Source organism: Equus quagga, chromosome 6 (assembly GCF_021613505.1).
Source record: "Equus quagga isolate Etosha38 chromosome 6, UCLA_HA_Equagga_1.0, whole genome shotgun sequence".
In the NCBI taxonomy this organism is placed as follows: domain Eukaryota; kingdom Metazoa; phylum Chordata; class Mammalia; order Perissodactyla; family Equidae; genus Equus; species Equus quagga.
Genome location: NC_060272.1, coordinates 72039056 through 72183234, shown reverse-complemented (window position 1 = coordinate 72183234; position 144179 = coordinate 72039056). Strand labels below are relative to the sequence as shown.

Sequence of the window (144179 nt, the reverse complement as noted above, 5' to 3'; positions counted from 1 at the left end):
AACTTTAGCAGGCTTCAGGAACTACTGGAAGGCTTGGTAAAGCACACATTGCTGGGCCCCATCCCCAGAGTCTCTGATCCAGAGGTCTAGGGTGGGGCCCAAGAGTGTGCTTTTCTACCAGGCTCCCAGGTGATGCTGATGCCGCTGGTCCAGCGAGCCCATTTTGAGAAGCACTGAGAATCCAGGTCTACCAACTCCCTTGAGATTCTCACTCAACAGGTCTGGGAAAAGCTTCATAGGTGGTTTCAATGCACACCAATCTCTGAGATCCTTTTTAGCTCTAAAGTTCCGTGTCTTAGGATTTTGTTATAGGATAGCCTTGTTCTGGCTCTGCATCTCAAATCCTTTGTAGTTCTCTCCATGGGTATTTCAGCACACAAAAGCAAAACCACAATGCTTGGAGAAGAACAGTGGAAGACAGAACCTTAATTAGTTTTACAGCTGATGAGCAGAATTTACAGAAGGGGAAAGCAGGACCACGTAACTACAGATTCTCACTCATCTTTGCTCCGACCTCCTTCTAGTAATCTGGAAAATGCAGAGTTGACCAAGTTGACCATTAGTGTAATTACAGAATGCCAGAAGTCTGCAACTACCATAGAACTTCTACATCCATCTTCCTTTTCCTACTTCCCTTTGCATTTGTTTAATTGTCTGTGATTTTAAGACTCAATTTAGGATCAGCCATAAAGGTGTTCTGGCAGAGCATCAAGGGCATAATCTTTTGGAGTCAAAGGGATTCAAGTCATAGCTATGTCATTTAGTTGCTGAAGGACTCTGGAAGAGTTATTTAATATTTCTTAACTTCAGTTGCCTTTTCTACAAAATAGGAAATAGTACCTTCCACGTACCATGTTGTTAGGTGCCAATGAGAAAATGCACGAAAAGCACTTAGCACAGCCTGGAACAGAGTAAGGGGTAAACAAATAGCACACAACTGTTACCAACAACAAAAATTCTATGGAAGTCCTGGAACAAGTGTCAATTAATTTCAATGCTGGAGAGGCAGAAATTATACCATAATACTTTTCAGTGAAACAGCTAGAGATGTCACATTAAACTTAGAAAACAGTTCCTGCTACCCTCATGAACTACCTTTAATAAGTACCAAATATTATCAAATATAAGACCTCCGATTCTAAGGTTATGTGGCACTTAGAAAAAAATGCTGTCAATTAAACTATGAGATGATGCTTTCTCATCACTTAAAATTTTTATTTTATACTTTTTGAAGGTACTCTTTTAGACAGATTTTTAAAACATTTATTACTCTTTTGCATACATAAAAAGGAAAATAGAGGCAAAATAAATTGATTTACAATATTTCCAAGTTGTGTTCACAGAGTCCCAGCCTTCTGAATCACTTGTTTGACTCAGAGTCCGTGTCACTGCTTATTCACTCAATGTCATCCTTTGTACCGTCAAGGGCATTGGCGATGCGGCATTTCTTAAGAGAATCCAAAAGCACAAAAAGCTCTTGGGGCTGGGCTCTTTGCTTGCCTATTTTTGATTCTTGCTTCAAGAATATTGCCAAGCACATGATGATTTATCATTTCCCCCACTCCCTTTCCCATAAATGTTTGGTTCCTAGGGATTTAAAGAGTGCTCCACTCTTCCTCCGGGGGTTTCATGGCAAGCAACTGACACCCATTTTCCAAGTTTGGACACTGGTGCTTTTGATGTTCATCGATGTGTAGGCAATGTTGACAGTGGCCTGGCCAACAGATTGTGAGACATCTTCAATTATAAGATGCATCTTGATTTCACAGATATTGCTAATAAGTTCATCAAGCCCTGAATTGATCCTTGCTAGAGTTCAGCTCTGTTAGGTCATTTGCAGAAAATACAGTTTTATTATTAGTGGCCTTTGCATTGCACCTATTTTTTTTTCCATAACAGCTTGATTAAGATAAAATTCACATACCATACAATATACTCATGTAAAGTTCAAAATTCTATGGCTTTTAATTTATTCCCAGAGTATAACCAATAAATCAATTTTAGAACAACTTCATCACCCCCCAAAAAAATCCCAGACCCATTAGCGGTCAGTCCCCATTACTCCTTCCACCTCCTAACCCTCCCAACAACTAATTTACTTTTCATCTCTACAGTTTTGCCTATTCTGGATATTTTATATAAGTGGAATCACAATATGTGGCCTTTTGTGTCTGGCTTCTTTCACTTAGCATAATGTTTCCAAGGTTTATCCACGTTGTAGTGTGTATCAGTTCTTCATACCCTTTTATTGTTGAATGATATTCAACTGTATGATATACTATGTTTTATTCATCTGCTCATGAGTTGATAAACACTTGGGTTGTTTCCATTTTTCGGCTATTATGAATAATGCTGCTCTGAACATTAATGTACAAGTTTTCGTGCAGATGTGTATTTCATTTCTCTTGGGCGCATACCTAGGAGTGGAAATGCTGGGTCTTAGGGTAACTCTATGTTTAACCGTTTGAGGAACTGCCAGACTGTTTTCCAAAGCAGCTGCCCCATTTTACAATCCTACCAGCAATATATGAGGGTTCTAATTTCTCCACATCCTCGTCAACATTCGTTCTTATCTGTCTTTTTTATTATAGCCATCCTATTGGATGTGAATTGATATCTCATTGTGGCCATTGCATTTATTTTTAAAGCACTTTTGCTTGCATTTTCTCATTGGATCCTCACAATATCTGTCAACGTTCGCTGTCCACAGTCAAGGAAGCAAACACAGGCTGATTCACTGACTTGCTCAAGATGGCTCAGTAAGGAATAGCGTGTGAACTAACATGCTTCTAGAATCTGAGACCACACCACACCAGGCTATTCTAACCCTAGGATAGCTACCTGCTACAGAGTAAGGGCCAGAGTGATGGCGGATTATGGGTAAGCTGGGGAGGCTGAGGGGCTGGTGCAGGACATAGTGCTGCAACACCACTTTAGATGATGTGATGTTGCTGCTGGCTTTCACAAGACACACTGGCCTGCAACAGCTCAGTAAGATGAGTCTGATTTAGGGAAAACACCCGCTTATAGCTTGGGAGGTATAGAAGCAGAAGAGTCTACTCTCGTAACAAAGTCTATGGCGTTGCCTTCCCAGCCTACAGGAAAAGGCTACACAATCCAGGTTGGTCTCTTTTTGGCACATCTGTTCTTGGAATTATAACACCGAGGAAGAATAATATTCCAGCTCTGCCCACCTCCCAGCAGGTATAGTAGACGTCAGCCTTGGTTGCCAAGCTGGATTCATTACTTTTTTGTGCTCATGAACTGAGAATGAAAGAATTTTTGCTTATGCTTACATTTTCTATTCATGAACTATCTCCTTTATGTGCAAAAAAAAAAATCAATATTTTATGAAATAATCTCCTTGGAGGTTAAGCGCTACAGCACCACTCTTTTTCTAGTCAAAGAAAATCTGCATGTCACTAAACCCCAGCTGAGCAAGGGAAGAGGGCTTTAAAGAAAGCTTTCTTACTCTCTAGTAAAGTCGACTTCTAATCATCGGACCATGAAACTTTATTGGGTTTACAGAGTGCAGTATGTTAACTATCATGTGGTATATGTACTGAAGCCAAAATTTTTTTTTGGGATTTGTTCCAAAGATACGTTGCATTCTTAGTATAGCAACAACAAAACTATGTTATTGGTTGGGCCCACTCTCTGCATATGCTGGTGTGGTCAAAAGGACTGGTATCGTTTTCACATCTGAGACATGCTAACGTTATCCTGAGCATGCTGACAGCAGCTGCTACTTGAAGCACCTGGCACTGCTTTGGTTTTCGCTGGGCCTTTTCTTTTTTTTTAAATTGGAAGGCAGTATATAACAACATTAAATCACCTATATCTAACAACTTTTAATTATCATATTTTGCTTCCAAACCCTTGTCTACACTTCATATAGTTGTAATCAGTGTGCATATACAATTTTGTATTTTGCTTTATTAATCCAACATAATATTATAAACACTTTCCACTTTATATTGTTTTCATAAATATTTTAGTGGCTGTATAATATTATAATATTCTGTCATAATCTGCTAAGTCGTTTCCTATTTTGGACACAGGGTGGCTTTGACAAGACCCATTTATATGCTGCCTACGAAAGACTGACTTCAGATGTAAGGACACACAGAGACTGAAAGTGAAGGGATGGAAAAAGGTATTCCATGCAAATGGAAACGAAAGGAAAGCTGAGGTAGCTATACTCAGATCAGACAAAACAGACTTTAAGACAAAGACTATGAGACCAAGAAGATCATTACGTAATGACAAAGGGGTCAATCCATCAAGAGGATATAGCATTTGTAATGTTTATGCACCCAAGACAAAGAGCAACTAAATATACGAAAGCAAATATTAACAGACCTAAAGGGAGAAGGTGGCTTCCAGGTTACATCCTCCTACACAAGGAAGGCCTTTTGCTCCTTTTTATTATTTGGTTAGGACTCATCCTAAAAGACAACTTACCTTTACTCAACACCTATGGTATGCCACCGACTTGATGTGAATTATTCATTATTTCTCCAACTCTACGAGATAGTATTTTTTTTTTATTCCCATTTTGCAGATAAGAAATGAAGGCTGGGAGAGGTTAGACCAAAAACAGTGATACTGGCTCCACTTGTGCGCACACCATTTAACTTATGTGCTCAGATTCCTCATCTATAAAACATGAATAATAACAGCAACCGCTTCATAGGTCTGTTGGGAGTTAACAGCTGTAGAGTACCTAACAGTGCTTGGGACATGGAAGACCTCAATAACTGTGCAGAGCAAGAGCTGCCATCAGTCTTACCTCCACTATCACTACGAAGTCACTTGTCCCCAGACAGTGACCAGAAAGGGGCCCGGCCTATCTGATGCCAAAGCTCAGGCTACACCACTGTCTTCCTGCAAGAGGGCTAGGTCAAAGAGATTGAGCATTTTTATTCTCTTGCTATTTTCCACAACTGTTGTAATGATTTAGAAGCACCTGGCACTGTTTTGTCTCAGCTCCTCAGATCACAATCAGCCTGAAGTCTTTGCTCCTGAGCCACTTATTTCTTCTTTCAGTGTTTTCAACACACCTGCTGCTGCTGGTCTTTTTTTTGCATCTCACTGCCATGCAGGCCTCTTGGCCAGGTCGATCACAAAAGGAGCCGAGGGCTTGCATTTCCAAGGAGGAGCCTGGGTAGTTAGATGTTGGGATCTCAAGAATCCCCACCAGAGCAGGGTCTACAGCTGCTTGGATTATGTGCCGAGTCCCTCGCTCTTTCTCCAGGGAGGTAGCAGAGAAAGCTGGGAAGGAGGATTTATCTCAGAAAGGGAACAGGCCCTGACTGGGGAGGCAGTTGCTGGCACCTACGACTTAGGTCTGTTGGCTCCTGTTTGCCAGACCTGAAGCTTTAGTTCTGAGAGAAACGTCAGGGAGAAGCAGCGCTGGCCAGAGCAGGAGGACGGACAAAGCCCTCAACCTACTCTCCTCTTGCCCTTCAGCTAATCCAGGAAGGAACTGCTTCCCCTCCCTCCAGGGGATGCCAGGGCCTCCCTGAGAGGGCAGTGTACCCGGCTGAGTAAAGCCTGAAGACTGGGTGAGAACTCCCACCGCTGGGACTCTTCCTACTTTCCCCAGAGGTCCGCTAGTCTGCAATGCCAGGGCCTTGCTTCTAAGGGTAAAATCCGATTGCCTGTCTTCTACCTCCCCTTGCCCTCCCTACATGGACTGTCACTTCCTCCGGGTCAGCATCACACGTAGCAGCCAGAGCTCCCTTGAACACAGATGGAATAGAAGGCTCCGATTCAATGTGGCATAAAGAGATGGAAAAGGAGAAAGGCAAGCTCTCCTTACTGAGCCTGGACCCTGTGCCAGGCACTGTGCTGAGCCTTTTCACACTCGTTAATGGTCACGACAAGACTGCAGAGTGGTAGTACACCCACTCACAGAGAAGCAAACCAAGGCTTCAGTGGAACGGTCCCGAGGTCACATAGCAAATATTCGGTGAAGCCAGGGTTCAAAATGAAATATGCCTAATTATGAAAAACTTGTGTTCTTTCTCTTTATATTAGAACGACTTCCACAGCCCCCAAATCTACACCCTTCCCCTGCCCTACCTTACACATCAAAGTTTTAACAAAGCAAACCAGGTGTTAATTATTTTCAAATTTTATTTAAAGTTGAGAACGACTGTTTAAAGAAAACTGTCAGTGGATTTATGAACTCTGGTAAAACTAAACTGGAAAAGGCAGACACTTTTACAGCATCTCACCCTCTTGTGGTCTTAACAACCCGATCCCAAACAGGGAACTCGGTGTGCTGCAGCGCCTGTGACCAGGCAACTCGTTTCCTAGGCTGTTTTCTGCACAAAACTTTTGACTTGGGGCTCCCGCCACCAGTAAAATGTGAAGGTGAAATGTCTTTTTTCAGGTGGAGGGGGGGAAGTGGGTGTTCTTGAACCATTTACCCTTGTTCATGGCCAACCACAAACTAATTGGGAAAGTCAAAAAGATGGGAAAAAGGAAATTCACACCATTTAGAAGGTATAACTTAAGAGGTTCCCAGTCCAGAGTCCTTCCCTTTTTAGGAATATAAAGAAGATAACTATGTGGTGGGGGGAGGGTAAGATCATGTTTACCCACAAAAGTACTAACATATTACATTCGCTTGCTTCTGACTGAATTTACATAAACTTGTGCGGTAACACTGGTTGCTGCAGGTTGACCAGAAGTCTTATGTGCAGTTATATACATATTTGCTTGGTTAAAAAAAAGAGAGAAAAAATGAGCTAGTTGTGAATTCAGTGTGTTTGGAAAACATGAAATCTCAAGATATGAAGTCCATGGGGAAAAAGCTGATAGGTACAAAGAAAGATGAGAACCACTGGGCCTACCTAGGAAGCTGCAAATGAACCAGGGCAAACTTCCTCAACTGAAATTTATGTGAGATTGAATGGTTTTTGGAGGCCTTGATTAGTCAGAAAGAATCACGTTCTTTTACAATTAGGTGTCTCTGGATCGTGAGATAAGGAAACCAGTAAAGACGTCCTAAATGATGAACAAGACACTGGTGCCTGTGAGTTCCTCATCCGGGTCCCAGTCATGATGTGTCCTGGAGGCCAGTCTCTCTATCTGCTGCCCTGAGTGACAGTCCCTGCTCAGGAAGCTTTCACCTCTACTGAGGCTGCTCGTTCTGAAAGGTGGAAATATGTATACTGGAACAACCTTTATAGTTCACATACGCTGGTCTATAGATGCACTGTTTACCAATGACAGCTACGGAGGTAAGACGTGACTGAGCTGTCACCAAAAAACTGGGTTGCAAAGCTATCTGAACACTCTTTCTGCATGAAAGGCTCTGCCTACATTTTGCCACATTTATAAAAGTTTCTTCACGGAGGTTTGAAACATGACCATTTTAAGCAGTGATTCTGGGACGAAGTTTCATGAAATCCCTTAGGCATATGAGGTATGCTAGGTGATGGATGCAGACTTGATAAACTAGCCTTGGTTCCTCCAGGTGCTGAATCAATATCATGCCAGATTTCTGTGGGGAAAAGTAAATAGAGAATAATGGACAACATTGCCATAGTTTCAAAAAAAGTTGCACTGGAATAGATGACGCATTTTGGCCAGGTGACGTTCTCAGGAATGCTGAATCAGAAGCCCTACAGTTATTGATTTCTGTTCATGGAGATATGCCACTATCCAACCTGTTCCTCATCCCCGCCATAAATATCCAGAAATGAAACCCTAAACATACTAAGTTGCATCATCTTCTCTGTCTATTCTTCCTCAATGCTCTATCCTGGACATTTCTAAGTATATTAATATATCCCTACCACCATTTAACCAAGACTACAAACTCTAGGCCAGCCTTCCTGTTGTTGGAGCTGCAGAACATGCATAACATTTCCAAATAAGTGGTGGCAACGAGGAGATGTTCATCTTCACTCAATGAAAGAAATTCAAATTAAACAATTAGATCCATTTTTCACATATCAGACTGACAAAGGTTTCAAAATAATAATAATAATTACAATATAGGTGAAGGTGTGTGTGGGGGGGAAGGGACTTCATATACTCATTGCTAGCAGAAGTATAAATTAGTGCAACATAATTATTATTCATGTCGATATCTTTTGCCCAACACTAATTCCACAAGTGGGAATTTATCCTACAGATCTGCTCACTGAAGTGGGCAAAGATATATGTAAAAATATTTTTGCAGCACTGCCAGCAACAGCAAAAATTATATGAATAGGGGAATGGGGAGATAAATTATGATACACCCACAAAGTAGAATATTATATGGTTCTTAACAAGAATGTACTATATCTAAATCAATGATATGGAAAGATATTTACTGGTATACTTGATACAATCATATTTGTGTAATAAAAACACACACATCTGCATATGCACAGAAGTTTTGAAGACTGAACCATTTCCATCTTTGGGTAGTGGGACTGAAGGGCAGCTGTGAGAATGGGGACTTCAAGTTTTTACTTTATAAACTTCAGTATTGTTTGAATATTTAAGATGAACTGAAATTGCTATTATAATTTTAAAACTTACAACAAATGATGGCATATCGTGTGAGGAGTGCCCTGAGCCCACTGATAAAAGCTGAAAATAAAGAGGAAAGGAGAACAGGCTGCAACTATAATGAGTCTATCAGGAAAGAAAAAGAGGGTGTATTTTCACACGGAAACCCTAGGGACAACAGTTGTTCCACTGCTACAGGAATATTCGATTTGAAGATGCAGAACACCCATGCTGAAAGCGAATTCTCATAACAACCACTAGCTATCAAGAAGGCCCAGAATTACTATGCTGGGTAATGCACAAATGTGCGTATATATATATATTTAGCTAAATTTTTTTCTGAATATAAAATTCACACATGTCCATTGTAAAAATAGAAAAATTTACAAAACAGAAATTTAAAGTCCCTCATAATTCTGACTTCCAGAGATAACTACTATAGCCATCTTTACGCTACTATAGCATTTCCTTACGCATGTCCAAAAATCTATATATTTTAAAAAATGGGATCATGGTTTTACAACTGGTTTTTTTTCTACTTAACAGTGCTGCAAATTGCTTCCCATATCAGTAGATCTAGGCCTACCTCATTCTTTTTAATAGCTGCATAGTATTCCATTCTGTTGATATATCATAATTAAAAAAAAAACCCATTAGATATTTGAGTGTTTCTAAATTTTTGGTTCTATAAGATTGCAACGAACCATCATGTATTTGAATCTTTGCACATGAGTACTTACGTAGATATACTCCTAGAAGTAGAATATAGCTTGATTGAAGGGGACATTAAATCTTCACTACAACCCTATCAGATAGATATTATTTCCCCCCATTTTCACAGAAGAGGCAACTGAGGCTCGCGGCTTAATAACTTTGTTAGTAAGTGGTTGAAACAGCTTCAGCCCAGGTCCAGCTAAGTCTAAAACATGTACTTTTCCCAGTACACTACATGGATTCATATTCAGGAGAGTGGACTGAAGGATTCAATAGAAGTAGGGAGTAGGGCCGAGCAAAACATCCTCAAGCTGGTACACTTTGCAATGTTCCATGCCAGGAGGAGCTGGGATTGGAGCACAGGGGGACATTTGTTTTACCACAGCCCGGAGACTTCACCGTACTGTGACGTGTCCTGATGTGGCTCAACGTAGGGCTTCTCAGGATTTAAAATCTGTAACAACCCACAGAGTTTCTTCCACAGTGGTGTCTTCAAGCTTTCTGGTTACATTTCACCTGGGGACCCAGCATACATACACACATATGCAACTGAGACAGAAGTGCCATGAAATACTACTTATATCTGTGACATGAAAAGCATTGTGAAATTTTCTCTTTCATAAAAAATAATTCTGGTCAAAACCCCCAGTTTGAAAAATCTGCACTATATCCTGGAAGAGACTGTCTTTATTTCCTCAGGTGAGTGGGCTTGTAAAGAAGATTAAGGTCCATCCAAATTCTTCATTCTGGTACTCAAGTTCCTTCCTGAGCTGGTCCCTTTTTACCTACTCAATATCAGCCATCACAAGTCCTCAGTCAAATCAGCCTAGCCAGGCTCAGTCCTGCCTCTCATTATAGTCTTACAAGGCTCTCCTCTTTGAGGGAAAGCTGTTCTTTCAACCACTATGGCTATCAATCCAAATAGTAACATTCTTTAGAAGTTCAGCCAAAGGACAACCTGCCCTGGACAATCTGCCCCACGTTGTTTTCATTTCCATCTCCTAGGGCTCAATACTTGACCCTATATGTTGTGACACAGATTCTCTCTTGTATGGTTCAAAGTGTGAGGCCGCACCTCTTCAGTGAGATCGTGATCATTCTAGTGGTGGTGTCTGACGGACTGATTGATTATGTGATTCATGTGTGCCTCATTCTGTCTACAAAGGATATGGGGTACTTCACGATAAGAACATATGCCACAGCATAATAATCAAACAGAAGTATGAATTAAGAATCTGGGCCAGGAAAAACTTAAATAACAGAAAAAGTTCAAGGCCAAGGCAAGAAAAATCATGAAGGTCCAGATCAATGTTATAGCTGAGCCCAGAATTTATCTGGAAAGCTTCCTGACCATCAAAGGTAAAAAGGGATTAAAGACAGACACACAGACCAACAGAATACAATAGAGAGCTCAGAAACAAACCGTCGTATATGTGGCCAAACGATTTTCAACAAGGGAGCGAAGACCATTCAATGGGAAAAGGACAGTCTCTTCAAAAAGGGTGTTGGGAAAACTGGATATCTACAAACAAAAGAATGAAGTTGGATCCTTACCTTTACCATACATGAAAATTAACTCAAAGTGGATTAAAGACCTAAAACTATAAAACTCCTAGGAGAAAAGCTGCATGACACTGGATTTGGCAATTATTTCTTGCATATGCCAAAAAACCCACAGGCAACAAAAGCAAAAATAGACAAATGGGACTACATCAAACTTATAAACTTCCGTGCATCACAGAACACAATCAAAAGAGGGAGAAGGCAATCCTCAGAATGGGAGAAAATATTTGCAAATCATACATCTGATAAAGAGTTAATATCCAGAATATATAAAGAACTCTGACAAATCAACAACAGAAAAATCAAATAACCTGATCCAAAAAATGGGTAAAAAAACATAGACACTTCTCCAAAGAGGATATACAAATGGCCAACAAGCATGTGAAAAGATCCTCAACACCACTAACCATCAGAGAAATGCAAATCAAAACCACAATGAGATATCACCTCACTCCTATTAGGATGGCTACTATCAAAAAAAGAGAGATCAACAAGTGCTGGTAAGAATGTGGAGAAATTGGAACCCTTGTTGGTGGGAACATAATATGGTGCAGCCATCATGGAAAACAGAATAGTGGTTCCTCAAAAAGTTAAAAATAGTATTAGCAAATGACCCAGCAATCTCACTTCTGGGTATATATACCCAGAAGAATCAAAGGCAGTATCTCAAAGAGATATTTTTACACCCATGTTCATAACAAAATTATTCACAGTGGCCAAAAGATGAAAGCAACCTAAATGTCCATAAACAAAATGTGGTATACACAAATGATGGGATGTTATTCAGCCTTAAAAAGGAAAGAAATTTTGACACACGCTAGAACATGGATGAACCTTGAGGACATTACGCTGAGTGAGATAAGCCAGGCACAAAAAAGATGAATACTGTATGATTTCACCTATATGAGGTATCTAAAGTAGTCAAAAATCATAGAAACTGAAAGCAGAGAGATGGTTGCAAGGCCAGGGGGCAGGGGGAAATGGGCAGTTGTTGTTTGCACAGAATTTACAGTCTCAGATTTGCAAGATGAAAAAATTCTGGCGGTCTATTGCAGAGCAACGTGAATATACTTAACACTGCTGAACTGGACGCTTAAAAATGGCTAAGACGATACATTTTATGTTACGTGTATTTTACCACAATTTAAAAAAAAGGTAAAAGGGAAAAGACAGCCACATAATTTTATCAGAAAAGAATCATACACTTCCTCAGGGATATAAGGTTTTTCCTAATACTACATTCTAAAAGAATCATAAGCAATGAACTATTATTGCCTTCCCATCTGGTCCACAGCCACAATCACCCATAATAAAAACAGCCGCAGTTACCTTCCTTGGCTAAAGAAATTGCTCTAGTTTCTGCCTTCAACTGCTTGTGAAACCTCTTTACTCTTCTTTGGGCTTCCTCATCTGTCCTCTTGGCTTTAAGGGGTATTCACCCTTTTCTCGGCCCTAGGACCAGTGACCTTTACCTCTGCATTCAACCGAGGCTTCCCAGTTAGTCTACTTTAGGGCAAGATGCCCATGTTTGGGGCCCTACTTGAATGGGGGGAATGTGTGTGTGCTGGGGGTGGGGAGTAGACGTCACAAAAATGATGGAGAAAGCAATGCTCTAAACCACTTTCCTACAGCAAATGCAGTTTGAATTTCACTACATATATCTATATATCTATATATATATAGTTTATTTCTCATAATGCCCTTTAATAAAAGCCAAGACAGAACACCAAAATGCAAATCAGTGAAGACAATTCTTTAGTGGGCCAAAAGAACATTCAAAGATTTGTATGTGAAGTCCCTCTTCTCGAAAGGAAACACTGCCTGTATGCCCTCAGATCATCTCTTTTTCTGTGCCATCTCCGTACATTTTACAAGTTCTTGCATCATAGTTTCTTGTCTGTATCACTTTGTTTTCCCTGTTAGACTTTGAGCTCCATGAAGGCTGGAAATATCTCTTATTCATCTCTGTATCTCTAATATTAAGTGAATAAAAGGGTACGCAGAGCGTTGGATGTACTTTTACATACAAAAAGGTGTTAAATCTTATTACAGGCTGCCCTACCGAGTCGTGCTGCATGTTCATCAAGCAGACACATTAATCAATGTGAAAAGTAACCAAAACACCCATAAAATAACACATTGAAAAAAGTGCTACAGCAGATATTTATATCCAAAAAAACTGACAACAGAAAAGGCCACTTAAAATGAATTCACTTAAATCAGGGCTAAATTTCGTAATAAGGAATCTTTTGGGGAAAAAAGGTTTAATTGATGACACTTAAAATTATGAAAATGGGGGCCGGCCCTGTGGCCAAATGGTTAAGTCCGCGTGCTCTGCTTTGGTGGCTGAGGGCTTCACCGGTTCAGATCCTGGGCACGGACCCAGTACCACCTGTCAGGCCACGCTGAGGCGGCATCCCACATAGCATAATCAGAAGCATCTACAACTAGAATATACAATTATGTACTGGGGGGCTTCAGGGAGAAGAAGAAGGAAAAAGAAAAAGATTGGCAACAAATGTTGGCTCAGGTGCCAACCTTTAAAAAAAATATGAAAATGTTTACTTCATTTTTGCAACAACACACCAGTTCTTAGAATGAACAAAGTGAATAAATTACTGACTTTTGGGGGTGTGTTTTCTCCAACAAAAATGTATGCTAGCACAACACATTTCTCTTCATGTTTTTATTGTATAGCTTGATCATTAAAATGGTCATTTTTTCACAAATATTCAAGGAGGGGCTCATCAATTTTCCAAGGGCCTCCTTCAAATTTTTTAATAATTGTGTCATTCTTTTTTGAAGCCTCTATCGTGTTACCATCCTTACCAATTATTTTCTATTATAACCGTTAATTAGGCTAACTCTTGCCTATGATTCAAGCTGTTTTCTAACATCGCTTTCACAGACCTCAAGAATTCTTCCATCTTTTTGAAGGCTTGCATTTTTCACTCTGCTATCAATTTGATTTGCATTGTTTCATGTTTACAGCCCTAGAGAGACTGTTAATGGCTTACATATGTTAAGAGGAGACGGATGTTTGAGTGAGGACTGATTTCACAAGTCAGTATTACACAACTTGTCAATATTTTCTGTGGGGACCCTGATAACGACAACTTGGATAAGGACGTTCCTCTGCACAACATTCCCCACTGGGGCTTTCTCTTTCTGGCTTTCTCTTTCTATCTTCTCACAGAATCATTACAAACTTTACACCCTCTGCCTTGACAAGCCTCCAACAGAATTTGATGGAGTGCATCTGAAGTTGTGCTTTGTCAGCACTCAGAGACGATAAGGGCGAATCTCCATGTTTGCTCAGTTCATTCTGAAGTTTCATAATTGTCAAGATTTAGAAAAAATAAAGTGCATATCATGATAGCGCCAGAGAACTTCTATTTTAAACTTCAATACTCTGGGGAATCAAAAACTTTATTAAAAGGTGAGTGTGTGTGTGTGTTTTGCTACTTTCTCTAAGCCAGAAGGATGAGTAATGCTGGTAACAAAGAGGAAGATGAAGATCTTTTCCCTCCATGCTCATTTTAACCATTTGGGACCTTGGAAAAAAGTTTCCAGGACTAATTGCCTCAGCAGAAACACTGCAAAGATGTTCTTATCTAAGTACCATACTTACTATATCTTATCATCCCACTTATTTGAATTAATACACACTTTTTTCCTTTTTTCCCCACACGACTGGGACAGGAATATACTGGAGGCAAAAGCCAAGCAACACACATGAAGTAATCTAAGTCTACTTTTCTAATTATTACAAATAACACAATTCAGAAAACAGAAGCATGTTTTGAATTTGATTTTCTAACACCGTGTTCTGCAGAACTGGACAAAAAATTTAAAGTGCACTTAAAGGTTTCCTTTCAGAAGGAATGAAAAACTTTATTTTCTCCAATTAAATAGAAGTTACCGCAGTAAACAATTCTCATTGTGTCGCAGATGGACCAATTATTTTTCTTCTGATAATAAGTGTTTTAAAAACTAATTATCAAAGTAATATGTATGTGCAGAATACATAGTACTGATTCCTATAACAGGCTATTAGACTCAAACTTTTTTCCCGACTTCTGCCTCACAACACAATGCACTTTTCTTCTCCTCCTAACTTCCTAATATGAAGACTTTAAAAAATTAAGTCAATATTCAGTACTTGTATTATTAAGTGACTATATAAACACTGTTCCTTACAGGGTACCATCAGGACATCTTCTTTCTTGCATATCTTTACTCTTGTGGTCTAGTGGATAAGATCCCATGCTCTTACCACCGCTGCCCAGGTTCGTTTCCTGGTGAGGGAGCCACACCACCCATCTGTTGGTTGTCATACCTTGACGGGTGCATGTTGCTTTGATGCTGACAGCTATGCCCCCGGTATTTCAAATACCAGCAGGGTCACCCATGGTGGACAGGTTTTAGCTTTCAGACCAAGACAGACTAGGAAGAAGGACCTGGTCATTCAGTTCCAAACAAATTGGCCATGAAAGCCCTGTGAACAGCAGGGGAGCACTGTCTGATGTAGCGCCAGAAGGTGAGAGGATGGTGCAAAAAGACCAGGCAGGGTTTGGCTCTGCTGTAGAACACAGGGTCGATAGGAGTCAGAATCGACTCCACAGCACTAACAATGACGTCATCTTTGTTTTCCTATGAGTAGTAATTATCTTTTTTGTTTTCACTTGCTTAGATTTCTATATACCCATCTCCATTTATCAGCCTACTCTCGTACAGAACTGTAACCTCCTCGCACACCTCAGGCTACTTCTCGGCAGTATTCCTTCTGGATCCCTTGTCCTCCTGCACCAAGGTTCACTGCCAGCCTGTGGTATGGTGGCAGTTTGGGCGCTTCTTTTTACCATCAATTTGGAGATTCTCTTTCCCTGTTTCCTGCTTCTTGGATTCTCTGTCTTCCTTGTTCTCTTATTTTGTTAAGTACATCTTCCAGAAACGTCCTATGAAAGGGTGCATTTATATAATGTCTTTATTTTACCTCCTCACTTGACTGATAAGTTGAAAATAATTTTCCCTCAGAATGTTATAGGCATTTCTCTGTTTTGTAGTTTCCAACATTACTTTTAAGAAGTCTTAAGTCATCTTCTGTCTTGATCCTTTTATCTCTCCACCCCCACTCAGCCACACTCTAAGCTTTTAGGATGTCCTCTTTATCTCTAGTTCTAATTTCATATGAGTTCTAAACTCACTACGAGTGTGTTTGGGTATGGAACTCTTAGAGATGTATGCTTTTTATTGAAGAAAATACACACTTACAGAAGAAAGCACAAAGCACAAACATCAACTGGATGAGTTTTTACAAAATGAACACACTGTGTAAGTAGGAACTAGATTAAGAAACAAAGCACTATCAAGAGCCTGCTTCCAGCCACTACCTGCCCGTAGAGGTAACCACGATCGTAATTTCTAACACCACAGAACAGCTGGCCTGTTTTAAAATTTTTAAAGAAACGAAATCAAACAATAGGTACTCTTTTGCTACTGTTCTCTTTCACTCACCATTAAGTTTGTGAGATTCATCCGTGTCAGTTCCGTGTAGCGCTAATTCATTCATTCTTGTTCCATTATATGAACATACTACAATTAATTCATTCAACTTTAATACTGATGGACTTTTGGTTGTTTTCAGTTTTTGGCTATCGCTGGTTGTGTTGTCATGACCATTTCTGTACATTGCCTCTACTGAACAGATATATGCATCTCTGTTGGCTGGCGTGAGACTCTTTTTCCCTTTTTGCCTGGGAACTCAGTGAACCTTTTCGATCTGAACACTTTTTTCAGTTTAGAGAAATTTTCTGGAATTACTTCTTTGAAAAATTCTTCCTCTTTTTTCCCCCCTATTTATTCTTTCTTTCTGGAATGCTATGAAGCTCCTGCATTGATCTTCTAATGCTCCTAACATTTCTCTCATATTTTCTTTTTGGTCTATTTTCTGGGAGAACATCTCAACTTTATCTTCTAATACTTCTATGGTTTTTTTATCTTATATTTTTAATCTCTAAGAGATTAAAATTTCCCCCCCGATTTTTAAAATAGCATCCTGATCTTGTTTCATTGTTGCAATATCTTCTTAAAAAAAGTAAAAATATTTTTTTTCTTATGCTCTCTGTAGTATCTTGGTTTCAGTTCTTTATGTTTGTATTCATTTCCTTTAAGTGTGTGGTGATCCTTAGCTGCCTAGTCATATTTAAGACTGAGGTGTTTAAAAAACTGACTCAGAGCTCCGACTGTGAGGGAGTGCGGGTTGTAGGGTGATGAGGCAGAGTGCCAGACACAGCGCTGCGGGACAACTAAATGTCTGAATTTATAGCTCTTTCGTCTCCAGCAGGTCAGTTTCCTCAGAAAAGAATCCTCCAATCTCGGCCCCAAGCAGTAGACAGAGTTGAGAGATCTCACCCTTCAGGGTGAAGAATTTTACTTAATTTCCCTGTTCTTCAGTAAGGTAATCCATGCCTGTTCTCAGCACTACCTGCCATCTCTGAGTTTACATCTGCCCTGTACAATGTGGTAGCCACTAGCCACATGTGGTGATTTGAATTTAAATTAATTAAAATTAAATTAAAAATTTAGTTCCTGGGTCACACTGGCCACACTGACCGCTGAGCCACTTGATGGACAATGCTGATATAAAACATTTCCATCATCACATGAAGTTCTATTAGATAGTGATGGAGTAAAACTCATGTTTTATGCTTGTGGAGAAGTAGTTTCCTAAGTATACTGTTGGATAAGGAGATCGGAAAGTTTGATTACTTTTATATAACCTCTTAATTCTTTAATTTCCAACCTTGCCCCAACCCTACTTCAGAGGTACTCAAAGGCCTCCATTTCTTGAAATCTGACTTAATCACTCCCAACTCCAACAAAAACACTTGTAGCCAGTAGGTCTCAGCTTTCTGCTGTTAATCACCACTTGGCCAACTGTCTTCCACCCTCCCAAATATATTTATATCTATTCTACTCCTTTACTACCATTTTAATGGATCTTAGGCAGGGAGTGGAGATAAACATGTTCAGTCTCCCATGTTAAACCTGAAGTCTTCCTGAGAATGTTCTTAACATAACTAACAACAAAGTGAATGGGTGAAAAAGCAGTCTGTTGCTTAGCTTCGACATTCAAATTCAAATTCAAGTAGAATTTCCCCAAGGTTTGCTCCTAAAGGTTATAGTTTTCAGAAAATTTTATCATCTCTGATTTCTTTAATATTCCACTGCTTTATTCTTTTTACAAATATTATTTGAGAACTTACTGCAGGTAAGGTACTGGTCTAGTTATAAGTTTTCTTACTTTATCCTTTCATTTCATGAAAAATACTGTTGCTAAACATTTTTAGTGAAAGTTTAATAATTATGTATGGTGGCAAAACCTCACGAACCTAATATGGGGGAAGGTTATTTTTATTTGACTAAAGATAGTGTCCTTTACCCATAGCCTGAAGCAGAGCAACCCACCTGAGCCCATCCTATATATGCTAAACTTGGTCAACATCAGGACCTGTGCATGAGAATAAACACATGTTGATGTAAACCACAGCATTTCAGGTGATTTGTTACACAGCACTATTGTTACAATAGCTGTCCAATACAATGCGATACGGGTCTTTACAAATAGGACTCTAACATTAAAAAAAAAGTTAGACACCTATGTTTAGGAGAAAATAAAAAATTCTTATTCTACAATGGAAAGCCCTTTCTCATCATTTGTTGCATTTTATCTAACAGTGTTTTCCTAAGACAGCTTGCAATAGGAACACTACTATGTTTCAGGGTTTTTTTCCCTCCTGCTTTTTTTTCCCCCAAATCCCCCCAGTACATAGTTGCATAATTTAGTTGTGCGTCCTTCTAGTTGTGGCATGTGGGACGCCGCCTCCATGGCCTGACGAGTGGTGCCATGTCCGCGCCCAGGATCCGAACCAGTGAAACTCTGGGCTGCCAAAGCGGAGTGTGCAAACTTAACCACTCAGCCACAGGGCCGGCCCTGTGTTTCAGGTTTTTAAATGGTGGCATAAGCATCTGTTATGGGAAACTCTGACATCACTAATATTTTCTTCTTCCACTAAGAAGGATATTTCATTAAAAAGCAGTGATTAGTATGCAGATTACATCAAGATCTGTTTGCCTCTTTCCCAAAAGATAAATTACACGCATTGTAACAAAATTAGAGAATATGTATTGTTTGCAAAATTCTTATGAGAGCAGTCCTTCTTTGCTCAGAATTATGCTTCCTTGCTTCTCAGTGTTTCCAATGAATTATGATAACTGTCAGTCTGGACCTACAGTTGTTGCCCCAGGGGACGACGTATGAGAGTCAGAACATCTCTCCCACGGAAGCAGTCGCCCACAGAGCCGTGCTGTGGATGGTGGACTAACCCCTCAGGGTCTGTCCCTAAGACCAAATGAACCAGATGTTCTGGAAGTGCTAGCCTTGGACAGCAAAGGCCATCGTGCAGAGCGCTGGAAGCGGTCACCATTAACAGTGTCCCTGATAGTAAACAAAGGTACAGTGTCAGCTCCTTTTGGCTGCTTTCTCTCTTGGTGTCTCGAAATTTTAGTTTTATCTGAATCAAGAGTCAGAGAAAGGTCTGGCCAGATTGGGGCAGCATCCCTGTATTTGGCAGATCCTAAAACAATACTTTAGTAATAAATACTTTTTTTTTTTTTTGAGGAAGATTAGCCCTAAGCTAACATCCGCTACCAACCCTCCTCTTTTTGCTGAGGAAGGCTGGCCCTGAGCTAACATCCATGCCCATCTTCCTCTACTTTATATGTGGGATGCCTACCACAGCATGGCTTGCCAGGTGGTGCTATGTCCGAACCCAGGATCTGAACTGGCGAACCCCGGGCTGCCGAAGTGGAACGTGCAAACTTAACCACTGCGCCACTGGGCCGGCCCCAATAAATACTAATTTTTAAAGCACATGAGTTTAGATATCTTTTACAAGTTAATATTCATATTTACTAGAAAGATTCTAAATGGAATATGTGTGTGCATGTACTATTAAAAAAATCTTATGTTTTCTTTTTGCTGGGAAAGATTCACCCTGAGCTAACATCTGTTGTCAATCTTCCTCTTTCTTTTTTCTTCCTCCCCAAAGCCCCAGTACATAGCTGTATATTCTAGTTGTAAGTCCTTCTAGTTCTTCTATGTGAGCCCCTGCCACATGGCAGCTGACATGACCAGTGGCATAGTTCCACAACCAGGAACTGAACCCAGGCCTCCAAAGCAGTGAGAGCACCGAACTTTAACCACTAGGCCATCAGGCCTGGCTCTGATATTTTCTCTAAAATACTAAATTGACTCATTATGAAGAAAAGTTAATACTAGTTTTGTTATGACTATTGGGAGCCAGGATCCTTTTAGGAAGTCATGTATGTTCATTTGCCCATATGTTCATTCATATATGTAAAAACCATGGAGCACTGACCTTGTGCTAGGCACCATGCTAAATGCTGGGGAACACAACAGTGGGTGGCTTTCATAGGGCTTATGTAAAGTGAAAGGAGGACAGTAAATAGTTATAAGTTACTATAATGTGTGATAAGCCTGTGGCTGAACAGGATGAGAGCACATGGTCTCCCTGATACGGTGGGGGAGGGATGTCAAGGACAGAAAATCTAAACTGAGTCCTGACGTCTTTCATGTTTCCTTGACTTAGGGAATCTCTCTGTGTAACTACCTAACATTTACTTTCCTTCTTTGTTCAGCTCACCACCCACCAAAGGAACTGCTCCCATCCTAGGGATCTTCGGATGACACACGCAGGCCACCTCTTCTTTTGTCAGAGTATTTGCAATGTCTAGGTGAGCTTGGCTTCAGTACCACAATCATTCTGTCACTGCTACTCAAGCATAGGAATCATTCCCAAGAGGATATTTTTACATTTGAAAATTCATGTTATAGGAAATGTAAATGTTTTCTACTTTGCATGTATTAAGTTCACTAAGAAGCTGAAATACTTATACTTTCTAAACTGAGACAATAAACTACCTGGTTTAGAAGACAAAACTAATTCTAGACACATCCAATAGATTTTAAAAGGTGCAGGTACTCTAAGTGGCACTACCCTGGCATGTGTTCATTTTAGATTGCATGTAAACCAGTCCAACCAGGTGTTTAAGACAGATGTTCACCAAATGCTTAGACCTCAGGGAAAAACATTAACAAAATATAGAGCATATTTCCCCTGAGTACTAGCAACTGAAGAAAGCATTTTATTATCCACTATCATGATTTCTAAAAACAATTTAAAAAAACTTACTGAATACCTACTATATGCCAAGTAGTACTAAATATGGAGGTAAAAGATAAACCCTTGACGTATAAACCAATCCCCTTAATTTATCAGTTATGGCTAAAGAAGTTCTATAACTAATGTTATCCCTCCACAGACTTCCTTTTTCTTTGGGTTTAAAAGATTCATTGAACCAAACTGAACCAAGTCAGCCTTCTTACAGACTTACTGAGTGAAACTGATTGCCAAGTCCTGTTGATTGTTCTGCCTTGTAGTTTCAGTTATCTTCTCCACTTTATCTTCGGCACCATTTTCCTTTAGACCTACAGAATTTGTCATCTGAACGACTGTAATATCATATGAACTAATCTTTCTGCCATAATTTTGCCCCTTTCTAGTTAAACTGCTGCTAATGTGATCACCTAAAACACAAAAGATGCGTGCAATCCTTAAATGTCACCCTGATGCCTTCAGGATACAGCCCAAATACTCCAGCACAGCTCCCTGCCTTCTCTTGCCTCACTTTTCTGAGTGTGTGTGTGTGTGTGAGGAAGACTGGCCCTGAGCTAACATCTGTGCCAATCTTCCTCTATTTTATGTAGGATGCCACCAGAGCGTGGCCTGATGAGCCGTGCTAGGTCTGCACCCAGGATCTAAACCTGTGAACCCAGGCCGCTGAAGCAGAGCGTGCAAACAACCGCTGTGCCACTGGGCCAGCCCCTTCTCTCACGTCAGTTTTGTCATTCACGTACCATAAGCACTCTATGTTCCAGTCATAAATTTTGAAAAGCCCCAAGCTTCCTGATACCTTGGGGGTCTCTGTCACAATCTCATCCTAGATTGCTCCTCCTCACCTTCTCCCAACCCTTGCCCATGGCTCCCAATTAATTAACTTTTCCCTCCAATGTTTTTATTTTGGAAAATTTAAAAAAGTTGTAAGATCAGTACAATAAATACCCATATACCCTTCACCTACATTCATCAGTTGTTAACATTTTGCCACATTTTTGTGTTCATTTGTTCTCTCACCAACAACACATATTCACTTTTGCTGAATCATTTGTGAGTTGCAGACACACTTTACTCCTAAATTCTTCAGCGTGCATCTCCTAAAAGTAGGACATTTGCTTGCATAACCACAGTACAATGATCACACTCAGGAAATTTAATATTAAAATCTTAAAATTTAATAGGAATATACAGTCAATATTCAAATTTCTCCCCAATTTCCCAACTATTACTATTTTTTATTGGGGCCACATTGGTTCATAACATTATGTAAGTTTCAGGTGTACATCATTATATTCTGACTTCTGTATAGACTGCATCGTGGTCACCACCAAAAGTCTAGTTGCCATCTGTCACCATATACATGTGCCCCTTCACCCCTTTCATCTTTCTCCCATCTCCTCCCCCCAACTATTATTAATCTTTCAAGACTAAGCTCTTGGATTCAAATCCACGTCTGTCGAACTCCTAAGCCCGTATTCTTTTCACTTTACCACACTGTTAGTCTGGGCTCTCCTGAGACTGTGTCAAAGACTTGGGTGCAGGTAGCTCATTTGAGAATGTGACCCCAGGGAACAGTCTATGACAAACAGGGGAATGGCCTCAGGAAGGAGGGAAAGCCAACCCAAGGATCCTTTTCAAATTGGCAACCATTGTGAATATTTGCTGCTTGATCCTGTGGGAACTTCTGAGGAACCTTCAGCATGACCTTCTAACACACACACTCTCACAGATATGAGTTAGGTGTCTCTCCTCTACAGTTTTACTACTTTTTGCATACTTCTATTGAAGCACTTACCACATTCTATCATATTGTCTATTTCCTTTTTCTGTAGTATCTAAAATTCAATTAGACTCATTTCAATTTCTCTTGCATTTCATATTCTATGTCATGAGTTGTTGACTGAATGGATGAGTGAATGAATGGTGACATTCAGGATGCTCATTCCACACTTGTGTTATAACCGGTCAACGTGTCTCAGAGCCTTCTGGGCACCATTCATGTCTTCTCAATTTCAACTCTTATTTCGAGAGCTGCCACTGGAGCCCATTCCTGCATAGGCTTCCACCAGTCTTGTGGAGATGCAATCTGACAGCATCTGGCTCTGAACCTGTGCTGTGAACTCTCGTTTCTGGCCCGAGGGCTACACTGGTGCGGTGGCAGAGGATTCCCTTGGCTCTCAGGCATGCACAATCTGGAAATCAGACAGTTAAGGTCTATAGGGCCATCCTTGATCACTGAAGGACAGGATCTCATGGAAAAGTGCTTCCCCTGCTTTAGATCCCAGGGTGGCCAATCCTGAGATGTATTTTGTCAGGTTCCTCAGAAGTTCCCACAGGATCAAGCAGCAAATATTCACAATGGTTGCCAATTTGAAAAGGATCCTTGGGTTGGCTTTCCCTCCTTCCTGAGGCCATTCCCCTGTTTGTCATAGACTGTTCCCTGGGGTCACATTCTCAAATGAGCTACCTGCACCCAAGTCTTTGACACAGTCTCAGGAGAGCCCAGACTAACAGTGTGGTAAAGTGAAAAGAATACGGGCTTAGGAGTTCGACAGACGTGGATTTGAATCCAAGTTTAGTCATTCGCTAGCTCTGATCTTGGGCTGGTAATTTAACTTCTCTCAACCACACTTTCCTCAGTTTATAATGAAGACAATAATATTTTGCAGGATTGTGATGGAAATTCCCTCCATATACATACACATATAAAATACATAAATTCTTTGAGTAATATTTGACTATAATAAACCATGTTGGATGTCTTTCCATCTTCCCTCTTCCCATTTCTCTTAAAACTTACTATCCCTACCCTGAGTTCCTTGGTGGTGGGATCATATGCTCACACTTTTACTAGGAGACTTGGTAATCCTCCCACTCTAGCTGTGGCCAACTGGACTATGAGTAGATTCTTTATCTTGGGAAACTGAACTTAAGATCAAGAAATAGGCAGTTAACCTCTCATATGGCTTTAGCTACAAAAGGTGAATGCAGGATCTGTGGAGGGGCCATACTTTGCCATGTAGATGAAGCAGCACAGGTGTACAGAAAGAAGTAAATACGAAGCACAGTACTCCATTACGGCACCTCACGAAGAAGCAGAGTCAAGAGACAGAGAGGGCATGAGAAAGAACTTCCTGGAGTCTTGATGGCTTCTAGTTCCATGGTCTATTCCCTTCTGGAGGCCCAGCTGCATTTTTCTACCTACATCCCTCTTTTCCTTTGGCTAATTTTTATTAGTTGTTTTTATTAGCAATCAAAGTTCTAACTAATGTACTGAATACACTAATACACTGAATAAACAATGCCTAGAGTTATTTTTAAAAATAATCATCCTAAATTTAGAAAAGATAAGCCACATTCACAATATAACGTAACATAGCAAATCTAAATTTCAGGAAGAAATTCTCAATGTGTAGATGAGAAACTTAAGAAAATTAGTATGACATTGATATCTCATAGGAATATGCTACCTTATTTCTACCTAAGATTTTTGAAGCTTTGGGACCTAACAGTAGTCTTAATTCAAAACCTCCTATTCATTTACCATAATCTCCATAGTCACAGCAAAATGTATAAGGATTATTATGCTTGAAATATTAACCTGTATGGATCTCAGAAAATACTCCAGGTTGCTTATACACTTAGTGGGAAATGTGAATTATTCAAAAGAAAGATTCTAATTTCTCAATGGGAGAAGTGTCAGAAAGTCGCAAAGACCTCAGAAAAAACTTTTGGAAACTGCTGTCATAGTTGTCAACAAGCAGGAGATACCAGAAAGTCTTCAAAGAGAGAATTCATTAAAACAATTTATCGAATCTTTACAACATTGAAATTAATTTACTTACACAACAAATTTAAAACAAATTATTTCTTATGCTAATGTTTTTTAACATCATAGCTTTTTATGATTTTATGTAAATATTTTAAATGTGTATAGTGGGGAAGAGTAAGAATCATATAATGTGTTTTTGTAGGCTAATAAAACTTGTACTGAATCCACATTTTTTTAGGGTTACCTTTTTCCATGTTTTCATCTTTATTGTTATACAAGCAGTGTTCTAGGAAAAAGAAGGTCCCCAATTCTAGTAAAACAAATTCCTTGTTCACTGCACATCCGTCTAAATATATGTAACCTCTAAGAATTTAATTCTAAATGTAGTCATAGTCATCCTCACCAGTTCCAGGGCTAAAATAATAATGCCTAGTCTATATTATTTTGTATTGTTATTTACTTATTTTTTTAATGTGTGTGTGACTCTTGAAATCATGCTTTATATGTCTTGTCTACGATGCTCTGTCCATAGCTGTGCTCCAATAAACGTTGATCAAAGAATCCTGGATGTATAGATTGACCTTGGAGTTAAAAGGGCTTTGGAGGTCATCTAACCCAATTCTCTAACTACTGTTCCACTACACAAACAGCCAGCCTTTGCAAAAACACTTCCAGGGAAAAGAGTGCCTCTACGTCTAGAAAAACAATCTCATTAACCATGACAAAGCTATTGTTATATAATTCTTTCTTTCTTTTTGCTGAGGAAGATTCAGCCTGAGCTAACATCCGTGCCAATCTTCTATTTTTTAGTATGTGGACAGCCACTAACAGAGCAGTGCAGGCCTGCGCCCCGGGAACCGAACCTGGGCCGCCGAAGTGGAGCGCGCTGAACTTAACCACTAGGCCACTGGAACTCCTCCCATAATTATTTCTTAAACTGAGTCAAACTGCCTCTTTTCAGCCTCTCACCCACTGGCTCTAGTTCTAACTCAGGGAATTACATAGAATATAGTTATGGAAAGAACAGGGGATGTTGAGAGGAGAGAGAGACAGAAAAAAAGTTATTCCTTTGTACTCAGGTCTATCAACTTGGTACATGCTGAAGTGGTTTCTGAGTCTGGAATATTGTTACACCAGTGCCCCAGAGGTTCCCGTGCTTGGCTACCCCCTCTTTTCACACATCTGGCACATCTCGTGTATGCCTGAGAAGGATCCACGTTAAAACTGTAGTGACATATATACCTAAATTAGTGTCATACAACTTTAAAAAATCGAGCCAATGCAAAACCTATTAAAAAAAGGATAATGGAGGGGACAAAGATTTGAGTTGCTGCTTCTCGCCTTTCCCTTGGAGCCTTCCCAGGCAAATACAGAACAGAAAGCTTTTCTTGTCAATTCTGACTGTGGCAATCTGGAATCTTGCTACCTCGAGACTTGCTACCTTGATTGCTTGACTACATTTTTTAATGGAAAGGTAAAAATGATAAAATAAAATATTCTAGATACTCTGTTCTCTATAATTTGATGCAATTCAGTTTATGCTCACTTGGCAAAAGTGAACAGTACTCAATTTTAAGAACTAGTGTCTATAGCTTATATCTCGCTGTTAGCCAAAATTGTGGAGTTTAAAACTGTTTGTTCACCAAGACCTCAGGAGGAAAATACAAAATAGATAATTGAGGGAGCCGGCCCCGTGGACAAGTGGTTGAGTCCGCACGTTCTGCTTCAGCAGCCCAGGGTTTTGCCAGTTTGAATCCTGGGCACGGACATGGCACCGCTCATCGAGCCATGCTGAGGCAGCATCCCACATGCCACAACTAGAAGGACCCACAACTAAGAATACACAACTATGTACTGGGGGGCTTTGGGAGAAAAAGGAAAAATAAAATCTTTAAAAAAAAAAGATACTTGAAATGAACACATAATACACATAGAAAAAGAGGTAAACATTTTTTTAGGATGAAAAAATGGTCAACCTTGCTGGCTTTAGAGAAATATAAATTAAAACAGCTGGGCTTTCAGTAATAATACTAGTTCTCAGTGAAACACCAAGTTTATCTGGCCATGGGCTATGAAATCTTCCTTCCTCCAAAGACATTCTGACAGAGACAATCAAATCTTTCAAGTGTCCTACGAAATACTGCAGATGTTAATCTTCAAAACCTATTTTAGCTCAGATGCTGTAACAAATTACCATAGATTGGGTGGCTTAAACAACAAACATTTATTTCCAAGATCAAGAGGGCAGCATGATAAACTTCTGGTGAAAACCCTCTTCCTGGTTTATGGATGGCCATCTTGTTGTTGTATCCTCACAAGGTGGAGAGGAGAGACAGGAGGCAGAGAGAGGAATTTTCATGTCTCTCCTGATAAAAGCACTAATCCCATTAACGAGGGCTCCACCCTCATGACCTAATTACCTCCCAAAGGTCCTACCTCCTAACACTGGCACATTAGGGGTTAGGATTTCCACATATGAATTTTGGGGAAGGGGCGTAAACATTCAGTCCATAAGAAAACCATAGGCGTTTTCTTTTCTGTATCCCCTAGAGCAATGGTTCTCAAAGTGTTATGCTGGAACAGCTTCATTGGCACTACTTGGGAACTTGTTAAAAATGCAAATTCTTGGGTCCCAACCCAACCTTACTTACTGAATCAGAAACACTGATCAGGGGCCCAGTGCTAGATTTTAACGAGCCTCCAGGTGATTCTGACACTCTTTAAAGTTTAAAGACTATCACTGCAGTCTGGATCATGTCTTTGAGGGCAGGGACCAAGGCTTGTTTAAAGTTCAAACCCCACAGATGGTTCATAGTTGAATGAATAGCCTACACATTTTCCCAGAAAACTCTGAATCTATAGTTATCTTAAAAAATTAAAAATAATTTTTGAGTACCTTTGAGTACTTCACTACAAATAGGTGAATGTTTCTTGCATCTATCTTTAAGTGAAAAGTCACTAAATTATTACACTTCAGATTAGGATTTCTCAACCTCAGCACTATCGGCATTTTGGGCCAGATCGTTCTTTGCCATGGGGGTCTGTCTCCTACATTGTATGATGTTTCAGCAACATCCTTGGCTTCTACCTACTACATGCCAGTAGCACCAACCCAGTCGTGACAATGAAAAATGTCCCCCACACTGCCAAATGTACCCAGGGTTGGGGGCAAAATCATGAGAACCACTGTCTTCGATCACTCCTTACCCACACAGATTGGCACCTGCCTCACCCCAAGGCTGGTGCTTTCCATGCTTGTAGAATGGCTAGGGAAGCATGCCATGGGAGAACTGCTTTCTCACCATGACAGTGGTCATTTACAAAACAATGGACTATTTTACAGGTTAAACCCCCAATCCCAGTTAGATTGCTGGAATTTCAGTGCTGATTTTCAATGCTTCCTTGAGCAGCAAATTCAAATAATTTGTCCAAATTATGAAACCATGAAGGTCAGACTCAAGCTAAGTGTGTATTCTGTCCATATCTCTTCAACAATATGGCATATCAAAAAGGAGCACTCAGGTGGCTGGCCCGGTGGCATAGTGGTTAAGTTCATGGACTCTGCTTTGGCAGCCCAGGGTTTGCTGGTTCGGATTCTGGGTGCAGACCTGCACACTGCTCATCAAGCCATGCTGTGGCAGGTGTGCTACATAGAAGAACTAGATGGATTTACAACTAGGATATACAACTATGTACTGGGGCTTTGGGGGAAAAAAAAAAAGAGGAAGATTGGCAAGAGACGTTAGCTCAGGGCCAATCATTAAAAAAAAAAAAAAAGGAGTGTTCATAGATGTGCTTGTAGTAGGCTGCCTACTCTAACACATGAGATCTAAATATAGATAGCTACGTGTGGAAAATCCAATTCTTAAGAGATGGCATTCAGTTTCAAATAGATGGGCACCTGGAATGCTGTGGAGTTCTGTTGCTGCTCAAGTAAGGCATAACTGAACTGAAGAAAATTTACAAAAATGTATTTAAACCAGTCTCTGCATAACTAATAGGAGGCTGAGAAGGAGAGTGTATATAAAAAGGCTAAAAATATCTCCATTTGAAAACAGCAGATTGTGAAAGGGTTGTGACTGACAGTTATTAAATAATTAAGATTATGACTAAGATGAATATGCATTCATTCACCAAAATCTCATATTGAAAAAGTAAGAAAGGTAGTAAGTACAGTATGACGGATGCCTTGTATGTATGCTTCAGATCTCAGGTGCACTAAGACTAGATCAGGCCCCTAACACATGCTCTCACAGCACTTACCAGATTCGTAATGATTTATAGTTATCTGTGTGATTATCTGATCGTCTCTCTTTCCTTGTATCCTGTAAACTCCATGAGGGCAGGGCGCATACTCTACTCATCACTGCAGCTCCAGAGTCTAGCTCAATAAATGTTTGTTGAACGAATCAATCAACTAAGAGGAGCCCCCAAAGAAGCTGCAAAGGAAAAAGCTAGAAAGACGGGAGAAATACCAAGGAAAAGTAGAATCATGTAAATCAAAGGAGAAAAAAGTTCCAAGGAGGGGTGGTCAGCAGTATTTAATACAGTAGTCCCTCCTTATCTACGGTTTTGCTTTCCATGGTTTCAGTTATCTGCAGTCAATGGCGGTCTGAAAATATTAAATGGAAAATACCAGAAATAAACAATTCATTAAGTTTTAAATTGCACACCATTCTGAGTAGCATGATGAAATCTCCCACAGTCCTACTCTGTCCGGCCAGGGATGTGAATCATCCCTTTGTACAGTGCATCCATGCTGTATACTACCTGTTAGTCACTTAGCAGCCCTCTCAACTTTCACATCCACTGTCATGGGACCACAATGCTTATGTTCAAGTAACCCTTATTTTACATAATAATGTCCCCAAAGTGCAAGAGCAGTGATGCTGACAATGCAAATATGCCAAAGAGAAACTGTAAGGTGCTTCCTTTAAGTGAAAAGGTGAAAGTTTGCGACTTAATAAGGAAAGGAAAAAAATCGTATGCTGAGGTCGCTAAGATCAACGGTCACTTTTATTACAGTATATTGTTATAATTGTTCCATTATTAGTTGTTGTTGATGTCTTACTGTGCCTGATCTATAAATTAAACTTTATCATAGTATGTATGTATAGGAAAAAGCATAGTATACATAGGGTTCAGTACTATACAGTTTTAGGCATCCACTGGGGGTCTTGGAATGTATTGTATTCCCTGCAGATAAGCGGGGACTACTGTATCACAAAGACACAATGTAAGATAAAGATAAAAGACTGTCCACTGGTTTTGGCAAACAGGAAGCTTATTGGCAACTTAGGAAGAACTATTTCATCAGAGTTTTGGGAACAGAAGCTAACTGCAGTGGGTTGAGGAATTAAACAGGAAGTGGGGATATCCAATTATAGGCCACTCTTTCAAGAAACTTGAATCTGAAGGGAAGCAGAGCTAGGTCAGTAGCGAGAAGGAAATGTGGAGTCAAGGGACGGTTTTTTTCCAAGAAGTATAAGAGTATAATGTTGGACGAAACTACTTGAAATAAAAGCCAATATCAACAGAGAAGTTCGAACACATTCCTGAAAAGTTAGGAAGTGACTGGATTGGGCTTGCAAGCACATTTCTTACCCTGGGACAGAAAATAAGGAAGAATGGACAGGTTTCCATGGGGGTAAATTTGTAAGTGTTAAGGAAGAGGCTGAGGAAATTCTGGCATGATGGCCTCATTTCCACCCCACCCCTTTTTTTTCTGTGAAGAAAGTGGGAAAGTCAACTGCCAGAAGACAGAGTAGTGATAAAATATCAAAGGATCTGAAGAGTGACGGAAATTTGAAATAACTACTTAGATCAGCAGAGGCTGGAGCTCACAAATCAGAACTGGCTTTAGGTCATATTGTTATATATATGAGCAAGAGAAAACAGAGCAAGGTGTTTGAAGAAATGAAAGATGGGTAAGATGAGGATAGCTAGAGCTAGCGTGAGGCAGGAAGCCTCTAGAGAAGTAGGTTGGAGCCAGATAATCATAGGATTTGTAATTCATATTGAATTCAAATAACTAAAGTGCTTTAAGTAGGAAAGTGACAGACTTAAGATGACTCATAAATATTTGCCAAAGAAAACAGGAAGAAAATCAAGGCATTCTGGAATCATGGAAGCCAAAAGAAGAGAGTATTTCACAGGGGTGGGAATGGTCAATGGCTTCCTTGTCTGGAAGAGTGAGAAAGCAACTCAGTCTGCTGGTATTAAAATCATAGAGGTAGCTGAGATTACACAGCCTGTGTCTGTTGAATGGGAAGAGAAAAAGGACCAGAAGTCCTGGAGGAGCACAAACATTAAGTGGGGCAGTGGTGGGAATGCGAGAGGCTTGCAAAGGAGACTGAGCAACTGTCACCAGAGAGGTAGGACGGTGGACTCAGGGAAACCAAGGTAAGATGCTGTTTCCAAAAGGAAGGATGAGTGAATAACAGTGAGACTGCTGCCAAATATCAACCAATTGGTGACAAGGAAATCTCTGACGACCCTGTCTAGAGCAAAGTCAGTGAAGTAGGAGGAAAGAAGACAGAAGACGTTGGGTTGAAGATTGAGAAGAGAGTGAGAAGTGTGTGAGTGGAAACAGAGCGTAGACCATTCTTCTAAGACATTTAAGAAGTGTGGTTATGAAAGAAAAAGGAATAGCTAGAAAGGAATGTGCAGCTGAGGATGAGTTTTTTTTTTTTTAATAAAATAGAACAGGGGCTGGCCGGGTGGTGCAGCAGTTAAGTGTGCACGTTCTGCTTCGGTGGCGGCCCAGGGCTCACTGGTTCGGGTCCTGGGTGCGGACATGGCACCACTTGGCAAGCCATGCTGTGGTAGGCGTCCCACATATAAAGTAGAGGAAGATGGGCATGGATGTTAGCTCAGGGTCAGTCTTCCTCAGCAAAAAGAGGAGGATTGGCAGCAGTTAGCTTAGGGCTAATCTTCCTCAAAAAAAAAAAAAAAAAAAATAGAAGATACTTAAGCCTGTTTAAATGTTGGTGGCATGGAGTCCATAGATCCTGAAGACAGACCTCATTCTTGGAGACGCTGGGGTCAGGATATGGCCAACACATTTAAAGATGATAGAATTGCCCCTGGATTGGCTGCTATCATTACTATTGCAATGGCAGGGGCTTGGCCTTGATGACGGACAGGGAGCAAATCAAGGAGAAAGTTTCTGGTTTCCTCTGTTAGTATCTAAACTAGAGGATTCCAAAAGGGTTATGGTTAAGATGGTTTATAGAAGGTGTAAGATCAGTAAACCATAAGAGATTAGCTCCAAAAGAGGAAAGGGAGTAGAGGAAGCATTAATAATGATCACGCTATGTAAGAGTTATAACTGGGTTGTATGTTCTACACAGTTTGGGGAATAAATAAGGTGTCAGCCTCCAGAGGACAGTGCTTAAGGCTCCACATAACAGTGACAGCAGGAAGTCTACTAGCTGCACATTCTAAGGACAGTTACTCAAGCATGTTTTACCAGAACAACAAAGATTTGCTTCAAGGTCAAAATCGGTTCCTGCATTTATAGAAGCATCTAGAAGTTCTCTCATTTAAAGAATGGGGGAAATCCCTACATAATTTCTGATAGGGTGTCCCCCTACACTGCCTGGCCATTATTATTAATGTTGTCTGACTATCAATATTAAAACATTTTCTTTAATTTGGTACATTATGTGCTTTAAAGGCCATTAGAGTTATTTCTCTGCAAAACTACATTTAGATTCTAGCCAAAAGTAACCCAGGACCTTCATGTTAGAGATGTCTTTGACACAAGTGTTACGTAGGAGAAGTGTATTAATCAATTAAGGATAAAGACATCTCACTGCTGACTTTATGTATCCAGTTCATTTATTATCAACTTTTTTAAGGTTTATTAGATGGCATTCTATTCAATAACTGCATTCCTCTTTAATTTACAAGGCAATAAAAATTAAAATAGCAACTGGAAAGCCTATCTTGCTTTTCAATAAAGAGTTTATTTTAATAACTTCAGGGGCATTGTGCCCAAAACCTTTTAGCTGTGGAAATAAATTCAATTCACACTTTTTTTTTTTAAGGATCAATTTTACTGAGGTGATAGATTCTAGAAGGAAATGTAGGCAAATGATTAAGGACAGCACATGCTTAAGATGCCAACCACTGCCCTGTGTTTGCAAAGATTTGTTTTTCTTCAGTTCTAAAGATTGTTGAAGTATATTTTAGTAGGTTTATGATAACTGAGAGTAATCATTTCTGTCCTGCAGAAAGGTTCTGTTGAGATTTTTCTATTGTGGTCAGTAGTGGCAATATTCCACAAGTCATATTTAAAGAATACACTTAGAACACTCAGCAGTTTTTCAAATACGTACTTTTATCCCTCTAATATTCATGATCGCAATTTATCAAACTGACCATCAGGTCAATTTGAACTGATGGTATAAGCAACTCTACTCTGTGTACTCTGTGATGCCTCATGGTGACAGAAATGGAGGCAGAAACAGAAGTGGAATGCCTGACAATCTGTAACCCTAAAACTCAGCACAGATCGTTCAGCATTAGTAGTTGTAACAATTCTATTTCAAATGAGTTAGTAAGTTCTAACACTTTGGTTAACTAATGCATAAAGTACATGGTCTCCTAAGTAGCAAATTAAAACAAATGATAGCTATAATTAATGGAGTATAAAGTTCTTTCTGGGCACTGTGGTATCTCCTTTACATAGATTCTCTCTCCTATTATTAACCCCACTTTAGAGATAAGAAAATTTTGGCCCAGGTAGGTCATGTAAGTTATATAAAAATTACAAAATAGGGGCCAGCCCCATGGCCGAGTGGTTAAGCTTGCATGCTCTGCTTCGGCCCAAAGTTTCGCCAGTTCGGATCCTGGGTGCAGACATGGCACGGCTCATTAGGTCATGCTGAGGCAGCGTCCCACATAGCACAACCAGAAGGACCTACAACTAGAATATACAACTATTACAACTATGTACTGGGGGGCTTTGGGGAGAAGAAGTGAAAAAAGAAGGTTGGCAACAGATGTTTGCTCAGGTGCCAATCATAAAAAAAAATTACAAAATAAGCGACTGAGATGGGAACATACTAAGTCATACCCACGACTGGGTTCAAACTAAGCTTCCATTTCTGAATTTATATTAGGTCAACAGCTCACCTTTGGTCCTTTAAAATATTATTTGGCCCTGTGACCCACATAGGCAAGCCATCATCTATAAACAACCCATATATCTAAATCCAGCTCTCCCACTGTCCACCTTCACTGTCAGGGCTCCTAGTGCACTGCCATGAGAAATGCTGTAATTTTGGAGGTGTTAAATCTGAGAGTCTAAGAAAGAATGAAACCGAAAAGCAGGCACAACTTGTGGGAGCAGGTTCCCAGGCAGAGCTGTCATGTTTATGGGTAGCCACCCAGGGCCAAAAATATATGCCCCTGAACTGTTCGAATATTTCCTTTCACTTCATATTGCCTGAAATCCTGCCAAATTAGGACTTAATTTGGATCTCAATTTTTAAGGCACATACACATCACCTGGGGTTCTTGTTAAAATTCGGAATCTGTTTCAGTAGGTCTGGGAATGGGCCTGAGAGGCTACATGTCTAACGTGCTCCCAGGTGATGCCAATACTGCTGGTCCTTGGACCACACTTAGAGTGGCAAAGGTGTAGAAGACATTTGATTTATATTCTGTAGCTGCCTAGAATGGTTTCTCATTTGGGGGAATCTCCTCTTTGTGCATCATAGTGGGATTGATGGGTTGAAAATTAGCAAATTAGAATGAGTACCTCACTCTCCTATACTCTTAACAACTAGGTGTGGGCATGTGGCCAAAGTCTGGCCAACCAGAAACTTCCTTCCAGGGCCAAGATCCTGGAGGCTAAGTTGCAAAGATGCAAGGACAATTTAGAAATAATTCCCACCACAGGTGGCATTGAGAGTTCAATGTCAGTGGTGTCGGAGGCAGTGTCCTGTTCAGACCATTCCTTGGCTTGCCTGCCTAGCTCTATTTGGCCGTTTGCTGAACTCTGCCGAGTGTCTGCCCAGCTTACAAGTGCCTGTGCACTGCCCTCAGTCCACAGGAGGAAAGCCTGGCAGCCAATTGATACAATGCACCCCTAATTTCCTGTGGTCAAACTACAGATTGTGGGGACAAACTCAAGTCCTCAACATTCTGAAGTTCAAAAATCAGCATTTTGACAAACACTGCACTATAGGAGGGGTCAACAGACTTCTTCTATAAAGGGGCCAGACAGAATTTAGTTTAGGCTTTCTGGACCACATATGTCTCTACTGCAACTACTCAACTCTGCCATTGTAGGGCGAAACTGGCCATAAACAATACATAAATGAATGAGCTGTGTTCCAATAAACTTTATTTGTGGACCCTGAAATTTCTAAATTTCGTATACTTTTCTGTGTCATGAAATAATCTTCTTCTTTTGTTTTTTTCCATTTAAAAAGGTAACAACTACTTCTAGCCTGCAGACCATACAAAAACAGGCAGTAGACCAGGTCCGGCCAACTGGCCATAGTTTGCTGACCCCTGTTCTGAAGCAGTAATACCTTGATCTGATTTATACCAACAAAATTTTCTCCTTGAAACCATGCATTTATTTCTTTTTACCAAGACAACAGGAAGTTATTCTGAAAAATAAAGAGTTTGTGCCTACTTAATCCAGCATTTAGATCATGTCACTTACTTTCTCAATATTTTGATCTTTATGGAAATCAATTATAGCAACTTAAAAGGGTGAGCAGTGACGGAATGTACTAAATAACTGGCTGATTAAACATCTCCTAATAGGCACTGTGATAAGAACCACAGATGCAAAAAGGAATAACGTAGTAATTAACTTTGAGGCTAGCTGACAAACAAATGAGTTCTGTTTTTAAAAATCTGTGCAATACTCACTATTTTTATGGGCAACTTGCTATGCATATTGGTAGAAAGTTTTACCTGACAGTGTTGCAACTCTCTACCAGCCTCAGTTTTCTTGAACTAGACCTACCACTCCAAACCATTTTAGGTAGAGCTACCAGGATCAAATTCTAAGTCTCAGGCAAAGGGCCCTGTATTAGTACCGTCCTTTTTCCAGTCACAAGTCAAACTATTGTGATGAATAAAATTAGGTGATTTCCTTATCTTTCCTTATTCAGCCCTTGTAGCCAATTTCCAGTGCTCCATTCAGAGCAAAACCAAAAATGTCAAGAATACTAATCCCCTCCACTTATTTACTTGTTAACCAAATTTCCAGTTACACACATTTGAGGCGTGGTAAATTCTTGCTGAAAGGGGGTGATGGTGGTGAAGTGATTGAAGAGGCTAACAGGTACTCATAATAGCTATTGATGTCTTCTTTAGCTGGCGCTTCTTAGAACATTCCATCATTGCTCTCAAGCCCAAACCACAAGGATGTACTTCTAGCTTCACTGCTTGTTCTTTACCCAGATAGAGTTAATAGGCTCCAGAAACTAGGTAGCATTGACATACTTGAAAAAGAAAACTGGACAAATGCTAACAGCAATTCCCCTGCAGCTGAAGATGAAGACTTGCCCATTGGGCAGAGGTTTAATATACCTAGAAAATTAATCTTCAGTGGTCCCAGGACAACATTGGTGGTGAAGCTCTAATATTCCCACTGGGTGGAATCTTCAGAAGGTATAGTCTTCCTTTACCAGTTCATCCTCTCGTCCTCAGATTGTGGTTCTCTCTCTCACACAGTGGTGGAACAGTGGTCCTTCAAAGGGTATGTCCGTGTTTCTAACCCTGGAACTTGTGAATGTGATCTTATTTGGAAAAATAGTCTTTGCATATATAATTAAATTAAGAATCTTGCATAAGACTATCCTGGATTTAAAGTGGGCCTTAAATCCAATGACGAGCATCCTTATAAGAGAAAGGCAGAGGGATATTTGAGATAGACACAGGGGGGAAGGCCATGTGAAAAGAGAGGCAGAGATTGGAGTGATGCAGCTGCAAGCCTAGCAATGCGAAGCAATGCCAGCAACAACCAGAGCTAGAAAAGACGCATGGGACGGTTTCTCCCTCACAGCCTCCAGAAGGAACCATCCTGCCAACACCTTGATTTTGGACTTCTGGTCTCCAGAACTGTGAAGAATAAATTTATGTTGTTTTAAGCCACTAAGTTTGTGGGTAGTTTGTTGTGGCAGCATTAGGAGACTAATTCACTGTAAAAAAGTAAAAAATAGTTCATCCAAGGACATAGCCAAGTCTTAAGTAGCAAAAAGAAGTTGATAAAGGTCTGTAGTTCTGTATTCAGCAAAACAGGCATATGCTTACGATTATAGGGGTGCTGGGATAAGCTCTTTTAAAACAAAGCTTTTTCCACCAACTGTGCAGTATTCCTAATTTCATATTTAGAGATTATGTTCTTATACTCTGTTAAAAAAGTGAATTTTTCACACTATCTGATAAGTTAAATGCAGCAGTTTCGCTGTACACAAGTCTAGTTCCTTTTTCATTTTTCACTATTTAGTATGCATTTCTATATGCTCAGCAGTGTACTAAGCATCCTAAATGCAATATCTTGTTTAACTTCTACAGAATTCTATGAGGTAGGTATTATTCCTATTTTACAGATGAGAAAACTGAGAAAGCAATGTCATTAATTGCCTCACTTGTCTGAGATGATATATTTACTAAGCGGGAGAGCCAGGTTATGAGCTATTCTGAGCATGATTTCCAAAGCCTCTCTTAATTACTATACAGTCATGCACTGTGTAACGACGTTCTGTTCGACGACAGACTGCATATACGATGGTGGTCCCATAAGATTAGTGCTATACAGCCTAGGAGTGTAGTCGGCTGTACCAACTAGGTTTGTGTAAGTCACTCTATGAAGTTCACACGATGACGAAATTGCCTAACGATGCATTTTTCAGAACATATCCCTGTTGTTAAATGATGCCTGACTGTAATGCCTTTCCTACATTGCCTTCAGAGGGTGCTTTGATGGATAAAGAGCAGAAAGCATAGGTCACAAGATAGGAGAAGGATGTGGAGCGGGGAGAAAAAGAAGAGAAGAAATATAAAAGAATGCTTTAAGACACCAAAACCAAATTTATGTACTTTAAAAGCTGAATCAGTTCTTGTGTTAATGAGGCCAAAGGTCATGCATTTCATCTCTGCATGTTTGCTCATCCTTGCTCAAGTCTAGAGAAAACTAAGATGGTTTAAGAAGAGTCTATAGCCATCCATGGTTCTCTAATAATCTACCAAGAAGTTTATAAATGCATGGGCTTAATTAGAAGGAAGACAGGATAAAGCAAAACAGACGATTACAAATCCACTGCATTTCAGGATGTGGGTTTGTGTTCACCCCACATTCATATGTCATACCCAATGGGAGGGTATTTGGAGGTGGGGCCTTTGGGAGGTAATTAAGTCATGAGGGTGGAGCCTTCATGCATGGAATTAGTGCCCTTATAAGAGACATGAGAGAGATGATCTCTCTCTCCCGCTGCCATGTAAGGATACAGAGAGACAGCAGTCTGTAAACCAGAAAGAGGGCCTTCTACAGAACCCGACCATGCTGGCACCCTGATCTGAGTTCTAGCCTCCAGAACTGTGAGAAATAAATGTCTGTAGTTTAACCCACCCTGCCTGTGGGAATTTGTTACAGCAGCCCGACCAGACTAAGACAATGGGTCAACAGCATTTTCCTGGTATGTGAAGGACAGCACCCTGGTCTTGATGACTCACAAGCAGAGCAGGAGTAAAAAAGAAGTCTGAGGCATTGTGTAGAAGCAACTCGTCCATTTAAACAAGTACACTATATTAAGGCAAGCGATAAATGATTCAAATTCTCATTCTTTAAAACAATCCCTGGTGAATTCCTAGATGTAAGTGAAAACTTTAAAGTGTGCAAAACTGCTTTAACATACAATTGGGTTCTCACTTTACTCTTAGTCTAAGGTAACTTTTTCACTTTGAACTTCTGCATTTTATTTTATGATTACTTAGCTTTCAGAAAGCAATTTCAGTCAGTGCTTAACTTAATCAATTTGCATCCACACACTGACATGTGGGGCCTACTTACATATCCTTCATGTAATTGGGCCTCTAAATCTTGACTTTCTTACATGGTGTACTTCTGATTTTGTGTGCAGCTTTCTTGTTCAAGCACTGTATTCAATGCTGTTTCCTACACTTTTAGGGACAATAAGAATAAAAGCAGTTTCGGTCACTTCTTCATATCAAAGGAAGTCCATGTCCTGATTATTAAAAGCTTTTATTAAATGTCTATCTTCTTGTGCCACTGTGCTAGGTACTCTATCAAGACGCATCAAACAGACAAAGCCCATGCTCCACAGAGATGATAATATGCTCCATATTTTCTGGGGGAGCTCTGATTTCATGCGATTCCCTCTTAAATAAACGCAATTTTCATTTTCACATCCTCGTAAGATTTTCCATATAAATTAATTCTCAAAAAATTGTATCATAGGCTCTTTAAAAATAGTCTTGTTCAAAAGTCAGCCTCATTGAATGTGTGTATTCATTATAAATTACATTTTTATAAATTCAAATTTGAAAGAGTAAGAATAGCTGGAAGGTGGTAAAAAAAATCTTGTTCTGACTAGAAATGCACAGTCGTAAAGAAATTTTTGACATATATAGACATTTTATTCTGTATTGTTTTATTTTTGATTACAGCAGGAAAAAACAATGTAGGAAGTCTGATAACTTACAGAAGTAATAGAAGTGTAGGAAAGCACTCTTCCAGGATTAGCAAAAAACAACTAAGTTCTTTTATGGACAATTAAGCTCAAGAATAAAACTCTACTTTTAATAGATGGCATAGTATCTAGTGGTTTTGAAGCCACAAACAGGTTTATGAAAAACATTTAAATCTATTCAAGTCTGGAGAAAACTAGGATTGTCTAAGCAGAGAATGAAAACAGTTTAAGATTAGTAACAAAAATTAATAAATTTGAGTTATGTTTTGCAACTATTATTTTATATTGTTTTTATATTATAGTAATAGTAGTTAATATTTATATTCCAACAATTGTAATGAGTTATATATTTAAAAATAACTTAATGGAAAACTGTTTATATTTGCTCTCAGTAAATTTAATGTATCATAAGTCTTTAGCTGTATGGACCATGAGGACTACACCTGAGGCTGTTTCTGTATAAATACATACCTGAAGAGCAGATATTACTGGGGAGGAAATAAAATAGCTTGAGGCCTAGTTGTGCAAGTTTATGATGTGAGAGTAAGCATGACTTCAAAGAACTGACTTTGAGTTAAAGCGTAAAGGATGAATGTGATGTTACCAGGTACGAAACAATTTCAGGACTGTTCACGAGTATTAGGGATAAGTGGTGTTGATAAATACTCCAATTAGGAACTACACTTCTCTCCTCATACACGTCAGCAACAGACTCAAGGACATATCCGAGATAAAGTGTTCATCTTGGCCTTTAGAGACCATTTAGTTACATTTTGTAATGGTATAAGAATTTACTTAATTTTGAAGGCAATTCTAAATACAAATTCTCCATCTTATTGATAGAAATTGGGCTGTTTATTATAAAAATTTTTAAATTAAAATATCTAATTAGCATTATACTAGCAAAAGCAAAATTAGAATTCAAGACTTCACAACCATGGTAAGATTATTTAATGCAACTCTGTTAATTAACTGAAATATCCTTTAACTCTTATATCTGCCTTTTACTTCTTAAAACATTTTTCTAGTATTTCACCAGAGCAAGGCATCAGAGTCTCATATCAATGAACTTTGTTAATTCTTAGTAACTCTGGCATAAGGTCTAAGGAGAAAGTGAATGAAATTTTCATACACTTCTGTCTCCCCTAACTCCTAAAACCACTCCAGAGATTAAGTATTTATAGATATTATTTAAGAAATTGGATTAAAAGAGACCATGATTATGCTTCACTGATTTTAACAAAACTCAAACAGTTTCATTAGGAAAGCTCAGAGGCTTCCCATACTCTTGGTTTAATCTCACAATTACCTAGATACCTATCAACAAAACTCTAAGTAGTTTGTTAACTATAAATGCCAAGGGTTGACAGTTTCACTTTCAGTTTTCAGAATATCTATTGTTTCAGTGGTGTAAGAATATCTTTGAATCACTACGAAATAGTTATAACTGTAACTTCCATTGGATTTAGTACCAGAGAAATCTAGAAGACACAATTCATTAATTATGGGACTTTGACTAAGAATTCTTCTGGGGGGTCTGAACTTCAAAGTCATCTTTGCAAGTCAGACTCATCTCCTCATTACTCTGTGATGCAGGCTCCTCCAAATGGCAGCAAAACTGTATTACTGTCTAGAAATTCTAGAGTAGTGCTAAAATTTTATGGTTCTGTAGAGATAAGGACAAATTAAAAGAAATATATTCAGAGAAGGATAGTATTATTTAAAACAAAAATACTGTCATGACTGCATACCAGGATAGCTTCTCTATAATAGTAACTTATTTATGATTTCCTGTACATTATTTAAATATCAGAATAGTATTTTTCCAATGTGGAAAAAAATAAGTGAATTGTTTCAAAATATGACATTTTTGTGTACAATGTAACAAAATTTAAAACGTGTAATTAGTAGGCTGATATACTCAAATATTTTTGATAAGCTTTTGATTATGCACAAAATACATCAATTGTAAAAAAACTGTCAGCTATTCAAAACTTCATGGGAACTATGTGATCAAACCAATATTGGAGGAGAAAGAGGGGAAGTAAAATGATTCTAACATTTCCCAAAAGGAAGGATCCAGGGGTGAAGGTAACATCAGTAATCACGTTCAAGACTATCAGATGTAGGTCTGGTATAGGTGGGGAAAGGGGAAAATAATGAATATACCAATGGACACAGTGGATTTGAGATGTCCAAGATGGCAGTGGGATATTCTTCAAAGTTCAACTCAAAAGTCACTTCCTCTGTGAAACCTTGCCAAATACTCCTACCTCCAACTGGAACTAATTTCTCTTCTAGGCTCACACAGCACTTTGTATTTTGGTAACAGCATAACTATATTTTGTTTGTAGATATTTCTATGATTGCATTGCTATTTTACAGCTATTTGTCTTCATATTTCTCTTGTGGCACCAATCATCTTTATTATAGTTGTTGACAAGTTTTTCTTTTCCATCTATTCTTTCCCCCCTTTCTGACAAAAAGACAGTGAGAAAAGAGGGCTTCTCTCAAATAAATTACGTCTCTTTGGATTCAGTTTTTCATCTGTAAAAAGAAATAACTACAATTCCACAGAGTTTTTCATTTAAAAAAGTCCTAGTACAGCACCAGAAACCAGAAACTTAGTAGGTGTTCCAAAAGAAATATTAGCTCTGCTTTATTAGCCAGCAAATTTCCACCTAGTTCTAATCCCAAAATTAGCTCTTTCTTCTTTTCCTAAATGAGTCTATCATATTGATTTAACTCAATCGCTTCCTTTTGCATATTTCAGTGCTGTCATGTGGCAGTATGAGAAAGGATGAGAGATTTCAGCAACCTTGTTAAAATCTTCAGATGTCACAGGCTATCTGGAATCACCTTGGATTCATGGCTGGACAGTACCTTTGACTTGTTTTGTTTATCAACTAATCCATTGATTCACGCTAACTGAATCCCTAAGAGAGTAATTTACAAACAATATCAATTTATTGATTTATAATAGGAGATATTAATTCAGCCCAAATATGTATTGAGCTGCTCCTACATGCCAGGGAATGAGCTATACGTGCAGGAAAGCAGATACCAATCATTTATATTAGGCATTTTTTCCTCAGGAGACATTTACTAGCACTAGGGCTTGCACATAACATACATTTAACAACTATTAGCCGAATAAAATTAGAGACTAAATGACACCTAAAGAGGCAAGAAAGAGTAAAGTTGGCTCTTTTCAAGGATTTCTATCATGTTTCACCCTTGATGTTGTCTTGATAAAGACAACGATATGTATAAAGACAAGAATAGGTTGTCTTTACGTATTCCATGCAACTAATCACCACTGATCATCATAATCGAAACACCCTTTCCCTAGAAACCACTGGCTACATAAAGACATTCTTCCTCTTTGGCATTTCTATTGTAGACAAAGCAGACTTACAGCAGTATGTCTACCTGCCTAACACACACAAAATTTTTTTTCAACAAACAAGAGAGAATCAGGGGCTGGCCCGGTGGTGCAGCAGTTCAGTGTGCACATTTCGCTTCAGTGGCCCAGGGTTTGCCGGTTCGGATCCTGGGTGCGGACATGGCACCGCGTGGCATGCCATGCTGTGGTAGGCGTCCCACATACAAAGTAGAGGAAGATCGGCATAGATGTTAGCTCGGGGTAAGTCTTCCTCAGCAAAAAGAGGAGGATTGGCAGCAGTTAGCTTAGGGCTAATCTTCCTCAAAAAAAAAAAAAAAAAAAAAGAGGGAATCAAATCCAAGAACTGAATCTTATGATTTAGATTAGTTAGAGAAGTGGACATATGATGGCTCCTTCTAATCACCTTCCATAAATAGCACAGATAGCTAAACAGTATAACCGTTCGTCTAACAAAGGCCTAGAGAAGGTTTAGCAAACAATGGCTCATGGGCCAAATGCTGCCCACTGCTGGTTTTTGTAAATAAAGTTTTATTAGAACACAGCCATTCCCACTCATTTTTGGATTGTCAAGGACTGCTTTCTCACTACAACAGCAGAGTTTGGTAGTTGTGGGAGAGGCTGTATGGCCTACAAAGACTAAAATATTTATCACCTGACCCTGTATTGGTCAGCTCATGCTGCTATAACAAAATACCATAAACTGAGTGGCTTACAAACAACAGAAATTTATTTCTCACAATAATGGAGGTTGGAAGTCTAACATCAGGGTGCCAGCACAGTCAGGTTCTGGGGCGAGCCCTCTTCCCGGCTACAGATGGTTGACTTCTTGCTGTATCCTCACAGAGTGAAGGGCAGAGAGACAACACAAGCTCTCTTTTGACTCTTATAAAGGCACTAATCCCATTTATGAGGGCTCAACCCTCATAACCTCATCTAATCCTAATTACTTCCCAAAGGCCCTGCCTCCTAATACCATTACATTGCAGGGTAGGATTTCAACATAAAGATTTTGGGGGACAAAAACATTCAGTCCATAACAAATCCTTTACGGAAAGTTTGCTGATCCTTGGAGAGTATAAATGTTGCACATTGCTGATTAAGAGCAGAACCACATGTCTTCAAGCCAGATAAGCAGGTTATAAGGCTAATAATCTATAATGGAAATTGAGATTTCTGATCAGGACTCTTGCTTTGATATAAGGCCATCTTAACTCAACGAGGAGGGAGACACCTGCAGGCAAAGTCAGAATTTTCTGCAGTAAGAAGCTTTGAGTCCATTTCAACATGTGAACAAGTGCTCAGTTATGTATATAATCTGTTAACTATGCTTCTACAGATGGTTCTCCTTGGCAAAGAGTGCTTTCTTCAATAAGCCTCAAGATCTTCTGGGAAGGTGGGGGAGGGAGATGGGAGAAAAAGTGCCTTAGGACTTGCTGAAGGGAGTGTTTTATCATTTTCAACAGAATCACCATATCATCCCAGAACAAATGGGCGTCAAATCTGGAGTCAACAGCGTAGCAACACAAGACATGACACGAGTAAGAGAGGAGGGGGGTTCAGAACTGTGGAAGCCTTTATGTGGTATGTTTCAGTGCGCTGGGAGCTGGACACCTAAACAAGAAAACATACAGGAATGTTGATAAAACAATGGCCTCTATTGGACTTGGCACAATTTATCCTTGTTTCTTTCATTTTGCAATCAAAACCTTTAAAAAATTGTTTGAAAAATACATTACTTTTTAACTAGAAAGAAAATTAATTTTATGATATCATTTAGGTGGTTTTAAAAAACCACCAAAATAGAAGAAGTGATGAAGAAGCACTGTCCAAGAAGAAAGGGACATAGCTGCTTAAATCAATTTGTCTATTTGTTACCCAACATGGCACTACATCAGGACAGGTACTTAACAAACGTTTCTGCTGAATATGATGATTCTCCTTCCCTCACATCCCACATCCAATCCATCAGTATATCCTGAATTTAACCATTCTTCCCCATCCCCACTGTTACAACCTTAGTCTAAACTATCATAATCTCTCACTTGGACTACTATAAATGCCTCATAATGAGTCTTCTTGCCTCTGTTCCACACAGCATTCAGACTGGTCTTTCTAAGCACAAATATAACCACGTCCCTTCCCTGATTACAACCTTTCAATGGATTCCTATTTAAAAAAAAAAAAAACCAAATCCAAGTTCCTTACCCTAGTCAAACAAAACTCAAATAATCCCACCTAACTCTCTGAACATCTCCTACCACTCTATTCCTGGATTACTCCATATTCCAGTCACACTAGCCTTCTTATCTTCCTTTTATCAGCCAAACACAATCCTGCCTCAGGACATTTACACTTGCTCTTTTCTCTGAAACTCCTTCAACCATTATTCAGCCATAACACAAAGGTCACCTCAAAATGGCTTTTCTTGACTACTTATCAAAAGTAGTTATCCCAGTCACTCTCTATTATTATTCCATTTTATGTTCCTCATAGTATTTGCGCAAGTACTAAGTTGTAGTTTACCAAGCACTTAGTACTTAGTACTATACTAAGTAGTATGAGATTGTTGTCTTCCTCCCACCTCCTAAAATGTAAGCGTTCCTTGATGGCAGAGACCATCTCACTCTTGTATCATCAGCACCTAAAACAGTGCCTGGAACATAGCAGTGCTTAACAGAAATTTGTTTATCGAGCAGCTATGAAACATTCTACTTAGATAATTTCACTTTCCCACATATGCTTTGAAATGTAATTAATTAAATATTGGTATTTTGCAGGTATTTTCCAAATACATAAATAAAAATAATTACTGTTTTGGTTAACCAGAAGCATTACATTGGAAAGTGCTTTAGCAAGTACATAGCTTTTAAAAATGCTTACTTTAATGTAAGCTTCTCTAGCAACATATATTCATGACTAGACAGAAAACACTGCTCTTTGTCATTTATAAAAAGCAATGCAATGCTAAAACTTTAAGTCCAGTATAAAGAAAATTATACAGTTGATTCTGCAGGGACTTTTAAAGTATAAATCTCTCTTTTAACATCACAAAGCTCCAATATCTATAGATTTTAAACTGACTGCTAGCTCATTTCCATTAAAATACAAATATGTTCTATTCGATCCCAACCTAAGGGTGAAAAACGGTCCTGTGCCTTCTCATCTCCACCTGTCCGCCCATTTCTCTTCTCTTGACAGCAAAACTTCTCAAGAGAATTGTTTCTTTCTGATCCACTTACCTTTAGCCCACTCCAATATGGTGTTAAATCTCAGTACTCTTCCACTAAAACTGCTTTTATGAAGGCCATCAATGATGCGCATGTTGCCAAATCCAGCGGACATTCCCTGTCCTCATCTTACTCCATCTCACAGAAGCATGTGACATAGCTGTTAATTCCCTCCTTGAAACTCTTGACTTTTAAAGATACCCAGCTCTACTACTGTTGTACTTTTTTGGTCACTTCTTCTATTGGATTCTCTTTCTCTGGCCTCTAAATGTTAAGAGTAACTCAAGGACTGGACCTATTCCCTTCTCCCTCACTGTACTTCTGGATGATCTCATTCGGCCCCATGCCTTCAATACTATTATATACGCTGAAAACACTATTATATCCCGATTTTTTTTCCTAGGCTCTCAAAATATTGATCTACTTCATATCCACTTGGACTTTTTTTTTTAAAAAGATTGGCATCTGAGCTAACAACTGTTGCCAATCTTTTTTCTCTTTTTCTCCCCAAATTCCCCAGTACATTTATACATATATACAGTATATAGTTGTATATTTTAGTTGTGGGTGCTTCTAGTTGTGGCATGTGGGACTCTGCCTCAGCATGGCCTGACGAGCGGTGCCATGTCCACGCCCAGGATCCGAACCAGCGGCAGCGGAGTGTGCGAACTTAACCACTCAGCCACAGGGCCGGCCCCTTCACTTGGACTTTTAATGGTCAACTCAAACTTAATGCGTTAAAAATAACAAAATACGGGCTGACCCAGTGGCACAGCGGTTAAGTGCACATGTGTTCCGCTTTGGCGGCCCGGGGTTCACCAGTTCGGATCCCACATGCGGACATGGCACTGCTTGGCACGCCATGCTTTGGCAGGCATCCCACTATAAAGTAGAGGAAGATGGGCACCGGTGTTGGCTCAGGACCAGGCTTCCTCAGCAAAAAAGAGGAGGACTGGCAGTAGTTAGCTCAGGTCTAATCTTCCTCAAAAAAAAAAAACACAACAAAACTTGACTTTCTCTCCCAAACCTGTCCTTACCTCCTCCAATAAATAACATTACTATTCTGTATTCATATATTGAATAAATGCTTGTCCAATAAGTATTTATTGTTACAAATTTACTAAGATTTCTTTTCTCACTAATTATTGATTAAAATGTTAAATTTAAATTTATTTTCTTTAAAAATTGTACCCTGTAAGATTATTATTATTATTATTATTTTTGAGGAAGATCAGCCCTGAGCTAACATTTGCTGCCAATCCTCCTCTTTTTGCTAAGGAAGACTGGCCCTGAGCTAACATCCGTGCTCATCTTCCTCTACTTTATATGTGGGATGCCTACTGCAGCATGGCTTGCCAAGCGGTTCCATGTCTGCACCTGGGATCTGAACCGGTGAACCCTGGGCTGCCAAAGCAGAACATGCACACTTAACCGCTGCGTTACTGGGCCGGCCCCAGGATTACTTTTTTTAACCAGAGTTCAACATTAAGTAATAACTTCCCTACTTTGTTAAAACTAGGGCTTCCCTGTGTGTTCCATTTAGGATTATTTCTTTGTAAAAACAAAGAGCCAAACCAATATTGGTGCCAAAGGAATCATAATCTTATAACCTTATAAACATAGTATGTAGCAAAGGATTTTCCTGTCTTACATCGTCATGAAGTTTTTAGCTCCAATACTGGCAATTAAAGTATTGGCTGCTGATAATCAGACTGCATTTCTCACAGCTTCTCTTGCAGCTAAGTGTAGAGGAGTCATTAAGTTCTAGCCAATGACATGTAAATGTCATGTGTTATCTTCAGAACCCTAAAGAGACAGAGGACATGGTATGGTTTTTCCTTTTTTTTCATATCTTTCTTTATCCTGATACCTGGAATGCAAATGCCACCATCATCACCCACAAGTTTGAGGTAAAAAATGGTACAAGAAGCAGCCAGCAGTTTAGTTTCCTGATATCTTGTGATGTTACACCAGTCTTGGATCACTACGCAGTCTTAGGTGGTCAAAGAAATAAATTTCCAACTTGCTAAGTCATTGTAATTTAGGGTTTTCTGCCACCCAGAACTAAATCTGGTTTTAAGTAATTAGCCACAATAGTATCGACCTTCATGTTCTACTGTGGTGTTCTCCCTATGCATATCGTGTAAGCCTAACAACGTTAGGGCAATTATACTTTCCCCATTTCACAGATAAGGAAACTAACGCTCAGACTGAAGAACTTCCCCAAAGTCAGCTAGCTGTAATGACAGAGGAGTTACTAGAATTTCGTCTTAGACGAAAGCCCATGCCCTTTATCTACAAGGCACTAGCCATAGCTCTTGTTACTCCCTAGTTCAAAATGATCACAAAGGTAATACTAAATGAATAAAGTTGATAAGAAATTTCCATATTTCTATTATACATACCATACTGTTCATACCTCATGCCTTTGGTAAAGCTGTCCCCACTGCCTGGCACTCCCAGGTGTCCCCTTTCCCCTTTTAACTTACCCTTTGAACTAGGATGGGCAAAGTGTCCTTTCTTTGTATTTCCAAAGTACAATATATACCTCTAATAATACACAGGCGGTGGGTTTAGCTATAATAATTAAAAGCACGAAGCTTAAAGTCAAAAGACTTGATTCTGGAGTCAAGAGACTTGGTTTTGAAATCTTTTCTATCATATATGGGCTGACAGATTTTAGGGAAAGTTAGCTTTCCTAAATCTCAGTTTCTTCATCTCTAGAATAGGGATAATAATCTCAGTGTTGTGAGGTTTAAGTGAGGCCACGAAAAATTCAGTATTTGCATTTTAATACTGTATTTACCTTATAAACAGTAGCCCTTTTGTTATGATATGGTTAAGTTAACTACAAAGTTTACCATTCAAGTTATAATTTTAAATTAGAAATATTTAGTTTTCTGAATTTCTCAAATATACATATTCATATATATTCATATGCATATGAATGAGACTAGTGGGGTCTTTAAACAAAGTTCAATTACCTTCAGTGAGTAATTTATTCTATTTTTTTATTTTTGGAGGAAGATTAGCCCTGAGCTAACATCTGCCACCAATCCTCCTCGTTTTGCTGAGGAAGACTGGCCCTGAGCTAACAACCATGCCCATGTTACTCTATTTTATATGTGGCACACATGCTACAGCATGGCTTGACAAGCAGTGAGTGGGTCTGCACCCGGGATCTGAACTCGTGAACCCCGGGCCACCAAAGCAGAACAAGCAAACTTAACTGCTGCACCACCAGGCCGGCCTGTCAGTGAGTAATTTATTAAACTTTGATTTATATCTACCAGAATGTCTTTGGGGTGCAGGCATTTCTTTTATATCTCCTAATACAGTTCATTATAATGCTAAGTACTAATAGTACAAAATAGACACGAAAAGCAACTACTCATTCCTATAAGACTATTATTATATCGACTCCTACAGCACTTCCTTATCATCAACAACATGATAGGATTTCCTTTTATCTTGAAAAGAAGATTCTGGAAAAATACTAACAGAGAGACATTGCTGAGGAACAAACTGATAATGAGGGAGCTACTAAGTTCCCAGTACAACATTCTTTCTAGAAGCTCAGTAAGTGGTGACTAATGTCCTGAAAAGAAGCAAGTGTGAGCGTGGAAGGCTATTCTCCAAACTATGCTAAATAAATAAATAATGAACAATGTTTCTGAGCAGAACAAAAATCCTATGAAAATTACCATCATATACTGTCATACATGTCTTCTATTCCTAGAAAAGGACATACATGTCCTTCTACTCCTATGTATTTAACAAACAAATATATCTTAAAGATTTATGATGTGCTCAGCATTGGCAAATAAAAAGGAAACAGTATAATATCTATTCTTACAAAAACAACGTTAACACAAATTAGACAGAAAATAATAAGAGATAACGTAATATTAAAAATATTATGTAGCAACATGGAAAGACAATATATATTACATACATACACTTAAGTAAAGATAATGTATTACTCATAAATTATGAGGTACAGAAAAGTTAGATTTCGAAAACTAAAACAATCATGAAAACCTTACTGAAAATGAGATATGAGTTGGATCTTGAAAGCTTGATAGGTAGACCATGTACAAGCAAGGGAAAGCAATTTCCAACCAGGGGTACAACATAATTAAAAACTAGGAGGTAGGACTGAATATGGAATATTCGTGGGACAGTAAGAAAGATCTGCCTCTGTAGTATTAAAAAAAGTAACTGGAAGCTACATGGTTAAAAGGTTTGACAGTTAAGGTAGAGCCTGGATACTAAAGGTCTTCAAGTTGAGGCAAAGGGGTACACTGATAACACAGGAAATAGAAGATTAAAAAAATTAGACAAGGGAGTCACATAGATCTGTAAATTTGGCATGGAGGATGGATTAAAACAGGGAGAACCTGGAGTTCAGGAAGTTCGCTAGAAGGTTACGTAGTTGTCAGGGCCTGAATTAAGATGGTGGCAGGAGATATCCAAGATGAAGTGTCAGATGCACAATCGGATACATAGTTGGTCATATCAGCTATGAAGTACATGGTTGGTAAGAATACACTGTGAAATCTTCTTCAGATTGCAAATGGGCATCTGTCTAGCCCCCCAATTTTTTCACTAGAGAGTCCCTCTTTTCATGAAACTCAAAGAACTGAGGAGGCTGGATGTATAATTGTTTAAAAATAAATCAGAAAGAAGAAAAAATAGGTCATTTAAAAACTACAAGGTTTTCCCGTCTATGCTACAGTTTTATCTTTTAAAAAATAACATTTTTCTTTTCTTCACATATATATATGAAGAATATATATTGATCACATATATATACATACATATATATATATGATCACTACCTTAGTTCATGCTGCTAAAACAGAATCCCATAAACTGGGGAGCTTACAAACAACAGAAATTTATTTCTCCCAGTTGTGGAGGCTGGAAATCCAAGATCAGGGTGCCAGCATGGCCAGGTTCTGGTGAGAACCCTCTTCTGGCTGCAGATTGCTATCTTCTTCTTGTATCCTCACATGGTGGAGAGAGAACTAGAGAGCTCTCTGTGGTTTCTTTTATGGGAGAACTAATCCCATTTCTGAGGGCTCCACCCTCATAACCTCATCACCTTCCAAAGGCCCACCTCCTAATACCATCACACTGGGGATGAGGATTTCAACATATGAACTTTGGAGGGACACAAAAATTCATTCATAACAACCTCTAATAAAACTGAATGCCTGGTTTACCATTTCTATTTCATACATAAAAAACTGAGTCTTGACAAAATTAAAGCTAAGTTCACAAGGTGGAGGGGCCAGGATTCAAAATGATACCTGTTTGATTCCTAAGACAATACTATTTCCACTATATTTAGAGTGAAGTGGATGAATTCAAGAAATATCTAGAAGGTGAAATTTGAACAGTGTACAGTCTAGAAGAGAAGACATATATATAAATCTAAATTTTCTCATAATAAAGTGCCAACGATAAATGCAAAATGCAAACATAAAGGTCCAGAAATTGGGAACGAACAGGACTGGCTGGAAATGTTTCTTGCTTTAAATGACCAATGACATAAATCTTGAAGAATGAGCAGGCTTCAAACAGCTAAGAAAGGAGAGGAAGCTGTGGTGGGCAGACGCAACAAAAGGCTTTAAGGAAACACTGGCCAGCACAACCTTCTGTGACGATGGGAATACTGATATCTGTACCTTCCAACAAGGTAGCTACTAGTCACATGTGGCTACTGAGGACTTGGTATGTGGCTAGTGCAGCAGGAACTGGATTTTTAATTTAATTTTCATGAATTTAAACTTAAATTTAAACAGCTACATGTAGGTAGTGGCTACGAGCCTGGGTAGTGCAACCCTAAATTATGAAAGTTAAACGTGAGCAAGGAAATCTCAAGCTGTTTAATACTGTTAGAAGATGAAGTTCAAGGTGGACTGAGGCAGGCTAGGAGGCTAGTGAGGAGGCAGAAGCCATATTACAAAGCAACCTATTTTAAGGTTGAATAATAGAAAATTTCCAGTATTCAACCAATTTTGATTTTAAAAAGAAATCACCTGGCAGTTTTGTATACTATACTGTGCTAAGGAATTTGAAACACTTTGCATTCTGTCCTCTAAGCTCTGTGCAAAGCAACAGGGACTTTTAAAGTTAAGACAACCCAGTCAATTCTTATTGCTATTAACAATATCAAATAAGAGAGAAATAGAAAAAACCTCTAAGTAATCTACATTCCACTTGTAATCAGATTCAGAGCTTACCTTATGCTTCACAATACTGTCCTACTGTAGGCAGCCCAACAACTAGGGCAGTTTAAAACCTCAATTATATTGATATACTATAGTTAAATGAATTTAAACTGCATGGGTAAAAAGTCTCTGTGTTCCATTCCTCTCAATTTTTTTTTTTTTTTCGGTGAGGGAGATTGGCCCTGAGCTAACACTGTTGCCAATCTTCCTCTTTTTGGCTGAGGAAGATGGTCATTGAGCTGACATCTTTGCCAATCTTCCTTTATTTTGTAAGTGGGATGCCACCACAGCATGGCTTGATGAGTGGTGTGTAGGTCCATGTCCAGGCCCTGAACCCACAAACCCTGGGCCACTGAAGCAGAGCACGCAAACTTAACCACTACACTACCGGGCCAGCCCTTCCTCTCAAGTTTCATAGAAGGAAAATTGTCAAAACTAGTCAGCTTATATGAATGTCATATCAGAGAATTATTTTGATCAAAGTACATATTTACCAATAAAATATTTTTCTTTGGTCAGTATTTACCAAGACAGAAGCAAGGATATATATACAGTTAGTTCTTTAAAAAAAAATCTCTTCCAATCTTAGGTTAGATTTATGGGTCTTCTTGAATTCCCTTCTGTTCCCCAGCTGCCTTCTCAAGCCATATTTCTGACAATATAACATCACAGCTTCTTTGCTTTGGCCTGGTATTTAGTAACTGTCTTAACAAAATGCAATACAGAATTTAGAATAGACAACTATTACATTTCTTTATTCTTATATTGAGAATTACATGAAAAAAATCAATCTTCCCAGGTAATACAATTTTAGTTAAAAATAAAGAACATCTGCAATAGTAGAACCATACCCATTCCCCTATGTTAAAACATGTCTGGAAAATAAAGAAATTATCGTTAGCAGTACTCTTATTAGAAATTATCCCGGCTTCACACATTAGCGTTTTATTTCTAAGTTTAAATGGTAGTATTTTAGGCAGCCCATGTATAAAGACATTTCCCTTCAGAAACCAGAGTCACAAAGTTGAATGGCTGAGAACGCATTAGTCTTCAGATAAAACGAACTGCCTAGGACACTGCCACATGGCAAGAGTCAGGAACAAAGCTGTAACTATGGTCACAGCATTAGAAAATGAAAAGTTGTCTTATCTTCAGACTTAAAAATCATTTTTCACCTTAAAATAATGTTTAAGCATTCACCTATGATACCGCTGGGAACAATGCATAGATACATAATTAAAAATTTAGTGCTATTATTTTTTTAAGTGAATTCCTGGGCATTGAATATAGTACAAAACAATTGCAACAATTCAAGAATTCGAGCATTAAGAGAAATAATCTACCTTATCCCCAAGTCTCTTAAAGGGATTGCCTGCACTAAACTATTCACTATGATTTAGTCATTTTTAATGCACTGGAATAGGTAAAAATGCCAAGCAGCAGCAAGATTAGTTTTCTTGCAGATGGATGTGACTCTCATCAGAGCAACAGGGATTTCCTTTCGGGCAGAAAGGAGCATCCAGGCATTCCCACTCCGGCACAGTTACAAACTAAATCCAAGCAGAGGCTCCTCCTGTCCTCTGGGGCATGTTAGCTTCTCTGGTTATCTGGTTATACAGAGCATAGCATACAAAGTCTGTGTTTTATTCTTTGTATTCCCAGGATCCACCCAGTGTCTGGCAGATAATAAGAATTTAATAATGCTTGTTAAATAAATTTAGCAATAGTTGGAATTTGTTTCCAACAGAAAGATACCACTGGCTTTCTGGAGAGCTGAATTCATGATGAAGTGAAATAAAACCACCTAAGGTCACCCTAACACCAAGACATTTCTTGACTTTTAAAAATTCAGTTGTTGAGCCAATCAATACTATTTATAGCAATATGAAGGATTGAAAAGTCTCTTATTCTAAACATTTTCTAAGAAGTTGATTCTACAACAGGTTTTGGTTTTCCATTTCAACTTCTAATAATTCTTTCAAACTGTTTGACCTAAATTTTGCTTTAAATTGATCCTTTTGATGAGGATTTTAGGCTGGTTACTTTTAAAACTGCACATGAGAAGCAGGCTCCGAGGACTGGAATTTTGCTTGCCCTTTTGAGAGACATTTGCATTTGTGAAGGAAGGGGGGATGACCTTGTAGGGACCTGAAATTGGCCACCCCAGGATATGTCTCTTTGGCATCGGGATTGTTTGGGGCTGATTGCTTTTGATAAACTGGGAAAGGGAAGGAGGCTCTGAGGAATGGAACTTGCCCTTGTTGGGACACATTTACGTTTGTAAGGTAAATCTCTATCTGTAAAGGTGCCTCCCTCTCTGTACCAGGAAGAAGAAGAGAGATGACCTTTCCCTAGAAACTTTTAATGGGGAAGGCAAGAACTTAAGTTGGTTGCTGTCTGGCAATCTCATGTAACTGATTTAGGGTGGTGGCTTCTGACCTTTACTTAATCCGATTTGATTCTTGTCTAAAAGTCATGGGATCACCCAACGACCAGACCCCACCTGCACTGATACCACTTTAACTTTTTTTCATGTTCTTTCCTTTGTCTTCGTAAAGAGATGACTCACATACCTATGCCTTAAATTTAGCCCTAACCCTCAACTCGGGGCAGCAGCAGGAGCTCTGACTGCCTGTGGGTCCTGTCCCCACACAGCAGCTCTGCCTGCCCATGGGTCCTGTCCCCATGCCAGCGGGGGCAGCAGCAGGAGCTCTGACTGCCCGTGGGTGCTGTCCCCACGCAGCAGCTCTGCCTGCCCATGGGTCCTGTCCCCATGCTACACTATTCTCTACATAAAAGAGCACTACTGCCAGATCTTGAGAGTCCAAGAAATCTTTCTTTCGACTCCTCAGCTCACCGACCCCGCGTCACTTTGAATGTAATACTGTTTTCTCACTTTCTATTTGTTTTTTTGCTAAGGAAGACTAGCCCTGAACTAACATCTGTTGCTAATCTTCCGTTTTTTTTTTTGTTTGAGGAAGATTAGCCCTGAGTTAACAGTGGCGCCATCTTCCTCCACTTTATATGTGGGTCACTGCCAAAGATGGTTTATGAGTGGTATAGGTCCACACCCAGGATCCGAACCCAAGAACCTGGCAGAGCAGAACTTAACCATTATGCCACAGGGCCAGCCCCTCACTTTAGAATGTGTAAAAGGATACTGAATCTACTGACAAGGAGACACCAGATAAGCCCCTAAATGAGGAACACTCTACTAGAGAAAAGGAGGAGAGGTCTAGGTTCTTCCAAAATGTCAATGCCACAAAAGACAATGAAAGTCTATGGGAATGTTACAGATTAAAAGAGACTACAGATACATAACTCAATGCATGACCCTATACTCAGGCCTGTACTGGGAGGGGGAAAATGGCACAAAGACATTATTGGATCAACAGACAAAATTGGATCACAAACAGTAAAGTATCAATATTAAACTTACTGAAGTTTGTTAACTGTAATTCTTAGGAATTATGCACTTAAGAATTTAGGAGTATAGGGTTATTACGTATGTAAGCTACCCCTAAATCATTCATCAAAATATTGTGTGTGCAGATATACACAAGTATGCATATATACATGTGATATACAAATATGATATATGTACATACATGTATATACACCTACAAATGCATGAAAGAAAGAGAGCAAGAGCACACAGGAGCATAAAGGATAAAGCAAATGAGACAAATCTTAACAGGTGAATCTAGGTAAAAGGTGCACAGGTGTTCTTCGTGTTGTTTTTTTCAACTTATCTGCAAGTTTGAAATTATTTTCAAATAAAGGATAAAAACAAGCAAGCAAAAAAAGCATATTATTTTTCTCAGTAAAGTCATTAAAGATGACCAAGTCCAAGAGTTTTTCCTGGTTCTACTGTGAGTCTTTTACCCCTATTTGTTTGGATACTTGTTAAAAAGTACCAAATAAAAAATTGTATTTTTGTTTGATTTACATCTTTCAAACATCCTAACTTCTTTTAAAGGAAACCTATTTAAAATATTGCATTTATTTCAAAATAGAATAGAAGAATTTAACCTTTCCAAACAGAAGCAATAGCTGCAATCTAGGTGTTCCAGCCTTTATATAAGTCAATCACATTCAATTAAAAATATTTTCAGAGGACTGTAAAAACCTCTGTGAGGCCTAAAAAGTGAGTTAAGACATGACCTACCTTTCGGTAGATAAAAATCTAGTGGGAGATAAAAACGATGATCTGAAAAAAGGGGCAGAATCAACAAAGGTGGTACCATTATCCGTTGTTGCATAAAATATTTCCCCAAAACTTAGTAGCTTAAAACAATAAACATTTATTATTTCATCAAGTTTCTGTGGCCAGGTCACCAGGAGGGCTCAGCTGGAGCTGGCTCAGCTGCAGACAAGATGCCGTCTGGGGCCGCACTCCTCTGAGGGCTTGAGCAGGGCTGCAAGAGCCACTTTTCAGGTGGCTCACTCACATGCCAGGCAAGTTAGTGCTGGTTTTTGGGAGGAGGCCTAATTCCTCATCACATGGACTTCTCCACAGGGCTGCTTAAGTGTCCTCATGACATGGCAGCTGACTTCTACAGTGAATGATTCGATTCGAGAGAGCGAAATGGAAGCCACAAGGTCTTTTATTGCCTAGCCTCATAAGTCACGCACTGTCATTTCCACAGTATACTACTGGCTACGCAGGTCAATCCTATTTAGTATGGGCAGGCACACTTCACAAGGGCGTGGATAACAAGGGGCAAGAATCACTGGGGGACATCTTGGAGGCTGACTACCACAAAAGACTGTACAACAGATAGAAAATACCAAGGGAGAACAAAGGAGGTGCAATTAAACTCCATTCCCTGGGATGCCCAATGTTAAGAAATATTAGGGTACCTCTGGGGTATAAACTTTTATTTTTTATTATTTTTTTAAATTTTTTTTTCTGCTTTATCTCCCCAAACCCTCCCTGTACACAGTTGTATACCTTAGTTGCAGGTCCTTCTAGTTGTGGGTAACCTTTTAAATTTAGTTCTTCACTCAGAAATCTGGCCAGTAACAGAAAACATGAGAGTCTGGCAATATTCCTCCCACTTGTAACCAAACACACACTACACTACAATGCATGCAAAGAGAGCTTTATGAACAGTTATTACAATCAGATACTGGGGCCCCACAATTGACACTCTTACATACTACTCCAGGTTGGCCAGATAAGTCTCAGTCTGATTAGAGGTTTACCATAAACTCCTTACTATAAAGTTAAATATACTCTCTCAAATCAATAGATACCCCAAATGCAAGGTCTTATCATATTCACACAATTAGAATCTTAGAATCCTAGAATTACAAGGGATTTTTGAAAACCTCATCCCTTCTTTTAAAGAATGGGAATTAAGGCTTAAGAAAGTGATTGGCAAAAGGTCAAAATAAGTGAGACTTGAGTCCAGAACCTATAGCAGAGTTGTGACTAGAACCTCGGGACGAGCCACCTTCCAATAAATGCTATTGAAACAGGCAATGCACAGATCTAGACCAACGCATGGTCTCTACAACTTTCCAACAACCACTACCTAGCATATACTGTAGATGTAGGCTTAGATACTCAGTAGTAACAACAGACCTTTGGAAATTCTTTCTGAATTAGATATACAAACATGGTTTTAACCTAAAATTAATGCAAGAGGTGCTCGTTTCTGTAATGGAAGTGATGGAGTAATTCTGATCCATCCGTAATTTAGTCGTCTTCTGTAATTAGTAGAAGGCACATAAAACATGACTGGAATAATGCAACAGTACAAACAAGTACTATACTTGACTTTAACCTCATTAGTCTATAATCAATTGTGTCTGATGGTACAAAGCATGTAGGTGAACAAGTACTAGACCAGTCGGAGCACCTACATTTTAATACTAGTTCTGCTCCTAGATGGCTGTAGGACCTGAACAACTTCTTTACGCTTTCTCTTCTTCTGTGTTCTCATCTGTAAAACAAGGGCTCAGAAAATGTTATGGATTGAACTCTGTCCTCCAAAAGGATGCTGAAGGCCTAACTCCAAGTACCTGTGAATGTGACCTTATTTGGAAATGGGGTTTTAGCAGGTGATAAAGATAAGGCCATTGGAGTGGGCCCTGCTGCAATATAACTGTGTCCATACAAAAACGGGAAATTTGGACACAGAGACAGAAATTCACACAGGGAAAATGCAATGTGGAACATGAAGACAGAGAGGGGGTTATACATCTACAAGCCAAGGAACACCAAAGCCACCAGAAGCCAGGAGGAGGCATGGAACAGACGCTTTCTTCACAGCCCTCACAATGAACCAACCATACTGACCCACTGATTTTGGACTTCTAGCCTCCAGAACTGTGACACAATAAATTTCTGTTGTTCAAGCCACCCAGTTTGTGGTCCTTTGTTACAACAGTCCTAGCAGACTAATATAGAAGAGATGATCTCTTAACATTCCATAAGGTCCAAAATTAACTAATTCTATAAAATACTACAAACGTTCAGGAAGATTTCTCATAATTAACTGTTTACAGAATACCACTGATCTTTCAATAGAAAACACAAAACAGATCCTCTACAACTACATGCAAGGAATGGCAAACTTTTTCTGCAAGGAGTCAGATAGCAAATATTTTAGGCTTTGTGGTCCGTATAAGGTCTCTGTCACACATTCTTATTTTTTAACAACTCTTTAAAAATGTAAAAATCATTTTAACCCAAGGGAGGTACAAAAACAGGCCTAAATCCACATTTGCCCCACAGGCCAGTTTGATGACCCCTGATGTGTAGGGCTAACAAGCCTGTTTTCCCTTGGGCTCCTTTTCTTCAGAATTCCAAGCCCAAGGAAAGAATTTCACATTCTTTTATAACTAGGTGGAAGGTATTTTACACCAGACGAGGCATGCTTCCAACGTCCTTAGAGCTAGCTGTCCCTTCTTGACTACTATAATTACTATTCAGTCCAGAGGTTAGCAACTTTTCCCATTTTCCCTTCAGTTACTCTTCATTACAAACAGAGCATGCACATGCAAATTACTTATGACTGTCAATAACATACTCTTAGAAGCACTAGTACCTCCATGCTATTTCTAGGGCCAATCCCCAGCATACCCCAAAGATATGCTGCTTTTACATGTGACAAAATGATTTACATCTAGAGATTTAAATAGTTAAGGTACTTCTCATAACCACTAGGTATTGTGGATCTGTTAATGGCAGGGCTAAGCATACAGAAAGTAGGGCAATGGCCAGAGACTTAAAGTTCCAAAGTGATGTCATAAGGTTCTTATTATTGCTTTTCCTTCTCTTTTTCCAAATTAGGCCATTGCTGTTTTCTCACTAAAGGAGGTTTATGTAAAGTGAGTAACATAGTGCATACCATAAAATAGATGTTCCATAAATGTTAAAGCCCTCTCTCCTTCTTCAACTGGGCCACTCCTGTGTTTTTCACAAAGTGAAGATAGAAAAACAACATGGAAGATTTTCCTGTTGCTCAGGAAAAATAAAGCTTGTTAAGGAATATACCTGAGAATACAAGGACTGAAGGTGAAAGAGCCAGACACCTGGCATGCACGTGTGTTGGAATGGGATAGGGTGGTATATGGTAGGGTGAAGAGGATAGAGAAGTGGAAGGAAAAGGGGTTATGGCCATGGTGGTAAAATAAAGGATAAGAAGATACTTCCAATCTGGTCTATTTCAAATACCAGATCATATAACTTAATATGATTACTTTGTAAGAATAGGTTCCTAAAATCTATTCCTGATTTGTTTCCCTGTAACACAAACTTTTGGTTCTGAAAAAAAATGACAAATACTTAACACCAAACATAAGGGCAGAAAATGGGCCCTGCATTAGTTTGATCAGGGGGCCATAACAAAACACCACAGACTGAGTGGCTTATACAACAGAAATTTATTTTCTCACAATTCTAGAGGCTAGAAGCCCAAGATCAAGCTTTCAGCAGGCTTGGTTTCTTCTGAGGCCTTCCCCCTTGGTTTCTAAATGGCTGCCTTCTCACTGGATCCTCATGTGGTCTTCCCTCTGTACACATGCGTGTCTGTGTCCTCATCTCTTCTATAAGGACACCAGTTATAATGCATTAGTGCCCACCCTAAAGATTTCATTTTAACTTAATTGCCTCTTTAAAGGTCTTCTCTCCAAATACAGTCACAGGGTTTTAAAGCTTCAATATATGAATTTTGGGGGGACACAATTCAGCCCAAACCTTAATCTGTTAGCACTATAGTTTGCATTTATAGTACAATGACTGCATCTGTGTTTATCCGTCACATATGCAAATCAAATAATATTGCATGATGATCTAATTAAAAAGCATCTTTCTTTTTCTATAGAAATACAAGTCTATAAATTGTATATGAAGTGTGGCGATTTACTTGCTACATTGCCAGGGCTGGCCCACAGTGGTAGGTAGACCACAAAGAGTACCACTGAAAGATCCCTCTCCTAATCACAGCTTCCTCACTGGCTTGCCACAAAACCTAAAATTCTTCTATTCTATTCCTTCACTGGTATTTTATTTCTTCTGAAAATGTAAATAATCTCTGGAAGAGTAATATATTAAGTGATCATCAGCCACTAACACCTTAGGGTAGAATAGCTAAGATCACAGTCTTAAAATAACTAATTCCATCAGAATGGAATTTCCTTTATTACTGCTCTGCTATGGGAATTTTAATGACAGAGTCCTTTAACAATAATAATCTAGTCTAGGTCATTCAAATTTTTCTAAGCTAATGAGACAAATAGCACGTATAAAAACATTTCCTCATCTAATAAAGAAACATGAGAAGAGTAAGAGGAAGGGAGTAAAATTAACATTTTTGAGTACCTGCTCTGTATCATGCACTCTGCTATGTACTTTAGAAAGCAAATCATTCAATGTTAAAAATAATTCTGTATAGTAGTATTTACTCCATTTTACAGATGAGGAAACAGGCTCAGATAAGTTAGTGTCACAGACTTCGCTGACAGGGAAGATTAAAATTCATGTCTGGTTCTGTGGCTTGCCTATTTGGTGCCTGCGGTCAAGCTCCTAGTGCTGAGATTTAGTTTCCTCATTTTACAAGTGAAGATAATAATGGTACTTATTTCTTATAGCACTGTTGTGGGGTTTAAATGAGTAAATCTTCATATATAAGAGAGTGGCAGAATGCAGAACTGATGCTGTACAACTCTGAGACCAGGCCTTAAGAGGTCTGGTAGCCTTACGCTTTTGCTCTCTTGGAACACTTCTGCTGCCATGTCACAGAGCTCGAGGGAGACTCTGAATGAGGAGAGGCTTCTTGGAGACGGAGACGGAGGCCCAGCTGACAGGCAGCACCTGGACCTCAGGGATGTCAGTACAGCCGTCTGAGACGACTCAGCCCCAGGCCAGCAGTCAACCGACTGCAGCTGCAGGAGTGGACACGGCGAGACCAGCAGAAGACCTTCACAGTCACCGACAGAATCAAGAGAAATAATCATTTTTTAAAACCATAAAGTTTTGGGGTGGTCTGTTGATGACTATTACGGTTAGACTAAAAACATGTTAGCCTAAAATCCCAAATTTAAAGAATAAGAATGAGATAAAAAGAACATTTCATAATTCATGCTTTAAAGTTTTTTCCTCCCCAAGATCTCCAAGTTTGAAAACTGATCTTTAGAATGCATAAAAGTTAAAATAACCTTAGAACTTGACTAGTCATAGCCAGCAGGCTCTACTTGTCTGATGTAATCAACACTTCGACAAGCCCCGAGGAAGGACAATTATTTAGCTTAAAACAGACTAAAGTAACGGAAAGAGTTTTAAAGTACAGAGGACCAAATGACCCTATCTCATTTGTTTCCCTTGTTTTAGAGAAACACATTGGCAGTCTCTCATTTCGCTACCCCGCCCCATTTTTCTCTGTGGCATTTGATTAGGGAATTTCTTTAGTTTATCAGACTAAATTTCAAGGCTTTCCTTCCAATTTTGACATGGAAACAGTCTCTCATTTCTGCCTATTTATTGATGATTTCCAAATCTGTACCTACAGTCCAGATGTCTCTGATGAGATCAAGACTCATATCTCTTAACTGCCCAACGGAATAATCTCCTCATGGAGGTCCACTGGAGTCAGTTCAAAAGTGAACCAATCATTTGCTACAATCTTTCTCTTCTCCCTCTATTGTTAATACCTTTCTGTCCTTCTGTACCACCAGCCTAAGTCCTATTAAGGGATCATTTCTTCTGGGAGACCATTCAAGAGTCTCTGGGGCTAGATTAGGTGCCAAGTTTGTCTTGAAATTTTAGCACTTATCTTGGTGCATATTACTAAAATTGTACATCCTGTATACATTATTACAATTGTACTTCTCACCTTACCATTCACTCAACAAACATAACTGTAAGGTGGTGATAAATGATGCAGTAAACAAAAACAAAGCAGGGTAAGGGGCTGCATCCACCTAGTGGAAGGGGGACCCTTTTCAATTTGCACACAGAGAAAAAGCTGCTTTTCAACTGGTGCATGTGTGCGTGTGTGCATGCGTGCGTGCGTGTGTGTAGAGGTGCAATCTGTAGGCACTTACAGATTTGATCCTGATGAGAGAGGAAGCCACTGGAATGTTTTGAGCAAAGGAATGACATGATCTGATTTATGTTTTTACATGATACACTGATTGCTAAATGGAGAATAGACTGTAGGGAGTCAAGGAAGGGAGCAGGGAGAACAGGAGGCTATTGCTATAATCCAGCAGTCCTCAACTGGAGGCAGTGTTGCCTCCCTCCCAGAAGACACTTGAGTGATGTCTGGTGACATTTTTGGTTGTCGCAACTGTGGGAGAGGGAGTTGCTACTTGCATCCTCTACTAGCAGTAGAGCCTAGGGATCCTGCTAAGCACACTACAATGCACAGGACAGCCCACTACCCCCAAAAAGAATTACCGGCCCCAAATGTCAATAGTGCTGAGAGTGAGAAACAGTTATAATCTGTGATAGAATGGTGGCTCGGATTAAACTGAAGTAGTGAGAGTTGAAGAAGTGCTTAGATTCTGGATACATTTTACAAGTAGAGCTAACGATATTTGCTGAGGGGTTAAATGTATAGTGTGAGGGAAAAAGAGGAACCAAAGATGATACCAAGGTTTCTCACCTGAGCAATCAGAAGAATGAAGTGCCTCATACTGAGATGAGGAAGAATGTAGGAGCAGCAGGCAGGGAACAGGTGCTTTATTGTGATTGTGGGTGAGCAGAAGTGACTTGATGGGACTCACCTGCTCAGTTTTGGACATATTAAACTTGAAATGTCTATCTACTTGACATCAAAGTGAACATATCAGCTAGGCAGAGGGATATGTGAGTCTGAAGTTCAGGGTAGAGGTTGGGAATGGAGATACAATCTTGGGGTCTTAGCATCTATATAGTATTTAAGGCCACAGTACAGGATAACATTATTTAGGTAGTGAATGCAAACTGAAAAGAGATCTGAGCTCCGAGCCATTTCAACGTTTAAAGAGGAGGAACCTGCAAAAGATACTAAGAAAAGATGAAGGAGAAGAATATCAACTGTGTCAAATGCTGCTGAGAGGTCAAGAGGAAAATGAGGACTAAGAAATGGCAACATAGGGGCCAGCCCAGTGGCGTAGTGGTTAAGTTCGCAGGCTGTGTTTCGGTGGCCCAGGGTTCGCAGGTTTGGATCCCGGGCATGGACCTTTGCACTGCTCATCAAGCCACACTGCGGCAGCACCCCACATACGTAGAGGAAGATGGGCACAGATGTTAGCTCAAGGCCAATCTTCCTCACCAAAAAGAAAAAAACAAATGGCAACATGGATGCCAATGATGATGTGGAAACGAGCAGTTTTGGTGGGAAGGTAGAAATGAAAGCCTGACTGGCCTGGATTCAAGAGTTAATAGTAGAGGAAGGTAGAGACAGTAATTATAAACAATGTTACACTTTCTTGAGGCCTTTGTAAAGCTGAGAAAAGAGAATAATATCTAGAGGGGGATTTTTTCATTATTTTACATATTCAAACATACAGAAAAGTTTATAGTATGACAACCCCCTTATATCTACCACAGAGATTCAACAGTTAACACTATCATATTTGTTTTTCCTATATGTGTGTATATGTACATATACACACATTTCTGAATACTGAAGATAACTTTGCCTTTAAATACACTTCAGATACACCACCTAAAAAAAGGCCATTCTCCTACATAACCGTAATAACCATTAACATACCTAGGAAAATAAAAAATACATTCCCTAGTACGTTTTATAGCTAGGCATATTCAGATTCTCCCAGTAGGTGTTTCATAGCAGTTTTTTTCAAACCAGGATTTAATCCAAGTCCATGTACTGCATTTGGTTATCATGTTTCTTTGGTTTATCTTAACGACATTTTGAAAAGATCTGTCTTACAGAACGGATTTGATTCTTTGTCATGCCATTTAACTTATGTCCTGGGAGTTTTCGTTTTTTCCTTTTTAAACTTTTATTGTTATAGGAGTAACATTGGATTATAATATTATATAACTTTCAGGTGTACATCATAATATATTTCAAATTCTGTGTAGATTACATCACGTTCACCACCCAAAGATTAATTACAATCCCTCACCACACGTGTGCCTAATCACCCCTTTTGCCCTCCTCCCTCCTGGAAGGGGAGTTTTTGAGGGTAGTAAATATATTTATTATTCCTGGCACAATATCCTAAAGTTAACATTTTTCAACTTTTCTATATCTCTCTGTTCTTTCATTTTCAGAAAATTCTCAATTTATTCCAACATGTTTTTCATTTAACTGCCATCTATTAGCTCTGAAGACTCAACTGAGCAACTTTCAGGGCTTATATACTCCATATTCAGAAAAAATATACTACCACCTCCCATTTACCGTAAGAATTCATGGGAGAGCCTGTCTGAAACTAATCAGCACCCAAACCAAACAGCATTTTATTGATTAATCATGGCAAATTACATTTGGAAATTAAAATGAATTCTCTCAAATTTCTTTCCTGATTAGCAAAAGAGTGCCTCTTAGCACTGGAAGGTGAAAGCTGCTGTGAAACAGGCCTCCATGAATGGAATCCTAAGAGCCAGAGCAGTTCAGCGTGGCTGGCGCTGGTGTGCTCTATGCACTCGTCTGTGTAGGTAGTAAACAGCTTAAACACAGACGAAAAACTTGGTTATTCTCATATTTGGGCTTCTAGGACTGGTCATTCATGAATAAATTCTTTAAACAACTTAATGAACCTTCTTTAAGCAACTTAAAACGCCAACTGACCCATCAGTATTTATGACTAGAATTTCAAAGAACATTGAGGCATTGTCAATTTATCTTAACATGTTTTCTGCCATAATCTTCAAATTATTGTCTTTTCCATAGTGTTGGAAAGCATCAAAAATAGAATTTTATACAAATGAATTTTACACTCTTTAATTCAACATTTCAAGTTCCCTCTAACTTACACTATTTTTTTGCTATCTTACAAAACCTAAAATTATTTAGCATAAGAAATCTAAATTACGATGAAATAAATAAGTTCATCATGAAATAAAATGATGAAATGAGTGAAATAGTAAAGTAAATAAGTTCATCTCACATGATGAAATAAATGAGTAAAATAAAATGGTTAATGATTTTTAACCATTTTATTTCACTTACATGGACTTCTTTAGTGCTCCAGCATTAGAATTTTAATCAAACCACTGATGCTTATTTAGAGTGATGGTTTTCAACTCTTTTGGCCTATGGTCTATTTCAGGGAGGTACATGACCCTCACTAGCCACCTAGTCTACTTCATCCTGATTACCACTTCAAAAAACCTCACTTGAATAAATCTGAAGCTGGGAATCAGACTTTATGACATATCTCCCAGGAGATCAGAATTATTAATTCATACTAAAATCAAAACTGTAGCTATTATCACCTTATATAAGTCTGCCTGTAGATCCCATGAACTTTCACAGTCTATCTGGAAGATCACGCAAACCAAGAATAGTCCCTGATCATACCATGTAAACATCTGAGTTAGACACAGAGCTGGACAGGAAGGAGGGGCCAGTAGTGGAAAATCATCCTCTCAACTTACTCTCCAGCTAGAAAATCATACAATAATATACACCAAAATACAATTATTTCATAGACCAATCATTAATATTTTAACAATTTTAATGATATTAAACATTATCAAATTACTTGTTCTCATATGAAGCAGTGTGAGGTAATAAACTCTAACTAAACAATAATTGTGTTATATAATTATACAACTGGAGCCTCCAAAATGGCCTCCAATGAGCCTTGCCTCCTGGCATTCACACTCTTGTGTAGGTCCCTTCCACCTATATCAGGGTGAGGCTGTGCAACAGTGACAGCATGTCACTTCCAAGGTTAGGTTGTGAAACCAAGACATTGTGGTTTCTGCCTCTCAGATCACTGGCTTTTGCAAGAAACCAGCTGCCATGTTGTCAGGACACTCAAGCAGCCTTCAGATGACTGCAACCACATAAGAGACCCTGAACTGGAACCACTCCCAGATTCCCAACCATGAGAAACTGTGTGGAAGGGGCCGGCCCAGTGGTGTAGTGGTTAAGCTTGCACACTCCCCTTTGGTGGCCCAGGGTTCGCTGGTTCAGACACTGGGTGTGGACCTGCACATCACTCACCAAACCATGCTGTGGCAGCATCCAACATAGAAGAAGTAGAAGGACTTACAACTAGGATATACAACTATGTGCTGGGGCTTTGGGGAGAAAAAAATAGAGGATGATTGGCAACAGATGTTAGCTCAGGGCCAATGTTCCTCACCAAAAAAAAAAAGAAAGAAAGAAATTGTGTGAAATAATAAATGTTTGTGTTTTAAGCTGTTTGGGGGTAATTTCTTAACATAGCAAATGAATATCAATACAATAATATATACTAATTTAACTGGTTGAATTTGTAACTTTATAACTTCTCATTTAGGTACTAAAAATAACAGCATCCTGATGTAATGCTATGTATTTTTTACAAAACCACTAACAAATACCTACTGAGTACAAGAAAGCTCTCTCATACTCCACATGAAACTTCCTGTAACATTCATGGCTGACCTCTGCCTTCTCACTAATTCCTCCCTAGGACAGGAGAGAGTGGTCTGATAAGTTGGTGAGAAGAAGTTCTGAGGCTCAGCCACGTCCCCTCTCCTTTCCATTTGGGATTTACCTGACTGAAGAGAGTCATTTGTTCTGGTCTGCTCTCTGTCACACAGTAAATGTAGTAGGACAAGCTGTATTCTTGTAGACAGAGAAACTTGAGGTTTAAATCTGCTTAATTCTAGAATGCAACACTAGGAAGCTCACTGCTGCTGTAAACCTCACCACATTTTCCAAACAACTTTTTTGGTAATTAAACTTACATTTGAACCTTCATCTAACTTCTGCATCTTATTTCTTAACTGGATCCAAACTTTAGCAGGGAAAGAAAAGGGCACTACTTATCAACCTTTAAACCAAGCACAATGTACTATTCTGGGTGTTCTGTGCCCTTGGCGGAGTTTGCAGTATATTTGTGGTATAAACTAAAACAATTTAAGGGTTACATAATAAGAATTACCTAACAAATATAAACTCTAAGAAGCACATAATTAATGGATAGGCAAGGAAATTATGGTCATTGCTGAGTATCAGAAAATCTGAAGGAGAAACGTAAAAACACAGAGGCCCAGACCCCCATGCCAAACCCACAAAATCAGAAATGGGACCCATGCAACTGCATTTTTTAATATGCTCCCAATATAATGCTGATCCAAACCAATTTAAGAATCCAAGGTATACACAGTGAGTGCAATGACTTTGGAAAAAAGGAGACTGCTATGAGCTAGCAAAGGAAAGATTACAGCAAACACAACTTCAAGCAAACTTTAAAGAACATGCAGGGTTTAGACGAGATGGAAGAGGATCAGGGGAAACCAACATTTGTGGAGGGCTAATTAACTGACAGCCACTGTTCTACATATCACCTCATTTAAGATCATTTCATTTCTTATATGGAAAAACTGAGGCTCAGACAGATTAAACAATTTGCCTGAGGTCAGGAAACCAGTTAAATGACAGAGTAGGATTAGTAGATATTTCATCTTATAGATGAAATTGAGCCTCAGGGAGGTTAAATATTTCGTGGGAAGTGACAAAATTGGAAAGCGGCAGAACTGTGATTAATAAGTGGCCAAGTTGAAATCAGGTCTGTGAATCAAAAGCCTATGCTGCTTCTCCTTTTTCTTTTTTTTTTAAATAAGAGGGGGAGGAGAAGGTCTATATTCAGGAAAACACACAAAGGTAGGAAAGCAAACGTAAACTTAAAAGAAATCAAATTAGACCATCAAAAGATAGTCCAAATTTTAACTTGTGATGCAGAGAACCATACATTAAAGTCACTAATGGCTTAAAAATCACTTTAAAAAAATGAAATTCATTCCTTATCTTTCAACAGTTTTGTCTTAATTGATTAGTTTACTAAATAATTACTAACTGCAATTAGCAACCAGAATCCAATTATTAGATTGAACTGAGGACTTAACAACTAGTTGGAAAGCACAACCTGGTCAGACAGTCAAATTAATTTTATGGTTAACCTCAATTTTAGAAGTGTAATGTTTAAGGCCAGAGTAATTTTATTTATGACTCAAATTGTTACAGATTGCTTTATGACAATGTTTTATAAGACTTCCTTGTGGTCTATACTACTATTTTCAGGGCTTTTCAAAAAGTGAAGCTGGGCCAGCCCCAGTGGCCTAGTGGTTAAAGTTCAGCGCGCTCTGCTTTGGCAGCCTAGGTTCAGTTCCCAGGCATGGAGCTACAGCGCTCATGTGGTGGCTCACATACAAATAAAAAAAAAGAAGACGACTGGCAATGGATGTTAGCTCAGGCAAATCTTCCTCAGCAAAAAAAAAAAAAAAAGAAAAAAGGAAGCTAAACATTTATCCATCTCTATTCTCCACGTATAAGGACTTCAATTCTATTTTTTTCTCTTCAAGACTAAAGTCAGAATTCAACTCCGTGAGGCTCTTCCTGTAATTAAGATCATTTTTCTTCATTGCTGCCACAGAATATTGCTTGTACAACTCTATTTAGTATTTATTTCATTTTGCCTTCAATGAAAGCTATTTGTTTATTCATGTTTCTACTTCTCCGTAGGGATAAGAACTACGCATTATTCACTTTTGTACTGACCCACCATCTAGCATGGTACCTTGCAGTCAATAAAAGCTTGTTGACAAATAAGTTAATATTTTTCTCAGTAAGAAGATGAGCATATAACTTACATATACATCTTCCAAACCAACCCTGAAGTAACAAATACAAGAACATAGGGAAATACACTGTTGAAAACATTCCATTTCAAGAGTAGGTTTGGTCAGCCATGTAAATTGGGAATTGGAAACCACCAAGATCATTCATTCATTAACAAATGGGTACTATGTACCAGGCAATGTATATATAACGGTGAACAAAACAGTGTAGTCCTTGCCTTCAAAGAGCTCGTAACCTAGAAGGGAGAAAGACAGTAACAAATACACACACACCCGCGTATATGCTATGAAGAAAATAAACAGCAGGTAGTAATGAGGAATTAGAGTGGGGGTGGAGGGTAGAGGGCTGCTCAGGTAGGGTGGACAGTTTGACAAGCAAAACATAGGCTTAGACCTGAAAGACAAGATTTAAGCAAAGAGAAGGGGAAGAGCCAGCAGAGTTACAGCCCTAATGGGAGGAGGGGTGTCACGTTGCAAAGCCAGCTTCAGGGGAACACAGTTACTCCAGCACACTCCCCAATCTCCTATTTCTCAATTCTTCTGCTCTGTTCCTATCACCACTTCTCCTTTTCTGATGGTTTAGATTTTCCTGGCTAAATGAAATGATGGCATGAACTCTGAGAAATAGACGACTATCTCTTTCCAAATAATCCGAATCTCCTTCCAGTCCTTATGATTGATAAATTCATCTCAAAGACAACTATGTCCCAATTAGGAAACAGTGTTTCTCTATCTCAGCTTTAATTTTTTGATTTGGAGACCTCCTGATTGCTAATCAACACGTTGTGTGATTACTTCCACGATTACTTTTAGAATGTGACCGAGTCATCAGAAAAATGCACTGCTGCTTTTTGAACTCTAGGTTGCTCTTAGAGCCCAGGCAGAGTAAATGCACCCAAAACAGTCCCTAAGCACTAGGCATTCTCAGATCTACTGCTGGAGCTATATGTTAAATTATGAGAACATGTGATATACTGAAAAATGCCCTGGATTAGAAATTAGAGGTTATAGGTTCTAGTCCCAGGTCTGCTTTTTTATGCAAATTTGGGTAAACTGTTTACTTCCTTTAGGTTTACTTTTTTTATTGGTAATTTGGTACTAGAGAGAAATTGCATCTTACACAAATTCAACTTACATGTGCTTCGCAAAAAATTTAAAAGAAAAATAACAATTTAAATAGCACTCAATGATCATATGCCCTGGAGTATGAGCTGGAAAGCACAAATCTGTTGTTACATCAGTCTCACTTCTTATGTGCCTTTCATTGAAAATCTTGCTCTGCTGTATGATTTTAGTGACTAAACATATAGATATTTATTTGTTTTTTTTAGGACAAGGTCCCTACACATAATCCACTTGCTCCATCTAAGACTCATATGAACAAACAGCCATTTAGGTGACGTAATTTCTCTTATATGTTTACTTTAGAACCAAATAGGGTGTTGACTCCATTATATTATACCAGCATACCGGCACAGAGAACACATAAGTTACAGCTGATGGCACCCTAAGAAATACACTACTGAGAACCTGATTACCGACTTTTTACATTATTGGTTACTAAATAACATATTTTGTCAACTATATGACTATCGCAATTCAGCTATGTTGTCTAGGGCACAGATATATTCATGTGTGTGAAAAACGAATATACGAAGTCATTCATTGCACAATTCTTTTTAATAAAGACCAGAGAAAACCCTAAATGTCCAAAAGGAGAGGACTGATGAAATGATAGAGCATTCAATGGAACATTATGCAGCATAAAAAGAATGGGGAAACACCTTGTATAATGATACAGAACTAAGTGAAAAAATAAGGTACATAAACTATGCAGAGTATGTACCATTTATGTAAAAGAAGGGAAGAAAAATAAAATACATATAGCACTTTGCTTGTATATGCATAAATTTATTTTTTTTTGAAAAATATACAAGAAACTGTTAGCAATGGATCCTTCCTAGGCAAGGAACTGGGTGGCTGAGGGACAAGTGTGGAAGAAGACACTTCGCTGCATATCCTTTTGAATTTTGAACGATGTGAATGTATTATCTAACCCAAAAGAAAACACAAAATTCAGATGAGCAAGAAAGTAGTCTGAGATGAAAGAGGATCACGTTCTTAATGGAAAACATAAAAAATAGACACAGTACTAAAGGTAAATACCTTCAGGTAGAATGTTGGAACTATCCGGGACTTTCCTTAAGGGATTATCCTAGTTGATACTTTTTACTTTATAGATCTACAAATTGAGGCCTTGAAAATTAAGTGATTTGTGTAAGGTCACAGCAGAAAAGTTAGGATTAGAAATCAGATATTCCAACATTTACTCTAGGACTCTTACTTATCATACTGTCTTCTCATTCTATGCGGGCAAAACAGAGCCAAGGAAGTTTAGGCTACATAATGGGTTGTCATGTTCTGTCTAAATTTTAGAGTCTGAAGTACAAAATAACCTCAAACCCTCAGACTACTAATTTCTTTGTGGTCACTATATGGCTACACTTACAAACAGGCTGTGCATATCTCTAGCACTGACACATTACAGTATGATAAACATATTTTTGTCTATCCTTCTAACTAAACTTGAAATCACTGAAGGCAAGAACTAAAATGTCATAAGTTATTTTAATTTTTTAAATATACAAATGCCTAGCACAAGTGTACTGCCAAAACTATTAATACAGGCTTGCATTCCTTAACCAAAACCCAGGGGCTGGATGTGTTTTAGAATAAAGAAATTCTTGGAATTTAAAAATGTTACCAGGTACATAGACCATCATGTAACACCTCACAGACCAGTGGCCAAGGGCAGCATCCCATAATCAAACATATGGGATAAAGACTAAATAACTTCTAATTAGTTCAGGTCATATCTTGTTACCAAATGAATTTTGTCTCCAAGTTTAAAAAGTTTTTGTTTTTCAGAGCTTCGTGAATGTTGGAATTAGATAAGAGATTATGAACCGTACTCACAAAGGTGCTGCTGGAAAATATGGTTAGTCACTTCAACTCCCATCTTTTTTCTTTTTCTGAGGACAATTTGCCCTGAGCTAACATCCGCTGCCAATCTTCCTCTTTTTATATGTGAGCCACTGCCACAGCACAGCCACTGACAGACGAGTGATATAGGTCCACCCAGAACTAAACCCACCAAGCACACCGAACTTAACCACTAGGCCACTGGGGCTGGCTCAACTCACATCTTTTTGATGAGACCAGAACAAGCGATCGTAGCAGGGAGCTTTTACATCCCAGGTTTGGACTGAAGACTTGTTTTATAATTAAGGAATCCAACCTAGCAGAGGGGGCAAAAGCTGACATTCTGAGAGCAGAAAAAATAAATAAAAATCGTAATTGTACAACATTGTATTCCTATTTCAGCTGCTCATTAGTTATTACTTTAATAAAAGCTCCCTCTGATTGGATCATGTTAATTTTTAAATGGAAATAGGTAAATAAAACTTCCGTCCCACATTGCTGACAAGGGTATGAGGGCAATGAGCTTTAAGCCTACTGGAAGGTAACTGCACTTTTTTGGGGACCAGTGTACACAGAAGGAGGCATTCCAAACATATTGGTAAGGAATAAGCAGAAATGTATACAATTTTTTCCAGTTGGGACCATTACCCAATATACACAAAAGGAGCGTTTTCTAATCAATCTCTCCTGATTGTTCTACATTAGTCTCTTTCCTTTTATAAAGTATTAATAAGACTTTTTCTACCTTTTACAAGGGGAAAAGATTTGAAGTCAAAACAGAGCACACACTAAAATCCTTTCTTTTCTTTCCATAACCCAAGTGCCATCTCCATTTTGTTTCTGTTACTATTACATATATTTTCCTGGCAAAAAATCAAATTTGCACTAAAAGACTGTAAATCAACTTTGCAGACAACAAGGTTTGATTAATACAATTCGACTTTTTCAATCTTAAAATTTTAGCTACATTTTAACTGAGTTTTGATCAATTTATGAAGTTAATATTTAGCAAGTGTTTATTACAAAAAATAGCATATTCCATTCTAAAAATGGAATTAGCAAAATGGTGAACAAGAAAAGCGCTGAGTTTTGGCTACTATTTCAGGAGCAAATACTATCTTCTCATATTTTCATCATAATTCATTAAAAAAAATTAAGGAAACTTAACTAGCTAGATCTTACAGCAAATACACCAGCACATTAATAATCTAGTACAACAACAAAAACGGTAAATAAAACCTAACCAGCCTATTTTTCAGTCTGAAGAAAAACAACAAACTCCCTGTTGGATGTCTTGGCCATTTGCATTCAGAAGTACCGAATACTAAAATCCTCTTTCCTGAAGAATTTCTTCGTACATGAGACCTGTTTCCTCTATACCACCCTACGCAAATTATCAGTACTAGTCCACAATACATTTAGTTTGAGACCGCTAAAAAAGAACAAACGAAAAAAAACCCAGTCCAAAATGCCAATGGTGGTTACTCCGTAAATAAATGCTGAGAAACTACATCTATATTCTAGGACACAGAACACATCGACCGAAAGGACTTCTGGAATACGCTGTCCCCAAGACTCAGAATGCAGACTCAGAAATAGCACACGCGGTCACGATGTCCCTTAAGCCACATGACCTTCCTACGAAAGTAGAGCCTTAAACTTGCGAACTAAATGAGAAGTGCTCTGTCTCTGAAGTTAAAACAAGGCAGGGCAGCTGAAACTGGCGCCGCAGGCACGGCTCCGCGGCAGACCAGTAAGGATGGGTCACGGACAGCAAAGTCCCTGTGCTTCGGCTACTCCCCTTACCGTGAGAAGATCTGGGAGGGAGGAAAGGAAGAACACCCCAGAATCCTGGTAGAAAGCCCCTGGCCTCGAAGATGGGGTTTAGGGAGACAGGGAGGGGCAGCTCCGTGTGTGGTGACCCTTTGTGAACACGCACTCTGGGGCAGCTCGGCTCTCGCCGAGGCTTTAGGAGAGCGGACAGCGGGGGCCCCGCGCGGCCCACAGTCCTGGAGACCGCGGCGCCGCACGGCCGCGCCGGCCCAGGGCCTCCATCGCAGCCTGCGGCGGCCGGGCAGCCCTTCCCTCGCCCGCCCACCCACCGGGTTGCTCGCGCCGCGCCGGCGTCCGACCCGGGCTCCCGCGGGCCAGGGCGCAGCGAGCCGCGCGCCAGTCTCTTTGCTCAGCGTTAATCCCTCCGCTGCCGGCCGCGCACTAGTTTTAATCACGCCCCACCCCCTGGCCGCCGGCGTCACCTCCGCCACTCGAGCGCTTTCCAGCAGCTTCCAGAAACGTCGCCTCCCCAAACCCAGCCACTCACATATGGCGGGCTCTGCAGCGACCGGCCCCGCCCCTAATCGTCGCCGCCGCTGAAACTGCGGCTGCGGCAGCCGGGCTGACAGCCACGCCTCTGCGGAGGCCGGCCGGAAGTGCTCCCGTCCTCATCTTCCCCGTCACGCCGACGTCCTTCCAGGCCCCGAGCGGAGCAGGAAGGGGAACTCTTTTGCCGCGGACTCAAAGCGGAAGTTGCTTTTCTAGCGGGGAGGCCGGTGGGGGAGGAGCGGACTGAAGGGAACGTGGGGGCAACGTTGCGCTGAGTGGTGTGGAGCTCAACCTGGAACAGCAGTTTGGTTCGGCAGAGTGCGAAGAAGGGGAGTGCCCGCGGCCGGTAAGGGAGAAGAGGGAGCAGTTTCCTTCAGCTCCCAAAACAGGGACAGGGGGCAGAGCCGGGGCGACCTGGGGGGTAGTCTGCTCACCGTGAAAGGATGGGCCAGGCTGGGAGAGGGAAGGGGCTGGGACTAGGTTCAGGTGGGAAGGGTCGGCATTAACGCCTAGAGTTGCAGATTCGTTTGGGCTCAGAGAGGTAAATGCTGAAGAGAAACCAGAGTGTTTTTTTCTCCGCCAAGGGAGCGTGGAGATGGGGCGGGTTAACGGAATTCCGCGCCGCCTCGGGCTTCCAAGGTTGGGTTTGAAACTGATCTCTCCTGGTCCTCTCCGTCTCTGATTTAGGACGGCTAGGTTTGGTACCAGGCAGGGCTGGGGTCCGAAAGCCGACTCCGTTCCTCGGCTTCAAGTGTGTTGTGGCCTCACCTTTGGTAGTTCACGTGCTGAGCCCAGTTGGTCTTGGAGGGCAAGCTCAAATGGGTATAAGGCTCCTCTTCGAACAGCTTCTTCTCTGGGTTTCCCCCTTTTGCACACGGGAATGTGCATTAGGCTTAATTACGTATCTTTCGCTATTCCCATGGCTAACTTTACACGTCCATTGCTCTGTAACTGGGTCCATATTGGGCTAGTAATTCACATTCGCGCTTCCGGAGTATCACTGGCTCACAGAAGTGATGAAAAAGGGGCATCAGAAGAAAGATGCTGGAGGTGAAGTGGAATAGAGGAGGGTAAGACTGGAAAGCCAGGCTGGTCTCACCGTGCAGTGAGCTTTAGGTCATAGTGCTACCTTTAGGTCATGCTGAGCTGTTTGGGCTTTCCTCTAATCAGGTTGTGTAGTAAATAGATGCTTTTAAGCTGAGCAGTGACAGACTAAGACTTGTTTGGCAGTGATGTGGCGTGGGGACGGAATGGAAGGAGAGAGGCTTCTAAGAACTGTGCGCAGGATTTGGCGACTTTGTACTGCGTGAAGAGGGAAGAGAAAGAAAAGAACCACTCAGATTTTCTAGTATGTGTGTTTGGAAGCATGGAGATGCCGAACTCTGGATGACATAACAAGAAGGACGAGTAGGTTATGTTTGAAGGGAGGATGATAAAGGCAGTCATTTAGAAACAAATTAAGTCGTAAGAATCACCCCAGGGTTTTGTATATAGGGCAAAGTAAATCGTTTTTGGAAGACCCGAATAGTCCTCCTCTGGTATTTTTTTAAGTGAATTTTCTTATAGGGGTGGAGGGGTCTGCATATTCAGAATTTCAATCATTAACCTACCTGCTTTTCCCACTGAAAATGTTGGGTGGTGGGATCAGGAGAGCAGATTTGAAGGCTCCTCCTGTTTGTACTTTTATAATTGAGGGAGAGAGAACCAGCTGAGAGTTTTCTAGGTCCCTCAGGCAGATGGAAATTTTCATCAAAAACAGTTTATTCAAGATACATAGCCTACTAGTTTTTCTTTTGAGAATACTGCAGAATGATTCAAGACGTGCTGTATATTTTCTACATAAAATGAAGTATAAAATTAACACCAAATAGTAACTAAAATTTATTATGTGTCAAGTGCTAAGCGTTTTACATGTATTATGGCATTTAATTTTTAGAACAAACCAGTATTACAAATAAATTTCTAAATCAGAATCTCCAGGTATAGAGCCCATTTGTTTAGCTACTTGGGAACTATGGAAGTTTGACTCTTTCCTGTATAGTTCCCTTGTATAAGTAGATTATAAATAGAAGCAGCCAAAGATGATAAATTGGTGTTGTCTGTGAGGAGCTTAAAAAGAAAAGGCATCAAACTTGTTTTTACCTTTCTGGCAGTGGTTCTCAATGGGGCAGGTTTGCCTCCCAGGAGACATTTAGCAGTGTCTGGAGACGTTTTCTTGGTTGTCACCACTGAGGGGTGAGTGCCATTGGCATCTAGTAAGTAGAGGTCATCGATGCTACTGAACGTCCTACAGTGCACAGGACCGTCCCTCACAACAAAGAATTATCTGGTGCAAAATGTCTGTGGTGCTGTAGTTGAAAAACCCTGCCCTATGGATGTTTCTTCAGAAATAGGAAATTGAGATTCACTGATACTGACTTTTCTAAAAAGTATTTTTATTTTTGAAATTACTCCTTGCCTTCAAAAGTGTGTAAAATTTATACAGCTGGAACAGAATAGCATAACTAGTTTTTAAAGTGAATCTGTGAGCCACAGTTTCCCGGGAGATGGTTGTCATAGAGTCATGGATTCTTAGATTTGGAAAAGACTTTTGCTCGAAATTGTTTTACAGTGTCCCTGCGAAGTCGTGATTCATTCTGCTTAACAGTCTCCTGTGTCTGTTTTCCCTGTATTTCAAATCCACATCCACCAGTAACTTTTGCTACACTGAGCTACAGTTTCGTAACTTTGACTTTACTGAATGTGATTCTACTCCATGGGACTACACTCAAAACAAGCTTGTTACATGTGTAATTTGTACTATGACAGTGTTTATGTTTTTGTTCTGGTACAGATCATCTACTTTAATACAAAAAAGTATTTCGTTGGCAGGTTTTTAAAAGTAGCGTTATTCTCAGTTGTTGACGTATTCTTGGTGGTTGAAAGTAGTAGGAATGTATGGGGTTCTTTTGTCCCTGTCAAGTAATAGCACAATGGATCTGGGGTTTTGAAGTACTTTCTTAGTGTAATGCTGACTTATTTGTTTCAAATTGTGTATAGACTCTAAAAACTTAGGTTTACAAAATCTGGTCAACATAAGTGCTTTAAATAATAGCTACCTCTATTACAAGTTTTGATAAATTTGTTTACAAATGAGTCTTCTGTGAAAACTGGTCCTACGGCCAGTCTCTGCCCTCTCCCCACATATTTGCTAGATTTATAAATTTAAGTATTTTGTTTTCACTTCAAGATTACAGTTTCAGAATATGTTTACTCTAGGGATATCTTGAAATATACTTAATATATGTACATCTTATAAAGTAGCATAGCTCTTTTTCAAAGTACATAGGATTTTTATTTAATTGTCTATTGAATTTTTTTTTCCAGGGTTCATTGAAAAATCCTTAGTGATATTGACATGTTTCAAGTGGCATAAATTAGCCCATGACTCGGAATGATGGATTCCCCGAAGATTGGAAATGGTTTGCCAGTGATTGGACCAGGGACTGATATAGGGATATCTTCACTCCACGTGGTGGGGTATTTGGGAAAAGTTAGTGAACTTATTTTTTGCCTCAGTGCAAATTTGATTTTTTTTCCTCCTATTTTTGAGACTTAAATTCAGTTTTAATTTTACCAATTAACTTCTAGAAAGTTGTATCTTCCACGGAAATCTTAAAGCAATGGCGAAAGATTGTTCTAATGTGTTTACCTCTCTGTTTTATTGATATGTGAAAGTAGAGCTAGAACATAGACCTTAAGGTTTACTATTCTTAGAAAATACAGAGCATGCATTTTCCCTGGCAGTTGACATGACTTTTTTTCTTGCAAATAAAACTGATGCTATTCTTAACACTTAAAATTTAATATTTAAAACTACAATATATTCTTTTTGGAATAATAGCTATATTTAAAGCCTATATGCATTTCTTTTATTTGCCATGTTTAAAATATTTTGCCAGGACACTTCTAGGTGAAAATTGTAATTTTTTCTGGTTACTTTTCCATTTAACTTTTTGTAATTTGATGCAATCTAGGAATGTGTATATTTAATTTATTTTATTTCTCTTTTAGAATTATGATTCAGCTAAAGTCCCGTCGGATGGGTATTGCCCTGCTTGTAGAGAGAAGGGAAAGTTGAAAGCCTTAAAGACTTACCGAATTAGTTTTCAAGAGTCTGTCTTTCTGTGTGAGGATCTACAGGTAAAGTATTAATCTTAGATAGTATGAAAGTTTTAGCCTTTTGCTTTTTTGTTCAGTGTTTAAATTTGTACTCATTTTGTATTTTTTAGACTGTACATTTTTAATACATGGATAATCAGAATTTCTAGGTCTATCTGGTATACAGTTTTAAATATTTTCCATTATTTTTCGACCTGGTTTCCTGAGTTATTGCATGAACATGTTTGTTGTTATCATTCACTTGTGAAAGGAGAAAATACATTTTAAAACTGATTTTTTTTAACCTGTGAGGATCCTTGTTAGCAGTTGGTATATAATAGTTACTCCCTCATCTGTGGTTTATTAGCTTTGGAACTTAATGGAAAAGTTATTAGTCTCTAAATATTATGTATTTAAGGCACTAAATATCTTTTAGAATTAATTATAGTAATTTGTACTCACTGCTACAACTTTATTAAATAGGAACTTGTTAAACTGTATAGTACTCTACATTTTATTGTACTTGACCATTTATGAAACTGTTATATACATGTTTAATTCTCAAAACTTTGCAAGGTAGGTTTTCTCATGAGTAAGAAAATAAATGTGGAGGCTTTAAGAACACAAGATCTTCATAAAGTGATAGAGTTGTTATTACAATACAGTCTTCTAATTTCAGAGATGTTTTATTCTAGATAAACTAGCAGTTCATCAGAATCACCTGGAGTGCTTTTAAAAAATTTCTGGGTCTCACTCCCAGATGCTGATTCAGTAGAGTTGACCCAGAATTCTATAGTTTTGTAACTTCTGATGATCAGCCAAGTTTGGAAAATACTAGACTAAATCACACTATTGGTGATGGAAACTTTTGCTGGGTATAACTTGAAGAAAATCCCAGGCATTCTTACAAATAGAAATAAATTTCTTTTTGCCTTTATTCAATAAATATCTTTTTGAGTGTTGCCGTGTTGTCACCATTCCAGATGCTAGGTTACAATGAATAAAACAAGAATTTCTTGCCCTCAAGAAGGAAGGTTATATTCTAGGGTAAGAGAGACAATAAACAAGTAAAGTGCATTTTTTGTGTGTGAGGTGATGGAAAGTGCTGTGGAGAAAAATAAAGCCACAGGGATTGGTGTGTCAGCGAATAGACAGTTTGCAGTTTTAAATAGAGTGGTGAAGGGAACTCTTCATTGAGAAAGTGACACTTGAGCAAAGACCTGAATGAGATGAAGAGGAACAAGCCATGCGCGGATCTGAGGAATGAGCCTTCAAGGCAGGGAGAGTAGCAGGTACAAGGCCCTGAGAGAGTGGAGGCTGCGTGTCCATGTTTGTGCTGCTGCAGGGAAACCAGCAGAGCGGGATCTGAGTAAGTGAAGCAAAGTAATAGAAAGTGGGTCAGAAAAATAATGGGGAGAGGGCTGGACCAAGTGGAGCCTTTTAGGCCATTGTAAGGTCTCCAACTTTTACTCTGACTGAAATGAAGAAGCTAGTAGGGATGTTGGCAGAGGAATGACATAATCTGACTTATATTTTAAAAGGATCACTGTGGCTGCTGTGTTGAAAATATGTATAAAGATCAAGACCTGAAGCAAGGAGACTAGTTGGGAGGCAGTTTAGTATTCCGGGGGGAGCAAGTACTGGCCGAGGGGAGGAGGCATGCTGGATTCTGTGTATATTTTGAAAGCAGAGCCAAAATGATTTGCTGAAAGATTGGGATACATGGTAGGAGAGGGAGGAATCAAGGATGATTCCCGGATTTTTGGCTTGAATAATTGGAAGAATGGAGTTGCCACTTACTGAGATGAGAAAGACTTTGCGAAGAGAAAGGGAAAGATCAGGATGTCAGGACCAGTCAAGCTTGAGACATCTGTCCGCTGCTGTGGGTATGTGGAGTAAACAGTTGGATCTATGTGTCTGGTGTTAGGTGGCAAGTTTGAGATTGGAGATAGACATTTGGGAGTCATCAGCGTGTAGAAATTGAACCATGAGACTGGGCGAGTTTACCTAGGAGTATGGATAACGAGCTGCAAGAACTGAGCCCTGGAATACTCCAGCACTAAGAGATTGGGGAGATGAAGTGGAACTAGCAGAGGAGTGAGAGAAGAAGGGGTCAGTGAGGTAGGAGTAAACCCAGGAAGGAGAGTATATTGTCCTGGAAGTCAAGTGAGAAAAATATTTAATTAAGGAAGGAATGATTAACTGTCATTGCCAGTGACACCTTGAGGATGAGGACTCAACTAGCTATGGACTAGAGTACTGTGGGCGTCATTGAAGACCTTGATGGGAATAACCTGGGTAAAGTAGTAGTGATAAAAGCCTGGTTGCAGTGAGAGAGAGAGAAAGTGGAAGAGGAAGAATTGAGAAATTCAGATGGGAGATGGTACCTGAAGGGGGAAGTTTTGTTTGTCTTTAAGTTTGGAGAAATAACAGTATGTTTGCTGGTTGTATCCAGGAGAGAGGGGAAAATAGGAGAAAGCGTCATAGCATTGCTGGAAGGAGATCCCTGGGGCAGATCATGGGCGCTCTGTGCAAGGGGAAGACTTGACTTTAGATTTGACAGCTCATCCATAACAGCCAACTATACAGAGTTTACTAATCAGCTAGCTCAGAATAAAGTTGTAGAATTATGGACACTGGAAAGAGAAAAAATAAATCTTACTGATTCTAGGGAAAAAAATACTTTTTTTTCCTGTTCTGAACAATACGTAGTATTTCAATAGAGTTCTTTACCACGGACTACCAGAATAGAGAAGCCCCTGTGTTCAGGACATAGGTTTATAGCTGTTAAGGTTAAATGGTTTAGCTGCATTTTTAGTTTTTGAAGCATTCTTTTTTAAGTGATGAGGAAAGATACATAACCAAAAATTTTAAATATGTACTTTGCAAATGTAAAAAAGAATTTTAGAGTAATTAATTATTGATCTAGTTTTTAGAAAATGTTCTAATCATTAGTAAGAGCCCAGTGTATTTTATGAAGTAGATTGGTTTACACTGGGAGTCAGCAAACTCTTTATATGGCCCATGGGCTAAGAATGATTTTTACATTTTATTTACTTATTTTTTTTTTTGAGGAAGATTAACCCTGAGCTAACTACTGCCAGTCCTCCTCTTTTTGCTGAGGGAGACTGGCCCTGAGCTAACATCCATGCCCATCTTCCTCTACTTTATACATGGGACGCCTGCCACAGCATGGCTTTTTGCCAAGCGGTTCCATGTCTGCACCCGGGATCTGAACCGGCGAACCCTGGGGCCGCTGAGAAGCGGAACATGCGAACTTAACTGCTGCGCCAATGGGCTGGCCTCTGATTTTTACATTTTAAATGACTGGGATAAAATGAAAAGAAGAACAGTTTTTTCTAACACATGAAAATTATATTAATTTCAAATTTCAGTGTCCATAAATAAAGTTTTATTGGAACATAGCCACTCTCTATCATTTATGTATTATCTATGGCTACTTTTATACTACAGTGGCAGAGTTGAGCAGTTCAGACAGAGACACTGACTGACTTACAAAGCATAAAATATTTTTCTTGTCTTTTCAGGTAAGGTTGGCTGATCCTTGGTCTATAAGACCTTTGAATCCAACTATTAGTTTTTCTGGAGTTCTATTATAAAATTTGGAGTCCACCAAATATTCTGCTTTCAGTTGCTAAATTACAAAGAACCACATGGGAAACCCCTTTTAATGAGATATTTACATTAAAATATGTTTCTTAATTTGGAAAAAACACTAATATTCAAACTCTAGCTCAAAATTAATAACAAATTGAAACTCTCAAGTACGGTCATGTGCTGCCTAACAGTGTTTCGGTCAACAATGGACCAAATATGTGATGCTGGTCCCATAAGATTAGTACCATATAGCCTAGGTGTGTAGCAGGCTATACCATCTAGGTTTGTGTAAATTCAGTAGAGGAGGAAGAAATTTTCCTCTACCTTCTAAGTTCTGGCTGGTCTCGCAATTAAATTGACATGAGAGATTAACAGGAGAAAAACAAATAAAAGTTTAATAACATATACATGGGGGAAACCCAGAAAAACTGAGTAACTCACCAAAATAGCCCCAAACCCTCACCTTAAGTACCCTCCTCAGCTGAAGACAAAAGAAGATGTTAGTGGTAGGGAGAGTCAGGGACTTCAAAAGGGAACGCAGGCAATTCACAGGTGAAGAGGAGCAAATGTTTAGAAAACAAGTGTTTGGCCACACAGAAACAGAAGAACACAGAGTGGAGCCAACAAAACAGCCTTTCCTCGTTTCCTCCCTTTCTACCATCACGCTATGCTAGGGTGATAGCTTGCTTCCTGAGACAGATTTTTTTCATCTGCAGCAGTTAAGGATGAGGTAATGAGAAAAGCTGAGTGTTTTGTTTCTTAAAAATAATCAGCCTAAAATAATTTCATGTTAAAGAGGCCCATTTTGGGGTCGTGAATTTTGTTTCCCTTTGGTATACTCTGATGTTCCAACACAACGAAATCACTTAACAGTACGTTTTTTCAGAATGTGTCTCTGTCATTAAACAACACAGACTGTATTTTCAAACGGAATTTTAACTCATCTTCCTATTTTTTTGAGTATTCCATTATTCATTCTTTTATTGGAACATTTAATTGTGTAGTCTTTTTTTTAAAAAAATGAAATTTATGATAGAAAGGCTTTTAAATCATTAGTGTTAAGTCACCAAAGAAAGTACTTATTTTCTTAGTTTTCTTCATTTGTAAAATAAATGTAAATTATTTTTATAATTTGTCTTGGTCATACCTTACAGGTAATTATCCGAATATAAGATAATGTGGTGTATTTTCCTTATTCCTGTTTTGTAAAAACAGTGAAAAATCCAAAATCAATTCCAAATATCAGTAAAAGAGGCAGCATTAGATTTTTTCCAGCATTAGATTTTAAATGGTCCTAGATGGTTGGACTAGACTAAAAAATTAATGTTCTGTGTGTGGTTTTGTTTTATTGACTTCTTTCTTTTGGAGACACACTGAAATCTTTTATTCTATTTATAAAAATGATATGTGTTCATTGTAAATAAAGTAGAAACTAAAGTCAGGTATAAAGAAATAAAAATCCAAAAGCATTAATTTATAAAAGGGAAAAATTGGGGCAAGGACAAATTAGATTTTAGATTGACCCTATGATGGGAGCACAGATTGTAGAAAGAAAAGTCAGTGAAGACATTTGGAAATAGTGTAGGGGAGAAACCGTTTAGGACACTACATTTTGCAACCCCAGGCCCTTTATGGTTTACTGTTGTTTTTAATTGAGTAGGGGTGCTGGTAAGATGTGCACACCATGGTCTCAGCTCTGCTTGAGGTTGGTCAAGATTTTTTGTTTTTTAATTTTTGCCTCTTTTAAAAAAATTCTTTAAAAATTTTTAGTTTTAAAAAAACATAACATGAAATTTACCATCTTAACCCTTTTTAAGTGTACAGTTCAGGAGTGTTAGTAGCTGTATTCACATTGTTGGGTGACAGATCTCTAGAACTTTTCATCTCGCAAAACCGAAATTCTGTACCCACTGAAGAGCAACTTCCCCTTCCCCCAGCCCTGGCAACCACCATTCTACTTTCTGTCTCTCTGAATTTGACTAGTCTGGGTACTTCATATAAGTGGAATCATGCTGTATTTGTCTTTTTATGATGGCTTATTATACTTAGCAGAAGATCCTCAAGTTTTATCCATGCTGTAGTACATGACAGGGCTTCCTTACTTTTTTAAGACTGAATAATATTCTATTGTATGTTTATACCACATTTTCTTTATCCATTTGCCCATCCATGGACATTTGAGTTGCTTCCACTTCTTGGCTATTGTGAATAATGCTGCAGTGAATATTGATGTGCAAATATCTCTTTGAGATCCTCCGTTCAATTTTTTTGGATATATACCTTTTTATGATTCTTTGAATACAAAAGTATTTCTATTGATTTTAAAATGTTCTCCATTTTCTGACATCTGGTAAGATTTAGAAAATGATCTCAAGGAATAAAGTTGAGGGTCAAATTGTTAGTTAATGGTGACTGTACAACCAGTTGGTAACAGTCAGAAGAATCCAGAACTTGTCCTGTTAAAGAATTTCATAATTGCAGTATTATGAGTATAGTGTTCACTTGCGTGGAACAAGCTGTATTTTAAATGAGAAGATTTAATGCATTTCATTTACCTATTACTTTGAAACAAATCACCTCAAAACTTAGTGACTAAAAAAACTTAATGACTTCACTTATTATTCCTCATGATTCTGTGAGTTGACCGGGCAGTTCTTACACTTTACCTACTGTTGGCTGGGACAGCTGAAATGTCTGCATGGCTGGCAGCTGGTGCTAGCTGCCACCTGGGAACTCAGCTCAGGCAATCAGCCAGGATCTCAGTCCTTTTCCATGAGGGTCTCTCCACGAGGCTACTTGGGCTCCTCACAGTATGATGGCTGGGACTAAGAAGGAGTGTTCCAGAGAAGGAGAGCTCCAAGAGGACAATCCTAATGAGCCAGTGCTTTTCAGGTCTCCATGTGCATCATGCTTGCTAATGTCCCATCAAAGCTAGTCATGGCCAGGCCTAGAGTTGTGTGGCAGGCGGCTGACTCTCTGAGGACATGACTACCAGGAAGTGTAGTTCTTTATTTTCCTAGAGGCCACCAAGATAGCAGTCTACCATACTTGTGTAGAAGAAGGCATATTTTAAATGAGGGCACATGGATTTATAGATACATAGATATATAGGTTTCTTGAATTTGTCTTATAAAATATTTTTTCTAGTTTTCAAACTTAGGGAAAATTCATTGATTATTTTAGTGATTTGTTTACACTTTTGATATTTGGCTGAAATTGTGTTAATGCATAGTGAGATATGACAAAGTCATTAAAATTCAGCCAATTTGACTCATGGATCCAATAAGGATGTAAAATTGATATGCTGATGTGCTCTCAGATTAATATGCAGTTTGAAAATTAAGAAACATAGAAATTGTGCAGCTTTTTTAATTTGAAAATATTTTTCTAATTTTTAATGTTGAGCAGTGTACCTGTTCCAAAACAATAATTCTCATCATTGTGTTTCTTTAAATTGTTGAAATTTTTTAATTCACTAGATGTTAGATTTTTTTATTAAAGCAAAAAGATGTATATTTTCCTTGTTAGTTTACCCTAGTGTACCTCAGATTAAACCTTTGAGTGTTCAAATTAACTAGGAAAAATAATTTTTGGAGGGGCCAAATTTTTGATTAATTGTTTATCCCTAGTTCCTTCAAATTTAGATTGATAATATACCTTCTCATGTCAAATCAGTGCTAAAATTTTAAACATAATTTTCATGACATAGAAACTATAAAGTTTTTAAAACTTGAGTTTATTTGAATTTTTTAGTTTTTATTATTTTATTTTTTCTTTCTAGTGCATATATCCTTTGGGCTCTAAATCGCTTAATAACTTAATTTCTCCTGATTTGGAAGATTGTCACACTACAAATAAGCCTCAAAAAAGAAAGCTCTTGGAAACCAACTATAAAGATTCCCCTGTTGTAGCATGTTCCAAAAAGACTAAAAGTCGTGTTGTTATTGATGGTGAACAAGTTTTGAACAGCAAACAGAATGAAGCAGCATGTGATGAAACGTCATCAGACTTACCTGATGTGCTACACAGTGGTCAGCAGAATCCGGGTAGGACAGCTGATTCCTTGGAACAGGGTGAGATTTTGGAAGCTAATATTGTTGATGTGGCTGCTGAAGAAGATCCTGCTACAATTGATGTTTCCAGAACTGGAGGGACTTCCCCTCAAAATGAAGGATGCACCTCTGGACTGGAAATGCCGTTGGAGAACAGATGTACATCACTTTGTCAGACTTTATGTGTCCAGTGGAAAAATGCTTACGCTCTCTGTTGGTTAGACTGTATCTTGTCGGCATTGGTGCACTTGGAAGGGTTAAAAAACACTGTGACTGACCTCTGCTCTAAAGAGGAATCTGTGTTCTGGCGATTATTTACAAAGTATGATCAAGCCAGTAAGCTGCTCCACACCAGTCAATTGGATGGAGTTGAAGGTTGGTAATAATATTTATTTCTCGTGAATTTTTACAGAGGTAGTGTTGAGTTTTGTCTCATAGCATGTAGAAAAGATGCCATCAGTAGCTTCTGTTTTATATAGAAACCCGGGAACCAGGAGCTCAAGGTTAGTGTCATGAAGCTTAAGATAATACCAGTTGCATTATCATGACTGCCCAAAAGGTCGTCTTTTTCAAAAACTAGGAGTAAAGAATAAAGAGGCTGTGGTTGTATCTTAGTTGTCAGGGTAATGGTGGTCATCACAAAGTCCATCAAAGTAAAATTTTGAGTTTTTAGATTTCTGTAAAGCAGAAAAAAGAAGTAAGTACAAATCACCCATAATCCAACAACTCCCCCAAAATCTCTCTTCCAATGAGGGAATATATTTTTGCGTTTGTTTTCCTGTAAAATAGGATACCCGTAAACCTACCTTCCAACCCAAGATGAATTGAAATATTCCCAATGACTTAAATCTACCCAAGTATTCCTCCCCATCCCATCTTCCACCTCTCCCTAAAGGGAATCGTTATCCTGGCATGTGTTTCATCATGCCTTCTTTTCTTAATAGTTTTTCCTACATATGTATGGCTAAACATTATGTTGTCTAATTTAGTTTATTTTGAACCTTATAAAAGATATTATACAGTATGTCTTCTGGGACCTTTTTTTTTCTTTTTATAGAAATCTATCTATTGAAGTTGTTTGTGGTTCATTGATTTTCATTGCTATATATTTCCATTTTGTAAATATATCAGTATATTTATTCATTCATCTGTCATTGGGTTGTTTTTTGCCATTATAAATACTGCTGCTGTGACTATTCTTAGGCAAGTCTCCTGGGGTGTAAAGAACGAGTTTCCCTTGGATATACTATAGGATAGAATTGCCAAATCCCAGGCTCTGAGTTCAGATTTACAAGATAGGTGAGTTGCTTTCCAGAGTGGTTGTACCACTCAGCACTCCCGCTAGCACTGTGTAAGAGATCTTCCTGATCCATATATTCTTCCGTGGTTATTTTCACACTTGGAGATTTTTGCCCTTTGAAGGATGTAAAATGTGATCTTGATTTGCCTTTCTCACATTTTAAAGAGGTTGAACAACTTTTCATGTGTAGATTGACCATATGTTCCCTCTTCTGTGAAATGCCTGTTTGTGTCTTATCCCTATTTGTTCTGTCATGTTCTTACTGATTTGTATGAATTTCTATATGTCCTTGCTATTTTTATGTCAGCTATGTGTTGTTAAATCTCCCAATTTGTATCTTGTTTTTACTTTTTTAAAGTTATATTTTGATGTACAGAAATTGTTAATTTTTCCTTTTGTAGCTGGTAATGTTTGTGGCTTTTAAAAGAAATCTTTCCTTTCCCCAAGATCGGAAAGTCATTCACTTATGTTTTCACTGAAAAGTCATGAAGTTTTGCTTTTGACATTGAAATTGTTAATTCAACTGGAGTTAATTTTTGTATGTGATAAGGATCCACTTTTTTTTCCCATTTTATAGCCAGTTTTTTCTTAATCTGCCATGCCACCTTCGTCATATTACCTTCCATGTATGTGTGCAGCTGTTCCTTAACTCTCAATTTTGTTCTCTTGGTCACTTTGTCCCTGTACCAATACCACACTGTTTTAATAATTAGGGCTTTTTAGGTCTTGCTGTCTGGTAGGACAACAAGCTTTGCGTTTATTCAGTGTGACTGGTCATACAGTCTTTAAATTAATTTTGTATGTTGTTTCTCCGTTGTTGAACGTTCAGGCTGCTTACCATTTTTTACTATTATGAATAAACCTCATGACAGATATCCATATGTCCTTTGAATCCATTGCTGATTATTTCCTAGAAGGGATATTAAAATATGAATATAAAGAGTCTTTCTGAATGGCTTTCCAGAAGGGTTATACCAACACATAATTCTGTTTTCACATGTAGAAGGAAACATCCCGAGCACTCTTAATCACCTTTGGGTATAAACATTTAACAAGTTATAATTTGGTTAGATAAGAAATATTTTGTTTCAACTTGAGTTTCTTTGAGATTTAATTTTTTTGCAATTTTTAAGATTCATTTTCTCACAAGTATTTCTGCCTTTGCCTTTTCTTCTATTCCTGTTTTCTGTAATTACAGGAACCCCACTACTGAGTAAGTGATGGTTGTTTGATTATTTCCAAAGAGCATACCTCTCATTCAAATTTTGACCTGAATGTTGAATTAATTTTAATTTCATATTTTAATCTTATATTAACTTTTTACAGAATAATTGTAGTTTTTATAATATGGTTGTAATCACATTAGTTTGAGCTGCATTACTTTGAATTGTAGGTTTTCTCTTTTTTTTGGCATGGTCAGATAACAAAAATTCTGGTTAATGCTTACTTCATATTATAGGAGATTCTAGATATTTTCATAGTGAAACATAAGCAGAGTGTGATCAGGCTGTATGAATTATTTGTTAGTAAGAGATTTGAGTGAAAAGATTTATTTGTAGCTTAAGAGTAACTAGAGTCAAATGTATGTGGAGGCTTTTATTCAAAATAATTTTCTTATTAATCTTGGATAGTTTTCTGTCACAGTAAGTCCATTTTGAGGACTTTTCCCCTAAAGAAATGATCCAAAACATGAACAGATATATGCCCAAAGACATTTATCGTGGTAGTATTTATTGAAAAAAGAACTTAAATGTCCAGCAATAGAGGAATGGTTAATAAAACTGGTTAAGTCAAAGTGTAATAACTAACCTGCAAAGTTTGCTTTTTTTTTAAAGGGAGACTTTGTTTTTTTCCTTTTAAAGATTTTATTTTTTCCTTTTTCTCCCCAAATCCCCCCAGTACACAGTTGTGTATTTTAGTTGTGAGTTCTTCTAGTTGGGGCATGTGGGACACCGCCTCAGCATGGCTTGGTGAGCGATGCCATGTCTGCACCCAGAATCTGAACCTGTGAAACCCTGGGTTGCCGAAGTGGAGCGCACGAACTTAACCACTCGGCCACCGGGCTGGCCCCTAACCTACAAAGTTTTTAATGAAGCAAATTTGTGTTGGGGAAAAAGTAGGATATGGAATTGTATAAACACTATGATGTCATTGAAGACCGTTTCACACCCCCTCCAAAGAAAGATGGAAGGAGGGAAATATACCAATTGTTAGTTTGGGAAATAATCATAACTTTATTAAGACTCCTTATAAATTTATCTGCTCCTATGATCTAGGTACGTTCAATAAAAGTTATGCAAAGAGGAATAAATGATTAGATGCCTCTAGCGTGAGTAATAATCGCATGTAAAGAGAGAGCTTCAGCTGGTTCAGAGCTAGGCAGAATATCTGAAAGCTTAGCTCTAATGCTAGGCCTGTGATTATTTGGATGAGAAAGGCTTTCACTGAGATTTTACTCAGGCAGAATGATGTTGGCCCACACAGTCAGTATTGATGATATTGTGTTGTTAACAAATATTGAGGGACTATATATGGTATACCACAGAGAGAGGAGGAAGAATTAAGGAAATTTTGTATTTTCCATTTTGTGTCTGCAAAATTTATTGACTCTGATAAACCTTCATTCTTGGTAATGTCTTAATTTTTTGTGAAAAGATACAAATTGATGAGAAATTGATAATGTTCTATATTTTTAGATGGAGATTGTAAAAAACTTACTTCCGAAATATTTGCAAAGATAGAAACCTGTCTGAATGAAGTCAGAGATGAAATTTTTATTAGGCTTCAGCCTCAGCTTAGATGCACATTAGGTAAGTAATTTGTGTAATTTAACTGTATTGCTCATCTACCATAAAGAAATACTTACATTGTAAGGAAATATAGTACTGTTTTATTACTTTGGATGATCACATTCTTGGGAGAGAGAATCTGGGTAGTTTCACTTAAGCATCTATGCCTGGTTAAATCATTGGTAGGCACAGCTGTTCCATATAAATATGCAGGCTTCTGTTCCACCCCTTGAGAGTGGATGTTCTCAGAAGTAGGCGAATTCTCAGGGGGTACAACATTGGTTGCTTCTCCAGTACTTTCCACCAGGAGACTAATCCAATATTTTCAACCTTGACTGTTTATTAAAAAGCACCTGGAGAATTTAAAAGTAAATACTAGTGCTAGGGGACCATTAAATAAGAATCTCAGGGATGGAGCTCAGGTATCAGTAATTTTTTGAAGTCCCCACGTGATTCTTATGGGTTGACAGGGTTGAGAACTCTGGTCTAAACCAACCATAGCAGTTCTACTCCCCTGCCAGTGATTGGTTTAGGAATGGACGCATGGTAACAGTTTTTTGCTAATGGAACATGAGGAGAAATATACTGATGACCTTTCGGGAAAGCTCTCTTACCTTTAAAAAGGGCACAAGAATGAGACTTTTGTCCTCAATGAATTGGCTTTGGGCCTCTGGAAGCAGAGTGGAGCAAGGGTGCTAGAGTTTCTGGGTCTCTCTAAGTTTTTGTAGTATTGCAAAAAGGAGCTGGTAACAATTTGTTTTGAGGGGAATGTCTTTTTGTTTTATTTCTCTTTATCCTTGTATTAACTTTCCTGTTGTGTTATAGTAGCAGGATATATGATACCCCTATTAGTGTATTACCCATATTAAATTATGTAAAATATCACTGCCTTCAAGTTTTTCTCAACGAGCATCATTTATTTCATCAGACCCAGATACTGTATCTGGAAGTAGTGTCTTTTTTGCATGATAATATTTCCTACTTCTTTGTCCCACAGTTCTGTCCCCTAATTTTACTATTTTGTTTTTTGCGAGCTCCTACATGTATAAGTTTACTCTGTTCTTATGATAATAAACTGATTTTCCATATGCCAGATCTTTCTCATTGCCTCCTCTCTGTATAAAGGGCTGTTCTAATTTATCATCAGGTGGGATCTCAGATGGGATGAATAATTCTTTTTTTTCTTATTATCAAAGTGTAAGTTACATACAGTAAAACCTTTTTTAAATGTATTCGGTTGTATAACCATTACCACGGTCAAGATATAGGACAGTGCTATCTCCCTAAAAATTTTCCCCAGTCTCCTTTGTAGTCAGCCTCTTTCCTCACTCCAACCACTGATCTGTTGAGTAATACTCATTTCAAAGGAGCTTCATCCATAAGATCACCAGAGTGTAGACTGAGGGGCTCCCATGTTGCATTTTGCCAGTATCATTTCCCTCCTGGAGTGACCTGAGATGTTTCATTCAGGGTCCCCACTCCAATTCCCAATTGAATTAAAGAACAGTTTCCCCCCAGCTTGAGTCACCCCCTTCTTATCCCTGATGATTATACTTGGACAAGGTTGCATCTTGCTCCAATGCCATCTTGGGCCTGCTTTTCTCCAACAGAGAAGGAATTTTTAAATTATTGTTTGTACAGTCATAACAAGTGGGTAAGCATACAGCCCTTCTACTGCAATAGAATCCCTCTCTTGTTTCGTACTACTCATTCAGCAGTGATAGGTACTATATTAGAGCTTAAGATCTTATTAATGATATCTAATCTGTACTTCAGAGAGCACTTTAAAGTCTTAGAGTGTGTGTCCTCATTCTGAAAATTAATGTGGGTTTTTAAAGATTGGCACCTGAGCTAACAACTATTCCCAATCTTTTTTTTTTCCTGCTTTTTTTTTAAAAAAAAAATATACATGGTTGTATATTTTAGTTGTGGCATGTGGGACACTGCCTCAGCATGGCCTGACGAGCAGTGCCATATCTGCGCTCAGGATCCAAACCAGCGAAACCCTGGGCCGCCTGAAGCAGAGCGCGTGAACTTAACCACTTGGCCATGGGAACAGCCCCTAATGTGTATTTTAAAGTACCAAAGAAAGAGAAGTAGAATCTATACTGATCCTGTATGTTGGTTACATTTTTAAGATCAGCTACTTCATCATTTTGATTATTTTTAAAAAAAACATTGTAAACTATCCTCTCTGCACTCCTTCCCCACAATTTAAGAAATATAACAAATAGAGCTGAAGACCCTTTCGTGTCTCTCCCATTTCTTCCTTACCTCCTCATAAAGGTAACTACTATCTTCAATTTGGTGTTTTCTTTCCCTCTGTCTATATTCTTTTTTTTTTAAGGAAAAAGCTAATATTGCTACAGTTTTTACTTATTTATGTAGGTCTAAAGAGTAATTTAGTCTCTGAGTATTTTGTACCAGTAGAACAAATTAGTGAGTCCAGATCAGGACCCTCCCCTTTTGGTTACTTCATACCGTGACAGAAGTGGTGATGCAGATAATAGTGGGGAAAGAAAAGGCTGTCCAGTAAATGGTGCTGGGACAATTGGTTCTTGATACGGGGGGAAAGTTAGATCCCTACGGCCCACCATAATCAGAAGAAACTTGAGCATATTTAAAGACATAAACATGAAAAGCAGAGTTGTGAAACTTTGAAAGAAAATATAGGTGAATATTTTATCACTCATGGGGAAGAATTTCTTAAATAAGATACATGAAAGATTGGTAAATGTGATTACATTGAAGTTTAAAACCTCTGGGCGAAGATAGAACAGAGAACTGATATCCAGGATATCTTATAAGGAACTCTCATACATCAGTTTAAAAAAAAGACAATCTGATAGAAGAGTGGCCAGAAGACATTAATGAGCAATTAGCAGAAGAGAAAACCCGAATAGCTAGATAGCACTCACTGAAAGGTGTGCTTTGTGGCAAATGAAGGTATTTTAGGGAAAAACGATGCAAATTTAGGAGTTGGGGTTAAGATAGTCAAGGCAAAGAAACCACTTAACTAATTTATGCAGGAGGTTATAAAAATTGGAATTGGGCATTTGTATTATATGTTTTCACGTAGGATCCTTTATGTTAACCTATAAAATTTGTAATCAAAGGAAAAAATAATTAAGATTGGTTTAGGAGCTATATAAATTACTTAAAATGATCTGTAATGATATAACTTATTTAATAGTGTGTTTTGAGCTCTTTTATTTTGATTCATTGAGAACTTTATGTATTCTTAGACCTGAAGATTCTATTGTCATTATGAAGTATAAATTATTTAATTTTTAAATTAATATTTAGTTACAATAAAGTAAGCATCTTTTTTTGTTTTTGGAAGATTGGCCGTGAGTTAACATCTGTTGCCAATCTTCCTCTTTTTTTTTTTTCTTTCCCTCCCCAAAGCCCCAGTACATAGTTGTATATTCTAGTTGTAAGTCGTTCTAGTTCTTCTGTGTGGGATGCCGCTGCAGTATGGTTTGATCAGCAGTGCATAGGTCCACATCCAGAATCCAGACTGGCAAACCCCGGGCTGCCAAAGCAGAGTGCACAAACTTAACCACTCGGCCACAGGGCCGGCCCCTAGAGTAAGCATTTAAAGGCTCATAACTAATCACAGACTCATGCTATACTATGCACTGTTTACACATATGGTGTTGCGTATGTTCTTTTTTAGGAGACTGATTTATATTTATTTCTACTTATAAAAAACGTTTTGATTTTATGTTTTTGTACAAAAATAGCAATGGGACTGTACCACAAAGGTGACTATTAAAATAGGCTTTGTAACTACTGATATTTATAGAGTATACTTAGGCAATAACACCTACTGTGACTCTTCCTGGCTATGTTCTGGGCAACTGTCATTCCAGACTAGGAGGAGAGCTTGACGATGGAAGTGAGAGTGTCCCAGGGGAGGGAGATGAGGGATGGAAGGACTCTATTTGCTCTCGGGCCAAATCCATAAGGCAGCATCTAAGCTCCCCTGAGATAGGAAGGAAAGAACCTGATTGGAGAATGAATGTAAGAGAGGAATGTAAATCCTCCTATTGAACAAGCTGCTTGCTGATCTCAAAACTGGAAGACAGCATTCACCTTTCAGTTTTTGTCTTAATGACAACAAACTTCAATCTCTTCTAGTCTTAAAGTTGTTTAAGTTTAATTGTTAAAAGATTAAGAAGAGTGGTAGACAAGGAGTCGGGAGATTTGAGGCTGTCTTTTAGCCTTTGTGTGTCGTGCTCTTTCCACATGTAGAAGAAGAGGGTCAGAATAGAAATGATTTTTAAATGTTTTTGTCCAAGTCTGAAATTATTCTACAGTGTTTATTTTTAGTATCTGTAGCAAATAATTTACAATTTTTTTCATTTTTATAATGCTCTAGGGCTGTTACAGTTCTGAGGGAGTTTTTTCCTGAGGAAAGCTAAAAAGATCTGAGAAGACAGTATGTGTCTTTTGTGTTGTTTGTCATAAGAAATTTTTGTAAGCATCCACCAAGAAAAATTATGGACTGAAGTGATAATTAAATCTTTGTGATGCACATTTTTAGAAAAATGCTTTAAAAACTTCCCCTCACCCAGCTTACTCTGTCATATATGTGTTCACATATATTCGTACTGTGAATATAGTGAGAAAAGACAACAGTTCATAACTTTGGTTGATTTTCTTTTTTAGTTAATTATGAGCAATAATTTTTTCTTTTCCTTTTGAAGGTGACATGGAAAGCCCCGTGTTTGCATTTCCTCTGCTCTTAAAAATTGACCCACACATTGAAAAGCTCTTCACGTATTCTTTTTCTTGGAACTTTGAATGTTCACAGTGTGGACACAACTATCAAAACAGGTTAGTTTTTCTGTTTCTTAAAAACAGATTCATTCTGTTGAAAGTGATTCCAAGTAATAAAATTTGAATAAAATGTGCTTCCCCTTGTAGCACTGCTCTATACCTGGTTCCTGCTACCCTTGATAAAATTTCCCACCATATCTTGAAGTCTCTCCACCATTGAGGTTGAGAGGAAAAATTTCAGTGGCAGAAATGCTGTTTGTTTGCTTGTTTAAGCTGGAGGAACAAAAAACCCCCAAGGTTTGATAGATTACTAGTAGGAGTTTTCTTAAGAATTTCTTAGTGGGAAGTGGGGACAAATGGGAAAAGTAGCACATTCCTCTCCACTCTCCGCTGGATTCCCTGCTGAGTAAGAATACCTCTCAGAATTCCTTGAAACTGTAGGTGTTTTGTTTACCCCTCTGTTAGAGACTAGGGTTTTTCTTTTATGTTTTTAACATCATGGAAACTGATGTTAGGCTCCCAGAGTCTGGCAGCAATTCTCAGAGGTAACTTACCCTTTCCCATTCCTTCCCTTAGTCCCATGAAAGACCAGCCACCACCAGAATCTTCCTACACGTGAGCTGTCTCAGCCATGCTTTCTACTTCCCTGGCCTCTAGGTGAGGACCAGAGGGACCATGAGTGATGTGCACGGTCCTGAGACTGGTACTTGGGAGGAAGCATGGGGAAGAAAGCAGCTGCAGGTTTCTTTTGCTTCCACATACCCACCACATAATAAGGAGAGAAATTAGATTTTACAAGAGGAGTCAGGGAGAGAAAGTTTTCATCAGACATGATACCCTCACTTTGTATATGAGAAAGTTGCTGGCTGGCAGTTAAAAAGATTACCAAACTGGTTCTATAGGTCATTTATTCAAATTATTATAATAGAGATAAATCTTTTCCTCTTTTCTTAAACTTACCTACAAGTAAATTAGAAAATTTGGAGTCTCCCAAAGTTATTAAATAAAAATGTGAGAGAAAAATGTTACTTAGATATTCATTATCTAAATTGAGGTTATTTTTGGGTATTTAGGGATCAGTCAAGGAGAGTCGAATCTGAGAGAATGCTTTAGGGAATGCAAGCAGCAGAACCAGAAAACATTTGTTTTTTCCAGTTAGCTCAAAAGTACTAGAACAGAGTGAGAATTAGCATTTCACTCATACCTAGGACTTAAATAATTTTGTGTGAGTGAGTATGAGAACAAACATGTGTTTCCAGGTCTGCTAGCATTGATTTATATGAATTATATGCTTTTCTCCTCATTTGACAAACGTGGAAACGGAAGCTTGAAAGGGGTTAAACAGATGCCCAAGGTGACACACTAGTAAGGGGCTAAATTTGGGCTTAGGTTTTCTGGCCTCTAAGACTTTCTTGCTCACTCTGCTTTACTCCCTAATCACCACCTGGATTTTAAATAATATAAACAAGCTTGATGGTTAAAATCAGCTTAATTATAGCTTTTCCAAAATCCACATCTCAGTTGTTTGACAGCTTTTCATTGAGTATATTCTATGTGCCAGGAACTCAACAGAAATAATCTTTGTCCTGGCCAAATTCAGACTAGTTAGTTAGGAAGATAATATATAAACACAGAGGGCTAGTGACTGAGTAGTTATTTTGGTTTGTTGGCTGCTTTAACTTACTTTGAAGACAAGGTGATAAATGCATTTTGGAATTATATAGAAAAACTCTGAGAGCTCAAGGGAAAGAAGCCACCAGCCACTGGGGTTTGCCGTTTTTTTTTATTCCTTTGTTCTAAAAAGAAAAGTAGTTATAGAGAAAAAGCTAAAATGAAGTGGCATTTCATTAAATAGTTTTTAGTATATCATAGCTTAAAACTTACTTCCATTTAATCTGATGGAAGAATATCCAGCAAACTCATTTGTTTTTGTGCTGCTGTTTTCAGTGCCGGTTTAAGAGCTTTTCCTTGATTTAGAAAGTGTATTCTGGAGGCAGTTAAGAACATGGACTCCCTGGATTTAAGTCTCAAGTGTGTCATGTGTCGTCTGATGCGCCCTCTGTACTCCCCTTTCCTCATCTGTACCATGTGGATAGGAAAAGTACCTGTCACTTAGGATTGTTTGGAAGAGGAGTGCTGAGCACAGTGCCCTGCCTTGCCTTGCACATAGTCAGTGCTCCAAAACGTTAGATGTCATGTGGAGCATTAGCACTTATTTGCTGAGACAAACTCCCTTTTATAAACTAAAAAATAGGAGCTTTTACGTAACGATTATCTTTGAGATCCAAGAATTTAGCAGAAATACAGTCAATGCATTTGTTGATAGCCTTATGCTGCTTTGCTTTTAAAATGTTAGCTTCCCTGAGAACTGATGTATTTTTAACAGCCTTTGTTTATCTTACTTATGATTTATCAGTGTTTGTTATTGTTTAGAAGAGAAGCTGGTGTCTCTTAGGTAATAAATAATTGCTCTCTTAAAGATATTAAAGCAACTCCAGTTGAGGTGCAGTGTACATCTTTAAAGATCATCTTTTTAGATGGCTGTTGCTATCAAGTATTCAGATTAAAGTGTAAATTTAGAACTTGTGTAACTTGTGAAAAGAAAATTAAGTTGTATGTATTCCTTTATATATTTGGAAATGCCCCTTTTCATTTTTGGTTGTCAACAGTGGATAGCCAGATTTTGAACTTTTTGAGTATGCGGTGAACTCTTAATAAATTTGAAAACCTGGGAACAGTCATTCTCAACTAGGGGCTATTTTGCACCCCATGGAACATTTGGCAATGCCTGAAGATTGCTACAGATTGGTTGCTACAATTGGAGGCTGTTACTGGCATCTAGTGTGTAAGAGGCCAGGAATCATGCTAAATATCCTATAATACACAGGCCAGTGCCCCACAGCAAAGAGTTACCCACTGCAAAGTGTCAGTGGGATCACTCTTGAGAAACCCTGCCTTTAACATTTTCTTAATCTCGTAGCTGAAGAACTGTGGGTAATTAATGTGAACAACCTTCACAGAGAGCTTTACTAGGGTTAGGGAGGAATGTTGGCAGATTATTATATGATTTGGGGGAATAGGAAAGTATCTTTTATTTTAAACATTGATTTAAATTAATGTAAAAGAATTTAAATTCATTTAAGTTATGTCTTCTTTTCTTATAGATGTATGAAGAATCTGGTTACCTTTACAAATGTCATCCCTGAGTGGCACCCACTTAATGCTGCCCATTTTGGTCCATGTAACAGTTGCAACAATAAGTCACAGATAAGGAAAATGGTACTGGAAAAGTGAGTTAAAATTGCCTTACTATTTTTAGAACAAAAGAAAGGTGGATTTAGATTTCTTTTTTTAATGTGTAGTATTGAAAGTGATGACTACAGCCCTACTTTTCAGAAGTTTGAGTTAACGTATATTTATCAGTTGCCAAAATGTCTCTGTCAGGAACTCTGGCCGATAAACAAGCTGTCTCAGGCAAAATACCACTGAACGGCTCACTTAAGGTGACTGTCTGACCCCACTCTTCTAGTGTCTTTCCTTCTTTTGCCTTTTTTCTCCCTTTAAGGATGTTAAACTTCCGTTTTTCTCTGCTCTGCCGAGTGCCTAGAGTCACTAGAATTTTGGGATTTCCTTAATCTAATTTCATCTGTCTGAATTTTCATCTTCTCCCAGATCTCAGCCTGCTAATTCTTCATCCTCTTATAAGCTTTCTGCTGCCCTTGAGCAGATGTGTTTTTGTTATATTTTGCCAGCTTTTCTTTGTCCTCAGTGGGAGTACTGGTCAGAATTACCTTTTCTAGTGTTACCAGAAGCCCCATATCTTTATACTCACAGGTGGATTCCATTTTAGGCAGTTTGTCTCTCTTTTGTTACTATACTCACACACGTATACATCCTCTTTAACCTTTATTTTCAGTAGTCCTTATCTCTACAAGGAAATGTTTTGAGGTCTAATTTGATACAGTAAAGAAGCACTGATGATGACCTTCTCTTACCTTTTCTGATGCCCTTCACTGTGCCAAGACACCCCTCAGAATCTTTCTTGAAGGTTTGTTTTCATCCAAGTAATAAATTCTTAGTTAAGCTAATAGTGCCAAGGCTTGAAAGGAGAAAAGAGCAGTGCCCCGCCCACCCCATCTCCAGGCGTCTACTTTAAACCTTTCAGGTAGTATTTACTTTGACATTTTAAAACAATACGCTTACTCCACCTTTATACAGTCTTCTCCTTATACAGGAGTTGAGGACTAGGGCTCTTACCCCAACACCTGGACCCATCTCTGTTTACCCTCTCCCTGCCCTTCCAAGATGATTACATTTTTGGTTAAATCAGTACTCACTGTTTATTATGCATATACATATATTTCCTCTCCAGCCAAGCAGTAAACGTATGTTTCATTTCTTTTATAACTCTTTATTTTTCCTGGAGTTATAATAGCCTTGTGTTTTCATTTGCTTTCTTAATGTACACATTGTGAATTTTTTTCCAAATTCTTCAAACACCTATCAATAAATTTTCTAAACACTCAAATGCTTCACAGTTTTTGAGTCCTCCTCCCCTTCTTTTTTTTCTGGAAACCTCTCTTCTGCTGCCTTTCGTCCTTCTGCTCCAGTATTCCAGTCTATACTGGTTCCTTTCCGGGCCTGGTGCATGGGAGTGCTATTTAGACACACTTTCTGTCATTATCCCAGTTTTCAGCCCAGGGCCTTACCCCCACATTCTTCAGCATCTGTTGCCTATAAATGTTGAGTCTTTTAGGGGTTCTGTGGGGCATGTAAGCTCTTCTCATCAGTGTGCCCCTCTGTAGCACTGATGTCATCTCTTCCTGCATTCTGCCATCTCAGTTACCACTTTTCTGTTTGCTTTTTGTATTCCAGACATTTATTGTCTTCTTGTTTGCTCATGGCTCCTTTCCCCTTTTTTGCCCTTTTGGTTTATTACCCTTTTTGTCCTTCCCTCTCATTGAATAGCATTGGAGTGGGAGGGCAGAGTGGGAAAGAAGGGGCAATATCTTTAACCAGAAGTCCATAATCTGTCTTGGCAGTCTGGGGTCCCAGCTGAGAGATCTGAATGTTGAGGGAGCCCTTCCTTTTTAAGCCCTCTCCTTGATCAGGAGGAAGTAGAGGTGCAGCAGGTGTGGCTGGCTGCCACCCTGCACTGGGCCGTTGGATTGCTTGAGGTTTCTTGGTGTATATAATTTCAGCTAAGAGTTTATACCTGCTTTTTCTCAAACCCCAGCGTTGAAGATAAACTCATACTACGATTTTGTTTGATTTTGTTTAATTGGGCCATTGCAACATATAATTTTTAATTATACAAATATGTTGCTTTACTTACATTAAAGATTCATGCTCTGATCTGGAAATGCATCTGGTAGGTGTAACAGTGTTTCAACAGGAAATGTCTTTAGAGTTCTACTGAGCCAGTTTATAAGCAGAATTTATAATTTGGACATGTACTGTATTCAAAAGTAAATTGAACTAGTATATAAAATTTCACTTACATTTTAAATGACAAGGCCTTTACAAAGTCCTTTATAGTTTTTAACTTTGAAATTTGTCTAATTTGATTTGTGGGTATCTAATAGAATTTAGAAACAAATTTAATATAATTTTGGGGGATAACTTAAAAGTAATTAAGCCTATCATGATAATCATGCATAATTTAATCTTACCATATTGTAAAAACTAATAGTGTTCTAAGTTCCCTGAACACCTTGTCTCAGGTAATCTACATCTCTGATATGTTCCTGTGGACTCTTCCCATGCACTCTTTTTTGAGTTCATTGATAAATCAGATGAATGCTATCCAGCAGGTCCAAATCTGTACTTTTTGTAATCTAAATTGTTTAGGAATTATATTCAGAGCATGGTGACAGAGCACCAGCTTAGAAATCTGATTTAATTTTACTTCACAAATTCTTGAAATGAACCTCTCATTACTGCCATGATCTCCATTAGGAATCTGGTCATACACTATCCTGGATTGTCATTTGAAAAGTTTGTTTATTTAAACTTCAGTTTTAACAGTGATTTTTTTTTTTTTTAACAATTATTTGTGAAGGATAAGGGAGTGGTAAGAAGAGAAATAAGACATTTCTGTTGTTATAGAGCTTGTATTGAAGTGTCTTATACAGTGATTTTGAGACTTTTTTTAAGAGATTGAGACTTTTAAAACTATACTCTCCCCTAAAAGTTTTGTATGGAATACTGATAATATAAAATAATTAAAATTATGTTTCATAATTAAAATCATTGTTTGGCAGAAAATGCTTTATTATTTATGAGAGCCTTGAACTACCTCCAGAGAACAGTTTGTAAACCTTTGTTGAACTGTATTTTCTTATTTACAATTAATATGAACCAATTCTAATTATTTGAATTACACCTTCTCATATTTTTCTTTTTTTGTCATAAAAGCTGAAATAGATCTAAAATGTAATGAGGTTTAAAAATTACATTTGCAGATTTTTCTGCCTAAAGCCTGCATTGTTCCAGTTCCGAAGTACGTGTATGCACATTGTTAAACTTGCATTTTCTAAACTATGAATTATTGCATTACATTAGCTGGTATGAAAATCACAAACTTGTACTCCAGGTCATTAGCACAGACTGTGGCTGCTCTTTGTGGGACAGAGATCCGGTGTTCCCTTGCTGGCTTTGGGTAGCAGAGCAGTTAGCTGAGTTCCCTTGTGCTTGCTTTCTCTCTTTTCTGTTTTCTGTTCTTTTCATGAGGGTAGATTCTTAGAATAGGAGTTCAACCTCATGTTTGGGAGGTAAATGCAAATGGATCTCAGCTTGAAATCTCTTGGGATTCTTGGTTCCAGTTCTGTTAACTGTCCCATCCAATTTTCTTACGGTTGAGGCAGAACCTCACTTGCTCTCCCCAGCTCTGAGCATCATCTTTGACACTCCAGGCATTGCGGGTAGGAAGAAGCCTGAGAACAAAATCTATTGCCAAACTAGTGGTAAAGTTCTCTCCTTACCTGAGAGGCTGGGAATGAGACAAGCCGGAATTATGAGTAGGAGACTGCTATGACTTCTAGGGGACCCAGACAGGAAAATAAACTAGAAAAGGAGGAGGAGGCGTGTGCTTTATTTTATTTGCCGTCATTTATAAGTTGTACCACTTTTTAAATATACCATTAAGAAAGAAATGCTGCCTATTGAATATTTTCCATGTGTAAACTCACACAAATAAGGCAGGAAACTAGTGAGATTGCCAAGTCTAGGGATCAACAAAAGAATGTTTTAGTTACTAGCCTCAGAAGCTATATATCATGAGGCCAAGAGGACTAAATATTAGTACTTAAAGAGTCAGATAGGTGTCTAAAGCCTGCATATGCAGCTGAGAGGATCTATCTCTAGTTTTTCTGTGGATCATTTGGCTCAGACACGCTCTTCACATTTTAACATATTTGAAATGAGAATACATCTAAAAATTGATGGCATGGTATAGTTTAATAGGCAGTATTCTTTCATAGTGGTATATTTTATAATCAGTGGCATCTTAGATCGATGAAATAGGTATGATCTCAAAGAACAGTAGGAGTTTAGCGTTATACACACTTTGCAGGACTTTTCATAGTTATTTCCATTTTGAAGACTTGATTATTCTTTGACAGAATGATTGACAAGGGATAATTTACAAATTATCCCTTGTCTGTCTGAATAATCTGCATTTTGGACATTGATTCACATTCATTTCAGCTGAATAAATCTTGATAAGCTTAGTAAGTTTTGACAGCTGTTTAAATATTGTGAAAAGAGATATTCAACATTTTTCTTAAATCTTGAGAGTTGTTAAATTTAGTTATTTCAGGCCAATCTTTGAGTTCTTTTTTTTTGGTTCAACATGTTATTGTAATGATAAAGTGTATTTTTGGAATTATGGATGTCTTGAAGTTTATAGTAAATCAACCAATATGTTGTATTTTCTTCTCTACTTAGTTGCAAATTCAACTTTTCCTAAGTAGAAATTTTAATTTGATAGACTTCTCTACTTCCTGAGATAATTGAAAGAAATAGACCAAATTATTAGAGTGTTGAGGTTTTTAAAGTGTTTGTTTGAATATCTTAGGTTTTGGTGTTTCACATATTACCTATCCTGTCTGACAAAAGCAGTTTGGGCCCTTGATGCCAAAGAAAATTCTAAAAGGTCTGGATTTTTTCCTTTATTCTCTAAAGTAGTTACCAAGAGATCTTTAAGCCAAAGCAGCATTGCGGCTTACAGAGCAATTTTTGTTTAATGGTCTGTGTTAGAGCCTTATTGCCTGATGGCTTCCAACTGTCAGTGTTACCACTCTGAGAAGGGTTTACTGTTACATGCTTCTTAGAGCGAGCTCTCCATTTCTAATTTAGGCATGCATCTGGAGGTTCTCAAGAAAAATTAGTGCAGTTAGCCTTGAAAATGTTATGTGTGACTTATTTGCTTCAGACCGTCTTTTGTCTAACCAGACACATGGCATTAAATTTGTTTGGCTTCTCTTGCCTTTCTCTCCCAGAGTGTCTCCCATCTTCATGGTGCACTTTGTAGAAGGCTTACCACGTGATGACTTGCAGCACTATTCATTTCACTTTGAAGGCTGTCTTTACCAGATAACTTCTGTAATTCAGTACCAAGCAAATAATCATTTTATAACATGGATTTTAGATGCTGATGGTAAGTGTTTAAACGTTTTTATTTTTTGATAATAGGCAGACTACATACACTCCAGTTTGTTTTTTTTTTTTTTAAAGACAAACTCTGCCTTGACTCTTTTCTCTCTCCTCTGGCCCTTGCCTTTAATTCTTCTGCCCCTCCTCTCCTCTACCTGTCACTGTGGTTTAGAATCATCCTAACTTTTTCCTTTGCTTATATCAGCATGTTTATGGGTTTACATATGCATATTTCTTGTTTAGACAAAGAATAAGATCGTATACTACTGATGGTTTACTTAATATCTTTTATTTTTTGTTTTTTGTTACATGTTTAGTATAGAAAATAGTGGCAATTTTTATTTTTTAGACATATAACCTTGCACTTCTTTTAAAAAGAAAGTGCACCATATACTGAAGGTTTTTAATTAAGAAAGAAAAAAATAAAGCAAATTTTGCTTAGTTTGCGGTTGTTAGTAATATGAATAAAAGTAAACATCTAGGACTGTTAGACATTACAGACTATGTAGCCTTCTCTCACTGTGAAATAGAATGTCTGAAATCCATAGTTTGCTAACAGCTACAGTCAAGGTAAAGCCTTTATTTAAATAATTAAACTTTTCATGAGAAGGTTAAATAGTACAACTCAGGAATTTTGCTAATTTTTCCGTTCCATTTATCTAATGTGGTTTACTATTAAGTTGTTTTTCCTCACAGTGTTCACTTTGTGTTAGACAAGATAACCCAATCCCTTTAGGTATTACATCAGGCCATTGGTAAGGGGTCACTTTGATATTTTCTATTTTTAAATTTTCTATTGGCTGAACATTTTACATATTTGATATTTTCCTCCTGGGGATGGTTTGGCTGGATGACACACTAACGTGTTATAAAAGCATGTTGCAAACTGAAACTCATGTTATAAATATAATTATCACCTTAAAGTTGTACCCTACCTCAGAACTGGATGGGGGGGTTCTCAGTAATGTAAACAAAAATTAAGAAACTTATTTTAATTTTCTATTGCATTCCAGGGAATGAAAAATATTCTTCAGGTAGAAGAGGTTAGATATTTTCTAACCCTGACAGCGTATAAAAATCATATGGTTAGCTTACAAGAAATGTCCTGGCTCTCCCCCAGACCAGTGACTCAGTCTCTGGGGATTTGGGCCCAAATACTAATCAGGTGATTCTGATGTGCATGTCAGAGAACCACTGACCTAGGCAAACAAGAGGTTCTCAGAATTTTACTGGGTATAGAATAAAAGTAGTGGGTTCAGGTAGTTTATAAAGGTGTATCCACATAAACTTAGTGAATGGTTGTGTTTAGGTCTCTTCTGTGTGTAGAGGAGGGTTAACCTCTTCCTTTGTCATCCATCACCTCATTCCCACCTGACAAATGAGAAAACAGAAGTTCAGAAATAAAATGAGAGCAGACACCTGGATACCTAAGCTTTTTTTTTTTTATTGAGTTATTGATAGGTTACAATCTTGTGAAATTTCAATTGTACATTAATGTTTGTCAGTCATGTTGTAGGTGCACCACTTCACCCTTTGTGCCCACCCCCCACCCCACCTTTCCCCTGGTATCCACTAAACTGTTCTTGGTCCATAGTTTTAAATTCCTCATATGAGTGGAGTCATACACAGGTTATCTTTCTCTTGCTGGCTTATTTCACTTAACATAATTCTCTCAAGGTCCATCCATGTTATTGCAAATGGAATGATTTTGTTCTGTTTTGCAGCTGAGTAGTATTCCATTGTATATATGTACCACATCTTCTTTATCCATTCGTCTGTTGCTGGGCACTTAGGTTGCTTCCACGTCTTGGCTATTGTAAACAGTGCTGCAATAAACATTGGGGTGCACAGGACTTTTGGGATTGCTGACTTCAGGCTCTTTGGATAAATACCCAGTAGTGGGATGGCTGGATCGTATGGTAGTTCTATTTTTAGTTTTTTGAGGAATCTCCATACTGTTTTCCATAGTGGCTGCACCAGTTTGCATTCCCACCAGCAGTGTATGAGGGTTCCTTTTTCTCCGCAACCTCTCCAACATTTGTTGCTATTAGTTTTAGATATTTTTGTCATTCTAACGGGTGTAAGGTGATATCTTAGTGTAGTTTTGATTTGCATTTCCCTGATGATCAGCGATGATGAGCATCTTTTCAAGTGCCTATTGGCCATCAGTATATCTTCTTTGGAGAAATATCTGTTCATGTCTCCAGCCCATTTTTTGATTGGGTTGTTCGATGTTTTGTGATTGAGTTGCTAGAGTTCTTTCTATATTAAGGATATTAAGCCTTTGTCAGATATATGACTTGCAAATATTTTTTCCCAGTTAGTGGGTTGTTTTTTTGTTTCAATCCTGTTTTCATTTGCCTTGAAAAAGCTCTTTAATCTGATGAAGTCCCATTTGTTTATTCTTTCTATTGTTTCCCTTCTCTGAGAAGGCATGGTGTCCGAAAAGATCCTTTTAATACTGATGTCAAAGAGTGTACTGCCTACGTTTTCTTCCAGAAGCCTTATGGTTTCAGGTCTCTCCTTTAGGTCTTTAATCCATTTTGAGTTTATTTTGGTGAATGGTGAAAAAGAATGGTCAATTTTCATTGTTTTACATGTGGCTTTCCAGTTTTCCCAGCACCATTTGTTGAAAAGACTTTCTTTTCTCCATTGTATGCCCTCAGCTCCTTTGTCAAAAAAAAGAAATAAGAATTGAAACAAATGTTGGTACTTGAGGTAACAAGCTTCATTTATCTTTAAAATTCATATATATGGAAGAATTGTTTATTTTCTGATGATGGATAAAATAGATAATACTGTATTCGAAGTCCTTAAAGTTAAATATACTCTTTCTTGATTTTTATGGGTATTTTAGGAAAGAGTAAAAACTGCCTCAGTTTTTCAAATTTCTGGATATTAGTCCATAACTTTTGTTATCCAAATAAGGACTTTAACATTTGGCAGAGAAAAATGGTGACATAAGGATAAGGCCATGTTTTCAGTGTTCTCCTTTGCTGGATATTCACTGATACAGCAGTTAAAAAGGCCAGAAGAACGTTAACCTGCGATGGTGGTTTTTGAATGTCTAAACCTCTTTCACTTTCTTTCCCCATCCCCTAGGAAGTTGGCTGGAATGTGATGACTTAAAAGGTTCATGTTCTGAAAGGCATGAGAAATTTGAAGTTTCTGTTTCAGAGATACATATTGTTATTTGGGAAAGGAAAACATCTCAAATGACAAATAAAGCATCTGCCTGCCCTGCACTTAAAAAGGCTAATGATGAGCACGCTGTCGGTGATGAGAAACAAGCATCTCCAGCATTGTGTTCACTGGGCGATGCCGCCTCAGCTGAAACATCCTCAGGAACTCACCCTACAAATATGTCAATTGCTCTTAATACTCTTGCACAAGATGAAGCTGTAGCTCATGAAAATAATTTACTTTCAGGTCCAGAAGATTTGGTTGACAATATTTTACCTTTGACACTTGAAGAAATACAGGTTAACCCTGAAGGTTTCCTGTTAGAAGATAAACCTGTGGCAGAAAATGCAGGAGTTATCAAAACAAACACTTTGCAATCGCGAGAGTCACTAACAGCTTCTTTAGTCTTAGCTCCATGTAAGGAGAAGCTTACCCAAGACCAATTTGTGGATTTAAGCTTTCCAACTCAATTTGTAAATACAAACGTGCAATTAGTACAGCTGAATACAGAAGATACTGTAATTACTAAGTCTGTGAATAATGTTCATGCTACTGATGCTATGCAGGAAGTAAAGTCAGTAGAATTTGAGGGTACAGTTGCCCTAGAGAAGGACGCTCCATTAAAACAATTCCTTTCACCAAAAACTGAGAAATTAAAACCAGAACAACTTGTTACATCTCAGGTATCTAATTTGAAGAAAGAGGAAACTGCAGCATTTTCTCAAACCATAACAGCTAAGTCATTACAGAGTCCATCTCTGAAAGAAAATCAGAAGAAACCATTTGTGGGAAGTTGGGTGAAAGGTTTATTAAGTAAGGGTGCTTCTTTTATGCCACCCTGTGTTTCAGCTCATAATAGAAACACTATAACTGATTTGCAGCCTTCAGTTAAGGGGGCAAGTAATTTTGGTGGCTTTAAAACTAAAGGTATAAAGCAAAAGGCTAACCGGACATCCAAGAAAGCTCATAAATGTTCAAGTAAGCCGCCTCCAGTTAGTAACCCTCCACCAAGTCTTCCTTCAGGTAGCCCAGCTTCTCAGCTCCATGCAAATGTTACTGCACATTCGGAAGTTTTGAAGAAATGTGAAAACACCTCATCTGGAGCTCACCTCAACCACAGTTCTCGTGGAAGTGAAGGTGGTGTTTCTTCGGCAAACCATGGAGACTTAGTGGAGGGTCAGATTCATAAACTTCGTCTAAAACTTCTTAAAAAACTTAAGGCGAAAAAGAAGAAATTAGCTGCTCTAATGTCTTCCCCTCAAAATGGAACACATCCAAGTGAAAATTTAGAACATGGGTCCCATTGCGGGTCTCCAAATGACTGTGGATCAATAGAAGACTTGTTAAAAGAACTACAGGATCAAATTGATATTGCCGATAATAAATCTGGGGGCACCACAGTTCCTAGTATTTCCTCGTATAGCAGTCAGACTCATGAAGAAATTTTAGCAGAGTTATTGTCTCCAACAACTATTGTTTCAGCAGAGCTCTCGGAAAATGGGGAGGCTGACTTTCGGTATTTAGAAATGGGAGATAACCATATCGCAGCACCAGTGCCTAGTGACTTAAATGATACCCCCCAAAATGCACATTTGAGACAGGACCATAACTATTGCAGCCCCACCAAGAAAACTCAGAGTGAAGTTCAGCCAGACTCATTCATAAATAATGCTGGCGTTAGAACATTGAACTTGGAAAGTTCCATGAAGACTGATATTTTTGATGAGTTTTTTTCTACTTCAGCATTAAATTCTTTAGCAAATGACACATTAGACTTACCTCATTTTGATGAATATCTTTTTGAGAGTTGTTGAATGCTTATTAACTCCTTATTTTAATATTTATTGTTGCTCTTGGAAAAACTTACTATGTTTTAGGTAGTGTTTATGCACTGGCCTTGTCATGAACAAAATATAAGCTACTGAAGGTTTTACCTTGGTTCTGACCATAAAATATGTAATCTGTTTTACAAATTAAAATGATCTGGAATTTGTTCTCCTTGTTGGTTTTATTTTGTACTTGTAGGAGAATGAGGATTTCAAAATGTTAAAAATGAAAAGTAGTGTCTAGTTTCTGGCGATTTGTACAGTTGGGTACATTAAAGTTATACATTTTAAATTTTGGTTACATTGGTTGAGGAAAAACACTAGTTTATACAAACTTGGGTCACTATGTATGGTATACGAATGCATGACTGTTTTGCTATGGTTCTGTGGTCATATAATAGCCTAGGCATGTTTCTTATACCAATAGAGTGCTGTGGAATGTAAACTTTCTTCATACGACTTGTCTCCTTTTTCTGTCCTTACAAAAGATGGCAGGAAAGCTTGTAACTATAGAAGTTTAAGTAACGTTAAATGATCAATAAATGATCTGTAACAGGAAAAAGTAATCTATTTTTTGTGTTGATGTGCAAAGAGTTTATGTTATCATAAATACCATCTTTCTCCCCAGGACATGTAACCAAAATGGGACATCATCCAACAGTTCTGTTTTGGGAGAAAATAATAACTAGTGCTTATAAGACTTGCTATTTGTTGGATTCTGTTATATATAAAACATTAATTCATTTAAACTTCAGCATTCCTATGAGCAAGATACATTTATCACGTTTAACAGATAAAGGAACAGCACAGAGCTAGTGAGTTGTAGAGCTGGGATTGAGTAGAGTGGTAACCCCAGCAGTTAGAAGTGCTGAACTTGTCGATACGTTTCACCTCAAACATTATTCAGAGTTTGGATGCCCAGACAGCACCACTGCTATAGTGATTTTAGTTGGTGGCAGCCTTGGGGTAGAATACTTTGCCAGGGACTCAGTAATTCATAATTGGTTTGTCAGATTTACTCCCAAATCTCCTCCCTTTTTTCTGATTACAAAAGTAATGCATGTTTATTGTAAGAAAAAACTGGGAAGATACAGAAAAACACCAAGAAGATTTTGATCATCCATGTTGCCCATTAGTGGTAATAACTACAGCAGACATTTTCATATTTTTTTGCATGTGGACTTTAAGAAATAAAAATGAGATTGTATTGTAGCTGATTGTATGATCTGTTTTTACTTAATGTTTAATGAGCATTTTTCATCTTAGAGTTTTTGACAACTTTTCAATAGCTACATAGTTTACATTGTGTGGATTTGCGTTGTTTCACCAATCTTAGATTTTGAAGTGATTTGTACTGCTATTATTAATTGCACTGCAGTGATTATCCTTGTTGGTAAATTTTTGCACAGATTCACGTCTTATTTTCTGTGGAATTAAGTAGAATTGCGGGGTCAGAGGATATGCACTCGCAAAGTCTTTTAATGATGGCATGATTGGCTTCCCCAGACTCTTTCCAACACGAGGTAGTAGAATTAAGGGGAAAAAAGAAAAAAAACCCTTGGCTGTTTTTGTTTACATTTCCATGATTACTAGTGAGGTTGAATATTTTCTGTAACTCTTGGCCACTTGAGTTTCTTTGAATTGCTTTTCCATCCTTGTTATTCATTCATGTATTTCTAGATTTTCGCTAAGTGCTGCCAAGCACTGTAGTAAACCACAAACATAAGGCAGTAAGAAGAGGAAATTGGTACCCTTGAGGAGTTTGCCTTCCAAACAAGGAGATAGATATATAGTGTTAGGTGGTAATAGGAGATAATTCGATTCTCGTTATTTGCGGTAGTTCTGTCACGTCACCGTGAACACTAAGTTAGCAAATACTGAACCATTGCTCTCAGGGGAAACAGAGTTAAGTAAGGCCAAAAATGGTCACGACATTTGTGTCACCTGATCAACAAACCTTGTTTTTTGTGTGTTTCTGTTTAAAGATACCTTATGTAATATATATTGTTGATGTATTAACATTGAACACAAGGCCAGCAGCACTCGAACTCATGCCTGAATGAAGCTTGTCTACCACGTTATTTTCTCGCTAAGGCACGTCACACCTTTCTTACACTTAGGAACACTAGGCAGCACTTTAGCCCTACACTTGGAGGCCATTTTAAGCAGTGAAATCACCAAAGCACAAAAAAAGCAAAAAATGTGGCACTAAATATACTGTGAAAAGAACATTGTTTACAATATGAAGGTTGAAACAGAAAGGCCAAGGATCAACTTAGACCTCAGTTGGGAACGCGCGTGTGTTCACTGCTCTGTGCATGTCCATAAATGACCATGAAAGCACTGTGAGTATTGATTTTAGGGTTACAAATAAATTTTAGAAAGTAGACAAATTCACAAATACATAATCTGAGAATAATGAGGATTGTGTAACGTTAGATGGCATTATGGAGGAAAAAAATGGGTGAGTGAATGGGAGGACTATTTTAGACTGAGTAGATTTGGAAGGTTTCTTGGAGGTGGGTGACGTTTGAGCAGGGGACTTCAGTGAAATTAGGGAGCTGGCCGTGTGACTGGACGAAAGGCATTCCAGGAAGAACAAAAGTCCTGAGAAGCGAAGGTCCTTGGCATGATTGAGAACAGGGAAGAGGCCACTGTGGTTGAGCAGAGTGAGCAAGGGAAGGAGAATTAGAACATGAGGTTAATGAGGTTGGCAAAAGCCAGATCTTGTAGGTCTTTGTGGGCCATAGTGAGGACCTCGTCTATGCTTGAGAATAAGGGGAAGCCACTGGAAGGTTTCAGGCAAGGGAGTAACATGATCTAGTCTGAGTTTTAAAAGGATCGCTGAAGTGAGGAGAATGAGTACAGTTGGTCAGACTAGAAGTCCTAGTCCATTACAGCCTCCTTAGAGTTTAAACTAGGGTGATGGCTGTGAGGGTGTTAAAAAGTAGTTGGATTATTATTGTGTTTCAAAGGATGTGTTGATGGGTTGGATGTGGGGTAGAAAGAGTGAAAGATGAAGCTCAGGTTTGGTTGCCTGAGCAAATGAGTTGTGCTATTTACCAAGACGGGACAGGCCTGGGAAGGAAAAAATTTAACTTAGGAAAGAATTTAATTCAATTTCGGATATGTTAAGTGTAAGATTCCTATTAGACTTCCAAGTGGAGATAGTTTAATAGGAAGATGGATCTGCAGTGCTGGGGCTCAGGAGAGAGGCAGAGACTGGAGATACTCATTTTGGAATTATGAACGCGTGGATCATGTTTAATGTCATGATATAGGATGGGTCCTCTAGGGAGTTAAAAACAGCTCTGGGTAACAAAAGGAAGAGTAAGAAGAAAACCAGATGTGCGTGGTGTCCTGAAAATCAAGGGAAGGAAGGCTTTTAAGAAGGAGGGAGTGATGCTACTCTGTCAGATCTGGTGCTGATCTGCCAGATGCAGCTGAGGAGTAATGTGAGGACTGAATTGACCATTGACTTTGATAATAGGGCACTCCTCGGTAACTTGCAAGGACAGTTCAGTGGAACTGTGAGAATAAGAGTGAGTGGGTTCAAGAGAGAGGAGATGGTGAGAAAGCACAGCTATAGAGCCATTCTCTTGAAACATTTACCTGGTGTCTGGTAAGGGAACCTAGAGTCAAGGTTTTTGTTAATGATTTTAAGATGGGACATGTCATAATATGTTTATGTGTGGATCTGAATGTTCCGTGGAAAGAGAAATGGATGTTGTAGATGAGAGAAGGAACAGTTGCAGGAGGAAATTTCTCCAGGGATAGGATCCAGTATATGAAAGGAGGAGGGTGTAACCTTAAGAGCTAGAAGAGTTTATCCACTTTAATACTAGGGAAGACAAAGTATGTGGATACAGATGTTAGGATATTTGATGATTAGAGAATGAGAAAGGTCTTGTGATTATTTTCTCAGGGATATAGCAAAATTATCAGCTGAGGGTATGAGGGGAGGAGGAGTTGAAGATTGAGGAAGAGAGGTTTGAATTATTAGTCTCTAAAGCTAATTGAATAGGCTTCAGAGTAGTAGTAGGCTCGCTGGGCAGTGCTGAGAGCCTACCAGAGGTTTGTGGTTATAAATTTAACTGAGACCAGCTAAGATGGTCACTTATTTTTCTCCAATCATGTTTGCTGCTCAGGTGCAGGACAGAGAGTAAGTGGGAGAGTAAGCCAGTTATTGTCAGACAAATGGGACACAGGAGAAAAGGAATTAAGGTTTTAGGCAAGGAAAATTATTATAGTGATGGATAAGGAGAAAAGTAGGGACATGGGACAGGTGATGGTCATTTAAAAAGTGGTGGCAGATCTCCATGGATTTGGGGTGGGTTCAAAGACCGCCAGAATGGGATTTTAGTGGAGGAAGTAAACTGGTTAGGAAGTGGTGTGCCTGAAATTGAGCTCTCGGAGACAGTGCAGTTAGTTATTGGTGACGACGAGTTCTAAAGTATGACAAGGAAAGTGCATGGCCAAGATTGGATGAGAAGACCATGAAAAGCGAGGAGATGAAGGAACCAAGAGGCCGGGATGGTGTATGGCTAGTTTTGTGGAAGGCAAAATCATTTCAATGGCAGCAGGAGTCCTGGTGGAAAGAAATATACAGCAAGCCAGGAGCTAAACTCAAAAAAAGGCAGAATTCCTTGAAAATGGCTGATGGCAGGAAAAGGAACAGTATGGGTAGTTCAGTATAACGGTTTGTGCTTCAAAGGCACTGGAGAGTTATAAGGAAGATGGGGAAACAGTGGTTGAAACAGCAAAAAGGAACCAGGAAGACAAAACAGCCACCACTTGTCAGGGCTGTAGGGGAAGCTGTTTCATCAGAGGATATTGAGATTTCACTTAGCACAATGGCTGGGAAGAGACTGCTTACAGAAGTTGAGGACACGGAGTTCCTGTCAGTGACAGACCGTGCATTCCAGAGGACTGTGGGAGGGTTAAGGTGTTGGGGAGGAGTGGGAGATTGGCATTAGATGTAGAGTCTAATGTCCCAGGAGGCTTCGAGTTCACAGGGCGACAGAGATAAACAAGAGCGCAGGTTATGGTTGGATCTCTTGGGGAAAGGAAATTGGGAGCATCATGAGTTCTAATTATAGGATCCCTCTTGGGCAGTTTGAGAGGTGAGGCAAGGCGGGAGTGTTCTTGAAGGGGGAGCGTGGGAGCAAGGTGTCTGAATAGCACAGGGAGCTCTGCGGGCCTCCCTTCAGTCCTGCAGTGGCTGCATTGGAGTCTTACTAATTTATATGCACCCTTTAAGTATAAAGGTATTAAACTTTTCTGTCACGTGGCAATTCTCGTTTCCAGTTGACCATCATTTTTAATAGTTCAACAGAAGTTTTACATTATTTCAGTCTTTTCCTTTTGGGATTATGTTTTTTAGCAAGGTCATTTCCACCAAAGAAATATATAAATATTTACATATAATCTTCTAATGAAACTAGGTTTCTTTTCTTTTCCTTTTTTTTTTTGTCATGAATCTTTGATTCTTTTGGAATATATTTTGGTGTGTTGCATTGAGGTTTCTTTTATCTCCCATAGTAAATTTGTTCAAATACCATTCACTGAGTCACCGAACTGTTCTTGACCCATCCAGAATACACCATTCACATGTCCTTCATACTAAATTTATTAAACATTCAGTTCCTGTAGTATGTTGAAGTTATGTGGAAAAAATTTAGTGATCAGTTATAGAATGATGAACAGCGTAAATACCAATTTTTCCAGAAAAAAATGCTAGGACGAAAGACTATTAAATTTTAGCTGATTTTTCTTCCAGTTAACGTTACTGCAATAATGCACTCTGCAGAAAAAGTGTATGCAAAGTGGAACATACAATTTATTAGAGTTTTTTGGTTTTGTTTCTTCTAGTTTTAGTGAGATATCATTGACATACATCACTGTATAAGTGGAAGGTGCACAATGGTTTGGCTTACATATATTGTGAGATGATTACCACAATAAGTTTAGTTAATTTTAGTTTTGCTGGGTAACACAAATGCAAACAACACAAAATGGACTGGTTTCTCCAAACTTAAGAGTCTGGGGGCCAAGACATATTGATCTATATGTATGTGTTACAGCAGGGGAGAAAGAGGAGGAATGGTAGGTCAATCTGGTGCATTAGAGAAAACATCCCAAAGAAATGACGGTAAACGAATTACTTCATTCTGAGCAGTTTCCGGGGCAACTCCTCCTGTGGGCTCTCCTGCTACAGGTGGAGAGCCACCCACAGTCGGTGGGCTCTGAAACAGGCCTGCTCGGCGAGCTTGTCTGTGACAGGCCCTCTTGCTTCTCCCCCACCAGTGTTCCCTCAGGAAGACACAGAAGAGGCAAGCAGGGCCAAGAGGCACCAGGATGCTTCTAAATAAAGCAGATCCACGAAAAGGCGCTTATTAACTTCGGCAAGATAGCAAAAAGTGCTAAAGTGACAATAAATCTGGTACTGGAGAAGTTTAAAATAATCAGGAGATTAAATATAACCCACAGAAGCAAGAGGTTACCAGAAGAAAAGGAACTCCTGTGAAATTCTTCAAATCTCAAAATGGAAATGTATTTTCTGTTTAGTTATAGCAGACACGTAATAGCTCGCCAGCCTCCTCTTTCTTATAGCCTTCCCACTGGGCTTGGAGCAGAGATTATCGAAATATGCTGGGGAAGTTCAAGTGTCTCTACAGCTCACCTGGTATTTTTTTTTTTTTTTTTAAAGATTTTATTTTTTCCTTTTTCTCCCCAAAGCCCCCCGGTACATAGTTGTGTATTCTTCGTTGTGGGTTCTTCTAGTTGTGGCATGTGGGACGCTGCCTCAGCGTGGTCTGATGAGCAGTGCCATGTCCGCGCCCAGGATTCGAACTAACGAAACACTGGGCCGCCTGCAGTGGAGCGCGCGAACTTAACCACTCGGCCACGGGGCCAGCCCCAGCTCACCTGGTATTTAACGCTTCCCACAGCCCTGAGGCAACTACGCCAGGCCGATTCAGCAGGATGCGTGATGTTTGTAGTTGTAAACCGATGTCCCACTGGCTGTGGAACTTGTGGTTATTGTAAAGAATCCCTGTGCTTGGTAATTAACAGAGAAATTCTATATTTAAAACCTCAGTTCTATATTAAGTCTTATCCATTGCAGATTTTCACCTATGTAGTATTTATTATAGTGAATTCCAATTATCAGACCAACCTATCCTCTAGTATAAGTGAATATATTATTCAATTAAGTATAAATAATCATTATGCTCACACATACATATAATAATCTGTAATAATCTACTTCTCAGTTTATTACTAAGGTAGTTGAGGATCTCCTTATTTTAAAGTGTGTATTTGATTTACTTGTTTGGGAATAACTAGTTTGAGTCAACTTGGACAGGCAATAATTTTTCTTGCTTTGTTTTAACTGAAAGAAGAAAAGCAATGAAAAATGGCTCAATTCCTATGAGGGGGTAACTACAAATTGGTATCTGCTGATGGTATAACTCCCTATAGAAGGGACGCTGAAAGAATCAATATATTAAAGCCCTTCTCATCCAGTCCTTCCAGATTGTAATAATACAGCAATGTGTTAAAACCTCAAGGCAGCTTATTTTGTCTCAGGTCCTTTATTGCTAATTTTATATATCTACTTAATTGCTCAGGAAAAAAATCGGTTTCTCTTTGTGACTTGTCAGCAGTATTAGACTATTCTAGAAACCAAATTTCTGCTAGTTTAATTTCAGGGAAAATTCTGTCAGCCATCTAAAGTAAACATTAATGCCTTTGCCTAAATTCAATTCCATTGTCCTAAAACTGTAACTGCTTAATTTAGCAAATAGTTTCTTAGGATTTTCAAGCTTCCACATACTTTTAGATGTCTCCTCTGATGTTTTCATCTGTAGGGCTCCTCAAATCCTTTTGGCAGTAGATAAGGCAATATTGAATGACTTCATTTGCTTCTTGGTGGTATCAGATTTTCTGAGAAACCAATGGTATTTATTCAATCACCTGTCAATAGATTCTGTTAAGAATCTATTGAAGATTCTTAAAATCTTCAGTTTAGTAACTTCCACACCTAAATACTTTGGATTTGACAAGTTTTATGACCTTTATCAGTAATAAGAATAGAAATTGAATAAATAAAATGCACACTGGGCTTCAAAATCTGGGGGCCAAGAACACTGTTCCAGAGGGTCTGTGACTCCCCCGGACATTGTAAATAAAGTTTTATCTGTGAATATGTACATCCTGGGGAGGTTCCTTAGGTTCTCATTCAGATTTGCACAGGGCCTCGTGGACCCCTAAGCAGTCTCTTGGAAAGTTGATCTTGAATAAATGAAGTTTAACTTAAAATGAAGTTTAACTTAAAAAAATGAAGATTGTTTCTGGGACTAGGTTCTAGATGAACTCCACGACGGACAATCAGCCCAAGTAAGGTAAACTAAGAGTATGGACAATTTATAATTTTTCTAATTTCAAGATTTCTTTAAGATGCCTCTAAATTCCCAATATCAAGCAATAGTTTCACCATTTTCAGGGTCACCCAGGTCACCAGGCATCATCTTCAACACTTCCCTGCTGTTTCGGTCCCTAAATCTTGTCCGATGTTCCCATGAATTACGTCCATGCCTTCTTTCTACACCCACCTCAGCCTGAGCTTCGTTGCCTCTCCTTTGAAATATAATTTCATCTTAAGTGTTCTCTGATCTCTTATCTCCCCTACACTGTTGTTCCCAGACCAACCTCCTAGAACAGATTTCTGATGTCTTGAAAGAGGGATCTTTAACAATTACTCCCTCACTTTACAGGGTAAAGTCTAGCCTCATCCCTTGGTCTTGGTCTTCAGGGCCCTTCCACAAGCTAAGAACATTTTCACTGCATCCTATTTAAGTACACTTGTCCTACATACTGGTTATGCTCATCTCCTAACCCTGCCCCCCATCTTGTCCAGCAATTTCCGCAGCCTTAGATGCCCCTCCCCTACCTTCTGGCCTGTCCAGATCTTTCAGGCATGTTTCAAATCCTCCCTGAGGACACAATCCGGACTATCTATGTTGACTTCCTCCTTCACTGCCTGGGAACATTTTTCTGTGGCCCTCATAGAGACACTTCATCATAGGCATTTTTATCTGACTGTCCATCTCTGTTAACCACATTAGCAGAGAAGGCAGGGACTGCTTCTGTCCTGGGTATGTGCTATGTGACAGGCCTGTGCTAGATGAGCAGGCACTGTGAAAGAAGACATGGTCCTTACTCTCAAGGAGTTCCTGTTCCAGCGTAGGTGACAAGGAACTCCCTGGTTTCAGGGCAGTGAGACGAATGCACAGATGGAGGCAGTCAGGAGAGGCTTCCCTGAGGAGGTGACTCCTCAACACATGTTGCCCACGTAAGTAGAGTAGGGGTGCGGAAGGGCACATGAGGGCAAAGGGAAAGGTACCTTCGGGTATAAGGCAGGGTGGGCCATTCAAGGAACTCCTGGTAAGTGCTAATAACCACTAGAAGGTTCCATGCAGGAGCATGGTAGGAGACAAGGCTGTGAATCATGAAAGCCTTTGTGTGCTAAACTCAAGAATTTGAACTGTATCCTGAAGGAAAGCCTTCGGAATCTAAAATGATCCTTAACAACAGAAAATGGTCTCTTCCTTCGAGGAGCTTATAACCTAGCATAAATATACTCAGCTTCAAAGTGGAAGGCCATGATTTCTAAGTCCCCATAACTTCAGTAACAGCAAATATTATACCTTCTTCATCTTGAAATGTTAGACTAGATTTGAGCAGTGTATAAATGACCTTATGACCTAATTTCCCGTCATCTTGTTGTTTCCACTGTAAGCTATCCTTAAGTGTAGGTGGAAGGTTTGGAATTTTGAGGAGCATCAGAAAGGCCCTTATCTAAGAACATTTTTAAGGGCTACCTGTTACTCTGACTGGAATTCCACTGTAAGTGCAACATTGTGTCTCCTAGTCAGGGCTCCTAACTAGACAATAGAGGATATTTTATGATCAACAATTATTTGATAAATAATGATCAGCCAGCATTTGCCAAGGCATTCCCTAAGAGAGAGCCTAGTGAGAGAGTTAACTATGCCTTCTGCTAGGTCTCTCAATTCTATCCATAAATTATCCACGATAAGACAAAGCACCTAACCACACGACCCCAATCTTGGCAGAAATGAAACTCTATCACTATGTTATCATATTATCTTATGGTTCTATCTTCATAGAAATTCTTATGTGAAACATCAGTTGAAAAATGTTTGTGTCTTCTGTGAGACCAGAGTTGAAAATATGTCATTTGAGACCTTATAACAGGAACCCGTACAAACAATTTCTGCTAGTTTAATTTCAGGAAAAATTCTGTCAGCCATCTAAAGTAAACATTAATGCCTTTGCCTAAATTCAATTCCATTGTCCTAAAACTGTAACTGCTTAATTTAGCAAATAGTTTCTTAGGATTTTCAAGCTTCCACATACTTTTAGATGTCTCCTCTGATGTTTTCATCTGTAGGGCTCCTCAAATCCTTTTGGCAGTAGATAAGGCAATATTGAATGACTTCATTTGCTTCTTGGTGGTATCAGATTTTCTGAGAAACCAATGGTATTTATTCAATCACCTGTCAATGGGCAATTGTTTTTTTGGTGGGGGGGGGCGGTTTGCATTACAATTACTGCTGTTGGTGAACAATCTTCGGCAGGTCTCCTAAAGAATATATGCAAATTTCCCCTGGATATATGGTAGGAAGAAAACTCACAACGCATGGGCTGCCAATCCAGAAGCAGTGTCTCTCTTAGATCCACCCACGTTAGATGCCAACTATGTTAAGAGAGCACTGTCCTCCTCTGCCCTAGAAACATGGTAGCGTCTTACACCTATTTGATTAAAAATCTCATGGTTGCCGTTTTAAAATGAATCTCTATAGAGACAGTCTCAGGAAAACAAGCGCTGCCGTCCCTGGGTGGGCTCGAACCACCAACCTTTCGGTTAACAGCCGAACGCGCTAACCGATTGCGCCACAGAGACCCAGCTACCCAGCCGACCGCGCGGCGTGTACAGATTCCCGCGGCCGCGGTGGCTCTCGCCGCCCTGGGCGCTGCCGCGCGGGCACCGCGGGGAGGCGGCGCGAGGAGCCGAGGCTGCGGCGGCCCCGCCGCGGGGGCGGGAAGGAGAAGGCTGAGCCCGCGGCGGCCACGGAGGGCGTTGGGGCTGAGGTACAAGCCCTTCCGGGGACAAAGCCCGCCCCCCACGCTCCAGGCTGCGAGGGCGCGTCCCCCGGGTCCGCACAGGAGAGCTGCGGGCCGGCCGCGTGCGGTGCGCCGCGGGGGACCGTCACCGTGGCCACGTGGACGTGCCGCCCCGTCGGTGGGGGGAGCTTGGGACAGGGGTCTTGCCAGGCAGAGTACGGTAAATCCTGCGCCAGGAGAGGCCGGTGCTGCGTGGGCGCGAGGACTGGGAGCCGCGTCTGTCAGGCCCGACCGTCGGGCAGTTTGTCACCCTTCGTGCGTGTGCGTGTGCGCGCGCGTGTTGGTGCCCCTCCCCCTTAGGCTCACCCCCCCCCCCATTACCATCCCCCCGTAAAATGCTAATACCACGCATTTACCGCGTGTCTGTGAATTTCCCGTATGCGTATCTGTGCTTGGTACATAAAAAGGGTAACGCTTTTCTCACGTCCTAATAACTAATTTTTATCCCCTTTGGAAGTACATGGCCTCCGTTTGAGAACGCATGGTTAGGGGACTTCAGAAAGGGCTCTACGGAGGCACTGGCAACGAAGAGATGCCTATTAGTTTGAGATGAGCCCTGAAGGCTTCCCTTTCCCTGACTTCCGAATTGAGCCCACTGAAATCCAGGATGCGGCAGTATCCGTGAAGGAGGCGGGTGGGAGAGTTAGCATCGTGCCATTTTTCATCTGGATGGCCCATCAGTAGAGCTCATCTGGGACCGGCTCCTCCCTTCTCCTCACCCTACAGAATGGGGGAATTCGCTGTAGCTCTCCACATAGTAAATCCAGGCCTGCGTCTTCCATGTTTCCATGCAATTTGACCTGTGAGGGAGACTCCCCTATCTCCTCCTTTGCCTCTGTCCTCTCCCTCTCCCCCTCTTCCTAGTTCCTTTCTCACTATTTCACCCCTTTTTCTTTAAGCATACAATTCTCTGGCATTAAGTACATTCACACTGCTGTGCAACCATCACTATCCAGCTTCAGAACTTTTTCATCTCCCTAGGGTGCAACTCTTTACCCATTAAGCGCTACGTCCTCCTTCCTGTCTTCCCCCAGTCCCTGGAAACCGCCGTTCTGCTTTCTGTCTCTGATTTGACTGCTCTAGATACCTCATGTAAGTGGAATCGTACAGTATTTGTCCTTTTGTGACTATCTTGTTTCACTTAGCATACTGTCTTCACAGTCATCCATGTTGTAGGATGTGTCAGAATTTCGTACCTTTTTAAGGCTGAATTACGTTCCGTTGTATGTATACACCTCATTTTCTTTACCCATTCATCTGTTGATAGACGCGTGGGTTGCTTCCACCTTTTGGTTATTGTGAATAATGCTGCAGTCAATGTGGGTGTGCAAGCATCTCTTCAAGACTTTGCTCTCAATTCTTGTGGGTATATATCCAGAAGTACAAAAGATGAATCATATGGTCATTCTATTTTTAGTTTTTGGAGGGACCACCATACCATTTCCCACAGCAGCTGCACCATTTCACATTCCCACCAACAGTGCCGAAGGGTTTCTGTTTCTCCACATCCTCACCAATACTTATTTTCTTTTTTTTTTGTAATAGCCATTCTAATGGATGTGAACTGTCATCTCATTGTGGTTTTGATTTACGTTTCCCTAATGATTAGCGATGTTGAGCATCTTTTCTGAACCCTTCTTTTGAATCTGGGTTCTACGACTCTTGCTCTATTGGCTTCCTCCTAGCAAGAGCTGGCTTTGCTTCAGCGAGGAGGAAGCTGAGAGTGATGGAGGCCAGCTTCGGACAAAAGAGAGGAGGGAGAGGGCTAAGGTGGCCCTGAAGAGTTGAGCCTGTGCCATGCGAGGAGAGGAGATGGGGTCTTCTGTGAGGACCTTGTAGAGATCCTGCTGTCCTGAGGTTCTTGCTCATCTGTGCTGGGCAACTTTTGGAGTCAGTTATGTTTATCCTGACCCTGCAGGGATATTTACATGTGTGGTGCTTGTGAATGACCAACAAGTGAAGAAGGAATTGGTGACCCCCACCTTAGAAATATCGGAATGGGTAATGTTTTCCAAACTACATTTTTAAAAGTTAACTTAAAATCATGATAATTCAATGCAATTTTCCATTTTCAATTTCTTCTTAAGAACTGTGGAAATTTCTTATTTAAGTGTTTAAACAAAGATCTCTTTTTTTTGTGATTTTTCTTAAAAACACAGTGAGATCTTTCAGATGTGTAGGAAATAGAACTTTATTTTTCTGTAACGCCATTCAATTTCTATTTTGATTCCCTATTCTGCTGCTGCCAAAAATGTAATCTCAGTCAGTTCAGGATTCCCCCTGTCCTCTTCCCTGGAGTTGTTTCCAAATGCTGAGGCTTTGGGGGGCGGTCACTCATCTGGTCATTGAGTCACAGGTGCACATAGGTGCTGAAGAGGCAATTTTGCTCCTATTGCAGGTCCCATGGCTCTCCTGTGCCTCTGTTGAGAGAAGGAAATCTCTTGTGAAATTGGCTGTGTGGCATCAGCCGTTCCGTAAGTCATTCCTGGCACAGTCCCTCTCGCATGCAACCTGTTAGGGACTGACTGTTTGTGTCCTCCAAAATTCACGTGTTGAAATCTAATCTCCAATTCGATGGCATTGGAGGCAGGGCCTTTGGATGGAGCTCTCATGAGGGGGATTAGTGCCCTTTTAAGAAGAGGCCGGAGAGCTAGCTGGACTCTTTCCATCATGTGAGGATACAATGAGACGTCAGCAGTCTGCAGCCCAGAAGAGGGCCCCCACCAAAACCTGACCAGGCTCACGCCCTGACCCCAGACTTGCAGCCTCCAGAACTGTGAGAAGTAAATTTCTGTTGCTAAGCCACCCAGGCTATAATACTTTGTTATCGTAGCCCGAGCTGACTACCATAGGAACCCACACTTCTCTATTCTCATCAGCCCCACCCACACGCCCGCATTTCTCCAGCCCCGGACTGTGGGATGTACAAGTGGTGGTGAAGTTTTAGAGGCACCTGCGTGGAAGGAAAAGAAGGAAATAACCACCAAGTTACTCTTGACGCCTCAAGTGCCATCTGAAAGTCTATGTCCTTCCAGTAGTACTTGTTTGAAAATATTATCTAATCTTCTGTGCTAGGCTGAGCTCTGGGGTCTCTTCCTCCATATTCATGTGGGTACAATGGTTTTCTGAAAGGAAGATGGCATTAATATGCCAATTGTGCTTAAGTAACTATAAGTTCTTATCAAACTACAAAACAGGCATTCTAGGAACTGGATGGTCCATCCCTTGAAATTACACTCCCAACTAGAAGCTCCCACTGCAGTGTAAGCTCTCCAAGGGCAGAGATTTTGGTTGGCTTTGCTCCCTGCTGAATCCCCAGCACCTACAACAGAGCTGGCACATGGCAGGCACGCAGTAATGACGTACTGATCAATGTGGAAATGAAAACCATAAGTCATAAAGTAAACTGGAAGAAATAAAATGTGACAGAAAAATTAAATTCCTAATATATAAGGAGCACTTATCAATTAATATGAAAAATACCTCTTTACAACTCAACTAAAAAAATTGAACAAACCCCCCAAAATGGTGACATGAACAGAATATTTCCCAAAGAAGAACTACACATGACCAATATAATCATAAAAGTTTAGCCTCATTGGTAATCAAAGTCAAAATTTGATTTGAAAAACTGAGTGAAATAAAAACTTTCCTTTTCCCCAATAGCAAAGAAGAAAAAGGGATAGTACTAACATGCTACCAAGGGCCCTGTTAGCAGCCACTCTCCCACAGGAGTGAGGAGAGGGAACTTGGTGTATTACTTTTGGGTAGCAGCTTGGTAATCTGAACGTTAAACAATGCTTATACCCTATCATTCTAGAAATTCTGCGTGAAAAATCTATCCTAGGGAAGCAAGCAGAGGTGTGACCAAAGCTTTAAGTGTATCATCACAGTATTGCTTATAATAGTGATAAATAGGAAACAACTTAAATGTCCAGCAATGAGAGAAAATGATGAATTGCGTGATATTTCGAAAATGGAGTATTAATTCTATAGATGTCTGAAATAGTGTTTGCAAAGGATATTTCAAAACATATAGTCATGATAAAGTGTGAAGTAAAAAAAGGTAGGATACAGAACATATAATCATAAAAATAATATTTTCAACAAGTATTTGACAGCAGGGTCATGATAGAATGTTAAGTGCAAAGGTAGGTTGGAGGACCGTGTGGCATGGTAACTCACAGTCACCTAGTTCTTTCATGTGTGCTCATGCTTTGGAAACACTCTATGTATATCACCTCATTTAAGCCACAGCACCCCTTGGAGGCAGATTCTCTTACTTAATTTGAACGTCACAGGTGAGGGGATGTGTGCAGAGAGCAGTTTGTTCGGGTTACAGAGCTGGTGAAGGGTAGGGCCAGGTTTCAGCCCCGGAGTCAGGCTCCAGCCACCACGCTTGTGACCTTGACCCATACAGCCTCTCACATTGTATGGAAGGCATGAACCAAATTCTGTGTGGGGGGGTGTGTGTGTAATGTTTGGAAAATTCTTCAAAACATTATTAGTGGTTATCTCTGGGTGGAGATTTTTATTTTCTTCCTGACCCCGTTTCACTGGTATCTCATGCATTCGCAGTAAGCGGTACTTTCACGGGTCCCCGAGGAAAGGCAGCAGCAGTTTCCTGCATTACAGATAGAGGGGGGTAGGTGCTTGTTCTCCGCCCGATAGCCTCCATCTGGGGGCAGAGGAGGGCCGGGCTGCGAGGAGGTGACTCGGGCAGTCAGCTCTGTGCGCGCTCCTGCGGCTCTGCCAAGCACGGTATAACTGTCAATGCTGATCCCTTTCCCCCTCTGAGAACAGGATGCCTGAGGAACACACGATCCACGCCTGTGGGGAAGTTTACAGTGTGTGACTCTTCAGTGATGAATATGCTTTCATTTAAAAAGAATTTAGATTTTAGGTGACCTTTATATTCTTTTTAATTTTTTAAGGCACTTCTTTGCGCTAATCTTTTTTCTTTTTTACAGTGAGTTGTTTCCATTTGGGAAGAATAACCCCAACCTACAGGAGAATATTAAGACCTTTTTTTTTAACATTTGCAAATATGCTATGAAATATTTAATACATTTTGGGCTAAATGACAGTAGATACTTATTGAATCTCATAAGGAACTGGGCTAGATGCTTCAGGGATCTCTCCTCTGCCCAAGACTCTCTGAGACATCATTCCTGGCCACAGATCACTTTAATCTACTTCTGGAACCAGAAGATACGTAAAAAAATTTCAAGGCAGTAAGTGCCACCTGTGTGGCACAGATGGTAAATGCTTTAGGATCCGAGGTGGGAATTATCACTGAGCAGGCAGTAAAGGAGCCAGGAGGAAGGGGCGTTGGGCTGGTCCTTGGCAGGATCCTTTAGATGGTGAGGAGAAGGAACAGAGGCATGGATGTGAGAACAGAAGACCAGCCGAGCGCAAGCAGAGGATTTAGTAGTGTGGTGGGGCATAAAGAAAGCTAACTGGTGACAGTATGGAGAGCCTTAAGTACGAGGCTAAAAACCTGCATTATGAACAGTATTCGCAGTAGTGAGAAATTTTAAATAAACACTCATCAAAGGGACAACGTATAAATTACTGTGGTACATTTATACAATGTGCAGCGAGGATGCACTGAAAGTTTTGACCAGAAGAGAGTCTTGATAACAGCAAGGTTTGGGGAAGGTTCATCTGGCGAGAGAAGCTGGAAGTAGGAAGACTAGTTCCGTGTGATTATTTCAGTAAACCAGATGGGAAGTGAGAAGGCGTTATTAGGATGGGGGCAGTGAAGAATGGAAAGGAAGCGAAAGACAAAGGCTTTACGAAGGGAAAAGCAAAAGGGTGATGTTGATATAAGCACATGTGTGTTGGAAAAACTGACTTGGTGCCATAGATGGCAGTAACTCTGGCATGAAGAATTTACTGTGCATGACATCTAATGATTGCATGACTTTTTCTTTTTTTTTTAAAGAAAGAAGTTCTACAACTCTCTTTACAGGTCTGCCACATAATAGATGCTCAACAAAATTTTTGAACATGTGGGCTGTTCTAGGTGCCCTGTTTTATGGCTGTAGCCCTTACTAATGACGTTTTCTTTCTGATTTCTAATTTACTATTACTATATTTTAAAATCTTATTTCTCAAGTGTATCTTTTGCGAAGAAGAATAATTAGTTATCCTCGCTGGTAGTCCACTTACATGTGCATGAAGAAAGGCATACTTAGCTTGGCCTCATTAGATAAGTGATATCAACCCGTTTAAAATTTTTAAGTCCAATTTTGCAATAAAAATTTGTTTGTATGAGGAAGATCCTTGTACAAAATAAAAATTGGATTTGTGCAATTTCCAGGAGATCAAGAACCTAGAAAGAATGCGTTTACTCAGCAAATATTTACTGAACCATTACTCTCTGCCCTAAGGAAGACAGAATGATGACCTCAGGATAAGAAAGGATTTCATAAACACAACATAGTAAGTATAAACATAAAAGAAAGGGTGGATGTATTTGATTAAAATGTAGTAAAACTTTTGTTAAACAAGTAAGCAAAAAATAAGCAAATTTAAAAGACAAATCAAGACCGGGAAAAGAATTTGTAACTCATGTAACCAACAAAGCCCTGGTATCCCGAATTCATAAAGAGTGCTACCAACTGGTGGAAGACAAATGACAAAACAGAAAAGCAGGCAAAACATCAATGAAGAGGAAATCCATATTGTCAGTAAACTCAAGAGAAGGCACTCCACTCTTCTCATCATCTGGGAAACACAGAACCGTAATGAGATGTTATTTCACACCCATCATATTGGCAGAATTTAAGAAGCCTGACAGACTCAGTTGGTGTGGATGTGGGGTGCTGGGCACTTTCATCTTTTGTGCATGAAAACTGGTGCACATGCCCTGGAGAACAATTTGTCAGTATCCCGGTGACATGGAAGAGACTCATTTCCTCCAGGGTAGAGGTTTCACAACTGGAGACACAGATACAAGAATATATACCAGGTGATTCGATACGGTATTGTTCATAACAGTGCAACAGTTTAAACGACTCAAATACTCCTCAAAAGGGCGGTGGATCAATAAACGTGGTATATTTGCACATTGCAATACTATATGGCAGTTTTAATGATGGATTGAATCTTTATTTGCCAATGTATGTAAGTCTAAAGATGTAATGTTGCAAAAAAGATAGGTACAGTATGGTACCATTTATATAAAGGCAGTAAATAGGCAAAAGAATGCTATGTATTATGGGTACATACACATGTGGTCAAAGTATCAAGCATGCATAGGAATGATAGGAACCAAGTCCAAGAAAGTAGATGCCTCTGAAGAGGGAGACAGGAGGCCCCACCCCTGCCTGCCACCTTTTGTTCTTGGAAAAAAATCTGAAGGAGGTATCGTAAAATGTTAGGATTTGATAGTACACGAGGGTGAGTGCACAGATTTTTTATTTTTTTATTGTAGTAAAAACACACATAACAAAAAATTTACCATCTTCACAAGTTCTAAGTTTCCAGTCCAGCCGTGTCGAGCATATTCGCATCGTTGTATAACAGAACTCCAGAACTTTTCCATCTTGAAAAACGGGAACTCTACACCCATTAAACAACAATTCTCCGTTTCCCTCTCCTCCAAGCTGTTGGCAACTACCATTTTATTCTGTTTAAATGAATTTGACTACTTCAGACACTGTATGAGTGGAATCATACAGTATATGTCCTTTTGTGACTGGCTTCTTTCACTTAGCATAATGTCCTCAAGATTCATCCATGTCATTGCATGTGTCAGGATTTCCTTTTTTTTAAAATCTGCGTTATACATACATATATAATATATATGTATATATGTGTATGTATATATGTGTAAGTGCCACATTTTTTTGTCTGTTCATCTGCTCATGTGCATTTAGGTTGCTTCCACCTCTTGGCTATTGTGAATAATGCTATGATGAACATAGGTGTGCAAATATGTCTTTGAGATCCTTCTTTGAATTCTTTTGGCTGTATACCCAGGAGTGGGATTGCTAGATCATATGGTAGTTCTATTTTTGATTTTTTGAGGAACCTCTATACTGTTTTTCATAATGGCGACACCATTTTACATTCCCACCAACAGTGCACAAGGGTTCCAATTTTTCTGCATTTTTGCCGACAGTTGTTATCTTCTGTTCTTTTGACAGTGACCATCCTAATGGGTGTGAGGGGATATCTCATTGTGGTTTTGATCTGCATTTCTCTGATGATTAGTGATGTTGAGCATCTTTTCATACGCTTGTTGGCCATTTCTAAGCCTTCTTTGGAGGGTTGTCTATTCAACTCTTTTGCCCTTATTTTTTTTTAAAGAATGAACATGTATCAAAGATTTATTATGCTTCAAGGAGGAAATGAGTGTTTGGAAAAGCTGGTTTGTAGAGCATTTTGAGAAGCTGAGTATTTGTGAGCATTCTGAGAAAAGAATGCTAGAATAAGATTGTGATATTAGATGCAAAACTGGTTAATGGAGTTTCTTTCTCTATGGGATAGAAACCCACAAGTTAATAAGTAACTTCAGTGTCTGGGCTCTAATGGAGTAATAAATACCAAAGTTAAACACAGGTCCATCCCCCAAGATTAGGGATTGTTCAACTCTTTTGCCCATTTTTTAATCAGGTTGCTTGTTTTTTGTTGTTGTTGAGTTGTATGAATTTCTTATATATTCTGGATATTAAACCCTTATCAGATATATGATTTGCAAATATTTTCGCCCATTTTGTAGGTTGCTGTTATTTTATTTTAACTGATCTTTATATTTGAAATATTTCCTAACAATGTTTAAAAAGACAAGTGAGAACTCCCTGTCGAAACCATGAAAGATGTGGTTAGTGTAGAAATAACACCTTCTTTAATTCCAGCTCTCTCTCTTAGAAGTTTCTCATTTGACTTGATCACACAGGTTGAGAGTTTGTGTGAGTTTGTACATAGAGGGGAAGATTTAAAATACTGTAAGATGCAAATTCTCTTAAAATTAATCCATACATTCAGTGCTTTTCTAGTAGAATTTAGGGGAAATGTATGTGTCGTATAATACATGTGTATAGATAAATGCACGTGTGTGCATTTGTGTACATGTGCCAAAAGATCTTGAAGGAGACGCACTGAAACGTTTAACAGCCGTCTTTGGAGAGTGGGAGTGCCTGAAAGATGACAAAGGACCTTTTATTTTTCTTAAAATTTTAACAGCCTTTTTTGAAATAGCTTTTGAAAAAAGAAAAAGAAAATAGATAACAATATCCTCTTCTACCAACCTCAAAGGGAAGTTGGTAGATATAAAATCAAAATACAATTAAGGTCTCTCTGAAAAAAGCAAAATAAATGATGAAACTAATAAGGTTTATCGATGACGATTACTATCAAAAGGCACCCAGGAGCAGAGCTATTGATTCTACCCAGAGAACTGGTGAAGGTGGCCGGGTGCGAATTCTGCATTCTGAATCCAGTCTCCAGCGCAGCTCACAGAAAGCAGGGCCTTCCAGACTAGCGCTCAGAACCTGAAAGCCCTGTTAATCCCACTGATTCCACAAAGAGTCAGATTTCTGATTTACAATATGGTTTAAAAAACAAACCACAGGGACACTACCTGAACAGAAGTTATCTTAGAGATTTTCCACCGAAATATACAAGAGCACCCCCTGTGCATGCGCTCTCTGTATCAGGCAGCCCCTTCACACCTGGAGGCTCACTCTTGTTCCTGGGAAGAAGTGGTTCCCACAAAGGCGTACTGCCTGGCACAGATAACCCGTCAGTGGTCCAGCAGGGCTTTTAAACAGCAAATGAAGAAAACTATGTGACTAACAACTTCTGGATTGTTTGGTTGGACGTTGCCTGGGACGTGCAATAATTTCTGTTATACCTCATGTGGTGGTTAGCAGATTACACGATGAGATTTAGACTCATTATCAGGTGAACCTTCTCGGTCAGCAGTTTGGTTCCACCACGCCCACTTGACAAATGCAGAAAGATTTATTAAGCTCCTACAGAGTTATGCTGTGGTGAATATGCAACAGCCCAGATCACCTCCCCCAAAGCACCGAGTCACAGTTTCCCTACTGAGCGTCCCGTTGTGGGGCTGGGCCATTATTCCCTTGTAGGACCGCCTGGAGCTGTGCAGGCTGTTCAGCAAATCTGGCCATCCCTCTCTCCAACTAACTGGGACAACCAAAAATGCCCGCACCTGTTTCCAAACACTCTTTAGGGTAGCCAGTCTCAAAACGTGCTGCAGGAACCGCTGGGTGCTCCTGAGACCTCTCGGGGGATCTGTGAAATTAAAACTAACGTCATAACCCTAAGATGTTATTTGCCGTTTTTCACTCTCATTTTTTCGCACGTGTACAGTGCTGTTTTCCAGGCTTCAAGACATGTAATAATGCAACATTGAATGTAGAAGAAAATAGGAGAATCCAATTATCTTCAATTTAACTAGACGTTAAAGAGATTTGCCAAAATGTAAAACAATGCCATGCTTCTCACTATTTTCTTGTTTTGGAAAATATAGTTATTTTTCATAGAAACGTGTTATTTAGGTTAACATGCAATAAGTTTTTTATTGTAATTTTAAAACATAACATAATATACATAAATATTTTAAAAATACTTCAGTTTTAATTTCTGATGCAGTAAGTATTGGTAGATGTACCTCGCATAAATAAAACCTCTTGGAGTCCTCAGTACTTTTTAAGAGTGTGAAGGAGTCCTGAGACCAAATATGTGAGAGCCACTTCCCAGAGGGAACGCGTCAGCCCTGGTTGGGAGTAATTGGGTCAGAACCTACACTTGCTCCTGCTAGATGCAGCGCAGCAGGATGGAACCTTCAAAGTTTCAGCTGTTGCCCAGAGTCGTGAAGGGCCGTGATCTGTGCTGAGCATTGCGGCTGTCTCACAGTGGGAGCCAGTCCCTCGGGCTAGTGAGCGAAAGTAGCCTGATGCTGGACGTTGACCTCTCGGTGGGGCCTGTTGTGCTAGCGTGGATTTGCATTTTACGGGAAACATAATCTGCTGTAAGGCTCTTCTCATTTTGGGGAGCCACAAGGTCCCAGATGTTTGCCTTTCTTGGTTGGGGCTTTTATAGTTAAATTATAAAATCAAGGCAATGGTTAAGCGATACATACAAGGAATGTGGCAGAAAATGCTACGGGTTGAGAGTTTGATTTGGGTGGGGTGGAGGGAGGAATGATGAGGACTTCCAGGGACAAGAAAGAGATTGTATGGAAGATACAACAGAGTGGGCTGATGAGTGGAGAGGACCTGTGTAAATGGTGGAGTTGGGGCTTTATTTGGGGTCTTAAAAGGGATCCAACAAAGGCTCCTAATCATGGCAGTGAGCTAAAGAGAATAGCATTTTAACATCAAGAGGCATAAGTCACTGGGATTCCCCAAATGGTCACTTCTCAGATGGTGCATGCTGACAGCAGGCAGGGCCTGGTGTTTCTTGGGCAAAGCAATGAGGCTATAAGAAAAGTCAGTGCCCATTATGTGAATTTAACTATAGTAACAGAATGTAGGGCTCACCTGCCACTATCCTTATGGCCCAGTATTTTTTCAGATAATATGTGGGGCACTAGCTTACAGGCAGCATAGCACAGTGGTTAGGGTTGCACCCTTGCTGGCAGGCTCTTCAAATTCCATCACACCACTTTACTGCCCTGTGTGCCTGGGCATCTTTCTTTACTTCTCTGCCTTAGTGTCCTCATCTGTATAATGGAGATGATAATAAAAACACCTTGGCCTTAGAATTGTTATGAGAATTAAAAGAGAGAGGCAAATAAAACTCTTGGAAGAGTCCTGGCATCCAGTAAGCATCAATAAGTGTTTGCTTTTATTGTTACAATTACTTGAAGTGGTTCCATCTTACAGCATCTTGTGAACAGTGTCTGACCAGGTAGCTACTGTCTCCTAGTAACTGACTGACACTGCTGAGTCTTACAAAGCAGGTCTTTGAAGCCTATGGTATGAGGGAATTTCCAAACCTCATTACTGGAGAAACAATCCTCCTATTTGATTTTTTCCATTTATTTATTTATTTTTTTTAAAGATTTTATTTTTTTCCTTTTTTTCTCCCCAAAGCCCCCTGGTACATAGCTGTATATTCTTCGTTGCGGGTCCTTCTAATTGTGGCATGTGGGATGCTGCCTCAGCGTGGTTTGATGAACAGTGCCATGTCCGTGCCCAGGATTTGAACCGACTAGGCACTGGGCCGCCTGCAGCAGAGAGTGCGAACTTAAGCACTCAGCCACGGGGCCAGCCCCCATTTTCCATTTATTTTTATTACTGTAATACATGTGCATGGCAATAGATCAAATAATAGAGCAGGTTACGCTGGAAAGTCGTAGTCTCCCACCTCTCCCTCTCTCTTTGAATTCACAACTCAGAGGCAATGTTTTTCTTTCTTTTTTTCTAAAACAGTTTCTTTATTTAGTTTGTGTGGTTACCTTCATAACTCTACATTCTATGTTTTTACTTCTATTTACTTATTTAGAAGGCTTTGACATTATCTTTTAACTCTTCAATATGAAGATTTACTCTGCCAGTCCACCTATGCTCTTCCTACTATTAATACTTATATTTGTGGTAGGCAGAATTTTTAAATTTATAAGCACTCTTTAGTGGTTCTCTGACTGTTCCATTTTCAGAGCAACCTCTTCTTGTTGCATGGGTATGAGAGGGCGGGGGGTCTTATGGTTCAGCCTGCAGGACTTTCACTGAATGCACTACCTATTCCAGAGTCTTAGCTCTCCTTGAATGTTTCGTTCAATATCTTTGGGTTTTGTCTTGTTTTCCCTGGGAGTAGATGCTGATTGGGACAATGGTGTCAAAAAGGTAGTTGCCCATAGGAGACATTTGTGTAATCCCTCTGTTTTCAGCCCACTTCTTACTTCTGCCCTCTATCCCAGCTACTGACTCTGAGCCCAGAAACATGCCAGGGTTCTATTAGGTAGGTCAGCTTCCAGCATCTCTGCAGCAACCACAGAAAATTAGGCTGTGTTTTCTCTTTGGGCTTCATCAGGCAGCTTGCTTCATTTTGTCTTGCATCTTCCAAAAATTTATAGAAAGCTCTGTTTGGTTGGAGAGGCAGAAACTGCTAGATGAATACTTAATACTTAAATTATCTTGCTTCCCTACTAACAGAACCCCTATATTGTTGGGAGTGGCAGCTAAATAATACACCCCAGCTTTCCTTGCAGAGAGGAGTGGCCAGTGAGATGTAAGTGAAAGTCATTGGGAGAACCTGCCAAAAAAACTCTTTAACATTTTCATTATAATGTGTCTTGGTTTGGGCCTCTTTGGGTTTATTTTGTTTGGTGCTCACTGTGCTTCCTGTACATGGATGTCTGTTTCCTTCCTTAGGTTAGGAAAGTTTTCAGCTGTTATTTCTTCAAGTAGACTCTCTGCTCCTTTGTCTCTCTCTTCTCCTTCTGAGACACCTATAATATGGATGTTAGTGCACTTGATATTGTTCCAGAGGTCTCTTAGGTTGTCCTTGTTCTTTTTAATTCCTTTTTTCTTTTATCTGTTCAGCTTGGGTGATTTCCTCTGTTCTTTTATCCAGCTCACTGATCCGTTCCTCTGTATTATCTACTCTGCTATTGAGTCCCTCTAGTGAATTTTTCATTTCCAGTGTTGTATTCTTCATTTCTGATTAGTTCTTTTTTATATTTTTCAATTCTTTGTTGAAGTTCTCACTGAATCCATCCATTCTTCTCCCAAGATCAGTGAGCATCTTTATGACTATTAGTTTGTACTCTTTACAGGTAGGTTGTTTATCTCTGTTTTGTTTAGTTCTTTTTCTGAGGATTTGTCCTATTCCCTTATTTGGAATGTATTCCTTTGTCTCCTCATTTTGCGTCTTTCTCTGTGCTTATATCTATATATTAGGTAGCTCAACTATGTCTCCTGATCTTGGAGAAGTGGCCTTATGTAAGAGATGCCTTATGAGCCCCATCAATGTGCTTCCCTTTCGTCACCAGTTCCAAATGTTCCATGAGTGTCCCCTGTGTGGGCTGAATGTGTCCTTCTGTTGTGGCAGGGTTGCTCTTGCTGCAGGTGCCCAGGGAGGCTAGGCTGTCCCCCTGGCTGGCTACTTGTAATGCTCAGCTGCATGTGGCTGCTATGGTCTTTTCAGTCACTTTATCAGCTAGGGGGAGCCCCAGCACAGCTGGCTGCAAGGTCTAAGAGCACATTACTGTTGCAGTTTTTCTGTTAAGTTAGTAGGCCCCCAGCATGGTTGGTTGCTTGGCTCAGGGGCTTATGATTGCTGTAGGCCTCTGGCCTGCAAGGCTGTTGTCAGCTCTTTCAGGAGTGTAGCTGGGTGGGGCCAGCCCCAGGCATGAGAGCACCCAATTATTTCAGATGTTGGACGGTGGGGCCGATCCCCGGTGTGACTGTTTGAGAAGCACAAGTCTGCTTCAGCTGATGAGCCCCACTGCCCACAGGCCCACCCACTCTGTCAACACAATCCTGCTCCATGATCGTGCTCCGATCCACTGAAGCAGACTCATTCACCCTGCTGCAGAGGCCCCACACGCTCCGCCACTGCAGGCCTGCTTCTCACGCACGCCCTGCCTCACAGGGGCAGACCCACTCGTCTGGCTGCAGAGGTTCCCATGCCAAGTTTAATATGCACATCCCAGGTTAAAGGCCTTGAGGACTGTTATACTTCCTGTTAGATGTTGCCAGGCGGTGTTCCATCAGTCTTGAACCAGAGGACAGCACCCCTCCAGTGCTGTAGAAGGAGACTCTCTTCCATAATCATTCTTGCATAGCATTTTATCATTTTTATTGATTTGTCTTAATTTAATACAAGTATGAGAATATCTTCATTTCTAAAAATTTGCATTTCTTTAATTGCTTTGGAGGCTGTGCATTTCATTCTGTGGTGATTTACTCTGCCAATAAACACGTAATCCTACCGTGAGCATGTTTTATTTGTGTAATAAACCAAAAGAAAAAAGAAAAACAGAATCCGCCAACCATGAATTAGACATGTCGACAGGTGCCAGGGTTACAGAGGCGAGCGAGACGCAGTCCATGTTCCTGAGCAACCTGCAGTTTGGTTGGGGAGATGGGACATGTACATTAAAAGGATTAAAATAATAAAAAGTCAGCGTTTATTCAATGCTGGGTGAGTGCGACAGAACACGAATGCGGAAGGAGTCTCATGTAGGGAGAGATGAACACTAACACAGGTGATAAGAGCAGGTAAATTTATCACATTTATTTAAGAATTCCTCCCTGCATAGTGGGTGTGTCTTTCAGGTGGGGCTAGGAGTTCTGATGGGCAGTTGCTTCTCAGTCTTGTTCTCAGGGAGACTGGAGAAGCCGCAGGGGGAGGGAATGGAGAAAAGGCAAAATGCAGGAGAGTTGGGTTACCTTAGGCAGCCTGTGTTCATTTCCAAGTTGTTCCAGCGTGTGCTCACTCAGGGCTCTTTTAGGAGCTCCTTCAGGAGAACGAAGGCAGGGAGGAAGCTTCCAGCAAAAGGATCCAAAGGGAAATGTATTTTACATGCACAGCATTGTTTTACTGTCTTTCCGTATGGAGTGTATCCTAAAAAAGCCCATTTCTCTGACAACGGTTCTAAAAGGAGGAATTGTCCTCTGCAACAGAATCATTCATTCTGCCGACCATCAACCCATGACTGGGTGCTAGCGTCAGACCCTCCTCTAGGTGCTGCCTCCAGGGACCCCTGATTCTGTCTTGCAAAAGCTGGGTTAACTCTTCCTTGAAATCTTAACCATTATTTTTTTTAGAAAAGGCCATTTCCTCAACCCGGCTCTGCCGGCCTTTCTGAGATTCTAAATTCCAGAGGCTAGGGTTAATGGCTCTTTCTTGCACCCACTGAGAAATCAGAGGGCTCTCCCACAAGTGCTGAGCAGACAGTTTGAAAGCTGCACTTCCTGTATCTGTGTGTATGAGTGCCCACCGAGAGCCGCTGGGAGGAAGGAGGGAAACCTCAGAAGAGCCAGGCTGAAGTAACACAGCATGGACAATCCTGTCTGGCTGCTTCCCCTAGTAAAGCCCAGGCAGGGGGAGGGAAAAGCCAAAGTTTTGAGAACAAATGAGTAAAGGAAGGGGAAGATGAAGAAAAGCATGAGCAGGCACGGGGAAGGGAGGGGAAATGGGGAGAGAGAGCTCATGTTACGGAAGATGAATGATAAACAGATGGTGAGAAGTGGCTTCCAGGAATTGGGGAGCAGTCCTATCTCATTGGAAGAGAAAGACACGCTGAGGGAGAACAGGAAGGAAACAGAAGACAGCCTGTCAAGTCAGAACTGGCAAGAACAACTTTCTCACTTTACGGATGAGGAAACTGAGGCCCAGAGAGGGGAAGTGGTTTGCTCAAGGGCCGATTCTTGAAAGAATCCTCTGCTCTCTTTCTCTTTCTCTCTCTCTCTCCCCACTGCCCCACCTGGCCTTTCGTCACGAGTCAGTACTGAAGGACAGGCTTGCTGGAAGCCCCCCACGGGTGGGCCTGGGGCAGGCGTGAAACACACTGAGGGGCCTGCTGTGTCTGTGATCTCAACTCCAGGTCACGGAAGGGAAGATCTGCAACATCTCCTCTGCTCTCCTTCTGGTGATCTCCGTCAGAGCTGTGGATGGGGGGTCTGGGGTGGCTGCTGCACTTCCAGCCAAAATCCTGGTGCATGTAAAGCTGGCTGTGTGACCTGGTGTGGAGCCAACAGTCTAGGTGTGCACAGAGATGGGGGCTCCCACACTTATGCAACTGGGTGCTGAATCTTTCCATCAACTCATTCTCTCTGCCTTGTTGAAGACGTGGAAGTCTGTTCTCCAAACTTTCTGTTTAGCAGTCTCACATGAGATGTCAGAGATAAGAAAGGGGGGCCCCCGCCTTTTGGCTCAGTTTTCACCCCCTGCAGGAACCCCCTCCCTGTCTGCAGAATTAATCTGGATGCCCCACCATGCCTGCTCACCCACATTTTTAACTCTGTGCCTTTATAGTGTGCCTTAGCCCTCTCTGCCTGGATTTCAGTGACTGACCCTCCTTCAGCTTCCTTTTCTAGATTGGAAGTTGTCTGGGGCCAAGAGGACCCAGTGTTGTTCATGTCCGTACCTTGCCTACCCATGTCAATGCACAGACATGTGCCATGCTTTGGCAGTTGGAACCAGCTATTACACTTTTGCGATGAGCTCTCTGAGTTCCAAAGAGTGGAAAGGAGAGGGATTTGGGTGTCGGAAATGGAAAGTCATTTTAAGAACGGGTGTGCCAGGAAAGACAAATATAGCTCATGGAGTGGAGAGTGAGTGGGAGGAAGAAAGCGGAAGTTGCGGAGAAGGGGCAGGGAGTAGTGTGAGCCCCACGGAAGGGGAAGGGGTTGGGAGAGTGGGCTGACACAGAGCCCAGGGGGGCAGCGCAGGCTCCCTCTCACCCGCCCGCTGCAGACTCGCAAAACCTCTGACCTGTCTTGTCTTTGTCTGTCATTCTACAGAAGGGGCATTTAGAAAGATCTTTCGTTTTATTCCCACCAATACTCGGATTTCAGACTTTTGGCAAAAAAGAGGTCACGGCCCCTTGCATGAGGCCCTACTAAGATGAAAATAAATACATTGATTGAAACCCTTTTTTTCTTAAAAGTTATTTGTAGAATAAAAAATCCTCATGACTGTTCTGGCTGTAATATTTTTGGCTCTTTCAGGATAAAATTTGCAGTTTAATGTGAAACAACATGAGGCATATGTGTCTGTCTCATGACCCAGGCATGCACATGGATAATGAGATTTTTTTATCCTTCCTTATTCCCCTGCCCTGGGTTTCTGCCTTTATATCCTTTAAATTTGCTGGTGTTTGGCAACCACAGCCCAGATCTGGTTTCCCAGGAATTTTTTTGTAGGAACGAACTGCCAGTTGGCTCTTGGTTCTGTGACAGGGCCCTGGGCCGGCTCACAGGGAGGCTGTTGTTGTAACCTCTGGGCCAGAGGTGCCTGTGGCATGAGCTGCCATCACCTGCTGTTCCCTTGGCTTGAACCCCATCTGGAAACCGGAACAAACATTTTCTGTGACATTTTATAAAGTTGCTGATCCTCTTCTGCCAAAATGTGTCCCAAAGAAGTGTTATTGAAGGTGAGAAAAGTCCATAACCTCTACTTCTCAGGGCCCCCCAGAAAGTGTGTGTCCACCCTCAGCTGGCCGGGGTAGCTGCTCTCCCCCCTCATCAGATGTGCTGGTGCACCGAGTTCTGCTAAAGGTGGCCAACGTGGCTAAATGCCAGGACACACACAGTTGCCTGTGACCCCCCAGATGCCAGCAGGGGAAGCCTCATAGCCTCCCACCTGTTCTGGAAGGGTGTTCTTGTTCTCCAGGACTCTATTTCAGATGAGAGCTTCTCTTTTCTGCCGGGCTCCTCCTCCCTGTGGACAGTCAATGCCTTCTGTGTATCCGGAGAGCCCCTCGTCGCAGAAGGATGTCACTGAGACCCAATCTGGGTCCTACCTCCTGGTAAGGATAGGAGATCACTTCTCCGTGCAAAGGCTTCCTGCTAGTCCACGAGTTATCAAGGTGTTTTTCCCGCTTTCCCTCCAAGTCATTGTCATGAAGACCCGGGGGGGTCAGTGACCCAGGGGGTGGGGGGAAGAGGCCCGAGTTCAGACTCTTTGCTTTCACAACCCATTGCCATGCTAGAGAGTAGCCTGGACACTTATTCTTGGGATGCTGTTGACTATTTCAGGAACTGAAGTATTTGATGTTTTCCTTTAAGGTGATTTCTACAAGGAGAGGAAGTGAGAGGGCCAATTTCCCTCAAATAAGTGGAAGGGGGCATGTTAAAGAAGGAATACGGAGAAAAGTCAGCTTGAATGCCTAGTTTAAATCCAGCAAAAGCTGCTCATGGCAGGTATTGTTGGATTGTAGTGTATTGTGTTCTGTGAGCAAATATACAGAGGAAAATGGACCATATTGCCAAAAATTAGTTTTCCCTTTCTGTTCACCCTGTGAAGGCCTCTGTTCACGCGTCTTGGCGAAGGAATCCTTCATGCTCTCATCACTTGCAAAGAGGAGGGTGTTGTGGGGAACTGAGGAGACAGAAGGGGGAAGTAGTCAGAAAGCTTTTGGGATAATTTTTGTAGGCTTTCAAACTACTAAACCACGATCTTACCTCTTTATGGGAGACAGGAGATAGTAACTGAACAATTGGGGCACTGATGGAGGGACATGAAAGGGAAGAAAGAATGTGTTGCCGACATGTCTACTCTTCTCCAAACCCCTCTCCTCCGTCGGCTGCAGAGCCCGGAATAAATGTTTTCTCTGTCCACCCCCTCCCCCGCTCCTTGGCTCCTCTCGCTGCCGGGTCCTGAGCTCGCTCTGCTCCAGCACTTCTCTCCTGGTTCTGCTCCAAACTCTCCACGTAAGAGTAGGAGTCAGCGAAGACATTTGGCTTGCATACAAAATTTCATTTTATGCCCAATTTGTCCCCAAATTCTGTACAACGAAGAGCCTCTGTATAGAGTAGCAATTAGAAGTGTGGCTGTTAGAGTCAGACTGTGTAGGTTTCCACCCCAGCTCACCCACTTATTATCTCTGTGTCCTTGGGCATGCTCCCAATTGAGGCTTGCATCTCATTTGTGAAATGATGATAGTCCCCAACTTATGAGGTTGTTGTGAGGATCCACCACGTAATATATGTAAAGTGCTTAGAACAGTGCCTGGCACATAATAAGTAGTCAGAAAATATTAAGTCATTATTAGTAACAAACTGACATGCATTTCTTGAGTGGGGTGGTGGGTACGTGGTGTTCATTTTATTAAGCTTTAAACTGTGCATATATCTTATAAATCCTTTTTATGTGTATGATATATTTCACACGCATTAAAATACATGCATTAAAAATAAATGAGCATTTATGAGGTTTATTTTAACAATCATATGTCCCATGGTTCCAGGACAACAATGAAGTAAAATATTCCATCCCATTATTGGACCCATGTGCCAAACAAGGGGGCTGCCCAGGTGTTCTTATTCACGGTTCAAAAAAATACAGTGACTATAGGAATATTACTGATTCCCTGGGAATTAATATCGGAGCATGTTTTCGTTTTTCCCCTTCTTCTTAGAAGATCAGCAGGTCTAGATTCATTAAGGTCACACGTATTGAATCACCGGTATACCATACTCTCCAGGCTGGCCACCCCGGTTCAGTGTGGGCAAGGACAGCACTGGGCAGTCTGAGATGGGGACTGATCCATTTCCCGGGGGAGGAGGCATCCTGCTGAGACTTCTCACCTAGCGAACGTCAACACATCCCCTTCCTATGTTCTTTCTCGGCTCTCGGTTCCCTGCATAGAAAGAGGGAGAGGTTGGCAAAGATGTTCTGTTCTGGGGACGAGGGGATGGTGTCCAGATCTTGCTGGACAAAAAAGACACAGTTGTTTATCTCTGATGTCATTTGTGGTGGTTCCTGTTGCTTCCAGTAGCTGCTACTGCAGACGCGAGGGCTCTTCCCCTCACCCTGGGAGCGGAGGAGCGTCTTCTGAGTCACTGTTGGAATCTGTTGCTGTTCTGCTAGTCCTTTTCCTTGTGCTAGCAGTTGCATTATCGTCATTTGTGTACCTGTTTGTCTCCTCCATTGTACTGCAAAGTTCTTAAAAGGAGAAACTTCATCTTGTTTATCTTTGAATCCCCACAGTAACTTACTCTGGAAGGGTTTGTTGAGTTTATAAATGGGTGAGTAGGTAGATGAATGAATGAATGAATAAGAAGCATCACAAAAAGGCTGAGAAGAAAGTGGAAAGATTGGGCCATAAAATCTAGGTAGAATATTTTGAAAAATACTGTTGGGAATATTCTGATGTACTGAGTTGATAGAGTAGAGATTTTTAAATGTGATGTCATTTGTCCAGTCATTTGTGAGAATTTATGTCTTTCACTAGGCTGAAACTCTTTGGAAGCAAGGACCATGTCTATCCCCAACAGCCAGCACATAGTAGGCGTACACTATGATGCTAAATGAAATATCTTCTTTTCTTTCAGGAGTTAGCCCAACCAGTAACCCTGACAGGAAGGACAGGCAATTCAGTTTCATAAATTTTTATACAGCATCCTTTTCTCTAAGCACTTTGCCCAGAACTGGGTGAAAATGAGAATAAGTCAAGGGTTCTCTCATTGAGGAGATTTTAATCATTTGGAGGAAGATACGTCTGCACCTAACTATAATACAAGGCGGAGTGTGATAGAAGTCGAAGTGCTAGGTGAACCAGGAGAGGAGGAATTTATTAAAGCTTGTGGGATCTGCGAGGCCTTCCTGCAGAGTGAGCTGTGGCAGGATAGGTAGGATTTTGTCGGGTAGAGGTGGGAGGAGGATCAGTTGAGTGGCTACAATGCAGGGAGCACAGGATGGAAGGATGAGGGTCAGGGTGGAAAATTGGGAGCCAGCCTCCAAGATGGCACCCAATGATCCTTACCTCCTGGTATTCCTGCTCTTTTGTAGTCCCCCCAACATTGTATCAGGGGTTGCCTGTGTGACCAATTAAATATGGTGGAAGTGATGATGTGTGACTTCTAAGACTGTGTCATGGAAGATGTTGCCACTTCCCTTACTGATTTTTGGATTGCCAGCTCTGGGGAAAGCCAGCCACCTTGTCAGGAGGATGCACAAGCAGCCTAGGGAGATACCCATATGGGGAAGGGACTGAGGTCTCCTGCCAACAGCCAACACTGCTTACTGTCCATCTGAGCGAGCTATCTTGGAAGCTGACCTTCTAGCACTAGGTCAAGGCTCTGGATGACTGCGGTCCCAGATGACATCTTGACAGAAACCTCATGAGAGACCTTGAGCCAGAACTGCTCACTTAAGACGTTCCTGAGTTTCTGACCCACAGATACTGAGAGATAATACATGTTTTGTTGTTGCTTTCAGTCACTAATTATGGGGGTAATTTGTGATGCCGCTGTGGATCCTCATACAGAAATGGAGGCTTGAGGAACAGTTTGAGAAAAGCTTTGATTTTCAAGGAGCTGCACTTGTAGAAAATGGGGACACTGTTTTTTAAAACACACAAAAGATGGTAATTCTGATGATGTCGATAATATGAGTTGTCAAAAGGAAAGACTGGAGGCAGGTAGGTAATTTAAGAGGCCACTGCAATAGTCGAGACAGGAGGTGGTGAGAGAGGCTGAATGGAGACACTGTGGGGGAGAACGGAAAGAGACACCTTAGGGATGAGATCTGCGGGACATTCAATGTGGGGCGTGAGTGCAAAGAAACAGTGAAGGACCACTCCTTGTCCTTCCAGAACATGGGAGAGCTGTGATCTCATTTACCCAAAGAGGAAATACAGAAGTGAGCACTGGTTCAGGGTCCGGGACGGGCAGGAGTAAAGAAGTGGAGATATCCAGCTCCCAGTGAGGAGTGCTCCCTATGCTCAGAGCTCAGTGGAGGCTGGGCACCTGGCTCCTTCACAGAGGGGGCTCGTTGAGAAGCCTTTCTCTGAAGGACAGGGCTGTTCCATTTCACCGCACATCTTCCTCACTGCCAAGGGTTCCCTGTGACAGCCTCTGCCATCAATATTTTTAGCGTGTGGCCTTTCCGAGCCTGAAGAGCAGCAGCCACTTCCTGGAACTTGTTCTCCAGCTGACAGCCAGTGACCCACGGAGGAGGGAACTTCAGCTGGGCCTGACAAGTGCGAGTCTGTTGCAGTGCCAATCTGCTAGGGGAGAGGAAGTCAGACCCCAGGTTTTACAGAAAGCCTCTGTCTACTCTTTTCTATCCTGTTGCCAAGGCCTGCCAACTGCTCTGCAAACCAGAAGCTGAAAAATAAAAAAGCCTGTCCATAAATCCCAAGTGGAAGGAAGGTTCTCGTGTGATTGCCTTATGTGACAGTTACACCAAGCCGGAAGGTAATACCTGGCTGGGTAATGTTAGAAAACCACCAGGACACAAATATTGCCTTTATAGATCCTAGAGCAGCCCTGAGCAAACCCCTTTGGGGTCCATAACATGGTTTGTTGCATCAAATACAGTCTGACTTGGGGCAAAGCAAGAATGCATGGCGGGAAATTTGAAGAGTTTCTGAAACGGGGTCTGCAGTCCCTGGCCAAGGTGGAGGGTGGGAGAATGTACATGACTGTAGTCCCAGAGCTGTGAGGGTGCTCCACAAGAATTTTTAAATTGTGTGTGTTCGTGGTTATAATACTCGAAACAGATTGAGATAAGCACATTCTATGTTATCTGGATGACCCCCTTATATAGGAGTACAACCTTGCTACCACAGGACCCATACCCACAAACGTGTTTATAATCATATGGATGCCAAGTGGCAGTTTTAAAAGTGGTTGTGGACTTATGAAAAAGATGAGAGATGGGTTTAGTACATAACAGAGCATTGGCGTCAAGTGAGGGCCAAGTGACACCTTAGTGCTCTGCGTGAACAAGGCATAGCAGCAGCTCAAAACCACGTGTCAATCAACAGAAGAGTGGATAAGGAAGATGTGGTATATGTATGTATATACAGCAGAATACCACAGCCATAAAAAGGACAAAACTGTGCCATTTGTGACAACGTGGATGGACCTTGAGGGTACGACGTTAAGTGAAATAAGCCAGAGAAAGACAACCACTGTATGATTTCATTCATATGTGGGAGAGAAACAAACACGTAGATAAGGAGGAGAGATCAGTGGTTACCAGAGGAGAAAGGGGTGGGGGGAAGG

At 39.7% G+C, this 144179-nt stretch overlaps 2 protein-coding genes and 1 non-coding gene across 3 annotated transcripts; 1 reads left to right on the top strand and 2 right to left on the bottom strand.

The window, feature by feature from the left end:
- Nucleotides 1-43899: 43899 nt before the first annotated feature.
- LOC124240741 (uncharacterized) lies at nucleotides 43900-75842 on the bottom strand. The gene is made up of 3 exons (XM_046663866.1): nucleotides 75723-75842; nucleotides 74439-75064; nucleotides 43900-44529 (listed from the first exon to the last, which is right to left on the bottom strand). Exons 1-3 carry the CDS (start codon nucleotides 75840-75842, stop codon nucleotides 44493-44495), a joined length of 783 nt encoding a protein of 260 aa, XP_046519822.1. The 3' UTR covers nucleotides 43900-44492.
- USPL1 (ubiquitin specific peptidase like 1) lies at nucleotides 75062-109469 on the top strand. Its single transcript, XM_046663928.1, has 9 exons — nucleotides 75062-75300; nucleotides 78321-78486; nucleotides 79008-79136; nucleotides 86494-87139; nucleotides 90761-90874; nucleotides 95566-95695; nucleotides 98803-98928; nucleotides 104140-104297; nucleotides 107396-109469. The coding sequence occupies exons 2-9, from the start codon at nucleotides 78388-78390 to the stop codon at nucleotides 109288-109290; spliced, it is 3297 nt and encodes a 1098-aa protein (XP_046519884.1). The 5' UTR covers nucleotides 75062-75300; nucleotides 78321-78387; the 3' UTR covers nucleotides 109291-109469.
- A 10749-nt stretch (nucleotides 109470-120218) lies between these two features.
- Nucleotides 120219-120292, bottom strand: TRNAN-GUU (transfer RNA asparagine (anticodon GUU)). The gene has a single exon. It is a non-coding gene; the product is annotated as a tRNA-Asn (tRNA).
- Between the last annotated feature and the right edge of the window lie 23887 nt (nucleotides 120293-144179).

What these genes read in the sequence shown, in the direction of transcription:
- LOC124240741 (XM_046663866.1), bottom strand. Translation starts at nt 75,842, where the DNA reads ATGCACATTCCCGTGTGCAAAAGGGGGAAACCCAGAGAAGAAGCTGTT. An exon ending in CAGCACGTGAACTACCAAAG is followed by an intron (nt 75,065 to 75,722) that starts GTGAGGCCACAA and finishes TGAGGACGGGAG; the next exon opens with CACTTCCGGCCGGCCTCCGC. An exon ending in CCCTCCCAGATCTTCTCACG is followed by an intron (nt 44,530 to 74,438) that starts GTAAGGGGAGTA and finishes TTTCTTGTTTAG; the next exon opens with GTGTCCAGCTCCCAGCGCAC.
- USPL1 (XM_046663928.1), top strand. Translation starts at nt 78,388, where the DNA reads ATGATGGATTCCCCGAAGATTGGAAATGGTTTGCCAGTGATTGGACCA. An exon ending in AGGAAAATGGTACTGGAAAA is followed by an intron (nt 98,929 to 104,139) that starts GTGAGTTAAAAT and finishes TTTCTCTCCCAG; the next exon opens with AGTGTCTCCCATCTTCATGG. An exon ending in ATGGATTTTAGATGCTGATG is followed by an intron (nt 104,298 to 107,395) that starts GTAAGTGTTTAA and finishes CCCATCCCCTAG; the next exon opens with GAAGTTGGCTGGAATGTGAT.